The sequence below is a fragment of the Rutidosis leptorrhynchoides genome, chromosome 11, assembly GCF_046630445.1.
Source record: "Rutidosis leptorrhynchoides isolate AG116_Rl617_1_P2 chromosome 11, CSIRO_AGI_Rlap_v1, whole genome shotgun sequence".
NCBI classification, from domain to species: domain Eukaryota; kingdom Viridiplantae; phylum Streptophyta; class Magnoliopsida; order Asterales; family Asteraceae; genus Rutidosis; species Rutidosis leptorrhynchoides.
The window spans coordinates 24966964-25111142 of record NC_092343.1 but is presented as its reverse complement, the minus strand read 5'-3'; the positions used below and the strand labels follow the sequence as shown (position 1 = coordinate 25111142).

General features: G+C 35.0%; 6 protein-coding genes and 1 pseudogene across 6 annotated transcripts; 2 read left to right on the top strand and 5 right to left on the bottom strand.

Annotated features, from left to right (window-relative positions):
- Positions 1 to 56998: 56998 nt before the first annotated feature.
- Positions 56999 to 59787, bottom strand: LOC139877656 (70 kDa peptidyl-prolyl isomerase-like). Its single transcript, XM_071865084.1, has 6 exons — positions 59641 to 59787; positions 59170 to 59332; positions 58486 to 58627; positions 58233 to 58394; positions 57720 to 57847; positions 56999 to 57320 (listed from the first exon to the last, which is right to left on the bottom strand). Exons 1-6 carry the CDS (start codon positions 59780 to 59782, stop codon positions 57206 to 57208), a joined length of 852 nt encoding a protein of 283 aa, XP_071721185.1. The 5' UTR covers positions 59783 to 59787; the 3' UTR covers positions 56999 to 57205.
- A 15301-nt stretch (positions 59788 to 75088) lies between these two features.
- On the bottom strand, positions 75089 to 80217 carry LOC139874391 (putative disease resistance protein RGA1). The gene is made up of 2 exons (XM_071861833.1): positions 79802 to 80217; positions 75089 to 75639 (listed from the first exon to the last, which is right to left on the bottom strand). The coding sequence occupies exons 1-2, from the start codon at positions 80215 to 80217 to the stop codon at positions 75189 to 75191; spliced, it is 867 nt and encodes a 288-aa protein (XP_071717934.1). The 3' UTR covers positions 75089 to 75188.
- A 13448-nt stretch (positions 80218 to 93665) lies between these two features.
- Positions 93666 to 94496, top strand: LOC139874390 (uncharacterized mitochondrial protein AtMg00810-like). Its single transcript, XM_071861831.1, has one exon. It carries the CDS (start codon positions 93666 to 93668, stop codon positions 94494 to 94496), a length of 831 nt encoding a protein of 276 aa, XP_071717932.1.
- A 468-nt stretch (positions 94497 to 94964) lies between these two features.
- Positions 94965 to 96862, bottom strand: LOC139874389 (putative disease resistance protein RGA4; annotated as a pseudogene).
- LOC139874388 (putative disease resistance RPP13-like protein 1) lies at positions 96526 to 97353 on the bottom strand. Its single transcript, XM_071861830.1, has 2 exons — positions 96999 to 97353; positions 96526 to 96872 (listed from the first exon to the last, which is right to left on the bottom strand). The coding sequence occupies exons 1-2, from the start codon at positions 97351 to 97353 to the stop codon at positions 96526 to 96528; spliced, it is 702 nt and encodes a 233-aa protein (XP_071717931.1).
- Positions 97354 to 99779: 2426 nt separating this feature from the next.
- Positions 99780 to 100757, bottom strand: LOC139874386 (cyclin-dependent kinase F-4-like). The gene has a single exon (XM_071861829.1). It carries the CDS (start codon positions 100755 to 100757, stop codon positions 99783 to 99785), a length of 975 nt encoding a protein of 324 aa, XP_071717930.1. The 3' UTR covers positions 99780 to 99782.
- Positions 100758 to 123740: 22983 nt separating this feature from the next.
- LOC139877602 (NAC domain-containing protein 90-like) lies at positions 123741 to 126003 on the top strand. Its single transcript, XM_071865031.1, has 3 exons — positions 123741 to 124030; positions 124725 to 125020; positions 125621 to 126003. The coding sequence occupies exons 1-3, from the start codon at positions 123871 to 123873 to the stop codon at positions 125936 to 125938; spliced, it is 774 nt and encodes a 257-aa protein (XP_071721132.1). The 5' UTR covers positions 123741 to 123870; the 3' UTR covers positions 125939 to 126003.
- Positions 126004 to 144179: the final 18176 nt, after the last annotated feature.

The following is a 144179-nucleotide window of genomic DNA, read 5'->3' as shown; positions in this document are numbered from 1 at the left end:
TTAGTTACCAAGTGCCCACGGTTAAGCATATACTTTATCATACTGTTTTGAAACGCTCTTTGTAGCACTGAAATCTCGTGGCCTACCTTACATACTGTTATACTTAAACTATAGCTCACCAACCTTTGTGTTGATGTTTTTAAGCATGTTTTTCTCAGGTGCTTAAGGTTGCTAGCTTCCGCTGTGTACTAGTCTTGCTGTAGACACCCGCTGCTTTAGAGATGTCACTGCATGAATGTTATCTCGCATTCATAAACTTAATTACTTTTGAAACTATGATTTGTAACGACCTAAGGGTCACATACTATTATCTTTGCTTTCGTTCATAGAAGCATACTTTTGATGTAAAACATTCGACGTTAGATATGACGTCACCATTTATCTTAAATGCACACGTATTTTGAAATAGCATATAGTGTTTGACCTTGTAATGATCCTGTTGTTAATGATTCGTACACGATGGTTTTGTACGGGGCATCACAGTTTTGCTGCTCCTTTATTACCTGCTGCTGCTCATTTTATTTTCTATTTCAGTCGAGCAGAAAGAAACCGGAACCCATTGTTGCTACCACTATTGCCACATAAACGTTTCTGTTTCTGTTCAGCTTCAAAAAAAAAAAAAAACGAAACCATGGTTGAGCTGTTGCTAATGCTGTACGAAACCACCACCACACCCCATTTTTTTACTGCTACTATAGTTTTCTGTTTTAATCACTGTTGTTGCTGTAAAAACAAAGTGAGAGGTTGATGATGATGCGAGATGGAGATGATGATTATGAATGACGATATAGTTTGATGATGACATGAAGGTGATGAAGAACAAGGTTAGTAGTATAGAAGATGAATGATTACAATTCGAATGATGATGATCGAATAATGGATGATGATGACGGTTTCCTGTTTTCCACATCTAGTGACGTTTGAAAGTTACCAGAATCCCATATTGCTTTTGGTTTTTTTTTTAAACCTAATTAATCACGCATATGGGCCATATAATTATTTATCGTTTGGGCTTCTGTTTTTCCCGTTGGGCCATGAGCAAACTTTTGTTATGTTGGGCTTTTATTTCGTTTGGGCTTGAACAATGAAGGGGTTGTTTAGACGGGTCATATAGTTTAGGGTATGATTAAAAACAGAAAAAGCATAAGCAGTGTAACAGTCTGGAGTGTTGGTGTTTAATGGGAGGTCGCGGGTTCGAGCCCAGGCTATGGCATTTATTTTTTTTAAGGCTTGTTTGGAAGGTAGTCTCCTTTCTATAATTATTATTATTATTATTATTATTATTATTATTATTATTATTATTATTATTATTATTATTATTATTATTATTATTATTATTATTATTATTATTATTATTATTATTATTATTATTATTTTTATTATTATTATTATTATTATTATTATTATTATTATTATTATTATTATTATAAACTAACACTAAATATTAAAATGATGATTATTATTAGTATCATTAATATTAATAGGATTATCAAGATTATTATTTTTATTATTATTATTATCAGAAGTATTAGTATTAGTAGTTTATTAGTAGTATTATTATTATTATAGTATTAATATAAATATTAATACCATTATTATTATTAGTAAAATTATTATTTTAGTTATTATTATTAGTATTCATTATTATTAAAATTAACATTTTTATTAAAAAGTATCATTTTTATTAAAGTTATCATTTCTATCACTTATATTAAAAGTATCATTTTTAACTCTATCATCATTATTATTATTTTTATTATTTCTAATATTAAATTAGTATTATTATAATTTTAACAAAAAAACAATATATATATATATATATATATATATATATATATATATATATATATATATATATATATATATATATATATATATATATATACAAAAATATATTTAATACATATAACATTTCAAAATTTATATTTTTAATATATAAAATGAATATATGAAACATATAGGTTATTAATATAAGAAAATGATATAACTAATAAATTTATATATATATAAAATTGCTCGATTACAGTTATGTGTGTGTTAATATATATATAAATGATATAGGTTCGTGAATCTGAGGTCAACCCTACACTTGTTCAATGTCGTCATATGTATTTTTACTACAAAATACATTATTGTGAGTTTCATTTGCTCCCTTTTTAAATGCTTTTGCAATATATATTTTTGGGACTGAGAATACATGCGCTGCTTTTATAAATGTTTTACAAAATAGACACAAGTACTTGAAACTACATTGTATGGTTGGATTACTATACCGAATATTGTAGTGACCCGAACTTTTCCATGTTTTTATATATTAAATGAAATTGATATTTACATGATTAAATGTTTCCAACATGTTAAGCAATCAAACTTGTTAAGACTTGATTAATTGAAATAGGTTTCATATAGACAATTGACCACCCAAGTTGACCGGTGATTCACGAACGTTAAAACTTGTAAAAACTATATGATGACATATATATGGATATATATATATATATATAGTTAACATGATATTATGATAAGTAAACATATCATTAAGTATATTAACAATGAACTACATATGTAAAAGCAAGACTACTAACTTAATGATTTTGAAACGAGACATATATGTAACGATTATCGTTGTAACGACATTTAATGTATATATATCATATTAAGAGATATTCATACATCATAATATCATGATAATATAATAATTTAAAATCTCATTTGATATTATAAACATTGGGTTAACAACATTTAACAAGATCGTTAACCTAAAGGTTTCAAAACAACACTTACATGTAACGACTAACGATGACTTAACGACTCAGTTAAAATGTATATACATGTAGTGTTTTAATATGTATTCATACACTTTTGAAAGACTTCAAGACACTTATCAAAATACTTCTACTTAACAAAAATGCTTACAATTACATCCTCGTTCAGTTTCATCAATAATTCTACTCGTATGCACCCGTATTCGTACTCGTACAATACACAGCTTTTAGATGTATGTACTATTGGTATATACACTCCAATGATCAGTTCTTAGCAGCCCATGTGAGTCACCTAACACATGTGGGAACCATCATTTGGCAACTAGCATGAAATATCTCATAAAATTACAAAAATATGAGTAATCATTCATGACTTATTTACATGAAAACAAAATTACATATCCTTTATATCTAATCCATACACCAATGACTAAAAATACCTACAAACACTTTCATTCTTCAATTTTCTTCATCTAATTGATCTCTCTCAAGTTCTATCTTCAAGTTCTAAGTGTTCTTCATAAATTCTACAAGTTCTAGTTTCATAAAATCAAGAATACTTCCAAGTTTGCTAGCTTACTTCCAATCTTGTAGAGTGATCATCCAACCTCAAGAAATCTTTCTTATTTACAGTAAGATATCTTTCTAATATAAGGTAATACTCATATTCAAACTTTGATTCAATTTCTATAACTATAACAATCTTATTTCGAGTGATGATCTTACTTGAACTTGTTTTCGTGTCATGATTCTGCTTCAAGAACTTCGAGCCATCCAAGGATCCATTGAAGCTAGATCCATTTTTCTCTTTTCTAGTAGGTTTATCCAAGGAACTTAAGGTAGTAATGATGTTCATAACATCATTCAATTCATACATGAAAAGCTATCATATTCGAAGTGGTAAACTTGTAATCACTAGAACATAGTTTAGTTAATTCTAAACTTGTTCGCAAATAAAGTTAATCCTTATAACTACACTTTTAAAATCAACTATACACATGTTCTATATCTATGATATGCTAACTTAATGATTTAAAACCCGGAAACACGATAAACACCATAAAACCGGATTTACGCCGTCGTAGTAACAACCGGGGGCTGTTTTGGTTTGGATAATTAAAAACTATGAAAAACTTTGATTTAAAAGCTATACTTCTGGGAAAATGATTTTTCTTATGAACATGAAACTATATCCAAAAATCATGGTTAAACTCAAAGTGAAAGTATGTTTTTCAAAACAGTCATCAAGATGTCGCTCTTTCGACGGAAATGACTACCTCTTTCAAAAATGACTTGTAACTTGTATTTCTGACTATAAACCTATACCTTTTCTGTTTAGTTTCATAAAGTCAAGTTCAATACGAAACCGTGGCCGCTTAAATCACTCAAAACGGATTAGAAATGAAGAAATGGCGAGCAAAACAAAATTGGTAAAAACTACTCATTTTAGCTACGTGAAAATTGGTAACAAATCTATTCCAACCATAACTTAATCAACTTGTATTGTATATTATGTAATCTTGAGATACCATAGACACGTATACAATGTTTCGACCTATCATGTCGACACATCTATATATATATATATATCGGAACAACCATAGACACTCTATATGTGAATGTTGGAGTTAGCTATACAGGGTTGATGTTGATTCCAAAATATATATAGTTTGAGTTGTGATCAATATTGAGATATGTATACACTAGGTCATGGATTGATTCAAGATATATATATTAAATTATTCATGTACGATCAATTGTGGACTTCTAACATCGGACCGCTAACTCGACAACTAAAAATCATTAACACGTAATAAAGAAAATATTGTGAATATATTTCGATCATATTTTGATATATGTGTATATTGTTATAGGTTCGTGAATCAACCCGTGGCCAAGTCAAATTCTCGACGAAGTGATATTTGGTGAAAGTGAGTTATAGTCCCACTTTTAAAAATCTAATATTTTTGGGATGAGAATACATGCAGGTTTTATAAGTGATTTACAAAATAGACACAAGTACGTGAAACTACATTCTATGGTTGAATTATCGAAATCGAATATGCCCCTTTTTATTAAGTCTGGTAATCTAAGAATTATGGAACAGAGACCCTAATTGACGCGAATCCTAAAGATAGATCTATTGGTCCTAACAAACCCCATCCAAAGTACCGGATACTTTAGTACTTCAAAATTTATATCATATCCGAAGGGTGTCCCGGAATGATGGGGATATTCTTATATATGCATTTTGTTAATGTCGGTTACCAGGTGTTCACCATATGAATGATTTTTATCTCTATGTATGGGATGTATATTGAAATATGAAATCTTGTGGTCTATTGTTACGATTTGATATATATAGGTTAAACCTATAACTCACCAACATTTTTGTTGACGTTTAAAGCATGTTTATTCTCAGGTGAATACTAAGAGCTTCCGCTGTTGCATACTAAAATAAGGATAAGATTTGGAGTCCATGTTTGTTTGATATTGTGTAAAAACTGCATTCAAGAAACATATGTCGATGTAATATATTTCTATTGTAAACCATTATGTAATGGTCGTGTGTAAACAGTATATTTTAGATTATCATTATTTGATAATCTACGTAATGCTTTTGAAACCTTTATTGATAAAATAAAGGTTATGGTTGTTTTAAAAATGAATGCAGTCTTTGAAAAACGTCTCATATAGAGGTCAAAACCTCGCAACGAAATAAATTAATATGGAACGTTTATAATCAATATGAACGAGACATTTCAAATATCGCCTCTTCAAGTCTGGTAACCTAAGAATTAGGGAAATGGCCCCTAATTGACACGAATCCTAAAGATAGATCTATGGGCCTAACAAACCCCATTCTGGAATTTGGAATGCTTTAGTACTTCGATTTAAATGGTGATTGCGATTGCCAATATATGGCATACTTGCGAGTATGTGGGGATATTCTATATGCATTATGTTAATGTCGGTTACCAGGTGTTCATCATACGAATGATTTTTATACACTTGCGAGTGTAATGTTATTTATGAGAAATAGAAATGAAAATCTTGTGGTCTATTAAAATGATGAAAATGATCGTTTATGATAAACTAATGAACTCACCAACCTTTTGGTTGACACTTTAAAGCATGTTTATTCTCAGGTATGAAAGAAATCTTCCGCTGTACACTTGCTCATTTTAGAGATATTACTTGGATTCATTCATGACATATTTCAAAAGACGTTGCATTCGAGTCGTTGAGTTCATCAAGATTATTATAGGTCAATTATAGTTGGATATACTGTGAAATGGTATGCATGCCGTCAACTTTCGATGTAATGAAAGTTTATCTTTTTAAAAACGAATGCAATGTTTATAAAATGTATCATATAGAGGTCAAGTACCTCGCGATGTAACCAAATGTAATGTATTCGTCTAGATGGATTAGGACGGGTCGTTATATCATCAGCATTTTTCAAAATTTCGAGAACTAAACCGTAGATTGGGGTATTTTTCAGAAACTTCACATTTGAAATATATAAGTCTAGAAGATAGACGTTATATGCATATATATAACTGTTGGCGTAGAAATACTGCGAGATTTAAAATACTGATTGCTAATTCCTGGTAGTTGGTATGGCAATTATTGTTACAAGATGTTGATGAGTACTTGAGAGGGTTTCAATGAATAGGTATAGTGATTCTTCGGAGAGGCTTTAAGATCAATGAAGTTGTTGGTAAGTTTACTGCTAATGTGGCAGAATAAAAAAAATTCCTCGGTAATAATGAAGAAAGGGTAATCATTATAATAAGGCTTATTCGAATGAACAATTGAAGGTGATTTGCTGGAGTAGTGACAAAACTGTCTATTTTGAAAAGGGATTGAAAAGTTATTTTAGCTAATAAATGCCAAAGGGTATGACACGGATACGTTTTAAACCATGACAAGATTTGGAGTCCATGTTTGTTTGATATTGTGTAAAAACTGCATTCAAGAAACATATGTCGATGTAATATATTTCTATTGTAAACCATTATGTAATGGTCGTGTGTAAACAGTATATTTTAGATTATCATTATTTGATAATCTACGTAATGCTTTTGAAACCTTTATTGATAAAATAAAGGTTATGGTTGTTTTAAAAATGAATGCAGTCTTTGAAAAACGTCTCATATAGAGGTCAAAACCTCGCAACGAAATCAATTAATATGGAACGTTTATAATCAATATGAACGGGACATTTCAGTTGGTATCCGAGCATTGGTCTTAGAGAACCAGAATTTTGCATTAGTGTGTCTTATCGAGTTTGTTAGGATGCATTAGTGAGTCTGGACTTCGACCGTGTTTACTTGAAAAATGATTACTTAACAAATTTTGTTGGAAACTATATATTTTTTAACATATGAATATTATGTGATATATTAATCTCTTAACGTGTTTGATATTATGTGATAGATGTCTACCTCTAGAACAAGTCCCATTGACTCACCTAATAATAATGAAGAGTCAAATGTAAATTGGAATGATTCGTGGACTGATTCACAAGTTCCCGAAGAGGAACCGGAAGAAGAGTCAGAACCGGAAGAAGAATCGGAACTGGAAGAAGAATCGGAACCAGAAGAAGAAATAGAACCAGTGGGGGAAATAATAAAATGGTTAAGTAGAAGGAAATCCTCAACCAACCGACCAAAGTTAATTATGGTCAATGGTGTTTCCGCCAAGGAAGCAAAGTATTGGGAGGATTACCAATTCTCCGATGAATCGGATCCCGACAAGGATTCCGATGATGTTATAGAAATTACCCCAACACAATTTAATAAGACAAAAGAGAACAATAAGGGAAAGGGCATAAAAATAGAGAAATTTGATTCTAAACCCGATGAACTTTATCATCAACACCCGTATTTCTTAAGTTGTGACAATAACCCGGGAACCTCTAAACCACCAGGTTTTTCTAAACCAATGTGGAAAATGACTTCTCGTATTAGGGGAACATCATATATCCCTAGAAATTTGGCAAAACGAACCAAAACCGAAGAAGAAGAAACGAGCGAGTCGGAATAAGATAGTTGTATTCGTGTGGTGTAATATATGTAATATAGTGTGCTTATGCTTTATGATATATGTAAAAATTGCTTGTATTAATAAGTATTTTTTTTTATGAATGTAACTCTTGTCTATTTTACAGTATAAAAACACAAAATGGATAGATAACCCAATATTTTAAGAGACCTACCCGGAGACATGATTGATGAAATCTTGTCTAGAGTCGGTCAGAATTCCTCGGCACAACTATTTAAGGCGAGATCAGTTTGTAAGACATTCGAAGAACGTTCCAAGAATGCCTTGGTTTATAAAAGGCTTTCGTTCGAAAGATGGGGGATATCACATTGGGAAATCCATAAGTTACGATGTTTTTACTTTGACGCATATATTGCGGGGAACCCAAATGCTATTTTACGCAACGGGTTAAGAAATTATTTTGACTCAATATATCCGAATATAGGACTTCATGATTTAGAAAAAGCGGCTAACATGCAACATAAAGAAGCATGTTATGCTTACGGGTTAGTAATGTTCGCTTCTCACCAAAGTGAGAACAAGAACATCGGGCTACAACTATTAAACAAAACGTTCCCACAAGTGACGGAGTCGGTAATTGGGGTAAGAAATGAGGTTTTTAGGTTATTACGAGACTGTTGGTCATTACGTAACCTTCATCCTTTTGACGACGTTACAACATATTGTCTTACTATCGGTCACAACGGTTATGTTCCACAAAACCAAGGATGGGAAGTGGTATTAGTAAAACCAGAATGCATGAATTGTTTCTGGACGTATGAATTACGTGTCTTTATTGCCTTTGCTGAACGCCTTATTTATTAACTAGAATTATCTTCGCAACTACTTTGTATCAAAGTTTTATGTGCTATATTTCATGCTATATGTAAAATAGCGGTATTATAAGTTTGAAAGTTATTATATAAAGGCTTGAATATGATATATTTTTTGTTTTTATTTTTGTGATTAGTTTTTCATATAGAATTGTAGTAGTTGAAATGGTATGTTAGCTACTAAGTATGAACTTAACGGGTAGGTACTACCCGAATTAAAGAGTATAAAATGCTAATATGAAGAAAGAGCTTTTATAAATAAGTTCATATTACGCTACGAAATACTATTGACTACTCTTGATATTCTATATGATTAACTCGTTTCATTTGACTATTTTGAAGGAAATGGCACCGACTACTCGACACACCTTGAATATGAGCGAAGAGGAATTTCGTGGCTTTCTTGCTTCAAACATAGCCGCAGTACAGGCTGCACTACATACCAACAATAACTTTGGATCTAGCAGTACAGGAAATCGTGTAGGATGCACCTACAAAGAATTCACTGCCTGCAAACCTTTGGAATTTGATGGAACCGAAGAACGATCGGATTGAAATGGTGGACCGAGAAGGTCGAATTGGTGTTTGCCATAAGTAAGTATAATGAAGAGGACAAAGTGAAGTATGCTACGCATACCTTCACAGGTTCTGCGTTAACATGGTGGAATACCTATCTAGAACAAGTGGGACAAGATGATGCTTACGCACTACCGTGGTAAGCATTCAAGCACTTGATGAACGAGAAGTACCGTCCCAGAACCGAGGTCAATAAGCTCAAGACAGAACTTAGAGGGTTACGAACCCAAGGATTTGATATTACCACGTACGAAAGACGATTCACAGAATTATGCCTATTGTGTCCGGGAGCGTTCGAAGATGAGGAAGAGAAGATCGACGCGTTTGTGAAAGGATTACCGGAAAGAATCCAAGAAGATATAAGTTCACATGAGCCCGCCTCCATACAACAGGCATGTAGAATGGCTCACAAACTAGTGAACCAGATTGAAGAAAGAATTAAAGAACAGACTGCTGAAGAGGCCAATGTGAAGCAAGTCAAAAGAAAGTGGAAGGAAAACGGTGATAAGAATCACCAATACAACAACAACAGCAATTACAACAATAATCGCAACAACTATCCCAACAATCGCAACATCAATCGCATTTACAACAAACTGCCCAACAACAACAACAACAACAACAACAACTAAAACAATCATCCCAACAACAATAATAACCACAACAACAACAACAATCAGAAGCAGCTATGCCAAAGGTGTGAAAAGTATTAATCGGGGTTCTACACCAAATTTTGCAACAAGTGTAAAAGAAATGGTCATAGCGCGGCGAAGTGTGAGGTCTACGGACCAGAGGTTAACAGAACGAAAGGAACAAATGGTGTCGGAACGAGTAATGGTGGAGCAAGTAGTGTCGGAGCAAGTTATGCCAATGTAGTTTGTTATAAATGTGGAAAATCGGGCCACATTATTAGAAATTTCCCGAACCAGGAGAACACGAATGGACAAGGCCGCAGAAGAGTTTTCAATATTAATGCGGTAGAGGCACAGGAAGACCCGGAGCTTGTTACGGGTACGTTTCTTATTGACAATAAATCTGCTTACGTTTTATTTGATTCGGTTGCGGATAGAAGCTATATGAGTAGAGATTTTTGTGCTAAATTAAGTTGTCCATTGACGCCTTTGGATAGTAAATTTTTACTCGAATTAGCAAATGGTAAATTAATTTCAGCAGATAATATATGTCGGAGAAATTAAACTGGTTAGCGAAACATTTAAGATTGACTTGATACCAGTAGAGTTAGGGTGTTTTGATGTGATAATCGGTATGGACTGGTCGAAAGAAGTGAAAGCAGAGATCGTTTGTTACAAAAATGCAATTCGCATTATACGAGAAAAAGAAAAACCCTTAATGGTGTACGGAGAAAAGGGCAACAAGAAGCTACATATTATTAGTAATTTGAAGGCACAAAAACTAATAAGAAAAGGTTGCTATACTGTTCTAGCACACGTCGAGAAAGTACAAACTGAAGAAAAGAGCATCAATGATGTTCCCGTCGCAAAAGAATTTCCCGATGTATTTCCGAAAGAATTACCGGGGTTACCCCCCATCGATCCGTTGAATTTCAAATAGATCTTGTACTAGGAGCTGCACCAATAGCTCGTGCTCCTTACAGACTCGCACCCAGCGAGATGAAAGAAATGCAAAGCCAATTACAAGAACTTTTAGAGCTTGGTTTCATTCGACCAAGCACATCACCGTGGGGAGCTCCAGTTTTGTTTGTCAAGAAGAAAGATGGTACATTCAGGTTGTGTATCGACTACCGAGAGTTGAACAAACTTACCATCAAGAACCGCTACCCACTACCGAGAATCGACGACTTATTTGATCAACTACAAGGCTCGTCTGTTTATTCAAAGATTGACTTACGTTCTGGGTATCATCAAATGCGGGTGAAAGAAGATGATATTCCAAAGACTGCTTTTAGAACACGTTACGGTCATTACGAGTTTATGGTCATGCCGTTTGGTTTAACTAATGCACCAGCTGTGTTCATGGACCTTATAAACCGAGTGTGTGGACCATACCTTGACAAGTTTGTCATTGTTTTCATTGATGACATACTTATTTACTCAAAGAATGACCAAGAACACGGTGAACATTTGAGAAAGGTGTTAGAAGTATTGAGGAAGGAAGAATTGTACGCTAAGTTTTCAAAGTGTGCATTTTGGTTAGAAAAAGTTCAATTCCTCGGTCACATAGTGAACAAAGAAGGTATTAAGGAGGATCCGGCAAAGATAGAAACTGTTGAAAAGTGGGAAACCCCGAAAACTCCGAAACACATACGCCAGTTTTTAGGACTAGCTGGTTACTACAGAAGGTTCATCCAAGACTTTTCCAGAATAGCAAAACCCTTGACTGCATTAACGCATAAAGGGAAGAAATTTGAATGGAATGATGAACAAGAGAAAGCGTTTCAGTTATTGAAGAAAAAGCTAACTACGGCACCTATATTGTCATTCCCTGAAGGGAATAATGATTTTGTGATTTATTGTGACGCATCAAAGCAAGGTCTCGGTTGTGTATTAATGTCACGAACGAACGAAATTGCTTATGCGTCTAGACAATTGAAGATTCACGAACAAAATTATACGACGCATGATTTGGAATTAGGCGCGGTTGTTTTTGCATTAAAGACTTGGAGGCACTACTTATATGGGGTCAAAAGTATTATATATACCGACCACAAAAGTCTTCAACACATATTTAATCAAAAACAACTGAATATGAGGCAGCGTAGGTGGATTGAATTGTTGAATGATTACGACTTTGAGATTCGTTACCACCCGGGGAAGGCAAATTGTGGTAGCCGATGCCTTGAGCAGGAAGGACAGAGAACCCATTCGAGTAAAATCTATGAATATAATGATTCACAGTAACCTTACTACTCAAATAAAGGAGGCGCAACAAGGAGTTTTAACAGAGGGAAATTTAAAGGATGAAATACCCAAAGGATCGGAGAAGCATCTTAATATTCGGGAAAACGGAACCCGGTATAGGGCTGAAAGGATTTGAGTACCAAAATTTGGAGATATGAGAGAAATGGTACTTAGAGAAGCTCATAAAACCGGATACTCAATACATCCTGGAACGGGGAAGATGTACAAGGATCTCAAGAAACATTTTTGGTGGCCGGGTATGAAAGCCGATGTTGCTAAATACGTAGGAGAATGTTTGACGTGTTCTAAGGTCAAAGCTGAGCATCAGAAACCATCAGGTCTACTTCAACAACCCGAAATCCCGGAATGGAAATGGGAAAACATTACCATGGATTTCATCACTAAATTGCCAAGGACAGCAAGTGGTTTTGATACTATTTGGGTAATAGTTGATCGTCTCACCAAATCAGCACACTTCCTGCCAATAAGAGAAGATGACAAGATGGAGAAGTTAGCACATCTGTATTTGAAGGAAGTCGTCTCCAGACATGGAATACCAATCTCTGTTATCTCTGATAGGGATGGCAGATTTATTTCAAGATTCTGGCAGACATTACAGCAAGCATTAGGAACTCGTCTAGACATGAGTACTGCTTATCATCCACAAACTGATGGGCAGAGTGAAAGGACGATACAAACACTTGAAGACATGCTACGAGCATGTGTTATTGATTTCAGAAATAGTTGGGATCGACACCTTCCGTTAGCAGAATTTTCCTACAACAACAGCTACCATTCAAGCATTGAGATGGCGCCGTTTGAAGCACTTTATGGTAGAAAGTGCAGGTTTCCGATTTGTTGGAGTGAAGTGGGGGATAGATAGATTACGGGTCCGGAGATAATACAAGAAACTACCGAGAAGATCATCCAAATTCAACAACGGTTGAAAACCGCCCAAAGTCGACAAAAGAGCTACGCTGACATTAAAAGAAAAGATATAGAATTTGAAATTGGAGAGATGGTCATGCTTAAAGTTGCACCTTGGAAAGGCGTTGTTCGATTTGGTAAACGAGGGAAATTAAATCCAAGGTATGTTGGACCATTCAAGATTATTGATCGTGTCGGACCAGTAGCTTACCGACTTGAGTTACCTCAACAACTTGCGAATGTACATAAAACTTTTCACGTCTCGAATTTGAAGAAATGTTTTGCTAAAGAAGATCTCACTATTCCGTTGGACGAAATCCAAATCAATGAAAAACTTCAATTCATTGAAGAACCCGTCGAAATAATGGATCGTGAGGTTAAGAGACTTAAACAAAACAAGATACCGATTGTTAAGGTTCGATGGAATGCTCGTAGAGGACCCGAGTTCACCTGGGAGCATGAAAATCAGATGAAGAAGAAATACCCGCATCTATTTCCAGAAGATTCGTCAACACTTTCAACAGCTTAAAATTTCGGGACGAAATTTATTTAACGGGTAGGTACTGTTCCGAACTTTTCCATGTTTTTATATATTAAATGAAATTGATATTTACATGATTAAATGTTTCCAACATGTTAAGCAATCAAACTTGTTAAGACTTGATTAATTGAAATAGGTTTCATATAGACAATTGACCACCCAAGTTGACCGGTGATTCACGAACGTTAAAACTTGTAAAAACTATATGATGACATATATATGGATATATATAGTTAACATGATATTATGATAAGTAAACATATCATTAAGTATATTAACAATGAACTACATATGTAAAAGCAAGACTACTAACTTAATGATTTTGAAACGAGACATATATGTAACGATTATCGTTGTAACGACATTTAATGTATATATATCATATTAAGAGATATTCATACATCATAATATCATGATAATATAATAATTTAAAATCTCATTTGATATTATAAATATTGGGTTAACAACATTTAACAAGATCGTTAACCTAAAGGTTTCAAAACAACACTTACATGTAACGACTAATGATGACTTAACGACTCAGTTAAAATGTATATACATGTAGTGTTTTAATATGTATTCATACACTTTTGAAAGACTTCAAGACACTTATCAAAATACTTCTACTTAACAAAAATGCTTACAATTACATCCTCGTTCAGTTTCATCAACAATTCTACTCGTATGCACCCGTATTCGTACTCGTACAATACACAGCTTTTAGATGTATGTACTATTGGTATATACACTCCAATGATCAGTTCTTAGCAGCCCATGTGAGTCACCTAACACATGTGGGAACCATCATTTGGCAACTAGCATGAAATATCTCATAAAATTACAAAAATATGAGTAATCATTCATGACTTATTTACATGAAAACAAAATTACATATCCTTTATATCTAATCCATACACCAACGACCAAAAACACCTACAAACACTTTCATTCTTCAATTTTCTTCATCTAATTAATCTCTCTCAAGTTCTATCTTCAAGTTCTAAATGTTCTTCATAAATTCTACAAGTTCTAGTTTCATAATATCAAGAATACTTCCAAGTTTGCTAGCTTACTTCCAATCTTGTAGAGTGATCATCCAACCTCAAGAAATCTTTCTTATTTACAGTAAGATATCTTTCTAATATAAGGTAATACTCATATTCAAACTTTGGTTCAATTTCTATAACTATAACAATCTTATTTCGAGTGATGATCTTACTTGAACTTATTTTCGTGTCATGATTCTGCTTCAAGAACTTCGAGCCATCCAAGGATCCATTGAAGCTAGATCCATTTTTCTCTTTTCCAGTAGGTTTATCCAAGGAACTTAAGGTAGTAATGATGTTCATAACATCATTCAATTCATACATGAAAAGCTATCATATTCGAAGTGGTAAACTTGTAATCACTAGAACATAGTTTAGTTAATTCTAAACTTGTTCGTAAATAAAGTTAATCCTTCTAACTACACTTTAAAAATAAACTATACACATGTTCTATATCTATGATATGCTAACTTAATGATTTAAAACCCGGAAACACGATAAACACCATAAAACCGGATTTACGCCGTCGTAGTAACAACCGGGGGCTGTTTTGGTTTGGATAATTAAAAACTATGAAAAACTTTGATTTAAAAGCTATACTTCTGTGAAAATGATTTTTCTTATGAACATGAAACTATATCCAAAAATCATGGTTAAACTCAAAGTGAAAGTATATTTTTCAAAACAGTCATCAAGATGTCGTTCGTTCGACGGAAATGACTACCTCTTTAAAAAATGACTTGTAACATGTATTTCTGACTATAAACCTATACCTTTTCTGTTTAGTTTCCTAAAGTCAAGTTCAATACGAAACCATGGCCGCTTAAATCACTCAAAACGGATTAGAAACGAAGAAATGGCGAGCAAAACAAAATTGGTAAAAACTACTCATTTTAGTTACGTGAAAATTGGTAACAAATCTATTCCAACCATAACTTAATCAACTTGTATTGTATATTATGTAATCTTGAGATACCATAGACACGTATACAATGTTTCGACCTATCATGTCGACACATCTATATATATTTCGGAACAACCATAGACACTCTATATGTGAATGTTGGAGTTAGCTATACAGGGTTGAGGTTGATTCCAAAATATATATAGTATGAGTTGAGATCAATATTGAGATATGTATACACTGGGTCGTGGATTGATTCAAGATATATATATATATATATTAAATTATTCATGTACGATCAATTGTGGACTTCTAACATCGGACCGCTAACTGGACAACTAAAAATCATCAACACGTAATAAAGAAAATATTGTGAATATATTTCGATCATATTTTGATATATGTATATATTGTTATAGGTTTGTGAATCAACCCATGGCCAAGTCAAATTCTCGACGAAGTGATATTTGGTGAAAGTGAGTTATAGTCCCACTTTTAAAAATCTAATATTTTTGGGATGAGAATATATGCAGGTTTTATAAATGATTTACAAAATAGACACAAGTACGTGAAACTACATTCTATGGTTGAATTATCGAAATTGAATATGCCCCTTTTTATTAAGTCTGGTAATCTAAGAATTAGGGAACAGACACCCTAATTGACGCGAATCCTAAAGATAGATCTATTGGGCCTAACAAACCCCATCCAAAGTACCGGATGCTTTAGTACTTCGAAATTTATATCATATCCGAAGGGTGTCCCGGAATGATGGGGATATTCTTATATATGCATTTTGTTAATGTCGGTTACCAGGTGTTCACCATATGAATGATTTTTATCTCTATGTATGAGATGTATATTGAAATATGAAATCTTGTGGTCTATTGTTACAATTTGATATATATAGGTTAAACCTATAACTCACCAACATTTTTGTTGACGTTTAAAGCATGTTTATTCTCAGGTGAATACTAAGAGCTTCCGCTGTTGCATACTAAAATAAGGACAAGATTTGGAGTCCATGTTTGTTTGATATTGTGTAAAAAATACATTCAAGAAACATATATCGATGTAATATATTTCTATTGTAAACCATTATGTAATGGTCGTGTGTAAACAGTATATTTTAGATTATCATTATTTGATAATCTACGTAATGCTTTTGAAACCTTTATTGATAAAATAAAGGTTATGGTTGTTTTAAAAATGAATGCAGTCTTTGAAAAATGTCTCATATAGAGGTCAAAACCTCGCAACGAAATCAATTAATATGGAACGTTTATAATCAATATGAACGGGACATTTCAAATATCGCCTCTTCAAGTCTGGTAACCTAAGAATTAGGGAAATGGCCCCTAATTGACGCGAATCCTAAAGATAGATCTATGGGCCTAACAAACCCCATTCTGGAATTTAGAATGCTTTAATACTTCGATTTAAATGGTGATTGTGATTGCCAATATATGGCATACTTGCGAGTATGCGGGGATATTCTATATGCATTATGTTAATGTCGGTTACCAGGTGTTCATCATACGAATGATTTTTATACACTTGCGAGTGTAATGTTATTTATGAGAAATGGAAATGAAAATCTTGTGGTCTATTAAAATGATGAAAATGATCGTTTATGATAAACTAATGAACTCACCAACCTTTTGGTTGACACTTTAAAGCATGTTTATTCTCAGGTATGAAAGAAATCTTCCGCTGTGCACTTGCTCATTTTAGAGATATTACTTGGAGTCATTCATGACATATTTCAAAAGACGTTGCATTCGAGTCGTTGAGTTCATCAAGATTATTACTAGGTCAATTATAGTTGGATATACTATGAAATGGTATGCATGCCGTCAACTTTCGATGTAATGAAAGTTTATCTTTTTAAAAACGAATGCAATATTTATAAAATGTATCATATAGAGGTCAAGTACCTCGCGATGTAACCAAATGTAATGTATTCGTCTAGATGGATTAGGATGGGTCGTTATATCATCAGCATTTTTCAAAATTTCGAGAACTAAACCGTAGATTGGGGTGTTTTTCAGAAACTTCACATTTGAAATATATAAGTCTAGAAGATAGACATTATATGCATATATATATATATATATATATATATATATATATATATATATATATATATATATATATATATATATATATATATATATATATATATATATATAACTGTTTGTATAGAAATACTGCGAGATTCAAAATACTGATTGCTAATTTCTGGTAGTTGGTATGACAATTATTGTTACAAGATGTTGATGAGTACTTGAGAGGGTTTCAATGAATAGGTATAGTGATTCTTCGGAGAGGCTTTAAGATCAATGAAGTTGTTGGTAAGTTTACTGCTAATGTGGCCGAATAAAAAAAAAATTCCTCGGTAATAATGAAGAAAGGGTAATCATTATAATAAGGCTTATTCGAATGAACAATTGAAGGTGATTTGCTGGAGTAGTGACAAAACTGTCTATTTTGAAAAGGGATTGAAAAGTTATTTTAGCTAATAAATGCCAAAGGGTATGACACGGATACGTGTTAAACCATGACAAGATTTGGAGTCCATGTTTGTTTGATATTGTGTAAAAACTGCATTCAAGAAACATATGTCGATGTAATATATTTCTATTGTAAACCATTATGTAATGGTCGTGTGTAAACAGTATATTTTAGATTATCATTATTTGATAATCTACGTAATGCTTTTGAAACCTTTATTGATAAAATAAAGGTTATGGTTGTTTTAAAAATGAATGGTTCTGATATTGGTGGTGCTGGTGGTACTTGTGATGCTGGTGGTGCTTGTGTTGCTTGTGATGCTTGTGATGCTTGCAAGTTGTGCATCATATTCTCTAAAGCCACCACTCTAGCACGAAGCTCGTTAACTTCTTCTATTACACCGGAATGATCAGTGGTTCGGACGAGCGGATGAATAAGATCTAGAATTGTAGATAATATATAATCGTGACGAGATACTCTGGAAATGAGAGAGAAAATAGTGTCTCGAATAGGTTCACCGGTAAGTGCTTCAGGTTCTTCGCCAAGAGGGCAATGTGGTGGATGGAAGGGATCACCTTCTTCTTATCTCCAATGAATAAGTAGGCTACGAACTCATCCCCAATTCATCCAGAATAGGTGATGGCTGATTGGTTGATCCATTCCAGTTACACTGTCTTCGGAGTTCAGGTGAATATCCATATCGGAATAGCTGTCTGAGTTTAAGGAATTTGAACTAGATACAGGATCCATCTTGTATAATTAAAGAGATGATTTTTGATATGAAATAGATTATAGAATTTAGATTGGTACTCTTCAATACATAATTTACATATGTGTATATAATACCAAAATTCCATAAATTACGGAGGAATTTTCGGAAGATATCAGGAAAAGTTTAAAGTAACAGATACGCTAAGATATGAATTTTGTCGATACACTATCTATGCAGTAAATGCATTAAGACATGTCTAGACTTAGGAATGATAAGCTGGTAATTTTCGACAAGAAATGATAAGTAAAATTCGATAAAAACAGATACAGTCATAGTCCAGACTCACTAATGCATCCTAACAATTACCAGTTAAACACACTAATGCAAATTATGATTCCCTATGACCTCAAGCTCTGATGCCAACTGTGATAACCCGTCCAAATCCATTTGGACGAATACATCAATCATCGATTTCATAGTGAGGTTTTGACCTCTATATGATACGTTTTGTAAACATTGCATTCTTTTGAAAAGGCAGACCATAAATGAATATATATATATATATATATATATATATATATATATATATATATATATATATATATATATATATATATATATATATATATATATATATATATATATATATATATATATATATATAAATCCAAGGTTTTTGACGTCTGATGATTTCTACGTATAGACAATCGCTATATATAATAGTTTACAATACTACATCCGTTGATATGCAGTCAAAATAAGATACATGGTGATGATTTTGTGAATGCAAAGTTTTCTTGAATAAAGCATGTATGACTCCATACACATAGCTTGTATAACGTATAAGCAAACAGCGGAAGACTTCTAGAAACCTGAGAATAAACATACTAAAAAGTGTCAACATAAAGGTTGGTGAGTTCATAGTTTTAATGTTGCGCATAATCTGTATATAAAGGTGAATCACAAGTTTTCAGTTGTTTCATCCAGAAACGTTTATCAAAATATTCTATGAAATTGAGCACCCTGGTAACTAAACTTAACGTATATATAATTTATACCCTTTGTATAATCATCTTAATAATACACGCAAACCAACGTGTACGCTTCTCAAATAGCATACGTCCGTAAAAAGGCTAGTGTTCTAGCTCGAACGGGGATATCAAGCCCTATGGATCCATATACTACTACTCGCGCCCACCAGTTCTTATAACCGGCAGTTACTAGTTACCAAAGCTAAGGGATTTTCGGTTCAAACTCGGTGTAGAATTTAGTATGTACTTGCATCCATTGCGTTTAAAATAAATTGCATGTATTCTCAGCCCAAAAATATAGATTTCAAAAGCAATTAAAAAGGGAGCATATGAAACTCACCATACTATATTTCGTAGTAAAAATACATATATCGTTATTGAATAAGTGTAAGGTTGGCCTCGGATTCACGAATGTATTAATATTGAGATTCAATATTGCAGGAAAGGTACGTAGAATCAACGGAGATGATAAACACTAGATTGACCTCACGAACATACCCATGAACGATACCCATCACCTTCATAGCTATAACCCATAATTTCCTTAGCCCTATCCTAGTTGCAAACTCGTTTGAAAATACACGAGCAAAACTTCGTCGTAGTATTTTATGTAATAATAATACTAGTATTAATCCTAATACTAATAATAATAATAATAATAATAATATAATTAATCATAATAATAATAATAATAATAATAATCATATAAATATTATAAATATATACATATATATTCGAGAGTGATTGAGAATGAGAGATGGAATGGATATGAAATAAGAACACGTTCGTTTTATAGATGTTCTCCACAATCACTCCTCATGCGATTGCATGAGGATGTATGTGGGATCTCATGCGATCGCATGAAACCCATGGCCAGCTCACAATCGTTCCAATTCTTCTGCCGACACTCCAATTGTCTCCAATTATTACGTATTATAGGTATGTTTATATATTATTTAATATATAATATATTTAATCTTTAGAATTAATTAAATATTATATTATATTTACGTTCATGGTAAAAATGTAATTTTTACTCAAATGACATGGACGTTGTCACTCGACTCATCTACTACTTTCGGTTTTTCGAGCGCACTTTCGTATGTTTAGAAAACTAGCCTTTTACGTTACGCGAAGTGTACCCTTATTAATAATTTGACTTTCTCATCAACAAATTACTTTATAAAATTTGTAACTTATATAGTTGAGTGTTGTGGTCATTTGTTCTATAAATCGGTGGCTCGTTGTTTGTCAAAATATTATATTTTAAATCAGGGTGTTTTATGACTAAGTTAAAAATGTATATGTTTTTATTTAAAATTGTAAATTTGTACAATATATATATATATATATATATATATATATATATATTTGAAATATTTATCAAATGATATAATATTTAGTCTTTCAAAACCAATTACATTTCAAGGTTCGGTTGATATAATTTAACTCGTTTTTAAGTAATAGTGGTTATTTTACCAATTAATGTTTTTAATATGAAAATTAACTAGTTTATTAACAAAGGACGCGAGCTAATCAAAGTAAGGTACACTTTTGAAATTTAAATAGAAATGATTACTAACTTTTGACTAACTCTCGTTAATGACACTTTTGTAAACCACTTTTACCAAATATTCCGGATACCGTTAAAAAGGAAAGATTTTCTAAATTAAAGTGGACCTCTTAACAGAGACTCGTAATCATAATTCAATGTAACTGTTAAATCAATCACTTGATAATATCTTCTAATTCCATTGATAATAATTTGAATATATATTTTGAACCAAATACGTTTATGTAAAGTATTATACGTCTAATAGTTTGTCAATGTTTTCAAATTATAATATATACACATATACATACATAATCATGTACGTTCATTTAATGGTTCGTGAATTATTAAAATTTGGTCGAGGTTAAATGAATGTATGAACACAGTTTAAAATTCTTGAGATTTAACTTAACAACTTTGCTTATCATGTCGGAATAATATAAAGATAAAGTTTAAATTTGTTCAGAAATATCCGGGTCGTCACACATAAATAACCATTCTCTAAAAGAGAACCCGACACAAACATCCCTTAGCCGAGGGATCACACCTTGCTCGCCAAAAACTCGCCCATTTAACACTTAATGGACACAAACCAATTACCACTTCGGGTGGTAATTCAAGCTCACTCAACAAAGTACAATTTAACCCAAATGGTACTTGACACCAATTAGACCAAACCTAGGTCTTAACACTAAATTACTACTTAGGTAGTAATCATTTCAACATCACTTAACACTTAATAAAAGTGTTTAACATCCATTTAATCAAAACTAGTGTCGTTACCAAATTCAACCCAATCAAAGTCAATCCATTTTGACCTAAGTCCCAAAACGCTCAAAAACACTAACGACTAGTGATTATATTTCCAAAACATCAATTAACACCTAAATCAAGTATTTACATACTTGATTTACCAAAACTTGACTCAAAACTTATTGTGACACCAAATCAAGGTTAACACCCATTTGACCAACAAACATGTTCTTATGAACATCTAAAACACCAACACACTTATAATCTAGTGAATTAACACCCAAACCATGACGAAAACTTCCAAATTCGTCATCAAACCCTAAACCCACAATAATCGGGTTTACTTACACTAGCAATACAACAAAACCCACAATTTTGTGAGAAATGAGGTTTAGAACCCCAACAAGCTCAAACCCTAAACATAAACAAGAATCTTACAATTAAATTCGGAGTTAGAGCTTACCACCATAACCAAAACGTAGCCGTGAACGAGGTGAACAACCTTAACTCTCGAGCTTTAGATCGATTCAAGCTTCTTCTTCTCCAAAACCCCAAATCTCTCTGTAGAACTCTCTCTCTCTCTAAGATAGATGAGAGTGTTTGTGGATGTGAAAGTGATCCAAAATTGGATCCAAGTCTGATAATAAGGCTACAGATCCGTTCTCAAGTGAAAAGACCAAAAAGCCCCTCATTTAACTCAAAATAGAAAAAGGCAGAAAACTGTCCCAGGTGGGGTGCGCGGCGCGCACCCTTGAATGTGCGCGGCGCGCACAAGACTCTAAACATATTCTGAAGTTCAGGGACTGGTTCTGACTAATCCTGATTCTGATGTAAATTCTGAAAATGCATAAGTATTAGGTAGACCTTTTGTGGCGCTTTCTGATGCACACATTTACTGACACTTTCAGGAACATTTTCTGATGCACAAAATTCAGGATCTTACACTGATGTTAAAGTCCATTATGTTCGTCAAGTACCAAATCCAGATGCTAATGTGCCTAAAGTTACCATACATGAAGTTGAGTGGCACCACAAGCAGCTCAAGTAATTGACCAGTTAACCATTGATCCCAAAAGTGCTATAGATGCTGCTCAGCAACTCCTAGAAGAAGAGTTAATGGCTTTACTTGAGCAGCTTGATCAAACTAGTAATGAAAGTCTACTGGATACACTGGCTGTTATGGATAACATCAATGAGTAGAAATACTATGATTTTATTCTCTCCACTACTCATACAACACTTGTCCTTCAAAACTTGTTACTGATAAGGATGATAATGTTAAGGCTGTTGTTCCTTATACAGAAGATGATGTTGATGAAGTGGTAGTCCTCGATTCTAAGCCAGCTTCCATTGATACTGATATGGATATTGGCTTTGCTGATTCTACTAATGATGATAACATTGGTTCTAAGCCCTCGGGCCAAGGTAAAAAAAAATGATGATGATCATGAGTCTGATGATGACATTCCACCTTCATCACCCCATAAAGTTACTCTCATTCGAGCTCCTTCTCCTCCACCTAACACGTTAAAAGTGGATGAGATGGAAGGTTTGTCCTATCTGGTTGTATAACGAGTTGCTGCTCATGTTACCCCATCACTCCGAGAAGCTGTCTATGATGCAGTGGGCAAGGCATTTCAGATGGTTGAAGACAATGCTGCCCAATGTGTCTCTGTTCAAGCAGTATCTCAAACAGATTGTTGATTTTACCAACTTAGTTGCTAAAGGCATTCATTAACACCAGGTAGATCCAGCTGATATGGGCCATCGTATTCTCACACATGAAAAATATGTGTCTCATCTATCTAAATTTGAAGCTGAACTTGAAGAATAGAGACAACATAATCATTATCTAAATGAAGAGAATCGAGTTCTAGAAGGCCAGATTGAAAACCTTTAAAGGCACTTAGACTCCAGGATGCCAGCTTTAGAGTATCTTTGTCATATTGAAACCATGCGAACACTAGTTAACCTTCTTGCTACTAACAGAGCATGTGGAGCGTATTTCCATGATTGCCTCCAAAAAATGAAGTCAGAACGCTTAATCTCCTGTAAGAAATGATTCGGTGCTAATCATACTCCTAACTTGTCTCGTGCTGACGCTGAATAGAATCATGATAGAAAGTCTCAGTAATCTTATCGACATCTTTCTCAAACGGTATGTTAATCTTATTGTACGAATCCTTATTGTTTCTCCTTTGTTGAAAATACCAATCGTCGTTAGTAGCAAAGTATGAACTGTAGTGACCCGAACTTTTCCATGTTTATATATATTAATTGAGATTGATATTTACATGATTAAATGTTTCCAACATGTTAAGCAATCAAACTTGTTAAGACTTGATTAATTGAAATATGTTTCATATAGACAATTGACCACCCAAGTTGACCGGCGATTCACGAACGTTAAAACTTGTAAAAACGACATGATGATATATATATGGATATACATATGGTTAACATGAGATTATGATAAGTAAGTATCTCCATAAGTATATTAACAATGAGTTATATACATATAAACAAGACTACTAACTTAAGGATTTCGAAACGAGACATATATGTAACGATTATCGTTGTAACGATATTTAAATGTATATATATCATATTAAGATATATTAATATATCATAATATCATGATAATATAATAATTTAACATCTCATTAGATATAATAAATAATGGGTTAACAACATTAATTGAGATCGTTAACTTAAAGGTTTTAAAACAACACTTACATGTAACGGCTAACGATGACTTAACGACTCAGTTAAAATGTATATACATGTAGTGTATTGATAATGCTAAAAACGAACATATATTTCATAGCATTATTCCTCAAGAAAGACAAGCTTTTAGTTGCAATTGTTCTATTTACAAGTGATATTCGTTTAAATAATAAAAGGTGAAGACAAAAGACAGATTCGACGATTTGAAGACGCAAACGACCAAAAAGCTCAAAAGAACAAAAGACAATCAAAAAGGTTCCAATTATTGATAAGAAACGTCTCAAAATCACAAGAGTACAAGATTCAAAACGCAAAGTACAAGATATTAAATTGTACGCGAGGACGTTCGAAAATCCGGAACCGGGACCAGAGTCAATTCTTAACGCTCGACGCAACGGACTAAAAATTACAAGTTAACTATATATATAAATATAATATAATATATAATTAATTATATTAATTATATATATATTATATATATATATTTAAAACCGTCGGCAGCAGGAAACTCCAAGGGTGTAAACTGTAAATACCTCTCCGCGACTCGCGGAGTTTTAAGGGTATTTGGCCGCGAGTCGCGGAGCCCCAAAAATCACTTCTGGCTATAAAGCCAACCGAATTCTGATCGAATTTAACATCTTATTTTTCTCAATCTCTCTCTCAATATATACGTAATATATTTATATTTATAATTTATATTTTAATTTTAATTATAATTCTAATAATAAGGGTATGTTAGCGAATGTTGTAAGGGTGTAAGTCGAAATTCTGTCCGTGTAACGCTACGCTATTTTTAATCATTGTAAGTTATGTTCAACCTTTTTATATTAATGTCTCGTAGCTAAGTTATTATTATGCTTATTTAAAACGAAGTAATCATGATGTTGGGCTAATTACTAAAATTGGGTAATTGGGCTTTGTACCATAATTGGGGTTTGGACAAAAGAACGACACTTGTGGAAACTAGACTATGGGCTATTAATGGGCTTTATATTTGTTTAACTAAATGAAAGTTTGTTAATGTTAATATAAAGATTTACAATTGGGCGTCCCTATAAACTACCATATACACTCAATCGGACACGATGGGCGGGGTATTTATATGTACGAATAATCGTTCATTTAACCGGACACGGGAATGGATTAATAGCCACTAGAATAATTAAAACAGGGGTGAAATTACATTCAAGGGTAATTGGTGTAATTGTTAACAAAGTAGTAAAACCTTGGTTTACACGCAGTCGATAACCTGGTATATTCATTAAACAAAGTATTAAAACCTTGTTACAATTCGAATCCCCAATTAGTTGGAATATTTATCTTCGGGTATAATAATAATTTGACAAGGACACTTGCAATTTATATTTATGACTGATGGACTGTTATGGACAAAAACCAGACGGACATATTGAATAATCCAGGACAAAGGACAATTAACCCATGGGCATAAAACTAAAATCAACACGTCAAACATCATGATTACGGAAGTTTAAATAAGCATAATTCTTTTATTTCATATTTAATTTCCTTTATTTTATATTTAATTGCACTTCTAATTATCGCACTTTTATTTATTGTTATTTTATTTAATCGCACTTTTAATTATCGTACTTTTAATTATCGCAATTTAATTTTATCGCATTTTTATTATTCGCAATTTCATTATCGTTATTTACTTTACGCTTTAATTTAAAGTCTTGTATTTATTTTATATTTTACATTAGGTTTTAACTGCGACTAAAGTTTTAAAATCGACAAACCGGTCATTAAACGGTAAAAACCCCCCTTTATAATAATAATATCACTTATATATATATTTGTATTTTTATAAAAGTAAACTAATATAGCGTTGAGCTTTGTTTAAAGATTTCCCTGTGGAACGAACCGGACTTACTAAAAACTACACTACTGTACGATTAGGTACACTGCCTATAAGTGTTGTAGCAAGGTTTAAGTATATCCATTCTATAAATAAATAAATATCTTGTGTAAAATTGTATCGTATTTAATAGTATTTCCTAGTAAAATAATAACTATTTTATATACACCCCGCTGCACATCAAGTATTTTTGGCGCCGCTGCCGGGGATCATCTTAAAAGCCGGAAGCGCAACGCTAATATAAAAAAAAAAAACAAGATTTTTAGTTACTTTTATTAAAAATTTGCTTTTGTAGAAATACGTTTTAATTATTCAAAAATATAAAAAACAAAAATATAAGCATTTTTAAGATTTTGTTAAATATTTAAGTTTTATAAGTTTCTTTATTTTTATTTTAGTTTATAAAAATATAAGTTTTAATTTTAATATCTTTTATTTAATTAAAAAAAACAGAAAACAAAATAAAAAGAAAAAAAAAAATAAAAAGAAAAACGCGTAAAAAGACAAAGCTGTCAACTGAATTCCTGAACCCCGCGACTCGCGGGGTTTTCCTCTTTATTTGCCGCGACTCGCGGAGACCCTCTGACACACGGACAAAAACCCTAATCACGGGTTATTTTTAATTATTATTATTATTAAAACCTAAATATTATTATTATTATTAATTTTAGTTTTATTTTTACTTTTTACTTTATATTTATGTATTTAGTATTAATTAAGTTTTTATTAAATTGTAAAATTAATAGTTTAGTAAAATAAATAATATAAAATAATATTTTTATAAAAATTGTACTTTTTACAACTTTTTGTATATTTTTATATTTTGTACCTTTTTAATCGTTGTAGCGTAATATTTATATTTTTTAGCTCATAATTAATTTTAAACTTAGTTTTTGCTATAGTTATTTTTACTCCTAGATTTTTAGGCTTTGCCGTAGAATTCCTTAAGTGCTTTTTCTTTAGACTAAGATTTAGGTGCTTTAGAATTTTGCGACGCCTTTTTAAGTTTTAGTTTCTTTTTAAGTTATTTTCATTTGGGATTTAGTTTTTCCTTGTAAGCTTTAATATTTTTAGACCTTTTACTATGTATCAATTATCATTCCAATTAGTAATTTCAATTTGCGATTATAATTTTAAGTTAGTTGTAGTAATAAGGTTAAATTAATTAAGTATTTTTAAGTTTTTATAAGTTTCTTTTATTTTTCCGTCACCTTTTATTTTTCAACCATTTTTTTTTTCTTTTTCGACCTTTTGCGACGAACTCTTTTTCTCTCTTATTTCTCGCCATTCTAGTTTTTAGGACTTAGAATTTTATTCTACTTCTTATCTAAATTTCTTAAAATTACGAAAATTTATTTTGAGTGGTTAAATTAATAGACATCAAAATTTTCTGGTTCGTAGTAATAGTTGGATTTGTACGTGGACCGGGTTATTGGAGCCAAACAGTCCTCAATTATATTGAGACCAAACGAATCCTGCCCCTCTGCTGCATCTTTTGGCTATTCGAAACGTGGGCAAAATCAGAAAAGTCTATTGATTGGATAACTTATTATAATTTTTCTTTCCTTTTTAAAACTAATAAGATATTCAGTGAATGCACCGAGCAAGACGTTCACCACCTTTTGTACGTTCACCACCTGTAACTCGATCAAGACATCGTTTAAATATAACCGCCGTTGATTTTTCTTTAGAATCGTCATCCAGTCGACCAAGTACTTCAGTTCAAATTACCGATAATCCATTTTTTTGAACCCAACCTCACAATTGAGAATCCAGAAAATATTCAGGAACGGTTCGTAGATCCTGAACAATTAAACTTTCCTCCGGAACCACCAATCATTCAAACAGAGATTGTTGAGGAACGAACTATTAAATCAGAACCATCTAGTGATACCGAGTCAACAAATTCAATTATGGAGAATCTGGAACCTTTAAGTATGGAAGACCGAATGAGAGCTAAACGCACTGGCCAAGGTCACGCAATTACTCATCCAGACATTAATGCGCCAGATTATGAAATCAAAGGACAAATTCTACACATGGTGACTAATCAATGCCAATTTAGTGGTGCGCCGAAGGAAGATCCAAATGAACATCTACGTACCTTTAATAGGATCTGCACACTATTTAAAATCCGAGAAGTGGAGGATGAACAGATATATCTCATGTTATTTCCCTGGACTTTAAAGGGAGAAGCCAAAGATTGGTTGGAATCGTTACCTGAAGGGGCGATTGATACATGGGACGTTTTAATTGACAAATTTCTTAAACAATTCTTTCCTGCATCTAAAGCCGTAAGACTTCAAGCAGAAATTGTTACGTTCACACAGAAGCCAAATGAAACTCTATATGAGGCGTGGACAAGATATGGAAAGTTATTAAGAGGATGTCCGCAACATGGTTTAGACACCTGTCAAATAGTACAAATATTTTACCAAGGATGCGACATCACTACAAGAAAAGACATAGATATAGCAGCTGGTGGTTCGATTATGAAGAAAACCGAAACTGATGCTTACAAAATTATTGATAATACTGCTTCCCACTCACATGAGTGGCACCAAGAAAAAGATATCATTAGATCATCTAAAGCAGCTAGAGCCGATTCTAGCCATGACTTAGATTCCATTTCCGCAAAGATAGATGCTTTCGAGAGACGAATGGAAAAGATGACTAAGGATATTCACTCAATACGAATTAGTTGTGAGCAGTGTGGAGGACCACATTTGACAAAAGATTGTCTAAGTATTGAATTAACAATGGAACAAAGAGAGAATATTTCATACATAAACCAAAGGCCTGGAAATAATTATCAGAATAATTATCAACCGCCAAGACCGATTTACAATCAAAACCAGAATTATAACCGAAATATTCCATACAACAACCAACAAGGTCCTAGCAATCAACAAGTATCCAATAATACTTATAATCAGCAAAGACCTAATTTTCAAAACAAACCACCACAACAAACCGATGATAAAAAGCCGAATTTAGAAGATATGATGACGAAGCTAGTTGAAACTCAAACGCAGTTTTTCACATCTCAAAAACAAACAAATGAACAAAATGCTCAAGCATTTAGAAATCAACAAGCTTCTATTCAAAATCTGGAACAAGAAGTGAGTAACCTAGCAAGGTTAATAGGTGAAAGAAAACCGGGAAGTCTACCGAGCAATACAAACGCTAACCCCCGGAATGAAACAGCTAAAGCTATTACCACAAGAAGTGGTACAACACTTAAACCACCTAAAATACCTGTAACTTCTGATAAAACTATTCCTACTCCACAAGAACCACAACCAGATCAAGATAAGGAAAAAGAACCGGTAGTTGAAAAGGTTAATGAAGATAACACAGTTAAGGATAAACCTTATGTTAAACCATACCAACCACCACTTCCTTACCCAAGTAAAATGAAGAAAGAAAAACTTGAAGCCGAGCAATCCAAATTCTTGGATATGTTTAAACAGATAAATGTAAATCTTCCTTTCATTGACGTAATTTCAGGAATGCCAAGGTATGCTAAATTCTTGAAAGATCTAATCACGAATAGAAAGAAAATGGAAGAACTCTCGGCTGTTACTATGAATGCTAATTGTTCAGCAGTGCTGTTAAATAAGATACCAGAAAAACTATCTGATCCAGGAAGTTTCACAATTCCATGTTTTCTGGGTAGTCTTAGTTCAATAGAAGCATTGGCTGATTTAGGTGCTAGTATAAATCTAATGCCGTATTCACTATACGCTAAACTAGACCTTGGAGAATTGAAACCAACCAGAATAAGCATACAACTAGCCGATCGATCAATAAAATATCCTAGAGGGATAATGGAGAACATGCTAGTTAAAGTTGGTACTTTAGTATTCCCAGTAGATTTTGTTGTTTTAGACATGGAAGAAGATTCTCAAGTTCCTCTCATATTAGGAAGACCATTCTTAAACACGGCTAAAGCAATGATAGACGTGTTCGGTAAGAAACTGACCCTAAGTATAGAGGATGAGAGTGTTACCTTTTCAGTTGATAGAGCAATGCAACAACCACAATCTGCAGATGATACATGTTATTATATTCAAACTATAGATGCACATGCAGAATTATTAGAAGAATTTCCAGAATTACAAGGAACAGGAGAATGTTCTTTAGGAGAAGGTAATGAACCAATTGATGAAGCCGAAATGTTAGCTACACTTATAGCTAATGGATATGAACCAACAACAGAAGAAATTCAAATGCTAAAAGAAGAAGACAGATATCGATATAAATCATCGATAGAAGAACCTCCGAAATTAGAGTTAAAGCCACTTCCAAACCATTTGGAATACGCTTATTTACATGGTGAATCTGAATTACCTGTAATAATATCGTCTTCTCTTACTGAAAATGAGAAATCACAACTCATTTCTGTGTTGAAAGCTCATAAACCAGCCATTGCATGGAAGATTCATGATATTAAAGGAATAAGTCCTTCGTATTGCACACATAAAATCCTTATGGAAGAAGATCATAAAACGTATGTGCAACGCCAACGAAGACTAAATCCTAATATGCAAGATGTAGTTAAGAAAGAGATTATTAAACTGCTAGATGCAGGTTTGATATATCCAATTTCTGATAGTCCATGGGTAAGCCCAGTTCAATGCGTACCTAAGAAGGGTGGCATGACTGTCATCACAAATGAGAAAAATGAGCTTATTCCTACTAGGACTGTAACAGGATGGCGTGTATGTATTGATTATAGAAAATTAAATGACGCCACCAGAAAAGATCACTTTCCCTTACCTTTCATAGATCAAATGTTGGAAAGATTAGCCGGAAATAGTTACTATTGTTTTCTAGATGGATTTTCCGGATATTTTCAAATTCCAATAGCACCCGAAGATCAAGAGAAAACCACATTCACGTGCCCTTATGGTACTTTTGCTTACAAACGCATGCCATTTGGACTTTGCAACGCCCCTGCAACCTTTCAAAGGTGTATGATGGCGATTTTTCACGACATGATAGAAGAATGCATGGAAGTATTCATGGATGACTTTTCAGTCTTCGGGGATACATTTAAATCATGTCTAGTTAATCTGGAACGAATGCTAATTAGATGCGAAAAATCAAATCTAGTACTTAATTGGGAGAAATGCCATTTCATGGTTAAAGAAGGCATCGTTCTTGGACATAAAATTTCAAAAGAAGGAATTGAAGTGGATAGAGCTAAAGTAGATGTAATTGCTAAACTTCCACATCCCTCCAATGTTAGAGGAGTTAGGAGTTTTCTAGGGCATGCCGGTTTTTACCGACGTTTCATAAAAGATTTTTCAAAAATTGCCACTCCTATGAATAAACTCCTAGAAAAGGATGCGCCATTCATCTTTTCAGATGAATGTATCAAATCTTTTAATATTCTTAAAGAGAAACTCACTAATGCACCGATCATGATAACACCAAATTGGAATCTACCATTTGAACTAATGTGCGATGCAAGTGATTTTGCAATGGGAGCCGTTTTAGGACAAAGGATTGAAAAACGATTTCAACCTATATATTATGCTAGTAAGACATTACAAGGAGCACAAACGAACTATACAACTACTGAAAAAGAACTCCTTGCTATTGTCTTTGCTTTTGACAAATTTCGATCATATCTAGTTCTAGCAAAAACGGTGGTCTATACCGACCATTCTGCTCTTAGATACCTATTTTCAAAACAAGATGCTAAACCAAGATTAATCCGTTGGATCTTACTCTTACAAGAGTTTGATATTGAAATCCGAGATAAAAGAGGAGCAGAAAATCTCGCCGCTGATCATCTTTCTCGTCTTGAAAATCCCGAATTAGAAGTTCTGAATGAATCGGCCATACAAGACAACTTTCCTGATGAATATCTATTGAAGATAGATTATAAAGAAATCCCATGGTTTGCAGACTATGCAAACTACTTAGTTTGTGGATTCCTTGAAAAAGGATTATCGTACCAAAGACGAAAGAAATTCTTCAGTGATATAAAACACTATTTCTGGGAAGATCCACATCTGTTTAAAAGTTGTCCCGATGGAATAATACGCCGATGTGTATTTGGAGATGAAGCTAGTAAAATATTAAACCATTGTCACACAGGACCAACAGGAGGGCATTATGGGCCTCAACTAACAGCAAGAAAAGTTTATGAAGCTGGATTCTATTGGCCTACAATTTACAAAGACGCACACCTTCTTTGCAAATCCTGTGATGCATGTCAAAGGGCCGGAAAAATAAGTCAACGTGATGAAATGCCACAAAATGTCATCCAAGTATGTGAAGTATTTGACATTTGGGGTATTGACTTTATGGGTCCATTTCCAAAATCTCATAATAATCTATATATACTCGTAGCCATTGATTATGTATCTAAATGGGCGGAAGCACAAGCTCTCCCAACTAACGATGCACGAGTTGTAGTCAACTTTTTGAAACGTCTTTTTGCAAGGTTTGGAACACCGAAAGCTTTAATAAGTGATCGGGGTACTCATTTCTGTAATAATCAACTTGAGAAAGTTCTTAAAAGATATGGAGTAACTCATAAAATCTCCACCGCATATCATCCACAAACAAGTGGACAAGTTGAAAATACAAACCGAGCTTTAAAACGTATTCTAGAGAAAACCGTAGGATCAAATCCGAAGGAATGGTCCATTAAATTGGAGGATGCACTCTGGGCTTTTAGAACAGCCTACAAAACTCCAATTGGAACCACACCTTTTAGACTTGTGTATGGAAAAGCATGTCATCTTCCAGTAGAAATTGAACACAAAGCATTTTGGGCTTTAAAGACATGTAATCTTGATTTACATGAAGCCGGACGTCTGCGATTAAGTCAACTAAACGAATTAGAAGAATTAAGACATGAAGCATACGAAAATTCGTTAATCTATAAAGAAAGAACGAAGAAATGGCATGATAAAAGGATCAGAAGTTCAAAAGAATTTAAAGAAGGAGACAGAGTTCTTCTTTTCAATTCACGATTCAAGCTATTTCCTGGAAAATTGAAATCAAGATGGTCTGGACCATTCATAGTCAAAAGAGTTTTCCCATACGGAACGATAGAATTGATAAATTCAAATGGGATTGAATTTAAAGTTAATGGTCACAGAGTTAAACATTACATACAGGGTCCGATGGAAGTCGACAACGAAGTTAATCACAATTTCGACACCACAGCTAACTAAGTGTGGGGAGAATCAAGTCTGTAAAGGATAATATGTATTTCTGTTAGAGTTAGATTGTCTGTTTTCGTGTAGTTCTCGAAAATGGAACACGTATGGTCTTTCCCTAGCAGACCCTAAAGAACTAGTCTTCTCCCCCCATTCTGAATTTTTATTTTTTTTAGGTTTTTACGAAATGAAGACTGCCTGTGAACTAAACCATGGTCTAATGCTACACGCTTTGATCACTAAACGTAATAATGACATACTACCGAGTGAATTAGTATCAGTAATCAGAGAAAGAATGGACGAAGTTAGAAAAGGATCCAGATGCGAAGATAATAAGTTACAATTTGGTAAAGGAAAATCAAAATCCGCAGCGAAAAGAAGAGCACGACACCTAGAAAAATGTCACAAATGCGGAAAATGGTCACATGGAGGTAAATGTTCAAATAATCAAACCTATTCAAATACCGAATTTGTTACTTTATGCAGAGACGGACCGTTCATATGTTTAGAAGAAAAGACAATGAATGCTCGAGGTTACGCCTATGCAGCCATGGAAAACCAATTAAACCGACTATCTTATGAATATAATAGATCATATAACTAAGAAATCTATTTCACAGGTATGTCTGTACAGTTTTTATTTTTATTTTTATTTTTAACCTTTTGATAATAAACGCTAATTTGTTCGCTAAAAAGTATTAAATTGGTATTAAATAAAATTAGGTTTGGCGACCGAAATTATTGATATCGTTCAAAAATTTATTACATCACTGCGAAATTTAACGTTTATTCTTAAGGTATAAATATCTTTAATCAATCAAACCAAAATATTTCAAAAATTCGTCATGAGTTAAATTAGGTCTTGGAACCGAAATTACTTTACCGAAAAGAGGGGCACATATTTTTGATAATATTTGATTGATTAAAGTGGGATAAAAAGACAAAAAGATTTTTAATTTTATTATGTTTTTAAAATTAATATTTAAATCTTAAATTAATATTGTAAACTTTGTAAAAACAATATATTTAAAATTGTAAATATTTGAAAAATTAATATAAGTTTGGTATGAATTTATAATATGAATTTTTAAATTAATTTTGGTGTGAATTTTTTATTTTTAAAATATGAAATTTTAATTTTATGCATTTCAAATTTTGAGTTTGGTGTGAATTGTTAATTTTTAATTTTAAATTTTATATTTAAGTTGTGTGAATTTAAAAACAAAAATTTACTTTATCTCATTAAGTTAAGAATATGATTTTTAAAATTCGTCGTAAGTTGAAGACTAGGTCTTTGAACCGAAATTGCTTTACCCGAGGGAGGGACGAGAACTTTTATTATCATTATTTTTAATCTTATTGATTTAAAGTATGCCAAAAACATTAAAAAACCCAAAAATCTTAGCTTTTAAAACAATCGCTACAAAAAGACAAATTTTAAAATTTTGTCGAGGGACGGACTAGGACATCGATCCGAAACGACCTCGTCCTAAATAACAAGGGAAACAAAATTTTAAAATTAATTTCTTAATTGTTTTATAAGTTAAAGATTATAAAAATAAAAAAAAAAAATAAAAAAAAAAAAAAAAAAAAAGGGTAAACTCCGCGACTCGCGGAGTTTGCAGTGCAAACCTCCGCGACTCGCGGAGGGACAAAATTACAGAAAAAAAAATAAAACTAGCTGCACGATCAGTTCACTCCCACAAACAAAAACACAGCAAAAATACTGCGAAAACACCTCGAAAAAACCCGAAAATCACCCCCAAAAATCTCAATTTTTAACCGTTAATCACCAAATTTTTTGCTAAAATCATGTTGAGAAGAATGATATCTAGGAACTACTCAAGAAAAACGGTAAATTTCTACACCTAAACACCATTTAATTCGAATTTTAGTGTTCTTGAGCTATTTTTCCCCAATTTGATTTTGATGCTTTTTAGTGTAATTAGACTTAAATTGTTTATGTATTATGCTTGTATAACCTAGATTAATGCTGTTTAACATGATTAGAAGCCTTAAACTTCAAATTTTGAATAATCTAGGGTTTGTGTTCTTGAGCAATTAGGGGCTTTTTGATATAAACAGGTTATGGCCGATTTTTGTCATGAATTGTTGCTAAATTGAGTAGTGTAACATGTCTAGGTAGTTAAAAGATCCAAACTTTGAGCCTAAACATGATTTTGAGAATTAAAGTGGACTTTTTCAAGTCCAAAATTCATGAACTTGATTTTTGAAAGATAATGCCATTTGAGACTTGTTTATTTGCTAGTAATGATTATTTTGACATGTTATTTGAGTTGAATGCTTATGAACTTGGCGAAAATTTTCGTATATGCTTATTTGAAAAAGTGTAGATTTGATAAAAATGTGAAAATGAGCTTAAGTTTGATATAAATTGATAATGTCATTGTAATTATTTTGATTGATGATTTTGCTGACACTAATGCATATTTGGATGCACAAAATTTGTGTTTGATGTGTTTTGCAGAATGAAAGGGGTGAATCTTCATCCCAAGCCCGTCATGCTCCTGCTGAGAACTTGGAACAACAGGAGGTAGATAACTACTACAAGCAGGATGTACCTCATCCAGTCATGACCTTTTCAGATATGCACTTGGAACAGTTGCACCCGAACCTGAGATTTGACAGACTTTGGATAGATTATCCAAAATATCAACGGGGTTTGCATACTCTTCATTCCAAGGTTGTTGAGGTACCAAGGGTCATAGAATGGGGACCCTTGGAAGCTGTAGAATTGGCAGGGCCAATTAGGGAATTACTGGTACAGAGGTATGGTAATTCTTATTTTAATGACTGGATATGTTTATTCACCATACGCAGACCTGTATATAAAGTATGGTGTGAAGAGTTGTTATGTAGTATAGAGTTGAATGATCGGGTAGCTAGTTTAACCGATCGTTCTTTTATTAGATTTTTGTTAGGCGGTTCGATGCGCCACATGTCTTTACTGGACATGGCTCAGGCTTTACGTATATATACGCCTGAGGAATTAGCGTCTGCCGATTGTAGAGGATTGATACTAAACGGTAGGAAAATAGATGAGAATTTTGATACACACGGTGTGTGGAGTCAAATGACAAGCCACCACCGTTTCAAAGGGGGAAACTACTCTTATTTGGATATAGATAGAGCCGAATTAAGAGTAATACATAGGTTTTTAGCTAATTCGATTACACAAAGGGGTAAAAACAAAGAAAAGGTAAATGAACAAGATTTGTTTTACCATATGTGTATTCGAGACCCACACAGCGCTGTAAGTATACCATATTGTGTGGGTTATTATTTATCAGCTATGGTTCGAGGGATGCGTCCACATAGCATAATAGGAGGTGGTATTTTTATTACTTTGATTGGTGAATATCTCGGTGTGGATATAAGTCGGGGGGGATTATTAGTAGAAGAGCCGGAACCCCGCGACACTATAGGTTTAAATGTATACCATGGTGCGAAAGTGTTGAAGCGGCGAAATAACGCCGCAGTACGATACAATGGTAGACATCCACAGGTAGAGAGGAACCAGGAACAAGGTAATGTAGGAGGGGGGAATGAGATGCAAGAAATGCATAGGTTTATAGCTTCTCAGGAATATGAAAATGCTAGACAGAGAGCATTTGAAGATTGGCAAGTTCATCAGAACCAGATCATAGCGCATTGCCAACATATAGGTAGAAACTATATTCCTACTCCGAAACCCGTCTTCCCTCCTTGGTCGATAGAGATGCAGCCACCATATCCTACGTATGACCCTGCCGAAGCATTCTATAGCACTTATGGTTATGCGTGGAACCCCTATTGGTACCAATATCATCCTTAGTTTACTTATTTTGTTTTATTATTTTGTAATTTGTAATTATTGATATGTTTAATACTTTTGTTAATATTGTAATCATTTTTATAATTATCTAACTTTTATTCTTAGATTTTAATAATTTTTGAATGTGGGGTAATAAACCAAACTTCAAAAATATATATATATGTTTGCAATTTATCTTATGTACATAACAGGGTAAAACAACGCATTTTCAAAGACTGGCATTAAGTTCAGCAAAAGCAAGTAATTTTGACGACAATGATGCAAAATATATGTGAAATAACAACAAGACGGAATGAACAAATGACGTGCACCATTTATCATTCAGCAAACAAACGCCAATATATTTGGAAACTTTGGTAAAAATTTAATCATTTTCACACAAATCACCCTCAATAATTTAAATTGTTACTGATTTCTTGCAAATGAGGGCATTGCAAGATCTTAAGTGTGGGAAGGGGTTAAATTCTTTCGGATTTTAAAAATTTTTATTAAACACTTGGTTACCATTAAAATACTAGTAAAGCAGTAGTTGTATTAGAATCTAGTGCTCTCTGATAAAAAAGAACAGCACTAGTCTTATATACTGACTACCCAATTCTAGTAAAATTTTTCAATTAAATGAATTCAAATCATGTTTATACATATTTATGAACGATAAAACTAGGTTTTAACACCGAAATTATTGTTACCTCGGAAAGGACATAAATTGAGAAACAAACTAAAATGTTAAAATTCATTTAAAATGGAATAGAGGACGATAAAAAGAAAAATAAAAAGCCAAGTGTGGGAAAATTTACCAAGTTATTTTAAACATATGTCACATATATTTGTAACAAATAACTGAAAATACTTTTGCTTTGAACTAAACTAAACTGTTTTACCCGATGAAAGAAAAGAAGAGATGGATCTACACGATGAATCAATTCCATCATTAAAAGGAAGTAAAGTCTTCCGAAAAAGACACGCGCTTCTTGATTTAGGTCATGAAGTTGTCGTTCAGACCAGCTGTAGGTTGACGAAAAATCTAGAAAAGTCATCACTAAAATCAGCAGGAAATCCACGGACCTCAGCATTAAACAGGGTCGCCAAGTGGTCAGATTTATCCTAACCATGAGAAGGATTTATCTCGTACAATGGGGAGGCACCGTGCAAATTAGCTGGATAAGACTAATGAATCAGATCCCCAGAAAGGATAATCTCCTTAAAGATTAAAAATCAGCTTTTAAGACTGATATTACTCAATCCTAGAGATTGACCTTAAAGATTGAGAATTACAAACTCATGGAATTCAATGATATCTAAACTCGAGCTTGAACGAGAAAATATTTTGATCAAAATTATAAACCGATTTGTTTTCTGAAAACCCTATTTTCAATGCGTTCATTACCATTGAACGTAAAATCCTAGGAATTCACCTGGAATTCATTAGGTCACCTGAACTAAATCGGGTGTCAACCGTAAGAACGGTGGTTGCATAACATGGTCAAAGACAGGACCTTGTGCCAGACCGACAAATTATAAGGGTGAGCTTTACTATTGCTCCTACCAAGGATAGTAATTGCGTCCGACACGTTATAGACCATAATCAAAAGCATGTCACGGGACATTGCCTTAAACAGTTGCTTGTTCAACGCTTTCCTTTACAACCGGACGGTAGTTTGCCGAAAGGTAATATACGGAACAAGTAAACTGGACGTGTTGCTTTCCAAATACAAGGTTAGCAAGTGGGTGACACAAAACCGCAAGTTTTGAGCTAAAATTTTCAAATCTGAAACCCACCAAACCCACAAAAATATTTTGCAAACACCGGTAAAGGGTTATTCCGGAAAACTTATCTAGGGTAAAAACTAGATTTCAAAAGATCAAATGTTTTCATAAAGATCCAATTTCCTTAATGGATCTAAATTTTTATAGTCATGTGGGACTGTAAACCATATCGTTACTACCATTGTTTATACCGCCATATAGAAATCACTGATGTACAAAGTGTGAAGAATAAAGAAGTGATTCTAGTATTTCAAGACAATATTGCTTGAGGACAAGCAACGCTCAAGTGTGGGAATATTTGATAATGCTAAAAACGAACATATATTTCATAGCATTATTCCTCAAGAAAGACAAGCTTTTAGTTGCAATTGTTCTATTTACAAGTGATATTCGTTTAAATAATAAAAGGTGAAGACAAAAGACAGATTCGACGATTTGAAGACGCAAACGACCAAAAAGCTCAAAAGAACAAAAGACAATCAAAAAGGTTCCAATTATTGATAAGAAACGTCTCAAAATCACAAGAGTACAAGATTCAAAACGCAAAGTACAAGATATTAAATTGTACGCGAGGACGTTCGAAAATCCGGAACCGGGACCAGAGTCAATTCTTAACGCTCGACGCAACGGACTAAAAATTACAAGTTAACTATATATATAAATATAATATAATATATAATTAATTATATTAATTATATATATATTATATATATATATTTAAAACCGTCGGCAGCAGGAAACTCCAAGGGTGTAAACTGTAAATACCTCTCCGCGACTCGCGGAGTTTTAAGGGTATTTGGCCGCGAGTCGCGGAGCCCCAAAAATCACTTCTGGCTATAAAGCCAACCGAATTCTGATCGAATTTAACATCTTATTTTTCTCAATCTCTCTCTCAATATATACGTAATATATTTATATTTATAATTTATATTTTAATTTTAATTATAATTCTAATAATAAGGGTATGTTAGCGAATGTTGTAAGGGTGTAAGTCGAAATTCTGTCCGTGTAACGCTACGCTATTTTTAATCATTGTAAGTTATGTTCAACCTTTTTATATTAATGTCTCGTAGCTAAGTTATTATTATGCTTATTTAAAACGAAGTAATCATGATGTTGGGCTAATTACTAAAATTGGGTAATTGGGCTTTGTACCATAATTGGGGTTTGGACAAAAGAACGACACTTGTGGAAACTAGACTATGGGCTATTAATGGGCTTTATATTTGTTTAACTAAATGAAAGTTTGTTAATGTTAATATAAAGATTTACAATTGGGCGTCCCTATAAACTACCATATACACTCAATCGGACACGATGGGCGGGGTATTTATATGTACGAATAATCGTTCATTTAACCGGACACGGGAATGGATTAATAGCCACTAGAATAATTAAAACAGGGGTGAAATTACATTCAAGGGTAATTGGTGTAATTGTTAACAAAGTAGTAAAACCTTGGTTTACACGCAGTCGATAACCTGGTGTATTCATTAAACAAAGTATTAAAACCTTGTTACAATTCGAATCCCCAATTAGTTGGAATATTTATCTTCGGGTATAATAATAATTTGACAAGGACACTTGCAATTTATATTTATGACTGATGGACTGTTATGGACAAAAACCAGACGGACATATTGAATAATCCAGGACAAAGGACAATTAACCCATGGGCATAAAACTAAAATCAACACGTCAAACATCATGATTACGGAAGTTTAAATAAGCATAATTCTTTTATTTCATATTTAATTTCCTTTATTTTATATTTAATTGCACTTCTAATTATCGCACTTTTATTTATTGTTATTTTATTTAATCGCACTTTTAATTATCGTACTTTTAATTATCGCAATTTAATTTTATCGCATTTTTATTATTCGCAATTTCATTATCGTTATTTACTTTACGCTTTAATTTAAAGTCTTGTATTTATTTTATATTTTACATTAGGTTTTAACTGCGACTAAAGTTTTAAAATCGACAAACCGGTCATTAAACGGTAAAAACCCCCCTTTATAATAATAATATCACTTATATATATATTTGTATTTTTATAAAAGTAAACTAATATAGCGTTGAGCTTTGTTTAAAGATTTCCCTGTGGAACGAACCGGACTTACTAAAAACTACACTACTGTACGATTAGGTACACTGCCTATAAGTGTTGTAGCAAGGTTTAAGTATATCCATTCTATAAATAAATAAATATCTTGTGTAAAATTGTATCGTATTTAATAGTATTTCCTAGTAAAATATAAGCTATTTTATATACACCTCGCACTTCATCATGTATTTAGATGTATTAAAATACTTTTGGAAGACTTCAAGACATATATCAAAACACTCACACTTAACAAAAATGGTTACAGTTATTTTTCCATTCTTTTCTTTCATTAAGAATTCTAGTCGTATTCTTACCCGTATTATACACAGCTTCAAAACGTACTTACTATGAGTATATACCAATAGGAACTAGCATGGGATTCCACTCTTGATTATTTCATGTATGACTAATCAATTTTAACTTCTACCATGAGCTAGTCAACTAACTAGAACTCCTTTTAACCCCACTCACCACTCACCAATTACCACTCATCATTCACTCCATTTCACTTCCAATTCTCTTTCTAATTCTCTCTCAAAACACACACACACACTATTATGAATGTATTTTTCCAGTAGTTAATCATCATCTTCATCAAAAATCACTTCAAGAATCAAGCTATAATCATCATAGGAAGAACACTTCAAGAACACTTCAAAAACCCCTTCAAGTTTACTAATTTACTTCCAAGCTTTCTAATCCATTCCAAGTAATCATCTAAGATCAAGAAACCTTTGTTATATACAGTAGGTTATCTTTCTTATTCAAGGTAATATTCATATTCAAACTTTGATTCAATTTCTATAACTATAAACTATCTTAATTCGAGTAAAAATCTTACTTGAACTTGTTTTTGTGTCATGATCCTACTTCAAGAACTTTCAAGCCATCCAAGATCCTTTGAAGCTAGATCATTTCTTGTCACTTCCAGTAGGTTTACCTACTAAACTTGAGGTAGTAATGATATTCATAACATCATTCGATTCATATATATAAAACTATCTTATTCGAAGGGTTAAACTCGTAATCACTAGAACATAGTTTAGTTAATTCTAAACTTGTTCGCAAACAAAAGTTAATCCTTCTAACTTGACTTTTAAAATTAACTACACACATGTTCTATATCTATATGATAGGCTAACTTAATGATTTAAAACCTGGAAACACGAAAAACACCGTAAAACCGGATTTACGCCGTCGTAGTAACACCGCGGGCTGTTTTGGGTTAGTTAATTAAAAACTATGATAAACTTTGATTTAAAAGTTGTTATTCTGAGAAAATGATTTTTATTATGAACATGAAACTATATCCAAAAATTATGGTTAAACTCAAAGTGGAAGTATGTTTTCTAAAATGGTCATCTAGACGTCGTTCTTTCGACTGAAATGACTACCTTTGCAAAAATGACTTGTAACTTATTTTTCCGACTATAAACCTATACTTTTCTGTTTAGATTCATAAAATAGAGTTCAATATGAAACCATAGCAATTTGATTCACTCAAAACGGATTTAAATTGAAGAAGTTATGGGTAAAACAAGATTGGATAATTTTTCTCATTTTAGCTACGTGAAAATTGGTAACAAATCTATTTCAACCATAACTTAATCAACTTGTATTGTATATTATGTAATCTTGAGATACCATAGACACGTATACAATGTTTCGACCTATCATGTCGACACATCTATATATATTTCGGAACAACCATAGACACTCTATATGTGAATGTTGGAGTTAGCTATACAGGGTTGAGGTTGATTCCAAAATATATATAGTTTGAGTTGTGATCAATACTGAGATATGTATACACTGGGTCGTGGATTGATTCAAGATAATATTTATCGATTTATTTCTGTACATCTAACTGTGGACAACTAGTTGTAGGTTACTAACGAGGACAGCTGACTTAATAAACTTAAAACATCAAAATATATTAAAAGTGTTGTAAATATATTTTAAACATACTTTGATATATATGTATATATTGTTATAGGTTCGTGAATCAACCAGTGGCCAAGTCTTACTTCCCGACGAAGTAAAAATCTGTGAAAGTGAGTTATAGTCCCACTTTTAAAATCTAATATTTTTGGGATGAGAATACATGCAGGTTTTATAAATGATTTACAAAATAGACACAAGTACGTGAAACTACATTCTATGGTTGAATTATCGAAATCGAATATGCCCCTTTTTATTAAGTCTGGTAATCTAAGAATTAGGGAACAGACACCTAATTGACGCGAATCCTAAAGATAGATCTATTGGGCCTAACAAACCCCATCCAAAGTACCGGATGCTTTAGTACTTCGAAATTTATATCATATCCGAAGGGTGTCCCGGAATGATGGGGATATTCTTATATATATGCATCTTGTTAATGTCGGTTACCAGGTGTTCACCATATGAATGATTTTTATCTCTATGTATGGGATGTGTATTGAAATATGAAATCTTGTGGTCTATTGTTACGATTTGATATATATAGGTTAAACCTATAACTCACCAACATTTTTGTTGACGTTTAAAGCATGTTTATTCTCAGGTGAATACTAAGAGCTTCCGCTGTTGCATACTAAAATAAGGACAAGATTTGGAGTCCATGTTTGTATGATATTGTGTAAAAACTGCATTCAAGAAACTGATTTCGATGTAACATATTTGTATTGTAAACCATTATGTAATGGTCGTGTGTAAACAGGATATTTTAGATTATCATTATTTGATAATCTACGTAAAGCTTTTTAAACCTTTATTTATGAAATAAAGGTTATGGTTTGTTTTAAAAATGAATGCAGTCTTTGAAAAACGTCTCATATAGAGGTCAAAACCTCGCAACGAAATCAATTAATATGGAACGTTTTTAATCAATAAGAACGGGACATTTCAGTTGGTATCCGAGCATTGGTCTTAGAGAACCAGAAAATTTGCATTAGTGTGTCTTATCGAGTTTGTTAGGATGCATTAGTGAGTCTGGACTTCGACCGTGTTTTCTTTAAAAATGATTGCTTAACATTTTTGTTGGAAACTATATATTTTTAACATATGAATATTATGTGATATATTAATCTCTTAACGTGTTTGATATTATGTGATAGATGTCTACCTCTAGAACAAGTCCCATTGACTCACCTAATAATAATGAAGAGTCAAATGTAAATTGAAATGATTCGTGGACTGATTCACAAGTTCCCGAAGAGGAACCGGAAGAAGAGTCGGAACCGGAAGAAGAATCGGAACCGGAAGAAGAATCGAAACCGGAAGAAGAAATAGAACCGGTGGGGGAAATAATAAAACGGTTAAGTAAAATAGAATCCTCAACCAACCGACCAAGGTTAATTATGGTCAATGGTGTTTCCGCCAAGGAAGCAAAATATTGGGAGGATTACCAATTCTCCGATGAATCGGATTCCGACGAGAATTCCGATGATGTTATAGAAATTACCCCAACTGAATTTAAAAAGGCAAAAGAAAATAATAAGGGAAAGGGCATAAAAATAGAGAAATCTAATTCCAACCCCGATGAACTTTATATGTATCGTCAACCCCCGAAGTCCTTAAGTTGTAACAATGACCCGGGAACCTCTAAACCACCAGGTTTTTCTAAACCAATGTGGACAACGACGGCTCGTATTAGGGGAACATCATATATCCCTAGAAACTTGGCAAAACGAACCAAAACCGAACAAGAAGAAACGAGCGAGTCGGAATAAGATAGTTGTATTCGTGTGGTGTAATATATGTAATATAGTGTGCTTATGCTTTATGATATATGTAAAAAATTGCTTGTATTAATAAGTATTTTTTTTATGAATCTAACTCTTGTCTATTTTACAGTATAAAAACACAAAATGGATAGACAACCCAATATTTTAAGAGACCTACCCGGAGACATGATTGATGAAATCTTGTCTAGAGTCGGTCAGAATTCCTCGGCACAACTATTTAAGGCGAGATCAGTTTGTAAGACATTCGAAGAACGTTTCAAGAATGCCTTGGTTTATAAAAGGCTTTCGTTCGAAAGATGGGGGATATCACATTGGGAAATCCATAAGTTACGATGTGTTTACTTTGACGCATATATTGCGGGGAACACAAATGCTATTTTACGCAACGGGTTAAGAAATTATTTTGACTCAGTATATCCGAATATAGGACTTCGTGATTTAGAAAAAGCGGCTAACATGCAACATAAAGAAGCATGTTATGCTTACGGGTTAGTAATGTTCGCTTCTCACCAAAGTGAGAACAAGAACATCGGGCTACAACTATTAAACAAAACGTTCCCACAAGTGACGGAGTCAGTAATTGGGGTAAGAAATGAGGTTTTTAGGTTATTACGAGACTGTTGGTCATTACGTAACCCTCGTCCCTTTGACGATGTTACAACACGCTGTCTTATCAACGGCCATAACGGTTATGTTCCACAAGACCAAGGATGGGAAGTAGTCCTAGTAAAACCAGAATGCATGACTTGTTTCTAGACGTATGAATTACGTGTCTTTATTGCCTTTGCTGAACGACTTGTGTACTAGCTAGAATTATCTTCACAACTATCTTGTATCAAAGTTATTGTGTGCTATATTTCATGCTTTATGTAAAATAAGTGGTATTGTAAGTTTGTAAAATATTGTATAAAAGTTTAAACGCGAAATATTATTACAATCAGTTTTTCATATAGAATTGTAGTAGTTGAATTGTATATTAGCTACTAAGTATGAACTTAACGGGTAGGTACTACCCGAATTTAAACTTATAAAACGCTAATATGAAGAAAAAGCTTTTATAAACGAGTTCATATTATGCTACGAAATACTATTAACTACTCTTAATATTCTGTATGATTAACTTGTTCCATTTGACTATTTTGAAGGAAATGGCACCGACTACTCGACACACCGTGAATATGAATGAAGAGGAATTCCGTACTTTTCTAGCTTCAAACATAGCCGCAGTACAGGCTGCGCTACATACCAACAATAACCTTGGATCTGGCAGTACAGGAAATCGTGTAGGATGCACCTACAAAGAATTCACTGCCTGCAAACCTTTAGAATTTGATGGAACCGAAGGACCGATCGGATTGAAACGGTGGACCGAGAAGGTCGAATCGGTGTTTGCCATAAGTAAGTGTACTGAAGAGGACAAAGTGAAGTACGCTACGCATACCTTCACAGGTTCTGCGTTAACATGGTGGAATACCTATCTAGAGCAAGTGGGACAAGATGATGCGTACGCACTACCGTGGTCAGCATTCAAGCACTTGATGAACGAGAAGTACCGTCCCAGAACCGAGGTCAATAAGCTCAAGATAGAACTTAGAGGGTTACGAACCCAAGGATTTGATATTACCACGTACGAAAGACGATTCACAGAATTGTGCCTATTGTGTCCGGGAGCATTCGAAGATGAGGAAGAGAAGATCGACGCGTTTGTGAAAGGATTATCGGAAAGAATCCAAGAAGATATAAGTTCACACGAGCCCGCCTCCATACAACAGGCATGTAGAATGGCTCACAAACTAGTGAACCAGATTGAAGAAAGAATTAAAGAACAGACTGCTGAAGAGGCCAATGTGAAGCAAGTCAAAAGAAAGTGGGAGGAAAACGGTGATAAGAATCACTAATACAACAACAACAGCAATTACAACAATAATCGCAACAATTATCCCAACAATCGCAACATCAATCGCAACTACAACAAACAGCCCAACAACAACAACAACAACAACAACAACTATAACAATCATCCCAACAACAATAATAACTGCAACAACAACAATCAGAAGCAGCTATGCCAAAGGTGTGAAAAGTATCACTTGGGGTTCTGCACCAAATTTTGCAACAAGTGTAAAAGAAATGGTCATAGCGCGGCGAAGTGTGAGGTCTACGGACCAGGGCTTAATAGAACAAAAGGAACAAATGGTGTCGGAACGAGTAATGGCGGAGCAAGTAGTGTCGGAGCAAGTTATGCCAATGTAGTTTGTTATAAATGTGGAAAACCGGGCCACATTATTAGAAATTGCCCGAACCAGGAGAACACGAATGGACAAGGCCGCGGAAGAGTTTTCAATATTAATGCGGCAGAGGCACAGGAAGACCCGGAGCTTGTTACGGGTACGTTTCTTATTGACAATAAATCTGCTTACGTTTTATTTGATTCGGGTGCGGATAGAAGCTATATGAGTAGAGATTTTTGTGCTAAATTAAGTTGCCCATTGACACCTTTGGATAGTAAATTTTTACTCGAATTAGCAAATGGTAAATTAATTTCAGCAGATAATATATGTCGGAATTGAGAAATTAAACTGGTTAGCGAAACATTTAAGATTGACTTGATACCAGTAGAGTTAGGGAGTTTTGATGTGATAATCGGTATGGACTGGTTGAAAGAAGTGAAAGCAGAGATCGTTTGTTACAAAAATGCAATTCGCATTATACGAGAAAAAGGAAAACCCTTAATGGTGTACGGAGAAAAGGGCAACACGAAGCTACATATTATTAGTAATTTGAAGGCACAAAAACTAATAAGAAAAGGTTGCTATGCTGTTCTAGCACACGTCGAGAAAGTACAAACTGAAGAAAAGAGCATCAATGATGTTCCCATTGCAAAAGAATTTCCCGATGTATTTCCGAAAGAATTACCGGGATTACCCCCACAGCGATCCGTTGAATTTCAAATAGATCATGTACCAGGAGCTGCACCAATAGCTCGTGCTCCTTACAGACTTGCACCCAGCGAGATGAAATAACTGCAAAGCCAATTACAAGAACTTTTAGAGCGTGGTTTCATTCGACCAAGTACATCACCGTGGGGAGCTCCTGTTTTGTTTGTCAAGAAGAAAGATGGTACATTCAGGCTGTGTATCGACTACCGAGAGTTGAACAAACTTACCATCAAGAACCGCTACCCACTACCAAGAATCGACGACTTATTTGATCAACTACAAGGCTCTTCTGTTTATTCAAAGATTGACTTACGTTCCGGGTATCATCAAATGCGGGTGAAAGAAGATGATATTCCAAAGACTGCTTTCAGAACACGTTATGGTCATTACGAGTTTATGGTCATGCCGTTTGGTTTAACTAATGCACCAGCTGTGTTCATGGACCTTATGAACCGAGTGTGTGGACCATACCTTGACAAGTTTGTCATTGTTTTCATTGATGACATACTTATTTACTCAATGAATGACCAAGAACACGGTGAACATTTGAGAAAGGTGTTAGAAGTATTGAGGAAGGAAGAATTGTACGCTAAGTTTTCAAAGTGTGCATTTTGGTTGGAAGAAGTTCAATTCCTCGGTCACATAGTGAACAAAGAAGGTATTAAAGTGGATCCGGCAAAGATAGAAACTGTTGAAAAGTGGGAAACCCCGAAAACTCCGAAACACATACGCCAGTTTTTAGGACTAGCTGGTTACTACAGAAGGTTCATCCAATACTTTTCCAGAATAGCAAAACCCTTGACTGCATTAACGCATAAAGGGAAGAAATTTGAATGGAATGATGAACAAGAGAAAGCGTTTCAGTTATTGAAGAAAAAGCTAACTACGGCACCTATATTGTCATTGCCTGAAGGGAATGATGATTTTGTGATTTATTGTGACGCATCAAAGCAAGGTCTCGGTTGTGTATTAATGCAACGAACGAAGGTGATTGCTTATGTGTCTAGACAATTGAAGATTCACGAACAAAATTATACGACGCATGATTTGGAATTAGGCGCGGTTGTTTTTGCATTAAAGACTTGGAGGCACTACTTATATGGGGTCAAAAGTATTATATATACCGACCACAAAAGTCTTCAACACATATTTAATCAGAAACAACTGAATATGAGGCAGCGTAGGTGGATTGAATTATTGAATGATTACGGCTTTGAGATTCGTTACCACCCGGAGAAGGCAAATGTGGTAGCCGATGCCTTGAGCAGGAAGGACAGAGAACCCATTCGAGTAAAATCTATGAATATAATGATTCATAATAACCTTACTACTCAAATAAAGGAGGCGCAACAAGGAGTTTTAAAAGAGGGAAATTTAAAGGATGAAATACCCAAAGGATCGGAGAAACATCTTAATATTCGGGAAGACGGAACCCGGTATAGGGCTGAAAGGATTTGGGTACCAAAATTTGGAGATATGAGAGAAATGGTACTTAGAGAAGCTCATAAAACCAGATACTCAATACATCCTAGAACGGGGAAGATGTACAAGGATCTCAGGAAATATTTTTGGTGGTCGGGTATGAAAGCCGATGTTGCTAAATACATAGGAGAATTTTTGACGTGTTCTAAGGTCAAAGCTGAGCATCAGAAACCATCAGGTCTACTTCAACAACCCGAAATCCCGGAATGGAAATGGGAAAACATTACCATGGATTTCATCACTAAATTTCCAAGGACTGCAAGTGGTTTTGATACTATTTGGGTAATAGTTGATCGTCTCACCAAATCAGCACATTTCCTGCCAATAAGAGAAGATGACAAGATGGAGAAGTTAGCACGACTGTATTTGAAGGAAGTCATCTCCAGACATGGAATACCAATCTCTATTATCTCTGATAGGGATGGCAGATTTATTTCAAGATTCTGGCAGACATTACAGCAAGCATTAGGAACTCGTCTAGACATGAGTACTGCCTATCATCCACAAACTGATGGACAGAGCGAAAGGACGATACAAACACTTGAAGACATGCTACGAGCATGTGTTATTGATTTCGGAAACAGTTGGGATCGACATCTACCATTAGCAGAATTTTCCTACAACAACAGCTACCATTCAAGCATTGAGATGGCTCCGTTTGAAGCACTTTATGGTAGAAAGTGCAGGTCTCCGATTTGTTGGAGTGAAGTGGGGGATAGACAGGTTACGGGTCCGGAGATTATACAAGAAACTACCGAGAAGATCATCCAAATTCAACAACGGTTGAAAACCGCCCAAAGTCGACAAAAGAGCTACGCTGACATTAAAAGAAAAGATATAGAATTTGAAATTGGAGAGATGGTCATGCTTAAAGTTGCACCTTGGAAAGGCGTTGTTCGATTTGGTAAACGAGGGAAATTAAATCCAAGGTATATTGGATCATTCAAGATTATTGATCGTGTCGGACCAGTAGCTTACCGACTTGAGTTACCTCAACAACTCGCGGCTGTACATAACACTTTCCACGTATTGAATTTGAAGAAATGTTTTGCTAAAGAAGATCTCACTATTCCGTTAGATGGAATCCAAATCAACGAAAAACTCCAATTCATCGAAGAACCCGTCGAAATAATGGATCGTGAGGTTAAAAGACTTAAGCAAAACAAGATACCAATTGTTAAGGTTCGATGGAATGCTCGTAGAGGACCCGAGTTCACCTGGGAGTGTGAAGATCAGATGAAGAAGAAATACCCGCATCTATTTCCAGAAGATTCGTCAACACCTTCAACAGCTTAAAATTTCGGGACGAAATTTATTTAACGGGTAGGTACTGTAGTGACCCGAACTTTTCCATATTTATATATATTAATTGAGATTGACATTTACATGATTAAATATTTCCAACATGTTAAGCAATCAAACTTGTTAAGACTTGATTAATTGAAATATGTTTCATATAGACAATTGACCACCCAAGTTGACCGGCGATTCACGAACGTTAAAACTTGTAAAAACGACATGACGATATATATATATGGATATACATATGGTTAACATGAGATTATGATAAGTAAGTATCTCCATAAGTATATTAACAATGAGTTATATACATATAAACAAGACTACTAACTTAAGGATTTCAAAACGAGACATATATGTAACGATTATCGTTGTAACGATATTTAAATGTATATATATCATATTAAGATATATTAATATATCATAATATCATGATAATATAATAATTTAACATCTCATTAGATATAATAAACAATGGGTTAACAACATTAATTGAGATCGTTAACTTAAAGGTTTCAAAACAACACTTACATGTAACGACTAACGATGACTTAACGACTCAGTTAAAATGTATATACATGTAGTGTATTTAGATGTATTAAAATACTTTTGGAAGACTTCAAGACATATATCAAAACACTCATACTTAACGAAAATGGTTACAGTTACTTTTCCATTCTTTTCTTTCATCAAGAATTCTAGTCGTATTCTTACCCGTATTATACACAGCTTCAAAACGTACTTACTATGAGTATATACCAATAGGAACTAGCATGGGATTCCACTCTTGATTATGTCATGTATGACTAATCAATTTTAACTTCTACCATGAGCTAGTCAACTAACTAGAACTCCTTTTAACCCCACTCACCACTCACCAATTACCACTCATCATTCACTCCATTTCACTTCCAATTCTCTTTCTAATTCTCTCTCAACACACACACACACACTATTATGAACGTATTTTTCCAGTAGTTAATCATCATCTTCATCAAAAATCACTTCAATAATCAAGCTATAATCATCATAGGAAGAACACTTCAAGAACACTTCAAAAACCCCTTCAAGTTTACTAATTTACTTCCAAGCTTTCTAATCCATTCCAAGTAATCATCTAAGATCAAGAAACTTTTATTATATACAGTAGGTTATCTTTCTTATTCAAGGTAATATTCATATTCAAACTTTGATTCAATTTCTATAACTATAAACTATCTTAATTCGAGTAAAAATCTTACTTGAACTTGTTTTTGTGTCATGATCCTACTTCAAGAACTTTCAAGCCATCCAAGATCCTTTGAAGCTAGATCATTTCTTGTCACTTCCAGTAGGTTTACCTACTAAACTTGAGGTAGTAATAATGTTCATAACATCATTCGATTCATATATATAAAACTATCTTATTCGAAGGTTTAAACTCGTAATCACTAGAACATAGTTTAGTTAATTCTAAACTTGTTCGCAAACAAAAGTTAATCCTTCTAACTTGACTTTTAAAATTAACTACACACATGTTCTATATCTATATGATATGCTAACTTAATGATTTAAAACCTGAAAACACGAAAAACACCGTAAAACCGGATTTACGCCGTCGTAGTAACACCGCGGGCTGTTTTGGGTTAGTTAATTAAAAACTATGCTAAACTTTGATTTAAAAGTTGTTATTCTGAGAAAATGATTTTTATTATGAACATGAAACTATATCCAAAAATTATGGTTAAACTCAAAGTGGAAGTATGTTTTCTAAAATGGTCATCTAGACGTCGTTCTTTCTACTGAAATGACTACCTTTACAAAAACGACTTGTAACTTATTTTTCCGACTATAAACCTATACTTTTCTGTTTAGATTCATAAAATAGAGTTCAATATGAAACCATAGCAATTTGATTCACTCAAAACGGATTTAAAATGAAGAAGTTATGGGTAAAACAAGATTGGATAATTTTTCTCATTTTAGCTACGTGAAAATTGGTAACAAATCTATTTCAACCATAACTTAATCAACTTGTATTGTATATTATGTAATCTTGAGATACCATAGACACGTATACAATGTTTCGACCTATCATGTCGACGCATCTATATATATTTCGGAACAACCATAGACACTCTATATGTGAATGTTGGAGTTAGCTATACAGGGTTGAGGTTGATTCCAAAATATATATAGTTTGAGTTGTGATCAATACTGAGATACGTATACACTGGATCGTGGATTGATTCAAGATAATATTTATCGATTTATTTCTGTACATCTAACTGTGGACAACTAGTTGTAGGTTACTAACGAGGACAGCTGACTTAATAAACTTAAAACATCAAAATATATTAAAAGTGTTGTAAATATATTTTAAACATACTTTGATATATATGTATATATTGTTATAGGTTCGTGAATCAACCAGTGGCCAAGTCTTACTTCCCGACGAAGTAAAAATCTGTGAAAGTGAGTTATAGTCCCACTTTTAAAATCTAATATTTTTGGGATGAGAATACATGCAGGTTTTATAAATGATTTACAAAATAGACACAAGTACGTGAAACTACATTCTATGGTTGAATTATCGAAATCGAATATGCCCCTTTTTATTAAGTCTGGTAATCTAAGAATTAGGGAACAGACACCTAATTGACGCGAATCCTAAAGATAGATCTATTGGGCCTAACAAACCCCATCCAAAGTACCGGATGCTTTAGTACTTCGAAATTTATATCATATCCGAAGGTTGTCCCGGAATGATGGGGATATTCTTATATATATGCATCTTGTTAATGTCGGTTATCAGGTGTTCACCATATGAATGATTTTTATCTCTATGTATGGGATGTGTATTGAAATATGAAATCTTGTGGTCTATTGTTACGATTTGATATATATAGGTTAAACCTATAACTCACCAACATTTTTGTTGACGTTTAAAGCATGTTTATTCTCAGGTGAATACTAAGAGCTTCCGCTGTTGCATACTAAAATAAGGACAAGATTTGGAGTCCATGTTTGTATGATATTGTGTAAAAACTGCATTCAAGAAACTGATTTCGATGTAACATATTTGTATTGTAAACCATTATGTAATGGTCGTGTGTAAATAGGATATTTTAGATTATCATTATTTGATAATCTACGTAAAGCTTTTTAAACCTTTATTTATGAAATAAAGGTTATGGTTTGTTTTAAAAATGAATGCAGTCTTTGAAAAACGTCTCATATAGAGGTCAAAACCTCGCAACGAAATCAATTAATATGGAACGTTTTTAATCAATAAGAACGGGACATTTCATGAACATTCCCAACCATTGTACCCTCCCGCCCGTTGAAATGGCGCCGTGAAAGTAACAAGCAACCAGAAAAAAAATTAAGATCCAAAAAAGATGAATGAAAAAATCCCGTTACACATGTATATTGGTTTACTGTAATATTGGTTTGATAACTTTTTTTATATAAAATAAGAGCAGGTAACAACATCATTATGCCGAGTTATTTTGCAATTTGTACAAGAATGGAGACTACATATTTCATTAGTATACAGAAGATTTGAAGGAAATATCGAAATTCTGAACATCAATCTTGGAAGCAGTAATATGGGTCATTACTAGGCGAACCACTAAAATGGTTGGCTTAGAAGATATATGTACCAGATCATTGGTACTAGAGATACAAGTGAGAAGTTTTCATGTGAGAAGTTTTGCTTCTCACATGCTTAGCACATGCCAACTTAACAGAGACATTGAACTATCCTGATGATTTTGAACTATCCGTGCGAAAAGTGCATATTTCTGGACTATCAATGTTAAAAATCAAGTGTGAACTATCCATGAGAAAACCACAAGAACTATCCGTGTAATTTTGTCAAATTTGAAACTAAAGAGCACCGAAAAAGAAAATGTAGGCGAGTCAACTAAAGCTGACCCATAACATTTTGACCCGTCCTAAAATTTTAAGAGCAATAACCCGAAACGTTTTTCTGCTACCCAACGCGTAATGAATTAAATTTAACAAATAAATGTAAACTATGAGGTGGTTTATATTTACCATTTTTATTGAAGGTGGTAGATTGGTTGGCGTGGATGAGTCTACGTAAGCTGTCAAAAACAAGTTTGGGTCTAAATTGACTGTTTTTTAAGCATGGTTAATAACAACCAAACAGGTCTAACTGGCAGTCGAAACAAGTATTGGGTTTAAATATGTGATTTATAACAACAACAACAACAACAACAACAACAACAACAACAACAACAACAACAACATAACCCAATACCACAAGAGTGGTGTATGGGGGAGGTGAGATGTAGACAATCCATCCCATATCCGACAATAAAGACAAGTCATTTCTCCACCCAGAGTGAAAAACACTCTCAAAAGTAGTGAAAGTCATCCCTCTCTTTATTCTACGGGTATAGAGATTGCTTCCGAGTGGACCTCCGGCCAAAAAGTAAGAAAAAGTTTTATAAATAAAAAATAAAATTGAGACGCCATTAAAATGGTAAAATCAAATTTCTATGGGTTTTAAATCCTGCTTGAAGTTTATAAATATGTGATTTATAAGTAAGGGTCAAACACATGGTATGCTAAGTTGGGATTGGCTGGTTACTTGGTTTAGTTTGGGTCAGTATACACTGTATCCATTTTGTTAGTTTTATAAACCGGTGATCTGAAAATAAGATTCTATAAATTCATTATTACAAAAGTATTGGATGTTTTTGATAAAGCAGTGTTTTATGCACTTGTATACACACTTAAGTGGACAAACTATTTAGACTCATTAGGCTTTTCTTAATTTTAGTTTTCAGCTTAATCAATTGACTTTGTTAATGATAACATATACAGATGTAAAATAGTCTTGCGGTTCTGTTTATATGATTTGTAGAGAAATGAATATGTGATTTCTTGTCCCATCTAATTAATCATAAAGAAACAAATATAAGACCCACAAATTGGAAACAGAAACTAGATAGCCTAGTAGTTGTGGCTATAGCCTATAATTACCTCACTAGAGATTTAGGTTCAAACCTCATTAGCATCATACGTTGAGGAAAAAGGAAAGTAAACGGTCACTGAATGAATAACCTGGTTAGATCGCGTACATTTGAGTACAAAATATTCCTGTTTCCCCGCTAGTTTGAACAACGAAACCTCAAAAAAAAAATAATAAATAAATAAATAAATAAATTGGAGACAAAGAGTTGGGTTGTTTTCGCTGTATGTTAGGTACTTGGTTGTATGTTTTTAGATTTGGGTGGCTATTGTAGTTTAGAGTTGATTTGTAGTTGTGATCCAAGCTGGTGCGTCGTTGCTTCTTGTTTGGTTCGTTCATCTCGTATTGAAAGTTCCTTCTCATAATATATTGCTTTTTTTGCCAAAAAAGAGTATGGCGTAACTATTTTTATTTATTTATTTATTTTGCTAAAAAGACAAATGATTATATAGATACGAAGACAATTTCAAATAGAAACGTAGAAACGTCAACAATTGGAGAATACAATAAGGAGAAATGGGAAGAGGCCCGAAACTAAGCAACAACCTCGGAAAACTATCTATACTCGAAACTCCCCTGCGGAACCGAACAAACCACAAAAACAATAACTATAATCTTATATGAACCTAAAATGAACCGGAATCACACAGAGATGCATACTGTTTTGGGCTTTCGCCATCCATGTGGACTCCGAGTTGGTATTCTATTGTACAATACTAAATTCAGTCTAATGTAGAAAACATTAAACATTTGAACGTACGTACAATACTACAATCTATAAATGCAGGATGCTAGAATGATTAAATGTAAATCATTCTTCTAGGTTATATCTACAGTGAGACAACTGACAACACATATTATTCATTTTCGAAGTATCGACTATGGTTTTGGGTCTATTAGGTTATGCAGACAATTAATTTTTCAAATTGCAACTATGGTCTGTAAAATTTATGTAAAGAAAGATGATTTCTAAGATTCTCAATGGCTTAACAACATGGTTAGGTTGTGCAATTGTAAGTGGTTACAAACAGTGAACTTTGTGACTCATTCCTAAATCAGAACTTCACAGAGGTAATGCATAGTTTTGCAGTACAACTGCAAAGCCGAGTACAACAAAAGACAACATGACAACCAAACTCAGGTCTTTTCAATTACACTTTTGAAGCTGCTTTCTACACAACAATTACATCTAACTCTGTTTCCTCCAAACATCTAAAGCTCTTTTGGCACCTGGATTATAAAGTTCGGTAACATCTAGCAACGCACTTCCAAGATTCCACATTTGGTACTCCACCAACACCTCTCTGATTATTAACACAAAAACAATCACAAACATGTCAGTAGTTGCACACTCAACCTACTACAGTAGAGGAAGTAAGCACGTTAGAGCACCAGGAGTGGGAGGTCAGTCTCCCCACGTCGCAGCTCCCGTCGCCAGTCACCCCACTCCCCCACCCCGTCACCTTCATGCGTCCCCCCTCAGTCAGTCGTGTAGGCGACGGACTCTTCCCATTTTATTTTATTTTTTGTTTTTTTTTTCCAAAGGGATAATTTATTAATATAATAAAATATTATTTTAACACACTAACTAACACACTAACTGACATAGGTCACCACTCCCATTTTTTCTGACTCATCAAGTCAAGCCTGACATGTCAAGTGACCTCAGTCACCACTCCCAGTGCTCTTATATACTTGTGTACCTGTTTCCAGGGTCTATTTTAAGAGCCCTTTCTAGGTCAATTTTTGCCAAGTCCACGTCAGTGAGATTAACGGAAGCTCGGCCCCTCATGCACAGCGCCTTGATGTTCGTTCGGTCAATTTGTAGTGCCTGCAATAAATGTAATAATAAGATTCTATAGTAGGCATTTTGCATGAAAAAATTTATATAGTTAGTAACAGGCAAACAGGACTCAGGTCAAAACATGCAACATTTCAAGTGCACCTCATTACAAATTTTCCTAATATGTGAACTGTTTGATCAGCAAGTTAATCATTTTTTGACCTGTTTTTTATGATGACACAAGCCATTTATTTCGGGATAGGTTAATTTAGTTTAGATACTATGTCCAACAAATTAAGTGGGTCAAATTTTGAAAACAATGATTATATAAGCTATCAAGGTTGACCAACTGTGTGTGTCAGAACCAAATCAACCCCATCTATAAGTAAGTGAATTAAAATATAAAATATAAAATATTCTTATTCAAACACACCTTGAAGCAAAGCTTCTGAACTTGTTTACAATGAAGTACTTTACAATCTTTCAGCTTCAGCTTAGAGGCTGCCTCATTGAGGTAGCAAGTGACCTTTAAAGCTCTTGTTTGATCCTTTTCCTCCTCACTAAAAGCATTGTCATCTTCAATCAACATGGCAGCCTGAAAAAAATTAACTACGTTCAGCACATCCACAAACTCTTATTATTAACACATTTTGCATCCACAAATGAAAAACAGAACAGTACAGTACCTTCTCATAACACTCTGCAGCTTCTAGATATTTATCATCCTTAAAGTAAGCATCCCCTTCTTCCTTCATTTTGCCAGCTGCCTCAACCTTCTCAGAAGTGGTCAACCACGAAAGCAGCTGCACATCAAACTGTAGAGTATACCTGGCAATTGAGACCCAAACACTCAAATTCGGGTCAAATGGGTAAAGCTTTCGGGTCAATTGGGTCTTGAGAAAAATTAGGACTAACAATGTAAATCAAAACTTAAAAAAAGATTCAAATAAGTCTCTCCAACCTATTGAGTCCTATACAAAAAATGAATGAACGGGTCTAATGGGTATCAATACTCAAAGATCAATAAATAGAAATAGGTGTAATGGGTTTTGTGAATGGTTCAAATGGGTCAAGCATAAAAAGTTTCATCCGTCAAAAATTTATAAAGCATTCATGTTTATATCATTTATTATGTATATTAATGTTTCTTATGTATATTTAATTAATAATAATAACTAAAATAATGTAATAAATGTAAAAAAAGTGATGTAACTCGTTTGACCCATTTGACCCAATTGACCTGTGACCCGTTTCGACCCGTTACCCAAACCGACCCAACCTGAACCATTTTGACCCGTTTAAAAAATTGACCCGTTTGACCTATGACCCATTTCAGCCCAAAACCATTTTGACCCGTTACCCAAACTGACCTAACCTGACCCGTTTGCCAGGCATACTGTAGAGTAGCGTTTGGAGGGATAGTTGGAGGCGAACCAGACTCACCATACGCAAGCTCTGCAGGAACGGTGAAGACCGCATTCTCACCTTTCTTCATAGTTTTAATTCCTTGATCCCATCCCTTGATAACTTTACCTATTGATAAAGAATTAGCCTGACATTTCAAACACTAAAGTGCAAATTTGACCTACAGTGAACTTAAACGGAGTCTCCCTATCACAGCCAAAAATTAATATGATACTCAGAAGAATAATTGAACTGTATAATGCTCACCATGACCTACAGTGAACTTAAACGGAGTCTCCCTATCTCTACTGGAATCAAATTGAGTACCGTCAAGCAAAGTTCCAGTATAATGAACTGTAAAACAAAAATCAAATTAAAAACAAAATATATATACAGTTAGATATATATATATATACAAAATCAGAACGCCTGTATACCTTCAACCTCATAGTCATTATCAGGAGTGTCGTGACCTTCACCTTCTTTAAGAAGCTTCTTCTTTAAACCTTGATCACCAATTTCTTTTTCCACTCCAACTTTGAAAGTCATCGGAGCATCAAACGCCGGTAAATCGCTCATCGTATCTGAACAAAAGCATAAAAATGAACGAACACACAAATAAACTTCAATCAACGAGTAAATACGGATTATAAACTTTACTCTGAAACAAAACTCATTAACTAAATCTCTAACTAAGTAAACTCTGATAAAAAAAAAATTCAAGATAACATGAACAAACCTGAACGAAATGGATGAAGATTGTAAACCCTAATTTTGGTCACAATCTCACAACAAAGGAGAAAGCCAGAAATGATCTAACCCAGCCCTAAAATATTTATTTATATACAAACACAAAATTTACATAAAATACCATCATCTTCCAATTTTCACAGCATTGACCCTCGAACTATCCAGACTTCAGCAAAAGCCCTTTAAAAGTTTTGAAAAAATAAACCCACAAGGCCACAATCATAAAAAAGACATTTTAAAGGATGATCATTATTTTTAATAGTATTAACTAGTCCGTGTTTGGCCCGAACGATACGGCGGGGGCTTTCAACCTTCATAATCATATTTAACATAGCTTTATGTATTTACAGAAGGAAAAACAACCCATTTGGTAAGCGCCGTTATAGGTGTCGTCGTCGTCTTTAGTGTTTTTTTTAAAAATTCTCCAGTTTCGAACGTAGTTAGTTTCATTTTGTTGATAAAAAATTTTCGAGCCTAACGGTGCTGTTGGAAAAAATTAACTCCCGGTGAGCAGAAAGATACGGGTTGTCGTTGTGTTTAGCGTTTTTTAAAAAGTGTCTGTTTCGAACGTGCTTATTTTCGTTTTGTTCGTAAAATTATTTCGAGCCTGACGCTGCTGTCGAAAAAATTTAACTCGCGGCGAGCAAGAAGATACGGCTCTCGTTGTATTTAGCATTTTTTTAAAAAGTGTCTGTTTTGAATGTAGTTAGTTTCGTTTTGTTCATAAAAATATTTCGAGTTTAACGGTATGGTCGGTGAAATTTAACTCGAGGCGAAGAGGAAGATACGGGCTGTCGAAGTCTTTGGATGAAGTTTTTATTTTAATTCAGAGAATTTATGTATTACCCTCCTGAAGTGCAGGGTAGATTTCGTAAGAAGGTTATACTGGAAGGGGGATTTTGCATTTTTTGGGGTAAAGTTTGGTCAAATGTCGTTTTGACCAGTTTTTTTGTTGGGTTTGAAGTTAAACGACAACATTCCTCACGCCATTTAGGTTAATAAGAGTTAATTATTATATATTCAATAGAAAGTATGATTTCACTATTCATAACATTATTATATTACTAAAATTCATTTTTTCAAAATAACTCTCCAACTTTGATCACAATACAAATCGGTCTCCGAAACTATGAATTCACTATTCATAACATTATTATATTATCAAAATCTACTTTTTCAAAATAACCCCCAACGTTAAAATACAAATCGGCCCCCCAACCAGAATTTTCATAAAAAAATTTAAAAAAACTCCACTCAAGTCTACAACGATCCATATCTTCTCGCTTGCCGCGAGTTAAATTTTTCCAACAATACCGTTGAACTCGAAATAATTTTATGAACACAACGCAACTAACTACTCACAAAACGGATGCCTTTTAAAAAAACGCTAAATGGTTTATGCCACCTTTCATACACATTATTTTTTTCACAAACACTTGATTTTCTATTAGGGTCTGCTTTGAAGTTTCGCTGCGAAGCGCGGCCTCCTTAACTTGTATATATATTCAACAGAGAGTATCAATTTACTATTCCTAACAATATTTTATTAGTAAAATCCACTTTTTCAAAATAACCTCCCAACTTTGATCAAAAGTACAAATCGACCCTTAACCAGAATTTTCATAAATGACCTCCCCAACTTTGGTCAAAATACAAATCAGCCCCAACTAGAATTTTCATAAAAAAATTTAAATAAACTTCATCAAAATCTACAACCGGCCATATTTTCTCGATCGCCGCGAGTTAAATTTTTCCAATAATACTGTTGAACTTAAAATAATTTTACGAACACAACGTAACTAACTACTCACAAAACGGATGCCTTTTAAAAAACGCTAAATGATTTGGGCCACCTTTCATACACATTGTTTTTTTTTTCCAACCACTTAGTTTTCTATTAGGGCCTGCTTTGAAGTTCCGCTGCGAAGCGCGGGCTCCTTAACTTGTTTAAATTTAAAGGAGTATTATACTTCAAAAAGTATTTATAGTATTATTATTATTATCTTTTCTTTCTTATATAAATTCTAATTAAGTTTAACAGACTTGTAAAGAATATAATGTAAGTTGTCGTTTGGGCTGAATTACGCCTATTCTTGTTGTACGTAATCATTAAAAAACCTCACATATTAAAACTAGTTTACACATATTTGTTGCATTTTTAAATTATTTTTCAAAATATAATTTTTAATCGTCACAATCTTAAACTATTCAACTATGATAAATATAAGCTCTGGAAAATTAAGTTATTTGGAGTGGCTTATAAAAACAGGCTAAGAGCTTATGAAGAGTTATATTACATTATTACCCCTTAAATTATCATGAATTATTTACTTTTTTATCATTATATGTCATTTTACCTACATGCGTTACAGCTTCAACTAGTTTATGCCAAACAAATTCAAATAAATAAGCTTTACTCATTTCTTTTACTAATCGAAGATGACGAATTCCACGATAACATGAAATAGAAATTAATCGTTCGATAAAGAATATAGTACCCATGCCATGATGCGTATATTTGTATTTTTTTTCATTAGCCAATACCATTTTATGTTTTTACTTGAACAACACAAACAAATTAATAAATTATACATTGTTATCGTTAATTATAGGGATTATATATCGGAAGGCCACCAAAGTTTATCGTTTTATGTTTTTAGGTCATCCATATTTGAAAATGATTTTGCAGGTCACCCAAGTTTATATTTTTGTGCTTGTAAGCCACCAATATTTGAAAGTGATTATGTAGGTTATCCAAATTCGTATGTAATTACATATATTCCAAGTCCGATTAAAAACACTTTGAAAAAATTTATAAAAAAAGGCAAATACTTGTGTATTTGGTAACAACAAGAATTAAGGGGCACACACTTAGCTGCTAAGAAATGTTTGCTATTGTTTGAATGTGTATTCACTAAACATTCAGTTTACATGGCAAAACATTGTACGGTCAAAAGGCTACCATCATTCGTCGATGGCTATATTACAAAGTTAAATTACATGCCAAAGTATTCAACAATTACAAAGTTACCATAAGTTACATCCTAAGGCGTTTCATAATTACAGACTTAACCATTAAAATACAAGCAGACCAAATCCATACATACATTGCAAGTACGTAATTCAACATATTCATTAACAATTTTGCATATATTAAGGAAAAATTGCATAATCAAAAGACTTGCATACCGAAACAAACTGTTAAACTGGGTGAGTGTCATCTAGCAGCATGATAAACCTGCGTTCGTCACGGAGGAATGCAATCAAACACTTGCCTTCTGGAACGTAGTGATAAAGTATTCTACGGTTACAAAAGACGATAGATTACAGGTACGTTGGTGGGGAACAAAAAATAAAAAATTTAACTTGAAATACTAACAAAAAGAAGACTATGGGAGCAACTAATCAATTACCAATTTAAGCACATAGCAAAAACTAAACGTTGTATCCTAGCTATCGATTGTCAATGTACATACTGATTATTGTCATATGACTTAGTGATTCTTACTGGTTATTGAAATCATAGTTTATATTGATCCTTTTTATGTTCTGTATTAGTTGATCCGTAGCTCTTATTCACTCATGGTGATGAAATATGGAGAATTTAGGATTTATACTAAACATATATCTCTGGACGCGAAAGCGTATAGTAATCTTTAAATTACTGTACGTAATTAACATGCTCCTTATTTGCGTGTTTAACATGGATATCATGCAATCTGAATATGAGAACAATGAATATGTAATTAACTTGCTCCTTATCTGCGTGTTTGACATATGTTCATACTAATTAAAAGATGGAACCCGGCACTGTATTATATATTTTAATTTAACATCTTTTTGTGTGTGTGTGTGTGTGTGTGTGTGTGTGTGTGTGTTGGAGCAACATTCAAAAGTCGTATTTGTTAGGAAGAGGGGATCGCCTGGACGTTGGGAGATATAAATTTGAGAGAAAAACAACTCTATTACTCACAAGAATAGATTTACAGAGTATTACAAAACTCTTACAAAAAAAAACTCTCAAACTCACACACACTCTCTAGGTTGTGATTACACTTCTCTGAGTGATTTTGGATGATTTACAACTGAGGTTTGCACCTCTATTTATAGTAAAAATTCTATGGCGGTGGAATGGTGTGAACGGAGAAGGTTGGCGGCCGTCATCGTCATCAACTTTGCTACCTCAATATGAGTTGTCAAGGTTGCCTACTTTGAATATCTAGAAGGTGGGCTTCTAGATTGTAGGCTGGAAATCTTCAATTCTCCCCCTCCAGCCGAATCCACAAACATTCCAGTTATGTCTCTGCATAACTCCAACTTCTCTCGAGTCACCACCTTTGTTAACATATCCGCAGGATTCTCCTTTGTATGGATCTTCACTAGTCTCAACAGTTGTCGATCAATTACCTCGCGTATCCAATGATAGCGAATATCAATATGTTTTGTACGAGAATGGTACATGGAGTTCTTGCTCAAATCTATAGCACATTGACTGTCACAATATACCTTGTACTCCTTTTGCTTGATTCCAAATTCTTGAAGATAACGCTTTAACCACAACATTTCTTTTCCAGCTTCTGCGGCAGCAATATACTCTGCTTCGGTTGTGGATAATGCAACACACCTCTGTAGTCTTGACTGCCATGAAACAGCTCCCCCTGCAAAAGTGTAAATGAATCCTGAAGTAGATTTCCTACTATCAGGATCTCCGGCCATATCCGCATCTGTATAGCCTTCCAAGATTGGATCAGCTCCCCCGTAACAAAGACATAGATTCTTTGTACCTTTAAGATATCTGAGAATCCATTTTACCGCTTCCCGATGCTCTTTCCCGGGGTTCGAGAGAAAACGACTCACCGTTCCCACTGCATGAGCAATATCGGGCCTTGTACACACCATCGCATACATCAAACTTCCAACTACTGAAGAATATGGTACTGAAGACATCTCCCCGATCTCTTCCTTGAATGAGGGACAAGAACTCTTGCTTAACTTGAAATGGTTAGCTAATGGAATGCTAACAGGTTTGGCATTGTTCATATTGAAACGTGAAAGCACTCGTTCAATATACTTCTCCTGAGATAGCCATAACCTTTTATTCTTCCTATCTCGGGTTATCTGCATTCCCAAAATCTGTTGAGCCTGTCCTAAGTCTTTCATGTCAAAAGACTTAGAGAGTTCCTTCTTCAGCTGGTTGATCTTCGTTACGTCTTTCCCTACGATCAAAATATCGTCTACATAAAGTAGAAGAGCAACAAAATCTCCTTCAGAAAACTTCTGAATGTAGACACACTCATCTGCTGCAGTTTTCTTGTACCCGTGACTCACCATGCACGAGTCAAACTTCTTGTACCACTGCCTAGGTGCCTGCTTCAAACCGTACAGACTTTTCTTCAGCTTGCATACGAGGTTATCTCCTGAAACCTCAAAACCTTCTGGCTGCTCCATGTAAATTTCTTCATGTAAATCTCCATGAAGAAAAGCTGTCTTTACATCCATCTGTTCAAGCTCCAAGTTCATACTTGCGACCAATCCAAGTACGACTCTAATTGAAGTCATCTTGACTACTGGTGAAAATATCTCGTCAAAATCAATCCCTTTCTTCTGTTGGAATCCTTTGACTACAAGTCGTGCTTTGTATTTCACCACTTTTCCACTACCATCCTTTTTCAGCTTGAACACCCATTTATTTTTCAGTGCCTTCTTCCCGCGTGGAAGTTCTACAATCTCATAAGTTTGATTTTTCTGCAGAGAATCCATCTCATCCTGCATTGCGAGCAACCATTTTTCTTTATCCTTATGAGTTACTGCTTCATGAAAACTCTCCGGTTCTCCATCTTCAGTAAGTAGAAGGTACTCGGATTCTGGATATCTACTCGATGGAATCCGACCTCGTTCAGATCTACGAACTTCTGGAACATTCTGAGGAGATCCACCATCATCTTGACCTTGTGATGGTTCTGGAACGTCTGGCAGATGGGGTTGTGGCTCCCCCTGCTCAGCACCGTCATTTTTCTCATTATCTTCTACTTCTGGCATTTCTTCTTGCACTGAAAATTCATTTCTCATGAATGATTCCGTTGTTGCCTCTGGCACCTGAGCAGCAACATTTGACTTCTGAGATATTGTGGGTTTTTCAATATCTTCTATTGTCTGGCTTTCATGGAACACCACGTCCCTACTTCTGATCACCTTTTTCTCCTTTGGATCCTATAATCTGTATCCAAATTCTTCATCTCCATAGCCTATGAATATGCATGGAGTGGTCCTTGCATCCAGCTTCTGCCTGAGCTCCTTGGATACATGTGCGTACGCCAAACATCTAAATACTCTTAAGTGAGAGTATGATGGATCCTTTCCAGACCAAAGTTTCTCCGGAACTTCAAAATTCAGTGGTACTGATGGAGATCGGTTGATCAAATAACAAGCGGCTCTGACTGCTTCTCCCCAGAATGGCTTTGGCAGCTTAGCCATACTGAGCATGCTCCGAACACGTTCCATGATTGTTCGGTTCATTCTTTCTGCTATACCATTATGTTGAGGGGTACGTGGGACCGTCTTCTCATGTCGGATGCCATATGATCTGCAATAGGCATTAAACTGCCTGGAAGAGTATTCACCGCCGTTGTCGGATCGAAGACACTTTAACTTCTTTCCTGTCTCACGTTCTACCATGACATGGAACTGTTTGAAGTAATCGAACACCTGGTCCTTCGTCCGCAAGAAATATACCCACACCTTTCGAGAAGCATCATCGATAAACGTTAGAAAGTATCGGTTGCCGTCAATTGATTCAACCTCTAAGGGACCGCAAACATCAGAGTGTACCAGACTGAGTAACTCTGATCTTCTCGTTGAAGAGGAATTAAACGAGACTCTATGTTGCTTACCAAACAGACAATGATTGCAAGGATCTAGTGCAGCGTCCTTGTCTACATTGATAAGCTCCTTCTTTATTAGGGTAGACAACCCTTTCTCACTCATGTGACCGAGTCTCTGGTGCCATAAATTTTGTGAAGCCTCCTTTTCTACAACATTAATGCTGTCTGTGCAGATCTTCACATGAGTCTTGTACAGTGTGCCACAAATGTGTCCTCGAGCGACTATCATAGCGCCTCTTGACAATTTCCATGTGCCTCTACTGAAATGACTATCATAGCCCTGTTTATCGAGAGCTACTCCGGAAAGTAGATTCAGCCGAAGATCTGGCACATGGCGGACATCCTTCAGAGTGATTGTGCTCCCGGAACTTGTCTTTATCTTGACATCACCAATTCCGACAATCTCAGCGGAACTGGAATTTCCCATCTTCACAACTCCAAAGTCTCCAGCTTTGTATGTTGTGAAGTATTCCTTGTATGGAGTCACGTGGTAGGAAGCTGCAGTATCTACCACCCATTCTGTGTCTTCTCGTGAGACGTGAAGGCATGTCTCATCATGGGTTGAACAATAAGCTACATCACCAGGGATAGTCACTAATGTTTCTCCACCCTTATTCTTCGGCTGTGAACTACTTTGACCTTGTTCCTCTTTCAATCTATAGCAGTTCTTCTTCATATGTCCCTCTAATCCACAATGATGGCATTTATATGTTGGTTTTCTGCCATTAGCTGACCTGCCCCTGCTCTTGCTTCTGCCTCTCCATTTATTTTTGCTACTCATTCGCTGTCTCCCCCGATTCTCTGTGACAAAGGCATGGGTCTGATCTGTGCCCATGTCTTTTCTCCTTGCCTCTTTACTGAATAGGGCATCCTTGACCATTGACATGGTAAGTTTGCCATTCGGAGCTGAGTTGCTGAGTGTTACGACCAGCGTTTCCCAGCTATCGGGAAGAGAACTAAGTAGCAATAGCGCCTGAACTTCATCGCCAAGAGGCATCTCTACAGACGATAACTGGTTGACCAAGCTCTGAAACTCACTGGTATGCTCGGCAACTGAAGTTCCATTTTTGAGCTTCATGTTGACTAAACGCCTCATCAGCAGGGCTTTATTCCGAGCAGTCTTGGCCTGATACATGTCCTCCAACTTTTTCCAGAGGACATATGCGTCTGTTTCTTGTGCAACATGGTGGAAGACACTATGATCAATCCATTGACGGATCTGACCAATAGTTTTTCGGTTTGATTTCTTCCACTCTTTCTCTTTGGCAGAATCAGGGTTTATACCCTTCAATTCAATAGGATCGAACAAATCCTTACAGCTGAGGAGATCTTCCATTCGAGGTTTCCACAGCGTATAGTTTGTGGCTGTGAGCATAATCATAGCTCCGAAAGATGATGTTGACTCTTCTGTGGACATTATCACCTTACAAATAATTTTTCAACACAAACGGGGTTGAATTGTAGAAAACAGAGATCACCGTTACGTCCGGAACGGTTGAAAATGGTGGAATAGACACTTCGCGGCTTAAATTCCACTTACGGGGCAAAATTATAATTTTTATAAACTTCAGGGACCAAGAATGAAATTCTGAAAATTTCAGGGACCAAATTGTAAAATTTCAGAATTGCTACAGTACCGCTACAGTACAGCTACAGTACTGCTACAGTGACTTGCTACAGTGCCGCCAGCTGCTACAGTGAATTGCTACAGTGATCATCTTCTCCGGCAAAAATTCCAGCACCGGTCGTCTTCTCCGGCGAGATTCCGGCGAGTTGACCAAACTTTGACCGCGTTTTCTGGGCTCGTTATAACTCCGTTTAAGTCGCCGTTTTTTGCGTTGGACTCGGTTCGACGAGATGAATCCAATGGTACACTCAAAATTGAATTTTGAGAAAACTTCCGAAAACCCAAAAACTCAACCAACGTCTCTAACCAAGCTCTTGATACCACTTGTTAGGAAGAGGGGATCGCCTGGACGTTGGGAGATATAAATTTGAGAGAAAAACAACTCTATTACTCACAAGAATAGATTTACAGAGTATTACAAAACTCTTAAAAAAAAAAAACTCTCAAACTCACACACACTCTCTAGGTTGTGATTACACTTCTCTGAGTGATTTTGGATGATTTACAACTGAGGTTTGCACCTCTATTTATAGTAAAAATTCTATGGCGGTGGAATGGTGTGAACGGAGAAGGTTGGCGGCCGTCATCGTCATCAACTTTGCTACCTCAATATGAGTTGTCAAGGTTGCCTACTTTGAATATCTAGAAGGTGGGCTTCTAGATTGTAGACTGGAAATCTTCGGTATTAATAATAACCTTCAAATCTATATGTTAGTTACAATAATAAGTTCATGTTGCATGTACAGACCATTCATGAACAACATTCAAAAATCTCTGGAAAAGGAATCACAGTATGGTAGCTTTTATGTCACCGTGACCTGCATTTCGTCGTTTGCAAGGTAAGTAGCTATTTTAAATCAACAAAACAAAGTGCACATAAAATGAATAGATGAGTTTAAAACAAACCTTGATGATCAATTGTGTTTATTTGCGATTCTATCATTTCTAATCCATCGTCATTAAGCAATATCATTACTTTTGTTCTTTAATTTCAAAACGCGGGATTTGAGAGATAACCGACCAGTATTTTCCTTTTCTTCTTCTACATTTTTTGCTCAATTCTACAGAATGGATCCGAATATTTAAATATGAAAGTGAAGGGAGTATCGTCTCTGGCAGATCTCTAAGCTTTGGGCAGTTCGAAATTCGAAGTACCTCAAGACTTGTGAGGTGTTCCATGCCTTTTGAAATTGATTCCAAATCTTCAAAACCACATATACGTAGATGAGTTAGAGTTGATGGAAGAACAGGTGAGAATGAGAATGAATTCCTCCTCATATCCTCTTTCTCTTTTGCAAATCTAACAACTCCTTTCTCATTATATAAATATAGTTTGTCAAGTGAGGTTGGAAAATGTTGCATCCCCCACTGTGACATTTTATTCTTTAACCCTCCTATTACTAACCAACTTAAATTAGGAGGCCACAAACCACCACCGCTAGAAAATTCCATACTTGGACACTGTGTTATCCGCATGTGATCCAAATATGTGAGACTTCGCAAATGATCGTTAGGAATTGACTTTATATTCTTGCAATCATCGATCCTAAGAGATATTAGGCAAAGAAGAGGAAGAAAACCAAAACCTTTTTCTGGAATCGATTCTATGTGTTGAAATAATAAGGTCAAATATGGGAGGCAATATTAGGTGAGTTCTATAGTCAACAAACACATGCAAAGTTGTGTTTTGAAGACTTTTGTGCACAAATTATTTACCATGATGCCATTCTCTTCTACTATAAATACATGATCTTGCAAGCTTCAAAATGCATCCCAACACATTCTTCCTTCTTGTGTTCTAGTAGTCTAATAGAGAGTTTGTGAGATATATCTCCTAATTACAAGAGATATAAACTTGGTACTTATCCTTGTAATTAGAGCGAAGTGTAATTTCTATTATTCATATTAGTGAAATGTTTCTTTCCTTGCCCGTGGTTTTTACCCTATTGGGGTTTTCCACGTTAAATCTTGGTGTTTCTTTATTGTCATTATTTCAAGTATTACTAGCAGGTTTGCTATAATTCGGTGTTGCTTTTATCAACAAGTGGTATCAAGAGCTAAGGTCTAATATCTAGTGTGTATTAATCTACTTATCGTATGCTCTGTGGTTGCCACGGGAGTGGATCGTCCACATCAGAAAATAAGTAAGATTATTTTCACTCGGTAAAAGTCCTTGGGTGTTATTTCAAGAAAAATAGTGTTGTCGAAAAGAAGATTGTAATTATAGCAATGTCTACGAAATTTGAAAATGAAAAATTTAACGGGAGTAATTTCTCGTTATGGAAATTAAAGATGAAAGCTATCCTGAGAAAGGATAAGTGTTTGGCGGCCATCAGTGGAAGTTCCGCTGAAGTCACTGATGAAAAATGGGAAGAGATAGACGACCAGGCTATCGCAAATCTTCATCTGGCACTAGCAGATGGCGTTTTGTCTAGCATAGAAGAAAAGAAGACGGCGAAAGAGATTTGGGATCACCTCGTAAAATTGTACGAGACCAAATTACTCCACAACAAGATATTCCTTAAGAGGAAACTTTATGCGCTACGCATGAATGAATCTACTTTAGTTAATGAGCACATTAATTCTTTGAATACTCTATTTTCTCAACTCGCTTCGTTAAGTTGCAATATAGAGCCAAAAGAACGTGCTGAACTTTTACTTCAGAGTCTACCTGACTCGTATGATCAACTCATTATTAACTTAACCAATAATGTTCTCTCGGAGTATCTAGTCTATGATGAAGTTGCGGCTGCTATTCTAGAAGAAGAAAATCGGCGCAATAACAAGGAGGACAAACAAGCCGGTTCACGACAAGTGGAGGCCTTGGTGATGTCAGGAGGGAGATCAACGGAACGTGGCCCAAGTGGGAGTCACAGTCATGGTAAACCGAAGTCTAAAAAGAAGAAGACCTATACATGCTACAATTGTGGCATGAAAGGTCACCTGAAGAAGGATTGCCGGAGTTTAAATAACTCAAATCCCCAAGGAAATATTGTAAGCACTTCAGATGATGGGACTGCTTTGGTTAGTGAAGCAGTGGTAGCAAATGAAGACAGAAAGACATTTGTTGATGTCTGGTTATTTGACTCGGGAGCTACTTTTCACATGACCCCTAGAAGAGAATGGTTCAAACAATATGAACGTATCTCAGGAGGATCTGTATACAGTTGCAATGATCATGAACTAAAGATCATTGGAATTGGAGATATCATTCTGAAGATGCACGATGGTACAGTTCGTACTATTCAAGGTGTATGACACGTGGAGGGTTTGAAGAAGAACTTATTGTCTTTAGGACAATTGGATGATCTTGGTTGTAAAATGGTGATACATGAGAAGATCATGATAATCAAGAAAGGCGCGGTTGTACTTATGAAAGGAGAAAAGGTGGGTGCTAATTTATACATTCTGAAAGGCGAGATGGTACAGGAATCGGAAGCATCTGTTGCTTCGAATAGTTCAAGTGATAAAGTTGCTATGACATGGCATCAAAATCTTGGACACATGTCTGAGCAAGGTATGAAGATTCTTGTTGAAAGAAATCTTATTCCTGGTCTTACAAAGGTATCGCTACCTTTCTGTGAGCATTGTGTAATCAGCAAGCAACATCGCCTGAAGTTTAACACATCAAATTCTAGAAGTAAATTGATTCTAGAATTGGTTCACTCTGATGTGTGGCAAGCACCAGTTCAATCCCTAGGAGGAGAAAAGTATTTTGTATCATTTATTGATGATTACACTAGGAGATGTTGGGTGTACCCAATTAAGAGGAAAGCAGATGTGTTTGAAGTTTTTAAAGTTTACAAAGCGCGGGTTGAACTTGATTCTGGTAAAAAGATCAAGTGTTTAAGGACGGATAATGGAGTAGAATACACTGGTGATGAATTTGATAAGTTCTGCAAACAAGAAGTTATCAAAAGACAGTTCACGACGGCATACACTCCTCAACAAAATGGAGTGGCAGAGCGGATGAACAGAACCTTGTTAGATAGAACAAGGGTGATGTTGGCAACTGCAAGCTTGGGGAAATCATTCTGGGCAGAAGCGGTCAATACTGCCTGTTACGTGATAAATCGGTCACCGTCAACTGCAATTGAGTTGAAGTCACCGATGGAGATGTGGACTGGAAAACCAGTTGATTATTCAGACCTTCATATATTTGGAAGTCCTGTGTACGCAATGTACAATTCTCAAGAAATGACAAAGTTGGATCCGAAGTCCAGAAAGTGTTTGTTCTTGGGGTATGCTGATGGAGTTAAGGGGTATCGCTTGTGAGACCCCACTGCCTACAAAGTAGTCATCAGCAGAGATGTTGTCTTTACAGAAGACAAAGATCTTGAAGATGTTAGCACTTCAAAAGAAACTATACCATACAAGTGAGTAATGAATTTCATAAAGATTCTTCTGAAGCAGTACCAGAGCACGATGAAAATCAAGTAGTCGTTGATGAAGCTCCAGCGACTCGTATTTCTAATCGGGAAAGGAAACGTCCAGGGTGGCACTCGGATTATATTATGGAAAGCAATGTTGCATATTGTCTTCTAACAGAGGAAGGAGAGCCAACAACTCTTCGCGAGGCACTGAATCATTCAGATGCATCTCAGTGGATGACGGCTATGCAGGAAGAAATTGAAACTCTTCATAAAAATAAAACATGGGAACTTGTGCCATTGCCAAAAGGTAGAAAACCTATTGGAAATAAATGGGTGTATAAGATCAAGCGAAATGGCGATGATCAAGTGGAGCGGTATCGTGCAAGACTGGTGGTTAAAGGATATGCTCAGAAAGAAGGTACGGACTTTAATGAAATATTTTCTCCTGTGGTTCGACTTACAACAATTCGAGTAGTTCTAGCGATGTGTGCTACATTTGATTTGCATCTAGAGCAGCTAGATGTGAAAACTGCATTTCTTCATGGAAATCTTGAAGAAGAAATTTATATGCTTCAACCAAAAGGTTTTGAACTACAAGGAAAAAAGAACTTGGTTTGCAGGTTAAAGAAATCTCTGTATGGTCTCAAACAGGCGCCGAGATGTTGGTACAAGAGATTTGATTCTTTCATAATGAGCCTTGAATATAACAGACTTTATGCAGACCCTTGTGCATATTTCAAGAGGTTTGGGGACAATGATTTTGTCATTTTGCTGTTATATGTAGACGACATGTTGGTTGCAGGCCCCAACAAAGATCGTATTAATAAGCTGAAGGCTCAATTAGCTAGGGAGTTTGAAATGAAAGACTTGGGTGCCGCAAACAAGATTCTAGGGATGCAAATTCACCGAGACAGAGATAATAGGAAGATTTGGCTTTCTCAAAAGAATTATTTAAGGAAAATCTTGGAGCGTTTCAATATGCAAGATAGTAAGCCAATCTCAACCCCACTTCCTACTAATCTCAAGTTATCCTCCGTTATGTGTCCTAGCAGTGAAGACGAGAGGAAGGAGATGTCTCGAGTACCGTATGCATCAGCAGTGGGAAGTTTAATGTTCGCAATGATATGTACAAGACCAGACATTGCACATGCAGTGGGAGTAGTTAGTCGGTACATGGCGAATCCTGTTAAAGAGCATTGGAATGCGGTAAAGAGGATCCTTAAATACATCAAGGGAACCTTAGATGTTGCATTATGTTATGGGGAACTGAAATTTATTGTCAAAGTGTATGTTGATTCAGATTATGCAGGTGATATCGATAAAAGTAAATCTACCACTGCATATGTTTTTACACTTTGTGGTGGAATAGTAAGCTGGGTTTCAAAACTGCAGTCAGTTGTGGCGACGTCAACAACAGAGGCAGAATATGTAGCAGCTACTCAAGCTACTAAAGAGGCAGTATGGTTGAAAATGTTGTTGGAGGAACTCGGGCACAAACAAGAGAATATCACTATATTCTGTGACAACCAGAGTGCCTTGCATCTTGCAAGGAATCCGGCATTTCATTCAAAGACAAAGCATATACGAGTTCAGTATCACTTCGTTCGTGAGAAAGTGGAAGAAGGAACCGTGGATATGCAGAAAATTCATACTGATAAAAATGTGGCTGATTTTCCAACAAAGTCAATCAATCGTGACAAGTTTATTTGGTGTCGTTCCTCATGCGGCCTAGCGGAAACGTAAGCAACATCATTGGCAAGGAAGGATTATCGTGTGAAGATTGATTGAGCTTCAATCAAATCTTCAAGTGGGAGATTGTTGAAATAATAAGGTCAAATATGGGAGGCAATATTAGGTGAGTTCTATAGTCAACAAACACATGCAAAGTTGTGTTTTGAAGACTTTTGTGCACAAATTATTTACCATGATGCCATTCTCTTCTACTATAAATACATGATCTTGCAAGCTTCAAAATGCATCCCAACACATTCTTCCTTCTTGTGTTCTAGTAGTCTAATAGAGAGTTTGTGAGATATATCTCCTAATTACAAGAGATATAAAACTTGGTACTTATCCTTGTAATTAGAGCGAAGTGTAATTCCTATTATTCATATTAGTGAAACGTTTCTTTCCTTGCCCGTGGTTTTTACCCTATTGGGGTTTTCCACGTTAAATCTTGGTGTTTCTTTATTGTCATTATTTCAAGTATTACTAGCAGGTTTGCTATAATTCGGTGTCGCTTTTATCAACACTATGTTCTCACAATTACTAATACTCAAATGAGTGAGATGAACTAAGCATCTTTCAGGAAACAACCTCACATTCGAAACAATACTTAGTTTAAGATTTCCAAGTTATGACAACAAGTTGCTGAAAACCCAATTCACTTCCAGATTATCACAATCCTTCAATTTAAGAAACTTAAAAGTAGATGGGAGGTTTTTGTCTAGTTGTGGGAAGGTCAAGGATGTCATTGAATCACAATTATCTATCTTTAACTTCTCGATACTATTTGTACAATTGTAACCCTCCAACTTTAGACAATTTATAATTTCTACTTCTCTTATAGAAGACATGCCACAAATTACCAAATCCACCTTCCTTTCCACTAATGACACCAAATTTACACACTCACTCACTTTCAATGTTTGTAAACTCACAAGATTGTTCAATTCTGATTCCCACAAGTTAGTGACTTCAGCACACTTTGAAATGCTTAGATATTCAACTTTCTGGAGATGCTCTACTATTTCTCCATCTAACTGAGTGAGTCCTTTAATATCCTCCATTGTCAATGTAACAATTTGTAACGACCCATCAAAATCGCTATTGACGCGGCACGTTAATCATTGATTCCACAGTGAGGTTTTGACCTCTATATGATACGTTTTGATAAAATATTGCATTCATTAAAATAAGTGACTTTCTAAACATAGAAAGTTATAAACATGTGGGCGAGTGCTTAAGTATAAGCAAAACCCCGAAATACATAAGTCTTTAATTTACAGGTTGACATCACAGTCCAATTATTTATTACACAACGCAGTTTTATTTTGAATGCAATAAACTTTGTACAAAGCATGAGAGACTCCATGCAGGCAACAAGCACATCACAGCGGAAGCATTCTAAGGACCTGAGAATAAAACATGCTAAAAAGTCAACACGAATGTTGGTGAGTTATAGGTTTAATTGCTCGAGTCATAAACATGTATAAAGATAGACCACAAGATTTCATCAAAAGTTTATCAATAGATTCTACGTAACAGAGCACCCTGGTAACTAAACTTAACGCTATAGTGATAATTACCCCATTCGTTTTAATACATGCAAACCAATGTGTCTTAAACTCAAATAACATACGTCCGTTAAAAGGCTAGCGCTCTAGCTCGGACGGGGATGTCAAGCCCTATGGATTCATATACAATTATTCGCGCCCACCAGTCCATATCCTATGTACTGGCAGCTACTAGTTACCAAAGCTAAGTGATTTTCGGTTTAACTCAGTGTAGAATTTAGTATGTACTTGTGTCTTATCGCGTTTAAAATAAATTGCATGTATTCTCAGCCCAAAAATATTTAAAGTATTTAAAAAGGGATCTATAACTCACAGTTCAATATTGAGACTCAATATTGTTGGCAAATTGCGTAGACGTAATGATGGTAGACGAATGTATGGTTGGCCTTGGATTCAAGAACAATACCCCGAACAATACCCAATATTTCCTTATTTTAAAACGGTTTGAAACCCGAATTAAAAATACCCTCGAATATACTTTATTATTATTAAACTTAAAATTAAAATTATAATTAAAATTATAAATATAAATGTTAAGTACAGAATAAGAATGAAAAAAGATCGTCGAGCAAAAATGACCTTTTATAGTACTTTTCGATTTACTGTAGCTCATGCGATCGCATGAGTTTTCAGTGTTTTTGCCATGCGATCGCATGGGCGCCTTTTCTGTTTTTGTTTGCTAGTTCGTCGACATCAAAATAGTGTTTACTGTAGCAAATAGTGTTTACTGTAGCAAATAGTGTTACTGTATCAAATAGTGTTTACTGTAGCAAATAGTGTTTTACTGTAGCAAATCACCGTAGCAAACTCGTTTTCACTGTAGCACTGTAGCAAAATACAGTTTCACTGTAGCAAATAGTGTTTTACTGTAGCAAATTGTGTTTTACTGTAGCAAAGTAATTTTTACTGTAGCAAATAGGGTTTTACCGTAGGAAAGTCGTTTTTACTTGTGCATATATATATACATACATATAATTGTTCATGAATCGTCGAGAGTAATCAAAGGTAATTGTATATATGAAACAGTTCTAAAATTTTGAGACTCAATCTAACAGACTTTGTTTAGCGTGTTAAAATAATAAATCGTATAGAGAATTGGTTTAAATAAGTCAAAAATTTTCGGGTCATCACAGTACCTCCCCCTTAAAGAAAATTTCGTCCCGAAATTTTGAGTAGTACCTGTTTCATGAGCGATATCAGTGAACAAATGTGGATACTTTTGCTTCATCTGATCTTCACGTTCCCAAGTAAACTCGGGTCCTCGTCTTGCGTTCCAACGAACCCTAACTATCGGTATTTTGCTTTGTTTTAATTGTTTGACCTCACGGTCCATGATTTCAACAGGTTCTTCGATAAAATGGAGTTTATCATTGATTCGTATTTCGTCAAGAGGAATTACGACATCCTCTTCAGCTAAACATTTCTTCAAATTTGACACGTGAAATGTGTTGTGAACACTACTAAGTTCTTGCGGTAGCTTTAATCGATAAGCAACTGTTCCAATTCTTTCGGTGATTTCAAAGGGTCCTACATACCTAGGACTTAGCTTTCCTCGTTTACCGAATCGTACAACACCTTTCCAGGGTGACACTTTCAGCATGACTTTGTCGCCCACTTGAAATTCTAGCGGTTTTCTTCTTACATCAGCATAACTCTTTTGGCGACTCATGGCCGTTTTCAATCGCTGTTGTATTTGAATGATCTTTTCGGTGGTTTCGTGAATAATTTCTGGTCCAGTAAGTTGTCTTTCTCCTACTTCACTCCAACATATAGGAGATCTGCACTTTCTACCGTAAAGTGCTTCAAATGGCGCTGCGTTGATGCTCGTATGATAGCTGTTATTATATGAAAATTCTGCCAACGGTAAGTGTCGATCCCAACTGGTTCCAAAGTCAATCACGCATGCCCGTAACATGTCTTCCAATGTTTGTATTGTTCTTTCACTTTGACCATTTGTCTGTGGGTGATAAGCGGTGCTCATATCTAATCGAGTTCCCAATGCTTTTTGTAATGACTGCCAGAAACGTGATGTGAATCGGGTGTCGCGATCAGATATGACAGAGATGGGTACACCATGCCTGGAAACTACTTCCTTCAAATATAGGCGTGCTAATTTCTCCATACTGTCTGTCTCCTTTATTGGTAGAAAGTGAGCTGATTTAGTTAGACGATCAACTATCACCCAAATAGTATCATGACTACTTGCAGTCCTTGGCAATTTCGTAATGAAATCCATAGTTATTCTTTCCCATTTCCACTGCGGAATTTCTGGTTGTTGCAGTAATCCTGACGGCTTTTGGTGCTCAGCTTTGACCTTTGCACACGTCAAACATTTGCTTACATAAGTAGCAATTTCTGTCTTCATATTAGGCCACCAATAAAACTTCTTGAGATCGTGGTACATTTTCCCGTTTCCTGGGTGAATTGAGTACCTCGTTTTGTGTGCTTCATCTTGTACTAGTTGCCTTAGATTACCATGTTTTGGCACCCATATCCTATCAGCAAAATACAGGGTTCCATCGGCTTTTACTTCAAGCTGTTTTTCTAACCCTCTGCTCATTTCGCCTTTTTCATTTTCTTCTTTTAAAGCCTCTAACTGTGCTGCTTGAATTTGCTTTGTGAGATCAGTACGAATTGTAATATTCAAAGCTCGGACCCTAAGAGGTTTTACTCTTTCTTTTCGACTTAGGGCATCAGCTACAACATTAGCCTTTCCGGGGTGGTAACGGATTTCACAATCGTAATCGTTTAACAACTCTACCCAGCGACGTTGCCTCATATTAAGTTGTTTTTGATCAAAAATATGCTGAAGACTCTTATGGTCTGTGTACACTGTACACTTGGTGCCATATAGATAGTGTCTCCATATTTTGAGTGCAAAAACTACTGCTCCAAGTTCCAAATCGTGCGTCGTATAGTTCTTTTCATGAATTTTTAGTTGTCGTGAGGCGTATGCGATGACTTTTGTGCGTTGCATTAATACACATCCTAAACCTTGGCGTGAAGCATCACAATAGATCACGAAATCATCATTTCCTTCCGGTAATGACAAAATGGGTGCAGACGTTAACTTCTTCTTTAATAACTGGAATGAGGATTCCTGTTCCGTGGACCAATCATACTTCTTTCCCTTTTGAGTCAATGCAGTTAAGGGTTTGGCGATTCTAGAGAAATCTTGAATGAATCTTCGGTAGTAACCAATCATACTTCTTTCCCTTTTGTTTACTGTAGCAAATAGTGTTTACTGTAGCAAATAGTGTTACTGTAGTAAATAGTGTTTTACTGTAGTAAATAGTGTTTTACTGTAGCAAATAGTGTTTCACTGTAGCACTGTAGCAAAATACGGTTTCACTGTAGCACTGTAGCAAAATACGGTTTCTCTGTAGCAAATAGTGTTTTACTGTAGCAAATTGTGTTTTACTGTAGCAAAGTAATTTTTACTGTAGCAAATAGGGTTTTACCGTAGGAAAGTCGTTTTTACTTGTACATATATATATACATACATATAATTGTTCATGAATCGTCGAGAGTAATCAAAGGTAATTGTATATATGAAACAGTTCTAAAATTTTGAGACTCAATCTAACAGACTTTGTTTAGCGTGTTAAAATAATAAATCGTATAGAGAATTGGTTTAAATAAGTCAAAAATTTTCGGGTCATCACACAATTGATGAAGACAATCCAACCATGCTTCGTAACACAGTTACCAAAGATCCCTTTACGTGTAACACTTCAAGTGAGGGTATCGAGTCAATTACGACTACATTGAGTTTAAGACAGTTTTCAATAGATATCTTACGAAGACAAGGAAACAATCCAACTATTCCATCTTTATCAGCACCACTCATTGACCATTCCTCCCAATCCTGCATATCTCTAAATTCCAAAACTTCAAGTAACGAAAATGCAATATCATTGCAAGAATCCGCATGTCCAAGTAACTCTGGCCCGAGTCTTTTGAACCCATTCAAGCTTTCAATAAACAACTTCTTAAGTAATGGTAGACGTCCAAGTGTCGGTAGACATGTACAATTTTGACAGCCTCGTAAGGTATATAAGAAACCGCGTTTTTTTTTCTCTGTCATATATTGACTTCTTTATTTAGTCTTCACCATTTAGGAAATGATATTGTATATAGTTTCCTTTTATTGTTCCTTCTTTTTTATATGTATCTATACGTAATGAGAATGAGATATCACTTTTTGAAATACCAAAATAACAATTACTTTATGGTAACAGAGCAGACCATACTTTAACCCAAAAGAACCCTAATCCACGACGGCCCATGGCTGGAGACGATGTTCAGCAAAAGGAGGGGGAGGCAATCGATCATAACTCTCCCTACTATCTACACGCTTCCGATTATCCAAAGCAAATGCAAGTAAACGATTTGCTCAATGACAAAAACTACAACGATTGGTCACAAGAGATGACGAATTTCTTGTTTGCCAAGAACAAGATCGGCTTTGTTGATGGCTCGATCAAGAAACCTGAAAAAGAATCTGGCAAGTACATGCAGTGGATGCGGTGCGATGCTATGATCAAAGGATGGTTAACTACAGCCATGGAGAAAGATATTCGTAATAGCGTGAAATACACCAAAACATCTGCTGAGATGTGGACTGATTTGGCAGAACGGTTCGGGAAGGAGAGTGCTCCCAAAGCATACGAACTAAAGCGATCATTAACTATGACCAGGCAAGATGGGTTGATAGTTTCGGCTTACTACACGAAGCTAAGAAGTCTATGGGACGAGTTAGAATCGGTTTTGCCAACACCTCGCTGCTCTTGCAACAATTGCACTTGTGAACTCGGAAAGAAACTTGAAGAATTGAAAGAGAAGGAAAGGATGTATGAGTTCCTAGTGGGACTTGATGAACAATTCGGTGTCATCAAAACACAAATTTTGGCCATGAAGCCCACACCAAATCTTGGTACTGCTTACCATCTTGTTGCGGAAGATGAACAACAACGGGTCATCACTACAACGAAACGACCTATTCAAGAATCGGCTGCCCTTCAGGCGACTTATCATGGAAGATGTGATGGATACCGAAATCAGCAACATGAAAAGAGATGGTTGAAGAATGAAAAGAATCTTTCAATTGACAAAGACGAAGCTTGTGACCTTTGTGGAAAAGAGGGACACAACAAAGAAGGGTGTTTTAAGAAAATTGGATATCCTGAATGGTGGCCCGGTAAAGTAAAGAAGGACAGACCGAAACCAAGGGCATCGATGGTCAAAACTGAAAGCGAATATGTGTCATGTATGATACCGGGCATGACAGAGAAGCAGTACAACACCTTTGTGAAACTGTTTTCCAAAGACCGAGAAGAATCTGTTGTAGCTAACATGGCAGGTAGAATAAATAAAAGTGCTGAATTGATCGTTGACTCGGGTGCAACCGAACATATTACACATCAAGAGCACTTACTTGAAAACCTATCTATGGATGCACTCGAAATGCCAGTCACGATCCCTAATGGAGAAGCGATCCCTGTTAAAGGGAAAGGCAATTTAATGTTTAAAGAAGGAAAAATGGTTAAAGGAGTCCTTTATGTGCCAAATTTTACATGCAACCTATTATCTGTTCATAGGTTAACTAATGATCTTGATAGTGCTCCAAATGAACATATATTTAGTAGCAATATCGTTCCAATATGTAAAGTTTTTAAATGTAATTTCCTTATTTTTAGTTGTAATAGTTAAATAAATAAGTGCGAAGACGAAAGACGCAAATCGCTCGAAAATGAAGATTTAAAGACAAAAACGAAGATTTGAAAGACCAAAACGTCCAAAAAGCTCAAAAGTACAAGATACAATCAAAAAGGTTCAAATTATTGATGAAGAACGTCTAAAAATGACAAGAGTACAAGTTACAAAACGCAAAGTACAAGATATTAAATTATACGAAAGGACGTTCGAAAATCCGGAACCAGGACATGAACCAACTCTCAACGCTCGACGCAACGGTGTAAAAATTACGAGTCAACTATGCACAAGAATAAAATATAATATTTAAATAAATCATAATAAGAATAATATTAAATAATAAAAAGTTGTTAATTGAGCATAGTTCAGGGGTCGTAAATGAAAATTCAATTTACAATTTAGCCTATAAAAGGAACGATTGTAACGATGAGAAGGAAGAATTTTTTATCGATCTTTTTTTTTTTCTTCGATCAATTATCAATATCAATTATCAATATCTATATTCTATATCTCTATCATAATGTTAACTTAATAAGATATAACAATAATCTTAATTTTAACTTTAAATTATGATAATAATAAGATTTATGATAGAGATCGTTTGAGTGTGTAAGTCGAAATTCTGTCCGTGTAACGCTACGCTATTTTTAATCATTGTAAGTTATGTTCAACCTTTTTACATTAATGTCTCGTAGCTAAGTCGTTATTATGCTTATTTAAAATGAAGTAATCATGATGTTGGGCTAATTACTAAAATTGGGTAATTGGGCTTTGTACCATAATTAAGGTTTGGGCAAAAGACCGACACTTGTGGAAATTGGACTATTGACTATTAATAGATGGGGGGTATTGTCTAATTGAGTGACAACTCATTGGAGTCTGTCGAACCTATCTTCAAATTAATTAACCTAATAATTAATAATGATTATGGTTGTCCTATTTAGTGATGTTCATATGGAATCTGTTATAATCATTTAATTAATCAATTGGGTTGGGTAATTGATTATTCATTCTGATCAAGTGGATGAATTAATATTCATAAACTAATTAAAACAGGGGTGGATTACATACAGTGATAACTGGTGTAATTGTTGACAGAAGTGATAACTGCGTCACAGTTTAAATCCTTAATCAGTTGGAATATTTGACTTCGGGTATAAGGGTAATTTGACGAGGATACTCGCACTTTATATTTATGACCGATGGACTATTATGGACAAAAACCAGATAGACGTATCAAATAAACCAGGACAAAGGACAATTAACCCATGGTAATAAATTAAAATCAACACGTCAAACATCATGATTACGGAAGTTTAAATAAGCATAATTCTTTTATTATATTTCTCATCGTATCTTTATTTACTGTCATTTTATTACTCGCAATTTTATTTACTGTCATTTTATTTATTGTCATTATTTTACGCACTTTAATTATCGTCATTTATCTTTACGCTTAAAATATAGAATCGACAAACCGGTCATTAAACGGTAAAACCCCCCTTTTATAATAATATTACTACTTATATAATTATATATATTTTGTATAAATATAGTTAAAAATATAGTAAGTATCACCAGCTCCCTGTGGAACGAACCGGACTTACTAAAAACTACACTACTCTACGATTAGGTACACTGCCTATAGTGTTGTAGCAAGGTTTAGGTATATCCCATCCGTAAATTAATAAAACTTGTGTCATATTTTGTAGTATTTTGTATTAAAAATAATACTATCACGTACCCCTTCGCTACATCACCAAGTTTTTGGCGCCGCTGCCGGGGAGCGCTAAAACGCTATATTTTTAATTATAATAATATTGAAATAAAATATAATAATATAATAATATTGAAATAGAATATAATAATATAATAATATTGAAATAGAATATAATAATATAAAAATATTTAAGAATCTTTACGTAAATTTTAAAAAAAAAAAAGTCGTATTTATTAAATACTTCAGGGGTATATTATGTAACTTATAATTAATAATTGCTATCATGTCGCTTTCATGTGAATAGTAAATTAATTAATTTATTTTCATTTACTATTCATGAATAGTAAATGAATTAAAAAAAAAAAAAAAAAAAAAAAAAAAAATTATAATTATAAAAAAAATTATTAATTTGTAAAAAAAAAATCGTTTTTAAAAAAAAAAAAAAAAAAAAAAAAAAAATCGTTTTTAAAAAAAAAAAAAAAAAAAAAAAAAATTTTGTAAAAAAAAAAAAAAAAAAAAATCGTTTTTAAAAAAAAATTTGTAAAAAAAAAAAAAAAAAAAAAAAAATCGTTTTTTTTTAAAAAAATTTAAAAAAAAAAAAAAAAAAAAAAACGTAAAAAAAAAAAAAAAAAAACGTAAAAAAAAAAAAAAAAAAAAAAAAAATATTATTTTTAAGATTTTGTCTATAAAAAATTTTTTTTAGTTTTATTACCTTTAGATTTTTAGACTATATTCGCAACTTTTAGTATTAAGTTTAGTTTTGCCATAGTTATTTTTACTTCTAGAATTTTTAGGCTTTGCCGTAAAATCCCTTAAGTGCTTATTCCTTAGACTAAGTTTTAGGTGCTTTATAATTTTACGACGCCGTATTTCGCACTACTTTCTTATTTTTATTTTTCGACGCCTATTTTTTTGACCTTTTTATTTTTCGACACTTTTCGACGCGCAATCTTTTTCTCTCTTATTTCTCGCCATTCTAGTTTTTAGGACTTAGAATTTTTTCTACTTCTTCTCTAAATTTCTTAAAATTACGAAAATTTATTTTAAGTGGTTAAATTGATAGACATCAAAATTTTCTGGTTCGTAGTAATAGTTGGATTTGTACGTGGACCGGGTTATTGGAGCCAAACAGTACTCAATTATATTGAGACCAAACGAATCCTGCCCCTCTGCTGCATCTTTTGGCTATTCGAAACGTGGGCAAAATCAGAAAAGTCTATTGGTTGGATAACTTATTATAATTTTTCTTTCCTTTTTAAAACTAATAGGATATTCAGTGAATGCACCGAGCAAGACGTTCACCACCTGTAACTCGATCAAGACATCGTTTAAACAAATATAGCTGCCGTTGATTTTTCTTTAGACTCGTCATCAAGTCGACCGAGTACTTCAACTCAAATTTCCGATAATCCAGTTTTTGAAACCAATATCACAATTGAGAATCCGGAGAATACTCGGGGACAATTCCGAGACCCTGATCCATTAATTATTCCTCCGGAACCACCAATCATTCAAACAGAGATTGTTGAGGAAGAAACCATTAAATCAGAAACCTCTAGTGATTCAGATACAACACTTCCAATCATGGAAAATCTAGAACCTCTAAGTATGGAAGATCGAATGAGAGCCACACGCACGGGCCAAGGTCACGCCATTATTAAGCCAGAAGTTAATGCGTCAGATTATGAAATCAAAGGACAAATTCTACACATGGTAACTAACCAATGCCAATTCAGTGGTGCACCGAATGAAGATCCTAACGAACACCTTCGTACGTTTAAAAGAATTTGTACACTATTCAAAATCCGAGAAGTGGAAGATGAGCAGATCTATCTCATGTTGTTTCCCTGGACTTTAAAGGGAGAAGCCAAAGATTGGTTAGAATCGTTACCTGAAGGGGCGATTGACACATGGGATGTTTTAGTTGAAAAATTTCTTAAACGATTCTTTCCGGCATCCAAAGCCGTGAGACTTCAAGGAGAAATTGTTACGTTCGCGCAAAATCCAAATGAAACATTATATGAGGCGTGGACAAGATTCGGAAGGATGTTGAGAGGATGTCCTCAACACGGATTAGATACTTTTCAAATAGTACAAATCTTCTATAAAGGCGTAGACATCGCCACACGAAAAGACATCGACATAACCGCTGGTGGATCCATTATGAAGAAAACCGCAACTGAAGCTTACAAGATCATTGATAGCACAGCCTCCCACTCACATGAGTGGCATCAAGAAAAAGATATCTTTCGATCATCTAAAGCGGCTAGAGCCGATTCTAGCCATGACTTTGATTCCGTTTCCGCAAAAATAGATGCTTTCGAAAGACGAATGGAAAAGATGAATAAAGATATTCACGCAATACGAATCAGTTGTGAGCAATGCGGTGGACCACACTTATTGAAAGATTGTCACATTGAACCAACGATGGAACAACGAGAGAATGTTTCCTATATGAACCAAAGGCCTGGAAATAATTATCAAAATAATTATCAACCGCCAAAGCTAAACTTCAATCGAAATCAAAACATTCTTTACAATCCAAAAGGACCCGACAATAACTCGTATAACCAACAAGGTCCGAATAACCAACCAACTCAAAACAACACTTTCAATCAACAAAGACCTGGCTTATATAAACCACAACAACAAACTGAAGAGAAAAAGTCAAATATGGAAGACGTGGTATTCAAGCTAGTTGAATCTCAAACACAATTTATTGAAACTCAAACCCAAACGAATGAGAGGTTTGATCAGTCATTAAGAACTCAACAAGCTTCCATTTTGAATCTAGAAAAACACGTAGGTACTCTTGCTAGCATGATGAGTGAGAGGGAACAAGGAAAGCTACCGAGTAATACTGAAGTAAATCCTCGGAATGAGAATGTTAATATGGTGTCAACGAATTCTGAAAAACCAGCATCAGAAGATGGGAAGGTTTTAGATGAGAGTAACAATGAAGAAGTTACACCATCACCACCCGAGTATGTAAAGCCAGTGGTGGCACCATACAAACCACCCATCCCGTTTCCAAGAAAAGGAGTTGAGTATGAGCAAGTGATAGGTAATAAAGATTGTGATACCTCTGGAAAGAAGAAGAAGAAAAAGAATAAGAAAGTGCAAGAAACAAAAACCGTAAAGATAAACCCGGTGAATACAGTTCCACCAAAACCTCCACCTAGAGTAGGTGATCCGGGTGAATTTATTGTTCCTTGTCTACTTAGTGATTGTGTCATGTATGATGCACTAGCAGATTTAGGTGCAAGTGTGAGTGTTATGCCTCTTTCCTTATATAAGAGATTAGGTGTAGGTGAGTTAAGTCCAACGGATATGAGTGTTCGACTCTTTGATCAAACCATTAAGCACCCAGTTGGAATTGCTGACAAACTACCCGTTCAAGTAGGCAATTTAACCTTTCTAGTCGAATTTATTGTCATTGACATAGAAGAGGACCCAAACATTCCTCTAATTTTAGGTCGGCCATTCTTAGCGTCCACCAAGGCGTTATTTGATGTAGGAAATGGAAGAATGACACTTAAAAGTGGTGACAAATCGATCACCTTTATGATTCGAAAGTCTAAATCTCCACCAGCCAAAACCGTTGAACCAGTAAAAACAATTGGTAAGAACCATGTGCTTTTACCAACTCCAACGGTAATACTTAGCAATAATGAAACGCCTAAGTGTGGGGAAAATGAAGTAACACCTAATGATGACATGATAACAAAGAACCCCGTTGTTGATACGAAATTAAATAATCCCGTTATTAATAGTTCAATGAAGAAACTTATTAAACGGATTCGCGATGCTAAAACCAAGGGGAACTTTAAGTTATGTAACCGGTTAGTATCCAATCTATCACCTAAAGAAAAGGAGAAACTAGTTGAAATTGTGGATATTACACAGGAATCCGACCAATGGCTTAAAGAAAAAGTCACGGATATGCAAGTTGATTATGGACCAAGAGAAATTGACGATGAAGCTAATCACAATTTCGACACCACAGCTACCTAAGTGTGGGGAGATTCAAATGTTCTAAAAGGAAAATATTGTCGAGAGTTAGTTGTTCTGTTCTCGTGTAGTTCCGAGAATGGAATCCGATTGGTCTTTTCCGCTAGCAGACACTAAAGAACTAGTTTTCTCCCTCCATTCTGAATCTTTTTATTTAGTAGGTTTTATATAAAATTAATATGTTTTTTAAATTTATGTTTTGAATGATTTTAAAAACAAAAATTTACTTTATTTCATTAAGTTTAAAAAATGATTTCTAAAATTCGTCGTGAGTTAAAGACTAGGTCGTTGAGCCGAAATTACTTTACCCGAGGGCGGGGCGACAAATTTTGTTATCATTATTTTTAATTTTATTGATTTAAAGTATGCCAAAAATATTATACTTTATAAATTTTTGAAAAGTGGGGTTATAAACCAAACTTCAAAAATATGTATATATGTTTGTATTTTATCTTATGTACAAAACAGGGTAAAACAGCGCACTTTCAAAGACTGTCATGAAGTTCAGCAAAAGCTACTGATTTTGACAAGACGAAAAAAATCAAATGTGAAATAACAATATGTTTGCAAACTCGGTATTTTTAATCACTTTTCTACGCTAATCACCCTCATGAATTTATAATTATAGTCTGATTTCATGCAAATGAGGGCATTGCATGATCTCAAGTGTGGGGAAGGGTTATAAATTCTCTCAGGTTTATACTTGGTTTATTTGCCAAATTTTGTGAAAATTTGAAAAATTTTCAACTAAATGAACTCAAAATCATGTTTATACATATTTATGAACGATGAAAACTAGGTGTTAATACCGAAATTATCGTTACCTCGAAAAGGACATAAATTGAGAAACAACTTAAAACGCTTGAATTCATTTAAAATGGAATAAAGGAGAATAAAAAGGCAAAGAAAGAAACTAAGTGTGGGGAGAATGTACCAAGTTATTCAATTAAAAACTATCTATCACATATTTTTGTACAAACAATTGAAAATACTTTTGTTTTGAACGATAATCAACTGTTTTATCCGATGAAAGAAAAGAAGAGATGGATCTACACGATGAATCAATTCCATCATTAAAAGGAAGTAAAGTCTTCCGAAAAAGACACGCGCTTCTTGATTTAGGTCATGAAGTTGTCGTCCAGACCAGCTGTAGGTTGACGAAAAACCTAGAAAAGTCATCACTAAAATCAGCAGGAAATCCACGGACCTCAGCATCAAACAGGGTCGCCAAGTGGTCAGACTTATCCTAACCATGAGAGGGTCTGTCTTGTAAAATGGGGAGGGCACCGTGCAAATTAGCTTGATAAGACTAATGAATCAGATCCCCAGAAAGGATAATCTCCTTAAAGATTAAAAATCAGCTTTTAAGACTGATATTACTCAATCCTAGAGATTGACCTTAAAGATTGAGAATTCAAACTCATGGAATTCAATGATATCTAAACTCGAGCTTGAACGAGAAAATATTTTGATCAAAAATACAAACCGATTTGTTTTCTGAAAACCCATTTTCAATGCGTTCATTACCATTGAACGTAAAATCCTGAGAATTCATCAGAATTCATTAGGTCACCTGAACCAAATCGGGTGTCAACCGTAAGAACGGTGGTTGCATAGCATGGTCGGAGACAGGACCTTGTGCCAGACCGAAAAATCATAGGATGATCTTTACTATCGCTCCTACCAAGGATAGTTCTAGCATCTGACACGTTAAAAGACCATAATCATCTGCATGTCACGGGACATTGCCTTAACAGTTTCTTGTTCATCGCTTTCCTTTACAACCGGACGGTAGTTTACCGAAAGGTAATATACGGAACAAGTAAACTGGATGTGTGCTTTCCGATACCGGGATAGCAGTGGATTACACGAACCTAAATGTTTTTAGCCAAAATATTGATCTACAAATATATTTTGCAACACCAATGGTGGATCAAATCAGAAAACTTATCTAGGGTAAAAGCTAGATTGAATTTTCAAAAGATCAAATGTTTTCATAAAGATCCTATTTCCTAAAGGATCTAAATTTTTATAGTCATGTGGGACTGTAAACCGCCTTTCAAATGTGCACTTTGCTTTGGAAACCGAAAGTAAATCGGCTATTTGATTGCAAGTGTCGTTGACCTAAACCCGAGGCAACTGTGGATGACACACCCACCTTTAACCATCATTACTGTCATTGTTTATACCGCTATATCAAAATCACTGATGTACAAAATGTGATGAATAAAAAAGTGATTCATGTATGTTTTTATTTCAAGTTCTGTATTGCTTGAGGACAAGCAACGCTCAAGTGTGGGGATATTTGATAGTGCTCCAAATGAACATATATTTAGTAGCAATATCGTTCCAATATGTAAAGTTTTTAAATGTAATTTCCTTATTTTTAGTTGTAATAGTTAAATAAATAAGTGCGAAGACGAAAGACGCAAATCGCTCGAAAATGAAGATTTAAAGACAAAAACGAAGATTTGAAAGACCAAAACGTCCAAAAAGCTCAAAAGTACAAGATACAATCAAAAAGGTTCAAATTATTGATGAAGAACGTCTAAAAATGACAAGAGTACAAGTTACAAAACGCAAAGTACAAGATATTAAATTATACGAAAGGACGTTCGAAAATCCGGAACCAGGACATGAACCAACTCTCAACGCTCGACGCAACGGTGTAAAAATTACGAGTCAACTATGCACAAGAATAAAATATAATATTTAAATAAATCATAATAAGAATAATATTAAATAATAAAAAGTTGTTAATTGAGCATAGTTCAGGGGTCGTAAATGAAAATTCAATTTACAATTTAGCCTATAAAAGGAACGATTGTAACGATGAGAAGGAAGAATTTTTTATCGATCTTTTTTTTTTTCTTCGATCAATTATCAATATCAATTATCAATATCTATATTCTATATCTCTATCATAATGTTAACTTAATAAGATATAACAATAATCTTAATTTTAACTTTAAATTATGATAATAATAAGATTTATGATAGAGATCGTTTGAGTGTGTAAGTCGAAATTCTGTCCGTGTAACGCTACGCTATTTTTAATCATTGTAAGTTATGTTCAACCTTTTTACATTAATGTCTCGTAGCTAAGTCGTTATTATGCTTATTTAAAATGAAGTAATCATGATGTTGGGCTAATTACTAAAATTGGGTAATTGGGCTTTGTACCATAATTAAGGTTTGGGCAAAAGACCGACACTTGTGGAAATTGGACTATTGACTATTAATAGATGGGGGGTATTGTCTAATTGAGTGACAACTCATTGGAGTCTGTCGAACCTATCTTCAAATTAATTAACCTAATAATTAATAATGATTATGGTTGTCCTATTTAGTGATGTTCATATGGAATCTGTTATAATCATTTAATTAATCAATTGGGTTGGGTAATTGATTATTCATTCTGATCAAGTGGATGAATTAATATTCATAAACTAATTAAAACAGGGGTGGATTACATACAGTGATAACTGGTGTAATTGTTGACAGAAGTGATAACTGCGTCACAGTTTAAATCCTTAATCAGTTGGAATATTTGACTTCGGGTATAAGGGTAATTTGACGAGGATACTCGCACTTTATATTTATGACCGATGGACTATTATGGACAAAAACCAGATAGACGTATCAAATAAACCAGGACAAAGGACAATTAACCCATGGTAATAAATTAAAATCAACACGTCAAACATCATGATTACGGAAGTTTAAATAAGCATAATTCTTTTATTATATTTCTCATCGTATCTTTATTTACTGTCATTTTATTACTCGCAATTTTATTTACTGTCATTTTATTTATTGTCATTATTTTACGCACTTTAATTATCGTCATTTATCTTTACGCTTAAAATATAGAATCGACAAACCGGTCATTAAACGGTAAAACCCCCCTTTTATAATAATATTACTACTTATATAATTATATATATTTTGTATAAATATAGTTAAAAATATAGTAAGTATCACCAGCTCCCTGTGGAACGAACCGGACTTACTAAAAACTACACTACTCTACGATTAGGTACACTGCCTATAGTGTTGTAGCAAGGTTTAGGTATATCCCATCCGTAAATTAATAAAACTTGTGTCATATTTTGTAGTATTTTGTATTAAAAATAATACTATCACGTACCCCTTCGCTACATCATCAGATCTTAAATGTGCTGTGGCATTCTTTCCTGATTTCTTTGTGTTACAGGACTTGGAGACGGGGAACTTGATTGGAACGGGTAGCTGTCGTAAAGGTCTGTATCGAATGGAGGAAGAAAGGAAGGCGATGATGGTCACATATGATTCATGGCACACGCGACTTGGACACGCATCAAATGCAAAGTTGTCTCATGTTAATTTTCTTAAAGGTGTTTCTTTGAATTTTAAGGATAAAGTTTGTGATTCTTGTAATAAAGCTAAACTTACTCGATTACCATTTCCGGTAAGTTCCATTAAGACGAATGAATGTTTTGATTTGATTCATTGTTATATTTGGGGCAAATATAGAAGGCCTTCCCTTACAGGGGCAAATTATTTTTTTAACTATAATTGATGATTATAGTCGCGTGGTTTGGATTTACTTGCTAAAGAATAAGTTTGAGGCTAGTAAATGCTTAACTGATTTTTATAAAATGGTTAGTATACAATTTGGAAAATCCATTAAGAGGATTAGGTGTGATAATGGTGGGGAATTCGTCTCTAACCATATGAGCCAATTTTATGCCGAGCAAGGAATCGTTCTAGAAACGACTTGCCCTCATACCCCACAACAAAATGGGGTCGTGGAACGAAAGCATAGACACCTCTTAGAAATTGCACGGGCTTTCCGATTTGAAGCTAGTCTCCCTACTACCTTTTGGGGAGAATGCGTTTTAACTGCCACCTACATAGTGAATCGGTTACCGTCAAAGGCTATAAATAACTTGACCCCTTACCAGATATTATTAGGCCGCAATCCTGAATATGATCACATGCGTATTTTTGGTTGCTTGGCTTATTATAGAAACACTGAAATGAATGGGGACAAGTTCGAACCAAGAGGAAAGCCTGGTGTATTTTTGGGATATCCTTATGGTAAAAATGGCTACAAAATTTATGATCTAGAGTTAATAAAAATGGTAGTCACTAGAGATGTTAAATTTGTAGAGGATGTTTTTCCTTTTGCAAATTTTTAAGACAATTACCAAAGTCAAGAGCCTGAGATTTTTGAAGATATCAGCCCAATCACTCAATGTTGTGATGATGCATGCCATGACGAAACCACTGGAAATGTGGGGACAGGGGGAGTACAAATGGAAACTGACGAGAATGAACATAATGAAAATAATGAAAGGTATTCCACCATGGAAAATACTCCTCAGAATGAGACTACATTTATGCAACATGAACCTAACGTGCAAGTTGATGAAAGTGAAGCACACTTAAATGACACCACTTATGATGACCAACCTAGTGTGCAACAAGAATTGGAAGCAGAAACACATTAAAGAAGTAGAGTACAACCTAAACACTTAAGGGATTATCAAGTTGAACTTCCCCCATCGATCGATCACGTACAACCTGTCTCCAATCAAGCAAATTCCACGGTATATCCCCAATCCAACTATGTTTCATATAATCGTTTTTCTAACACTCACAAAGCTTTCTTATCCGCCATCAACTCCCATGATGAGCCAAAAAAATTTCATCAGGCGGCTAAGAGTGAGCATTGGAAAGAAGCAATGAAGAATGAGATCATGGCACTTGAGAAAAATGAAACATGGACGCTTGAAACACTACCCAAAGGAAAGAAAGCCATCGACTCAAAGTGGGTGTACAAGGTTAAATTCAAACCAAATGGCGAGGCAGAAAGATACAAGGCGAGACTCGTGGCGAAAGGGTTCACACAACTAGAGGGTGTCGATTATCACGATACCTTCGCTCCGGTAGCCAAGTTGGTAACGGTTAGAACCCTACTTGCGGTTGCTGTTAAACGGGGATGGGAAATTCAGCAGCTCGACATTAATAATGCTTTCTTACACGGTGACTTGGAGGAGGAAGTCTATATGAAAATACCGCAAGGTTTTGCATGAGAGAACGACATGAGGGTTTGCAAACTCAAGAAGTCTATCTATGGTTTGAAACAAGCCTCTCGAAACTGGTATCACAAGTTCACTAGATTGCTCACTCGCATTGGTTACGAGCAATCAAAGGAAGACCATTCTTTGTTTATTTATAAAACTGCTAACGTGTTTGTAGCAGCTCTTATCTATGTGGACGATGTAATACTGGTTGGAAATGATACGAACCAAATTAAGAGAACAAAGTCCTACCTTGACAAGGAATTTTGCATTAAAGATCTTGGCTCCTTGAAATACTTCTTGGGAATAGAGGTGGCAAGAACATCAGAAGGCCTAGTTCTTAGCCAACGCAAGTATACGTTAGATTTACTTGAGGATAGTGGTCTGCAAGGGTGTCGTCCTAGCTCGTTTCCAATGGAGCCGAACTTGAAACTTGACAAAGGAGAGGAAGAAGAGAAGGTTGATGCAAGCCAATATCGAAGGCTTGTGGGTCCTCTTTTGTATCTACAAGCCACCCGTCCAGACATAACTTATTCAGTTAACATCTTAAGTCAATTTGTTGCAGATCCTAGACGCAATCATATGGAGGCTACCACTCGGGTCCTTCGCTACCTCAAAACCACGGCTGGTCAAGGTATACTTTTACCTAAGGATGGTGAAATAAATCTTGTTGCATATTGCGACTCCGATTGGCTTGGGTGTCCATTCAGCAGACGATCAAGAAGTGGCTATTTGCTTTTATTAGGTGGAGCTCCAATTTCTTGGAAGTCCAAGAAACAGTCAGTGGTATCTCGCTCTTTCGCCGAAGCCGAATACCGAGCCATGGCTATAGCTGTCAGCGAAGTGTTATGAGTCCAATGGTTACTTAAAGAATTAAATATTCATTCTAATGGCCCTACATCGCTGTTTTGTGACAATCAATCGGCTAGACACATCGCAATAACCCGGTCTTCCATGAACGAACGAAACACGTCGAAATGGATTGCTATTTCGTTCGTGAACGTGTTGAAAAGAAGGAAATTGAACCTCTGACTATTGACTCTAAACAACAACTAGCAGATTTACTTACCAAACCACTTGGTTCTAATCGCTTACGTACCTTACTTGACAAGTTGGGCATTTGAAACTTACATGCGCCAACTTGAGGGGGAGTATAAGAAACCGCGTTTTTTTTCTCTGTCATGTATTGAGTTCTTTATTTAGTCTTCACCATTTAGGAAATGATATTGTATATAGTTTCCTTTTATTGTTCCTTCTTTTGTATATGTATCTGTATGTAATGAGAATGAGATATCACTTTTTGAAATACCAAAATAACAATTACTTTAAGGTAAGCTCTGTTAAGCAATCAAATGAGGAATCCCCAACCCAACTAGGAAATTTTGTTCCCGTGTAGTACAGAATCTTGAGGCTTTTTATCTTCTCAGACGGCATTAGTGTTTCAAATACTTCATATCCTATTTTTGCATTCTGAGTAGCATTGGCGACATCTCCACTCCAATCAAGCTCCAAATCACAAAGTCCCTTCTTCTTCATTAAGTTGGCTTCCTCGACATGGATTTTGTTATTAACTTTATGAAGTCCTTTAATCATAATCTGACCTTCAAGGTGCAATAGGTTTTTAAGAAAGGATATTTTGAATCCAGTAGCTCCACCAATTATGACTTTGGATAGAGTTTGTAGACTCGTCAACCCACCAATGCCTACTGGTGTCTCATTCAACTCCGGAGTATCGCTAATATCAAGATGTCGCAAGTTAATCAACTTTACACAACTATCTGGCAAGCTAGCTAAGTTTTGACAACCTGAGAGCAACAAGCTTTGTAGATTATAAAGATCACCTATATGTTCGGGTAAACATGTGATGAGAGTTTGGGAAAAGTTGAGGTAGCGCAAGTGCTTGAGACTACAAATGGATTGTGGTACCTCTGTGATTGAATAATTTGTGAGGCTTAGCACCCTTAAAAACTGTAATCGAGGAACTAGTTCTGTAAGAACCTTGTTCGATAAGAAGAATTTTTTACTGTCATATGGCCTTGTAACTGACACAGCTAAAAAGTATGCAGGCGTCTAGCTCTTTCGAGAGCCTTAAACTTCCTGTACACTCCGTATGTTTGATGAATAAACGAAAAGTGGTGGAATTTCTCGAAAGACATGTTCTTGTCATGCAGATCAATTTTATCATCCTGCATAAAAAAGAACTCTCCTGCGACACTCATGGCCAAGTCACTTATCACGTCGTGCATTGTATATTGTGATTCGCCGAGAGTTGAATGCTGGAAAAATGACCTGGACACTAACTCTTCAAAACCATCTCGACCTAAACTCTCCATTGATCTGCCTTCTGACTTCACCAAGAACCCCTTTGCCATCCACTGTAGGATTAGTTCGTTCTTCTCGAATAAGTAATCTTTGGGGAATAAGCAACAATATGCAAACATTTGCTTCAAATTAGGAGGGAGATCATAATAGCTTAGTCTTAGAGCTGGAAGAATCTTCTTTTGGTTCTCTACATTCCATATTTCACTATTCAACAGCTCATCCCATTCTTCTTCTTTTGTTCTTCTTCTCAACACTCGTCCCAGGATTGTCAAAGCCAAAGGCAATCTGCCACATTTCTTCACGATACCTTCACCGTACAATTTAAGTGATAGATGTGAATCGAAGTTTTCTTTACCTAACGCATGCTGAGCAAGCAAAGATACAGCTTCATCGTTAGATAAAATCTCAAGTGGGTAAACTTGAATCGAGTCCATCACCGATGAAACTGTGGTCTTTCTTGTTGTCACAATGACCTTACTTCCAGGTGCTCCTTCACCCAAAGGACGTCGGAATCGTTCCCACTCCTTATAGTTTTCGTTCCAGACATCGTCTAGAACAATTAGGAACCTTTTATTTGAATTTTTTTTTCTGAAATAGCCACTTGAAGCTGATTTAGGGCTTCAAATTTTCTATCATCCCCACCTACATCTTTAAATATTGCCTTGCTAATATTAAATACATTGAACTCATCGGAGACACAAACCCAAGAAGTGAGTTCAAAGTGATCCTTTACTTTTTTATCGTTGTAGAAAAGTCGGGCAAGTGTGGTCTTGCCTATTCCATCAAGACCAACAATAGACATGATGCTGACATTTTGATCACACGATTCGTTCCATACCAACTTTCCAATCAATGCCTCTTTATCCCCTTCCCTACCCACAATCCCGGAAACATCAACCAGTTCCTCTGGTCAAAGCCGAGTTGTTGTACTTGACCTTTCAACGTTACTAATCAAACCTAAGATACTGATCTCCTTAATAAGAGAATCCAATTTGGATGTAATCTTATCTAGTTTAGAGATCATCTACCGACCATATTTAAGAGCATGAAATTTGTTTGGAATAAACTTCAATACCTTACTGGTGCTGGCACGAGATTGTTGTATCAACGGGTGACGCATAGCTTCAGTAGCCAGATCATCGAGTACATCATCTATGTCATAAGCCAAATGATGAAGTTCATTCAACCATAACTGAATAGAAATATTTTCTAAGTGCTTCTTCCCTGCATCAACAAGCACTGCTTGTATCAGGGTGAAGGTGCTGCGCCATTTGTCGAGCTCAGAATCTACTCTCACAGATCGAGCTAGCCTGATCAATTCAGGGTAAGCCATTTTTTCAAACAGAACATTGAGGAATACACCAAGAAAGAGTTCACCAATAGCCATTGAAATTTTGGATAAGAAATGTTGTGTGTTAAGTTTATGAGGGGTTTTTATTTCTGTGTAATAATGCAAGAATATGAAAATATGAAGATGAAGAGATAGGGCTGATTGAAGTTATGTGTATGAGACCAATTCTCAGTCAATTTCTTATAATGGACATTTTTTTATGTCACAGTTGTCTTCTACCTCTTCCACTTGCATATGGAAAATATCTATCAATAATGCACAAGTCGTTATGTAACTGAATATGTTTTAATTTGGTTAACGCGTTGAATGCTAATTTGAAAGTGATGAGGGAAAATTAAGTTGTGTGGATGAAAAGATACAACTTTGAGTCTTGGTCTAGCTCTTGGATAAGTCCAAAGTTTTCATCCACTGAACAAATTCTACACTTCTTATAAAGGATAAAATATGTAACTCTTCCTTTTTTTTGGACAGCGATTGGGATCACCTGAGGAGGACAAAACCAACCGTTGCGATCATCTCCCGTTTCGACTATGCCGATGCAGCGATAATAACCCCGCCCCCATCGCTGCCCCGGAGGGAAACCTTGAAACCTATCCAAGGGCACGGCCAAGTAAAACCCCCCTCCCCTTTACCCCCCAAACGATATGGTAAAGGTGTCATGAGTGGATACTTCATGGCATAAATGCACCTAATCAGGGCCGTCTCACAAAATTTTGGAGGCCCTGTTCGAAATATAAAATAAGCCCTAAAAATTATTTTAAAAGACGCCCCAATTTAACTTCCTTTATATATGTCATCGATGTGTGTAAATAAATGTAAACGATCTACCGTATATTGATATATTTGATTTTATAGATTTGTGAGCATACAACATTTGACCAAATTTGTTACAAGACATTTATTTTATTTGATTATTAGTAGGCTATAATTAAAATAAAAAGATAAATAGTATTTAAAACCAAAACATATGAAACACAGAATAACTCTTTTTATATGTAGTTTAGTATTAATTTTGTCATCGACCAGTTGATAAAACGGGGCAATTTAAATGCTATGGGTTGAAATGAACATTTAAAGTAGAAAAGGGGGCAAACGGAATATATATTGTAAAAGAATAAATTTATGGGACTATTCTGAGTTTTTCCCCGAGTTTCATCCACAAATACATGTGGGCTTGTATAGTTGTATAAACATCATTATAATGGGTATATGGATAATAATAAAATGGGCCCCAAATAATAATGGGCCCTGTTCCAATGAACAGGTTGCACACCCTTAAATCCGGGCCTGCACCTAATATGTTTAAACTGAAGTTATATCATTTACTGATCTATGTTAATTATTACCATTACCAGTAGTAGATTAAAAGGAAAAAAAGAACTAGATTAAAATGAATAAATAGTCTTCATTCTCATCTCTGTGATAAAGTTATGTCACTGTGACCTGCATTTCATCACACGCAAACTTATAACATTCTGTATGAGATAATGCTAAATCCTTTGACTGGACTTAAGATCTTGGAGAATTTATATTGCGTAAAAGTGACAATTGTAACCAAAGGTCATTGGCCTGGTCATTTTTGCATTATCGACGTGACTTTCCAACCATGACTCCATGAGGTTAAACTTTTAGGTGTAATTATTATATTACTCTCATCTCATTTTATTACTGAAGTCCAATCAATTTTAGCAAACTATTTTGAGTTAGGGAACTTTGAAAAATTATATGATGGTAAACAGTTAAATGAATAGAAATTTAAAACATTGTACCATATTCAAAGTGTAAGTATTCTTGCTATCTGTAGATCCAAAATTAACCATTTTAGCAAATCCAGTTCATTTATTAATTACAAATGTATAAGAAACAGGTTAAATTAAAGCAAAAGTACTAATGCTTGAGGTCCCTGTTTAAATTGACTGAAGATTTCATCTAACAACTGAGGTTTGAATAGTTAATGCAGAGAAAAAAAAATTATAAGGTGTCTAACACCAATAGGCCATAGTAGATAGTTATATTACAATAATAATAACACGAGATATCTGATGTGACCAAATCCAACAATCAGACATTCACCATAACCTAACTATATATTATTAATATATTTTGGAAATTAATGAAATTAATAGATTTACAACTGACCACATTTTCCATAAAATTGTCTCATGGTTACAACAGAGGTAGCAATATCAACCTATATGTAGTATGTTAATTTGGGTTATGTTTTCTGTCTAATGGGTCTAAAAGATACAAAGACATTTAACTAAGAATAAAAAGGGTCAACTGAGTCAATTGAGTCATATGGGTTAACACAGATGTAATCACCTAAACTCAGAAAGTAAATTTTCACATATAACAACAGAAAAGTCAAATGTTGTAAGCATAAATGGTCATTAAAGCAAGACATGTGGTACAGTCTTGTACATATACATATTTGACCATATAAATCAAAAATATGTTCTCTGTTTTCAATAGTCAAACCAGTAAGCTTCAATACGTCTCTTCAAATCATCTTCATTCTCATCACACTTTCGCCTTTTTAAACTTCTTTCATGTCGTAACTCAGATCGTAAAACATCCCTACAACTTTTAAAAAACGGGTGTATAAGTACTTCCATAGCCGTCCCCCGCTTATGTGGATTCCAGCTCAGCAACGTACCAATCAAATCAACCGCCTCGGGACTTGCAGTTGGTACCAACTCAGATAATTTCACACCACTAAATTTCGGAAACTCAAACCCTTTTTCACTTGCAAGTTTAATACCATATTTCCATGTACTCTCTGTTGGGGTCCCAATCACTTTACAAATTTTACACAAAACAGCCTGTCCGGATTCGCAATCAAACAACGGTTTACGGTTATATAACTCAACCATGATTGTACCCATGGCCCACATATCAACCGAAAAATCATAAATGTCTTGACCTAGAATAACCTCTGGGGCACGGTACCAACGCGTCGTAACGTAATCGGTAAACGGAATTTTATCATCAATCTCGCGTGCTTGACCAAAATCACAAATTTTTATCACATCTTTGGATACTAAAATATTACCGGGTTTAAGATCGCGATGAATGTAACCTTTAGCATGAGCGTATGCAAGACCCTGAAACAGTTGAAAGCACATACTTTTAATCTGGGTTTCTGAAAAATACTCTGTTTGATTCTTCAATCGATCGTAAAGACTACATTCCATGTACTCGAATATCAAATATAAAATATCGCCTTTTTTGTGGATTTCTTTAAGTTTGATGATATTGGGATGATTATTCATCTCCAAAAGTGATTTAACTTCAATCAAATTCATGCATTCTTTAAATGATCCATGATCGTCTTTCATTCTCTTGACTGCAACGATTTCGTTTGTTTTTCGATCTAACGCTTTACATACTACGCCAAAAGCTCCTTCTCCGAGTGCTTCCAATCTTTGGTATCTCTCCATTATTTCTAAACAAAAAACGAATGAAAAAGGTAATTGAAATAAGTTTTTGGCAGTGGTTTGTGAATTAGGGTTGTTTTTAGATTGTTGTAGTTTAATTCGTAGGGTTTAGGTTTATTAAACTCGTTGTTATATAGATGGAAGGTTAATTACTTGGGCTAAAAGTATCAAATCTTGGGCTGAAAGTATCAAATCGTTTCCATATATATTTTGGGAAACTAGGTGAGTTTGTACATTTTCGAATAAATAAAATACCGAGTATATAATATATTGTCTAGCTTCTGTTAAAATTTAAATACAGAAATTAAATAATGTGCCTTATTTTTAGTTTTAACTAAACCAATTGCATACGGATAAATTATAAATTATAATCTTTAATTATAGCGTTTTCCCATTTTTTATGTATTATAAATTATAAATTGTTCGGGCGTTATTAGTTAACAACTAGTTATTGAACCCTCGCTTCGCGCCGGGGGTTCGATTTTTAATGTATTTTATTGCGTTTAGTAAAATTATGTTGTGGCTAACAATGATGTCGTTGAAGCGCAACTCGAGTCGAACTAAAAGGTATAACCCGTGAGAGATTTAAATGTTATTTAAATTAACAATATATGTGCATCTCCGTGTTTCGCTATGGAATTGTCGACTTTTAAAAATTTAACGCAAAATCAACGTGTATAAAAAGTACCCCAAATATTTAGCGTTTTTTAAAAATCGTCCGTTTTGGGTATAGCTAGTGACATTGTGTTCCTAAAATTATTTCGAGTTTAACGATGGTGTCGGAAAAATTTAACTCGTTGCGAGCGAGAAGATATGACCCGTTGAATATGTAAATGTAAATTTAATATCTCATCTCATCTCATCTCACTATTCTCACTATATATTAAAAGAAAAAACTTTAATTGAACAATATTATGTTCCTAGTTTTGATTTAAAAATTACAATTATTTACACCTTAATCTTTTTTCTTTTTTCTTTTTTTTTAAAAGGCAATAATTTTTAAATAAAAATAAAACTAGCAAAAAACTAGTAGTTACAACAATCCTAAATAATAACTTCGGACAAACACAATCCCACGACGACGCCCACCTCAAAAATACGACAAATAAGTCTACAATAATCTAACAATCTAAGCTTCTACCCGCCGTCCAAATCAACATTACATAAGACCACGAAAGAGCAACACTAGTAAGAAAACATGAAAACGGGTGAAAAAATAACCACGACCAACACCACGATAACTGAGATAAAGCTCGTCGATCACACAATCTAACCAAGCGGTGGTCCAATGAAATGTAGAAATGGTACGGAGTAAGAAAATTATGACTGTAAAGTATAACCAACATCCACGACTTGAATCCTCACTCTAGCCACCGAATCAACAAGACCAACAATCAAATCAACTAGAACCCACAATCATGAAATCATCTCGACACCAAACATCCAAATAACATGAAGCCACATTTTAATTTTACGATATAAACCTCAAAAACAATGATCATGAACCTTGATTATAACCATAACAATCTCACATCTATATCGCGAATACCCCTAACACTATGACATGAAAAGCATCAAAAGAACCCGAAAACGCCAACACAAACCACTTGCAATCACCATCTAATATCACAACTTGAAACCACCTTACGCTACTATCCAAAATCACCCGAAACCACGTTATAAACAACTCAACACAAACCACAAGAACTGCTATCTTTATATAACGAAAGGACACGATCAACTACCAGATATTTTAATTTTAACTCATAGCTCCTACTTCGATATTAGATAAAACAATAACAGAATAGGATATTATACAATATTCTAATTCCCGTAAATGTTGGACACCACTCATTGATCAAATTGGTCGGCATCCACTGTTCAAACCGAATAAGGGACCCGACCTGCCTCGCTTTTTTTACCCCTAAAATAGTACTCTCTACATCATTCGTTCTCTTTTGCTAGGGTGCACCACAAGCACCGCCACAACCACCTCCTCAATCGCCACCGAAACACGACCACAATGTAACACCATGTTTTTTTTTTTAAACACAGCGGAAATGACCTATTTAGAAATCAGACATCCGTATATAACGATACCTGTATTATATTACATATTTATCATCACGAATATTAAAAGTCCGTTATAGTTACAAAATCGGGTATTAAATTAAATTCAGACAAACGTAATAAAAAGACTCGACATCAGAGTTTCGACTAATCAAACATATCTCAGCATCCCATCTTCACCCTGATATCTAGCATACAACATAACCTAACCTGCAAACGGTGGAAATGTGAGAGATTAGCACAACTGCTAAGTGAATGGAATCTATCTAACGGATCAAGTCTAAGCATCAATCCAGCAACCACATAAAAGTATGCTAACGTCCTAACAGCATACAAACAAATACAACGACAATATGAGGATCGGAGGCTTGTACGAGCACACGACTCCTAGCTGTTTGGGCTAGAGTCTACCGATAGTCCTCGCTACTCGATTCACAGTATAATCATTCGGACGCAGGGGATGCGTCATTCAAACTATACTCCACAATCAGTAGCCTTTGGACCCAACCTCCCCAGGCTCGGTTGACCTCATACGGACTCTAACCTCCCTAAGCTTGGTTAGGAGTCCCCAGCCTCCCCAGGCCCAGCTGGCGTCAAACACAGTGCACATAATATCACATAATATCACACAATATCATCATGTAATAATCCACTAACATGTTAACCATTATCTAAATATGGCAATCGGATATAACACTAATCTAATAAATATAGTAAACAACAGTAGCACGTCTTGCTACTCAAACTCTATTCGGAGATAGACCCACTCACCGATCGCCAGCTTAACACGGTATTCTAATATCACCGAGTCTTCTCCTCGTCTGTATCACCTGAGAATAATACTGAACAAGTTAGTGAATTGTACCACATTTACTAACGATATTGCATTATATATATATATATATATATATATATATATATATATATATATATATATATATATATATATATATATATATATATATATACATCATATAGGTATATATAAACATACACATATATATAATACACACACACACACACACACACACATATATATATATATATATATATATATATATATATATATATATATATATATATATATATATATGTATATATATATATATATATATATATATATATATGTATATATGTATGTATATATATATATATATATATACATTCACTTGGGTCGATGGTTAAAACGGGCGATCACACGTATATATATACATATATCACTTATATCACTTATATATACATATATATATACACTTATATATATACATATATATACACACTTATATATATATACAACATAACATATTAATATCGATATAACAAGTCAAAACTATACAAATGGGTCAAGGGTTAAATGGGCGAATAAACCAACACTTGAACCACAAAATAGAAGCACATCAGGGCTGCAAAAATAGCAGCAAAATAGCAGGTCCAGCTGCAAATTTGCAGCAGAAACAGCAGTGAAACAACAACGAAACTGTAGTAAAACAGAAGCAGCAAAAACAGAGTGCAATAGCAACAAAAATAGGCTGCGAACAGCAGCTAAACGAGCTGCGAACAGCAGCTAAACAAGCTGCAATAGCAGCAGAAAAATAGCAGCAGCAACGCAGCTGCTTCGCCCTTCGATTGACCCATCATTTTCGCGATACGAGCAGTTTAAGACCAATTTAAATGTTAACAATTAAGCACAACATATATACAATAAGTATATAACCATCCACAAGCTTAAACCAACATTCTAGATCAAGATTCAAGCAAATAAAAGTATACTCATGTAGTTACAACCTAAATCTAAAACTAACAAATGGGTCATGAGTTCAAATGGCCATCTAACCACTTAAACATTCACAAACAATACAAACGGGTCGGATTTAAACACCTATATGCACATCAAACGTATATCCGCTTATAAACAATCTTATATAATTTCAACATCTAAATCAAAGACTAAATGGCATAACATACCCATTTAAATTTGCACGAACGGGTCGGGGTCCAATTGGGTCAACGAACCAGTAAAAGGACAACCACCGCAAAACCCGGCCACCAACCACCACCGCTGGCCGCCAGATGCAGCTGGCAGCGGCGGTCAGCTGCCAGAAAACAAACAGTAACAGCAGCGGTGCTGCTGTCCACCATGGTACAACCCCCAAAATATGTTGTTTCTTGCAATTTCAAGCCAAATACAAGTCCACAAAGGCATGCAAACATGTATATAATCATAAACTACCACAAAGCAAACAATCTCATCTCAAAATCAATGATTTAGGCACCAATTACATCTTTTTTCTAACACTAGTCATAAACCCTAAATTAAACATGTAAGAATCATAAAAGAAGACAAACCTTTGTTAAATTGTAAAAGAAGCATGAACCCATGAATTAAGCTAACAATTTAGTCACCATCTTCATAAAAATGGAAGTTAGGGTTCAAAGGCGATGATGGTGGGTTCGTGACAGCAAAAACGAGAGAAGGGGAAGAACCACCACAAATTTAAGCTTGTAATTGATCCTCATCTTCAATTGTCAAAATTAGGGTTCCATCATGTGTGTGTGTGTGTCGTAAGCAAGAGAGGGAGAGGGGAAAGAAGTCACGAGCAAGGGAGAAAATAAAAGAATTTTGATCAGTTACTATCTTAAATAAATGATAAAACCCTTAACCGATAACACACGGGTATTTAACTGTTATCTGAAATCTTACGTACCTCGTTCGGTAGCCCAAACGAAGTCCAATTTTAATAAACGAATACTTTATGTGACCCTTGTCACAAAATGAACTCACATGACTAATAATTAAATATAAATAGATAATAAATAATAACCACTTAAAATACACGTAAAATCACTTAAAGGGTAAAAAGGTAAATTCACCTAGGCCCGACATCAGGATGTTACAAATCTACCCCCCTTAAAGAGATTCTGTCCTCGGAATCTGGTCAGTCAAAGTCAACAAAGGTTCCGGGCACCTACTACCACTACCACAAATCACAACGGGACCTAAGTCATACTGCGTCTTAGTAAGTTCCGTTCCTCAATTTTATGAACCTTCAATAACCAAGTTAAGTTTATATGCTAAAGTCAAGAAATACCATAAACACGTTACCACATTATGACAGTCAAACTCATTTTTTGTGGGTTATCCCAAAGTCCATTCCGTATAATTTCAATCTCAGCTTAGCTCGTATCACAGGTCACTAGCGAATACTGCCCTCTATACACTAGGAATTAGTCGATCCCTCAGTTATGATAACGCTAGGTCTACATTGATCATACAGAAATTACCCGATTCAAACCCGACGTTTAAGAGTTTTTGTCATAATTTAAACAACTAAGTCCATTTTCACCTAATAATTCATCCATTAATTCACGTCTCTAATCATATCGTCAAAGATTTTCGAGTAAATAATAACCAGTAACACAACCAGTAAGTAATTATCTAGACGTTAAATCCATCAAATGACCTCAAAAAACGTGTCTGACACCTTAAGTCACCTTCGAGACGTCATTTCTTGTTTAAAATTCTATCAAATCTTGCAATTTAACTCTATTTAATCAATAATAACAAAGGTCTAGATAAAGTACAACCGACATTACTATATCAAAAAAGTCAACCCTCGGTCAAAATTCTCCATAATCTACCATAAATGTCAGTCCACCTCCGGTCTATCACTCGCTACATCTCCTTCGACTTTCGAAACTACTGTGTGATTTACTACAATGTATTCCAGCTGGCCAGACGTAATACATCATCTTAAATCACACTTTCATTTCGAGTATTTCGGATCGAGATCCTAATCGAGCTCACCAATCCATCAAATTCTATTTTCTCTAGTCGTTGGTAGTTATAACCCAATAAAAATAAATAGATCTCAAACCAGTACGTTTTTCTGTCCAAGACTATCAAATCCACATAGTCTAGAAAGTAAACACCTAAACTCGGTTCTGGTTCAATCTCAATTATATTATATCTTCTTTCGCAACATCATTATTAATCCTGAAATTGCTATTTGAATTCTCGTAAGTCATAATGATTACAAAGTCCTTATCGAACTACCAGATTAATAATTCTGTCTTAACCGTATTCTGATCACGGCGCTAATCATGTCAACAGATCTTACCAAGATTTGACATAATTCAAATCAACACAAATCCTCATTCAGGTCAAGATTTCTTCTCACTTGCAAGGAAACCAATCAAAAAGCGTCTCCCACGCCTATATTTAAGGGTCACATAGGTCCACAGACGGCAACACTACGGGTGCTATACCACTAACCATATCCTGTAACGGTACAGTAAGGCTAGTCTTACTCATTTAGACCGGTCACGTATAGCAGTACAGCAAGGTCAACGGTATACAAGGATACTACTGGTCCACATCTATTGGTTCTGTCACTGTCTATTAAGCATACATACTATGTCTCAAAAGGCCAGTAACCAAGGCTAAAGTCTCTGGTCAAGACATAAGAGGACTACAACCCTAAAACAGTCCCTACGGGTCACTACATGTGTCCCGCCAATTAATAGCCAATGATAAAGAAAAAGACTTCCTACAAGTCTTAGTTCCCACTAACGGATCATTCATAGCAGCATAAACTAAATCTGGACTAACAGGCCAATCGCATTCAGTATATCTATACAATACCTAAGGCATGGCACTATTACAACAATACTAACACATAAACAAGTTGCACCCATTACAAATAACCTGTCTCAACTAGCATGATAACCTATTACAATAATTAAGCCACTATCCACTAATAAGCAGGAAACTAGTCTAAGGCCATCCAAACAGTTTCCATTATATCAAGTAACAAATGTCTAACATACATTTCTACATTGATGACTTACTATATTCAACTACATATTACCAAACTGTAATAATAAAAATTACAAAAATGTACTAAACACGTACCGTCCGTCGAGTCGTCATATGTATCACTAGCCTCTGATACATCTGGTATGCTCTAACTGTATCTACTGTGGGTTTCCTTCTCTCTTGTCCGACCATAAGAGCAGAAGATTACCCGGCTGAAGAAATCTGTGCCCCAGACCCCGCCCCAGAACTCCACCTCTGATCTACTGAGCACCGAAACACTCTGTGTCCCATACACTGACCCATCCATCCAAAACTGCCTCTGAAGGATAACAACTGAACCTTTTGGCCTATCTTACCACAACTCACTTATTTCACCGTCAAGAGAATCATATCCCGAAGGGGGCGACCCGTACCCGTCACACCCTACTCCTCACATAGAACTTGTATCTTCCCGTCTTGGTCCTTCTACTTGGTTAAATCCACAGAAGTTCGTTATTTGCTGAATGATTTTAACCCCCAATACCTAAGGGGTCAACTACCCACCGACTGTCCAACTGAACCCCTTTTTCCGTATTATTATTACTATTTTATTATTTTATTTATTATTTATTTTACCCTCTGCAGTTTCAGCTAAGCAAAACTGAACACCCACCCAACACAATGTAACCGACTGATCCAAAGGGCAATACCTGCGTCAACCGACTCTTACGACTCTAACTCATGTTATCTGACCGGAATCCCTCGGTAACTAACCTTACCACCCAGACATTTGTCTCTACAACTCTGACATCTGTTTCCGAGATCCCTCAGAATGCATCTATACTCTGAAGCTCTGATTGTTCCAGGGGCGGTGGGGGTCACAGCATCACCGTCACTATCAGCCATACCTATACTGCACAACATCTCACACCAAAGCTTAGTTAAAACTGGTTAGCAACTAACAACTAACGCAGTTATACCTATCTCAATTCACTTAACCCATCCCCCAAGATATGTTTGACTCGACACACGATTTGGGTACATGTCACTTCCGTGAACACGCTGCCAAATCCATGCTCTGATACCACAATTGTAACACCATGTTTTTTTTTAAACACAGCGGAAATGACCTGTTTAGAAATCAGACATCCGTATATAACGATACCTGTATTATATTACATATTTATCATCACGAATATTAAAAGTCCGTTATAGTTACAAAATCGGGTATTAAATTAAATTCAGACAAACGTAATAAAAAGACTCGACATCAGAGTTTCGACTAATCAAACATATCTCAGCATCCCATCTTCACCCTGATATCTAGCATACAACATAACCTAACCTGCAAAGGGTGAAAATGTGGGGGATTAGCACAACTGCTAAGTGAATGGAATCTATCTAACGGATCAAGTCTAAGCATCAATCCAGCAACCACATAAAAGTATGCTAACGTCCTAACAGCATATAAACAAATACAACAACAATATGAGGATCGACGGCTTGTACGAGCACACGACTCCTAGCTGATCGGGCTAGAGTCTACCGATAGTCCTCGCTACTCGATTCACAGTATAGTCATTCGGACGCAGGGGATGCGTCATTCAAACTATACTCCACAATCAGTAGCCTTTGGACCCAACCTCCCCAGGCTCGGTTGACCTCATACGGACTCTAACCTCCCTAAGCTTGGTTAGGAGTCCCCAGCCTCCCCAGGCCCGGCTGGCATCAAACACAGTGCACATAATATCACATAATATCACACAATATCATCATGTAATAATTCACTAACATGTTAACCATTATCTAAATATGGCAATCGGATATAACACTAATCTAATAAATAGAGTAAACAACAGTAGCACGTCTTGCTACTCAAACTCTATCCGGAGATAGACTCACTCACCGATCGCCAGCTTAACTCGGTATTCTAATATCACCGAGTCTTCTCCTCGTCTGTATCACCTGAGAATAATACTGAACAAGTTAGTAAATTGTACCACATTTACTAACTATATTGCATTATATATATATACATCATATAGGTATATATAAACATACACATATATATAATACACACGCACACACACACACACACACACACACACACATATATATATATATATATATATATATATATATATATATATATATATATATATATATATATATATATATATATATATATATATATACATTCACTTGGGTCGATGGTTAAAACTGGCGATCACACGTATATATATACATATATCACTTATATCACTTATATATACATATATATATATATACACTTATATATATACATATATATACACACTTATATATATACAACATAACATATTAATATCGATATAACAAGTCAAAACTATACAAATGGGTCAAGGGTTAAATGGGCGAATAAACCAACACTTGAACCACAAAATAGAAGCACATCAGGGCTGCAAAAACAGCAGCAAAATAGCAGGTCCAGCTGCAAATTTGCAGCAGAAACAGCAGTGAAACAACAACGAAACTGTAGTAAAATAGTAGCAGCAAAAACAGAGTGCAATAGCAACAAAAATAGGCTGCGAACAGCAGCTAAACGAGCTGCGAACAGCAGCAGAAAAATAGCAGCAGCAACGCAGCTGCTTCGCCCTTCGATTGACCCATCATTTTCGCGATACGAGCAGTTTAAGACCAATTTAAATGTTAACAATTAAGCACAACATATATACAATAAGTATATAACCATCCACAAGCTTAAACCAACATTCTAGATCAAGATTCAAGCAAATAAAAGCATACTCATGTAGTTACAACCTAAATCTAAAACTAACAAATGGGTCATGAGTTCAAATGGCCATCTAACCACTTAAACATTCACAAACAATACAAACGGGTCGGGTTTAAACACCTATATGCACATCAAACGTATATCCGCTTATAAACAATCTTATATAATTTCAACATCTAAATCAAAGACTAAATGGCATAACATACCCATTTAAATTTGCACGAACGGGTCGGGGTCCAATTGGGTCAACGAACCAGCAAAAGGACAACCACCGCAAAACCCGGCCACCAACCACCACCGCTGGCCGCCAGATGCAGCTGGCAGCGGCGGTCAGCTGCCAGAAAACAAACAGTAACAGCAGCGGTGCTGCTGTCCACCATGGTACAACCCCCAAAATATGTTGTTACTTGCAATTTCAAGCCAAATACAAGTCCACAAAGGCATGCAAACATGTATATAATCATAAACTACCACAAAGCAAACAATCTCATCTCAAAATCAATGATTTAGGCACCAATTACATCTTTTTTCTAACACTAGTCATAAACCCTAAATTAAACATGTAAGAATCATAAAAGAAGACAAACCTTTGTTAAATTGTAAAAGAAGCATGAACCATGAATTAAGCTAACAATTTATCTGAAATCTTACGTACCTCGTTCGGTAGCCCAAACGAAGTCCAATTTTAATAAACGAATAATTTATGTGACCCTTGTCACAAAATGAACTCACATGACTAATAATTAAATATAAATAGATAATAAATAATAACCACTTAAAATACACGTAAAATCACTTAAAGGGTAAAAAGGTAAATTCACCTAGGCCCGACATCAGGATGTTACACACAACCACCTCCTCAATCACCACCGCAACTATCGCCTGAACGACCTATACGACAGCCACAATAACGATAATGGCTGTCGTAGCCAGATAGAAGCATCGTCGGTGACAGATTGGAGCATCATTGGTGACGTCGTGTCAAATCGCAACCTGAAATACATGTATTGGGTTTTCCTTAAAATGAAATACTCCATATTTCTTTAACTTTATACTTGAATTTGATTGATGCCTATAATATGTTGTGTAGTGACCCGAACTTTTCCATGTTTATATATATTAATTGAGATTGATATTTACATGATTAAATGTTTCCAACATGTTAAGCAATCAAACTTGTTAAGACTTGATTAATTGAAATATGTTTCATATAGACAATTGACCACCCAAGTTGACCGGCGATTCACGAACGTTAAAACTTGTAAAAACGACATGATGATATATATATGGATATACATATGGTTAACATGAGATTATGATAAGTAAGTATCTCCATAAGTATATTAACAATGAGTTATATACATATAAACAAGACTACTAACTTAAGGATTTTGAAACGAGACATATATGTAACGATTATCGTTGTAACGACATTTAAATGTATATATATCATATTAAGATATATTAATATATCATAATATCATGATAATATAATAATTTAACATCTCATTAGATATAATAAACAATGGGTTAACAATATTAATTGAGATCGTTAACTTAAAGGTTTCAAAACAACACTTACATGTAACGACTAACGATGACTTAACGACTCCGTTAAAATGTATATACATGTAGTGTATTTAGATGTATTAAAATACTTTTGGAAGACTTCAAGACATATATCAAAACACTCATACTTAACGAAAATGGTTACAGTTACTTTCCCATTCTTTTCTTTCATCAAGAATTCTAGTCGTATTCTTACCCGTATTATACACAGCTTCAAAACGTACTTACTATGGGTATATACCAATAGGAACTAGCATGGGATTCCACTCTTGATTATGTCATGTATGACTAATCAATTTTAACTTCTACCATGAGCTAGTCAACTAACTAGAACTCCTTTTAACCCCACTCACCACTCACCAATTAACACTCATCATTCACTCCATTTCACTTCCAAATCTCTTTCTAATTCTCTCTCAACACACCCACACTATTATGAACGTATTTTTCCAGTAGTTAATCATCATCTTCATCAAAAATCACTTCAAGAATCAAGCTATAATCATCATAGGAAGAACACTTCAAGAATACTTCAAAAATCCCTTCAAGTTTACTAATTTACTTCCAAGCTTTCTAATCCATTCCAAGTAATCATCTAAGATCAAGAAACCTTTGTTATATACAGTAGGTTATCTTTCTTATTCAAGGTAATATTCATATTCAAACTTTGATTCAATTTCTATAACTATAAACTATCTTAATTCGAGCAAAAATCTTACTTGAACTTGTTTTTGTGTCATGATCCTACTTCAAGAACTTTCAAGCCATCCAAGATCCTTTGAAGCTAGACCATTTCTTGTCACTTCCAGTAGGTTTACCTACTAAACTTAAGGTAGTAATGATGTTCATAACATCATTCGATTCATATATATAATACTATCTTATTCGAAGGTTTAAACTCGTAATCACTAGAACATAGTTTAGTTAATTCTAAACTTGTTCGCAAACAAAAGTTAATCCTTCTAACTTGACTTTTAAAATTAACTAAACACATGTTCTATATCTATATGATATGCTAACTTAATGATTTAAAACCTGGAAACACGAAAAACACCGTAAAACCGGATTTACGCCGTCGTAGTAACACCGCGGGCTGTTTTGGGTTAGTTAATTAAAAACTATGATAAACTTTGATTTAAAAGTTGTTATTCTGAGAAAATGATTTTTATTATGAACATGAAACTATATCCAAAAATTATGGTTAAACTCAAAGTGGAAGTATGTTTTCTAAAATGGTCATCTAGACGTCGTTCTTTCGACTGAAATGACTACCTTTACAAAAACGACTTGTAACTTATTTTTCTGACTATAAACCTATACTTTTTCTGTTTAGATTCATAAAATACAGTTCAATATGAAACCATAGCAATTTGATTCATTCAAAACGGATTTAAAATGAAGAAGTTATGGGTAAAACAAGATTGGATAATTTTTCTCATTTTAGCTACGTGAAAATTGGTAACAAATCTATTCCAACCATAACTTAATCAACTTGTATTGTATATTATGTAATCTTGAGATACCATAGACACGTATACAATGTTTCGACCTATCATGTCGACACATCTATATATATTTCGGAACAACCATAGACACTCTATATGTGAATGTTGGAGTTAGCTATACAGGGTTGAGGTTGATTCCAAAATATATATAGTTTGAGTTGTGATCAATACTAAGATACGTATACACTGGGTCGTGGATTGATTCAAGATAATATTTATTGATTTATTTCTGTACATCTAACTGTGGACAACTAGTTGTAGGTTACTAACGAGGACAGCTGACTTAATAAACTTAAAACATCAAAATATATTAAAAGTGTTGTAAATATATTTTGAACATACTTTAATATATATGTATATATTGTTATAGGTTCGTGAATCAACAGTGGCCAAGTCTTACTTCTCGACGAAGTAAAAATCTGTGAAAGTGAGTTATAGTCCCACTTTTAAAATCTAATATTTTTGGGATGAGAATACATGCAGGTTTTATAAATGATTTACAAAATAGACACAAGTACGTGAAACTACATTCTATGGTTGAATTATCGAAATCGAATATGCCCCTTTTTATTAAGTCTGGTAATCTAAGAATTAGGGAACAGACACCCTAATTGACGCGAATCCTAAAGATAGATCTATTGGGCCTAACAAACCCCATCCAAAGTACCGGATGCTTTAGTACTTCGAAATTTATATCATATCCGAAGGGTGTCCCGGAATGATGGGGATATTCTTATATATGCATCTTGTTAATGTTGATTACCAGGTGTTCACCATATGAATGATTTTTATCTCTATGTATGGGATGTGTATTGAAATATGAAATCTTGTGGTCTATTGTTACGATTTGATATATATAGGTTAAACCTATAACTCACCAACATTTTTGTTGACGTTTAAAGCATGTTTATTCTCAGGTGAATATTAAGAGCTTCCGCTGTTGCATACTAAAATAAGGACAAGATTTGGAGTCCATGTTTATACGATATTGTGTAAAAACTGCATTCAAGAAACTGATTTCGATGTAACATATTTGTATTGTAAACCATTATGTAATGGTCGTGTGTAAACAGGATATTTTAGATTATCATTATTTGATAATCTACGTAAAACTTTTTAAACCTTTATTTATGAAATAAAGGTTATGGTTTGTTTTAAAAATGAATGCAGTATTTGAAAAACGTCTCATATAGAGGTCAAAACCTCGCAACGAAATCAATTAATATGGAACGTTTTTAATCAATAAGAACGGGACATTTCATGTTGCAAAAAGGTTAGGTCAGAAATTATTTATTTATATTTTTTTTGTTGGTCTATATTACTTCATTATCATTATCATTATTGTTATTATTATTATAACCCTAATAATAAATTTTGAGGATTTGAAATGTATTTAAAGTATATATCTTTTTAAATGAGGGTTCTTATGCATTCCATTTGGTGTGTTGAATTTTGGTTGATTTAGACAATAGTACATGCTTTGAGGTTTGGTATTTCTCTTTAGAAACAGAATTTGTGTTTGTTTTATGTTTACATGTTTGTTATTTATTTTTTTCTTATTGCATGTTCTTTTAGATAGTATTTTTGTTAGTTGAAGTTTATATCTGTCGTTCTTAATTTGCATTTTCCTAACTGTAGTTGAAGGTTTGTTATATCGTTGATTTTATTGTTTATATTTGATGAGTTAATAATAAAAATAATTTATGATTTTAGTTTTCGTAATGTAGTGGATGCTTAGTGTTTACACCTATTTAAGTTGTTGAATATATATGGGTACTTATAAGTTGCTTTCTATTTGTTGCTCTCAGGCACACAATGACGCGTAGTCAGATTCAAGCATCGTCGCACACAAATTGGAGCATCGTAGGTGACGTCATAAGTAACTAATATGTTTTCCTTTTTGTCAAATGTAAGTAACTAATCTGTTTCCTTTTTGTCAAATCGCCAACTGATATTCAAGTATTGAGTTTTGCTTAAAATGGAATACTCCATATTTCTTTAACTTTATAGTCGACTTTGATTGATTTGGTTTCATTGAAGTATCTAAGATACGAATTTACAACTGTAGATGAATTACTTGTGAAGTTGATTTAGCTAACTACAAAATTGATTTACTATATTTGCGAAGTTATAGGATTAAGAATTATTAGGTTTTAAGAACATAAAGAACCTTTACAATGGTTGTCTATTAGATGGGTGTCAAAATGGGTATTGATAACCAAAACAGTAGTATGGGGAGCTACTAGAAATTCAAATTAGTTTGTGTCTGCTAATGTTTCTGTGTATTTTAAAGATCTGTCTTATGGTTTTGTAATGTCAGAGTTATTGATTGCAAAAGAAAGTTATCTATTTAAAGAGTTGAAGTAACTGTCGACTCAGGTATGTTATTTTCCCATTTACAGGATCATTGATTATGATTATGATTTTTGTTGCAACCTTTGTCTCAATGGAGTATTAGTATGTAAACTATAGTCAACTTTGGTTCAAATATACTGGTGATGAAATCCTATTATCTGAAGTGTATGTCTTTATATATCATATTAGTTATCACTGCATCAGAGTTAACAATGTAATTGAAGTCCATACATAATGCTCTTATGTTATAAATAAGTGTTCATTGAATCTATAAGCATATATATCTCTTTTAGCTTTCATTTCACATTCATTCATCTTCATCAAAGTGAAAAAAACTTATTACATATTCATTTTCTAATGTACATGGCTTTCTTTGTTCATATATAAGTCAGAACAACTTAAAGTGGAACAATTTAAAGTGGCACAACGGTCGTGCGAGAAAATGTCTAACATTGGGTCTTTCTAGTATATGATATATACAATTGATAGACTTTTATGTTTTTAGTTTATAGAATATTATGTCTTCATTGTGTTCGGTGTGTATTTACATTTTCTATATGGTCATGATAGTGATGATGAAAATTATATTTCGATGGAAGTATTCTATGGTGGAAGCTTTTCTGTTGGCTGGAAGTGGCATGTGGATGGAAAAAAAACGTTCAACGTTTGCGAGTCGACAATCTTCTTCCTAGATTGGCTACACGATTTACTTAAAAAGGAGATACTGTATGAATACTCTTCGGTTTTATACTTTCACGAAAATGATAAAAAAAATTCAAATTTATCTGTGTTGAATATACCTGGCAAACGGGTCGAGATGAGTCAGGTTGGGTCAAAGATCAAATGGGTTTGGGTCGAAACGGGTCATGGGTCGAAATGGGTCAGAATTAAAATGGGTCCAACGGGTTGGGTCGAGACCCGGGTCGGGTTGGATCAAGACCCGGGTCAGTTGGGTCGGGCTAGTAAAATTGTTCTTAATTGAATTTTTTGATGTATCTCTTTCGAACATGCGCCTTTTTAGGACCCCATTTTTATGTATTTTTGGACCCCGATTTTGATGTATTTTTGGACGCCGAAACCGGGCGTCGAAAACGGGGGCCGAAACCAGGCGCTGAAAACAGGGGCCGAAACCGGGGGCCGAAACCGGGGGCCGAAAACGGGGTCCAAAACCGGCCGCCAAAACTGGAGACCGAAACCCGGGGGCCGAAAACGCTCTCCAAAAACGGCGACGAAATCGGGGTCCAAAACCGGGGGCCGAAAATCGGGGGCCGATACCGGACGCCGAAACCGGGGGCTGAAATCGGGGGTTGAAACCGGGCGCCAAAATCAGGAACCAAAAATCGGGGGCCGAAAACGCGCACCAAAAACGGGCAATCAAATTGGGCGTCGAAAACGGGATCCAAAAACGGGGGCCGAAACCGCTCGACGAAACCGGGCGCCGAAAACGGGGTCCAAAAAGGGGGCCAAAACCGAGCGTCGAAAACGGGGGCCGAAACCGGGCGTCGAAAACATGGGGGCTGAATCCGGGCGCCGAAATCGGGCTTCGAAAACGGGGGCCGAAAACCGGCGCGGCGGAATGGGCGTCAAAACCGGGGGCCGAAACCGGGCCAAAAATCGGGGCACGAAACCGGGGGCCAAAAACCGGGGCCCGAAACCGGGAACCGAAAATGAGTGTCGAAAGCGGGGGCCGAAACCGAGTCCACATTTTTCAAATCTTTTGAAGTAAACCCATTTGGACTCATTTGGGTCCTCAAGTAATTTTTTATTATGTTATTGGACTCATTTGGGTCTTGGAATAATTTTTGATATTGTGTGCGTAGACCCATTTGGGTCTTCAAGTAACCCAATTGACCCATTTTTTAAGCTTTGGGTCTTGTTTCAAGAACAATTTGAATACATAAAAAATCGAGCCGCAAGGAATGATTCAAAAGTTAGGTTGTATCTACTTCATGAAGGTGACAACCACACCAGTTGTTACACACCACCAAACACTGAAATTCCTCCAGTCACAGACATTGACAAACCCTCACAGGACATACCAACAGCAAAAAGATTGTTGTTCAGCAACTCAAGTAAACTTGGTAAAAAAAATTCAAAAAAATAATAATCAATAACATCAAATAAAAAAATAACAAACATTGTTACTCGCAGACCATGAAGATAAGAGGCGGAAGAAAGACTAACAAGCCTCGATATGCAGCCTTCACTTGGTCAACGGAACCCAGGATTACTTGGATCTGCTGCTTCAAGTCGGTCAAATACATGTGGTAGTACAATGTAATAAACTATGTGGTAATGATTAGTTAACTATGTGTAATGTCATTAATAAACTTTGTGTACTTTAACTATGTAACTATATTTGTATGTACTTAGTAATAAAGTATGCAGGAAACGTCCACTAAACACATCAACCAAATACCCAAAAGAATGAGTTACAAAATCCGCAGCAACGCGCGGACCACAATCCTAGTTTTAACTAATAGCTGCTACTCAATATTGTATAACTAACATAATTGGAGATGGCTTGCAAAAATCATATAGAGTGAAAAAAGTAGGTCACGGGAAAGAACTCGAACTAATGTAAATGGCTTTTCAAGTCATATAAAATTACATAACTCACCTTGCCAAAAATTCCAGTTGCCACAACAAGAAATAACTCGATGTTATAATAATAATGGAACAGTCGCATCATAATAACCACCCGAAAACACCCTAAACCACCTAAAACTACCCAAAACTACCCGAAACAGCACGAAAACAGCCCGAAAACAACTAAATGCAACTCGAAACCATAATGAAGACAACCCAAAACCACACACGAAATCTGATGTGACTACTCGATTCATTTTTTGTAACTTACGTGCTTGAAAATCGCCATTTGACCAGAACCCAAATTCTTCAACACATATCTACATGAAAATAGTGTCACCTAAATCTACACGAAAACCTAACCGAACGAAGACATGAGAGGACGGCCTGAAACTACTTTGACCACGACTTAAGAGCATGTGTAACTACCACGCTATGCTCATAAACAACAAATTCGAACTACTTAAGACTATTGATTTGAATCAAGACATGAAAATAGAACTAAATAAGTCATCGAATGGAAAAAAATCAAAACAAGGGAAAAGGAGAATATATACAACGGATGAAAAGAGAAGGAGGGAGGTCCTCCGGACCGCCCGAAAAAAATCTACGGCCGATGGAGAAAGAAAGCAGGTGGCAGCTGGTTTTTTGTTTTAGGGTTTTAATAGAGAGGGGAGTATTTACCCCTTATTCTAACCATTCATTTACTTAAATATTAATTATTACTCTATATTTAATTTCTTATATCTTTTATTGCTTAAATACTCTTCAATTATATTAATTAACTATATTAATCAATTAAAGATAAGGTAGAGTTACGCCAACTCGTAGATTAAGTTGGAATATTTGAAATTTAATATATTATTTTATCTTTATTTACATATTTAAGTTACCCGATTATGTAATTATTTGTTAATTATAATAATAATAATAATAATAATAATAATAATAATAATAATTATTATTATTATTATTATTATTATTATTATTATTATTATTATTATTATAAACTTAAAAGTTTTAAAACTTACAAAAAATTAGTGGGAAGCCTAGAGACAATCTGGGCCCCCACACCTCTAGCAATAGCAAAACCTATCCTAGTAAAAATATGAGCAGCAGCACCGGCACCAATATCTTGCGCCATCGAACTCTTCTGAACCCGTTTTAGCAAAGAAACAGCCTCCTTCTCTAATTCCCCAAGGGAAGAAAATGAGAAAGGAATGAAACCATAACCAATCGCCAGACAACTAGATTCGTACTTGACCCACTTCCGACGAGCCGCATTAATCACAGCACGTCCAGGGACAAAGTCAGAAAGCCCAGACTGTGTCAAAGGAGAAGACCCTGTCAAGTCAACACAAACATCGCGACCACAATCCCAGGAATAAAGTAACACATCTGCAGGTCTGAGGGCCCTGTCGTTCCCTCCAGACAACCCAATGTCAACCTCCTTTCTCGCTGAAATCCCAGATCGATAACAAACATCAACAAGGGAATCCCGGACAATATTATGTCGATACTTAATACCCACCATACCAGCACAAGACACCGCGTGATCCCCGAAAATATCCCCAGTAAAAACCCTTGAACAGGCAGAGCATGCCGTCGAGATAGAGAACATAAATTTATTATTATTATTATTATTATTATTATTATTATTACTATTTATTATTAACTATAAATTTATTAATTATATATATAATTAAATTAATACTTATTTTTATGATGAAAAAACCTTTATACATGTGTATAGGTCGAGTAAAAATTTTTATCCGTTGATCGTGAGCGAGTCATGGATACCCGTTTCAACAACTTGCTAGTATACCTGTTAATTTACATACATCTATAGTTATTTAAAAATGATCATTTATTATACCTATAAAATTGAACTATTATTATTATTACAATTGAATGAATCTTGGTTACTGTAGCCTCGATTTTTTAATACAAAAAGGGTAACTTTGTCTTTTTACACATTAGTGTAAAAAGACAAAGTTACCCTTTTTGTATTAAAAAATCGAGTCTACAGTAACCAAGATTCACTCAATTGTAATAATAATAATAATAATAATAATAATAATAATAATAATAATAATAATAATAATAATATAGCCAAATGGTATAATATTACTCTATATATCTAAAAGATATAGGAACTTTATAACTTTTATAAATTTACAACAAACTTCTTATTTTTTAAAACTCAACCACACCCTTTTTAATACTTAAATTTATACCTATATAAACTTATTAAAGAATTTTCACATTTTATAATTTAACCATAAAAATCTCCCATTCATTATAAATCAACCACATAATTTTTATAATTTACCCATAAAACCTCCTATTAATACTTACATATACTAAAAGTGATTAGAAAATATGTTGTTTAAGTTATATTGAGTTATAGTTTTGATTTTGCGTTCACATTACAAACAGTCCTTCAACTTCGGCTACATTTACATAAAGGCCCCTCAAGTTCACACTTTTTAGGGGTTAAAAGTGTAAATGTATAATTTTATTAAAATAAAATAACCTAATTCCACCCAAATTTATAACGGGCTCTATCTTCTCGCTCGGTGCGAGTTAAATTTAACCAGGACCACCGTTCAACTCGAAAAAATCTTACAAACCCAACGGGACTAACTATACGCAAAACGGACAATTTTTAAAAAACACCAAACACAACGACAGCGCGTATCTTTCCGCTCGCCGTGAGTTAAATTTTTCCGACAGCACCGCCAGACTCGAAATAATTTTATTAACAAAACGATACTAATTACGTCCAAAACGGACACTTTTTAAAAAACGCTAAACACAACGACATCCCGTATCTTCCTGCTCGCCGCGAGTTAAAATTTTTCATCAGCACTGTTAGACTCGAAATAATTTTATCAACAGAACGAAACTAACTACGTTCGAACCGGACAGATTTTGAAAAACACTAAGCCGATGACACCAACAACGACGCATAACACATGAACCATTTTTCCTTCTGTAAATAAAACTGCGTTAAATATGAATATGTCGGCCGATGCCCGGACTAGTTCATTATAAATCGACCACGTAATTACTATTACTATATTATCTACTAGACAAAAATGGCGAATAGTAATTAGGGGCATTTTTGTCCTTTCACCTCTTTTTTTTAAATCCTAATTAAATTTCACTACACCAACAAAGACCCTCACACTTTTTTCAAATATTCAAATCGACCTCCAAGGGGGTAAAGTGTCAAATAACCATTTTAATAAAAAATCTTAAATAAACTCCACTCAAATATTCAACAGGTCATATCTTCTCGCTCGCAACGAGTTAAATTTTTTCGACATCATCGTTAAACTCGAAATAATTTTATGAACACAATGTCACTAACTATACGCAAAACGGACACTTTTTAAAAAACACTAAATATTTGGGGTACTTTTCATACACGTCGATTTTGCGTTTTTAAAAGTCGATAATTACGTAGCTAAACGCGGAGATGGACATATATTGTTAATTTAACATAACATTTAAATCTTTCACGGGTTATACCTTTTAGATCGACTCGAGTTGCGCTTCAACGACATCATTATTTAGCCGCGAAATAATTTTACAAACTAAACGCAATAAAATACATTGAAAACCGAACCTCCGACGCGAAGCGAGGGTTCAACAACTAGTTAGCATATATTTCTTACGTTTTCTCTTGTGTTGCCTTTTTAATTAGCTAAATTGTATAATTCTATGATTAGCATGTTATCAGTGGGATACGGGCAAGGGGGAAAATTAATCTTTAACATATTTGGGCTTCGACGGGTACATAAAAAGTTATTGTGGGCGGGTGGATGATATAAGGAATCGGTGTCCATCGCCCGCGAATGTCATCCTTAAACACATTTAATAAATTATGTATAATTAATTTTTACAATCTACACACTTAATGTAAATCACTTTTGGGCCGGGTTCGGGTCTTGAGCCGGGTTTAAGGATGGTTTTACATTTTTTTCGGGATTCAGGTATGACGATGGGTTTAGATACAAACCTGCATACTCGACCGTATACCCGAGCCGAAGAGAATTTCAATTTCATTAATAACTATGAAAAAATTTAATAATAATAAGACCACTCCCAATGGGTTCCGCCCTCACACCCGCCCTCGGCCGCCCTCGAGGGCGCCGTTGGCATTCCCCCCGCCCTCGGCCGCCCTCATTTCTCTTTCTTTCTTCCGTGCTGGTGTTTGTCATCGGCATAACATTTCGAGGACATATTTTTCTCTCTCTCTCTCCTATATTTGTGCTTTATTTACTTGTACCACTACCATTAACAACTTGTACATTAATTAATTAATTAATTTTGTGGGTATGTGATGGGGAGGAAGTATGTAGTGGTGTGTGATGGGGAGGAAGTGAAAAATAAATGGAGAGAGAAAGCTGATGTGGCGCTGATGTGGCGGTGTGTCCTGGGGAGGAAGTACGTCATGGTTGGGAGTGGTGTAATAATATAAGCTATAACGTGATATTGTACTATTGTTCTATATTTATTTAGATTTAGAACCCATTTAATATTTAATATCATTATTGAAATATAAACTGAAATAAGTGAATGATGAATGATAATAGTTAACAACGGAGATATTTGATACCTACAAAAAAAAAACCAGATAACCTGGAGTTAGTAAGTATATAGGGATCTCAGTTTACCCGCGGGGAAACCTAAAAACCCGACGGTTAGTAAATAAATGGGGACCCGACGGATCTGGAATTACCTTAACCCGGCTTAATACCGGGTCAAAAGTAAAAAATGAAATATCAGAAATTATCATACGATAATACGGTTTGACCGCCTGGTTTTCCGAATAACCTTCACGAAAAAGCTCATGCACGGATATTTATATACCGTATTGAATTAAAAAATGAAAGAATTTTAGTTTTAAATCCCACATGTATAAAATATTCTAAAAAGTAAGAATTTTAAGGGAGTTGCATAGAAATTTCTATAATTAAGGCTTAGAGTCTTAGAGACAAAAGTAAACTTTAACTAAAATTCTTCATTAATCAATTACTTAATTTAATAATATAAATAAGAAAAATGTACTTGTATGATGTAGTTACTCCAATCTTTATACACGTTTTCAAAAAACGACCTTGTAGGAAGTCGAGGTGAGACATTTTTATAAAATTCTAAATGTTTTTTTATTCTCATTTCACTCGCTTACATGATCTTTCCACACGTACGTACCACTTGCACTTTTATATTTCTACTACCAACTTCATTTTCCTATAAATATAATAAAATGCATCATCTCCTTCGAAATTTTCATTGCACCATAAGATTCATAATTTGAAGAAAAGATTGATTTTTAAAAAAAAAAAAATAATTATAGTTAAGATATTATCTTGCTTTACAAAACGAACGAGACATATATATAACTGATATATGTGAACTTTACGTTGAGATCTAAAGATCGAGAGGGATATGACACCGGGGTTTAGATTCTACCCGACAGAAGAAGAGTTGATATCGTTTTATTTAAAACACAAAATACAACACAAAAACACGAGTAGATTATTGCAAGCTATCGATCAAGTGATACCCGAGCTTCATGTTTATGATATCTATCCATCAGATCTTCCTCGTAAGTACTTCTATCTAGCTAACTCCTTATTTTATTTGTTTTATGATGGCTTAAATATGTATAATTATTCTACAAAGTTTTTGAAAATTTATATTACATATATTCTACAAATTGTTATTTTCTTTGTAAACGGATGAAGTTTTCTCAACTATTTGAGTAGTGTGAATATTTTTACTACTATACAATCTAACTAAGTTTGTATAGAATCTCACTAAGTTTTTTCCAAGTTATATCTGACATTTTCCAGTCATTCAAGATATGATTCTAGTGATCTTCATTTTTCAGTGTTTCAAGTTTTTTCATAATCATTTCTAACATTTTCCATTCATAATGATGTATCATTTGTACTTTTTGATCATCGGAGAGTAATACTTTAAAAAAATATCTACTTCATGCAACTATATAAGAAAGTTAGCTACATACCTTTAGTTATGAATGTATGCATATATGTATGTGTATTTGCATCAGATAACTAGTTTTAGTGCTCTAAACTTCTAAGTACAATTCATTTTCATTATCATATACATTTTTGAAGTTTATGATACAAATACCAAGTCATATGAAGTACGGAGTATTCCACAAGCTATATGATAATATGATATTCAAAACTAAAGCACATACCAAATAATGAATTAGTTATTAGTCATGTACAACTAGATATGACATGTTCCAAAATATCGTCATAAACTTGTAGAATATGCCGGAGAGCGTGTTCAAGGTGATCCCGAGCAATGGTTCTTTTTCATTCCTAGACAAGAGAAAGAAGCAAGAGGAGGACGACCATCTCGTCTCACGAAAACTGGCTACTGGAAGGCAACTGGATCTCCGAGCATTGTTTACTCTTCTTCGAGTAATCGAGCCATTGGGATTAAAAGAATTCTGGTTTTCTACAATGGTCGAGTTCCCAATGGGAAGAAAACTAAATGGAAAATGAATGAATATAAGGCTTTCAAAGATGAACCCTCCTTGCACGCCAACTCTAAACCTAAGGTATTATTTGGTAGAATAATCGATTGACTTCTTATTTATATTTTGCAAAAATGTAATTGGGCATCGAACTGTAAGAGTGTTATTTGGTTCGATTTTCAGTTTTCTTAGTTTGGAGCAATATTGAACTGAACCGAACCGAAACTAAAACCATACTTAAAATTTTATATTTGAATTCAGTTTGATTTCAATTAAAACCAAAAATTAAATAAAGCGTAATCTAAAAAAACTACAGTATAAAAACTCAATTTTGACTTGACGTGAGTTTTGAAATCATTTATGGTCAATATACTTAATAATTTAATATATTGTTAGTGAATTCAGATTTAAATTTAGTTTCGGCTAAACTGAACCTAGTAAAAGAAAATTTGAATTCCGATTTGTAAATCAAACTGAAAGCTAAATTCGATTTTTTTTCTTCAGTTTTCATTCAATATAGTTTTCTGAGTTCATACCAAATTTTAGTTTAGTTTTAGAGTTCATACCGAATATTGAACATCCGTATTGACAACTTAACAATTTATGTCTTCTAGCAAGAAAACTGCTTACAAACTTTCATAGGCTTATCTTATTTAATAAATTCAATCCACAATTATCTTGCAGTTGATTCAAGAGTTGAGTTTATGTCGAGTATATATGAAATCGAGTTGTTTGATATCGTTCGATAGAAGACCATCAGCAGGATCAGTTACGATACATGAGCCAAGATCATTTCAACAAACCGTTCACAACGATGGCCACCATCATGCTACAACTCATTTTGACAATCAATCATTAATGGCAATTAGAACGAGCTCACGTGATCAGGGGATACAAAGCCATAGTTCATCAGAAGATAATGTTACTATTACTTCTTGCTTAATGATGGAGATCAATGATGCAGATTTATGGAATTGGGAAGAAAATCTTAACCAATTATAGAAGTTATTAAATCATGTAATATGTTTTTAAGCACATAATCAAAAAACCTATAGTATATATGAATTATGTGGTTTGAAGTTGAAATAGGATCATGTGCTAATTTAGTAGATTAATTACCACTTTTATTAGTTCATTGATTAGTTAGTTTTTCTGTTTGTGGTCATAAATTTTCATTATATTTCTTCTAATTAAATGTAAATCTTCTGTTGAGATTCTAATAATGAAATTTCCTAGCTTCTACAAATTCCATCAACTATTATTATATGTTATATTTCTCATGATTATTTTAAAAATCCAACTAGCATACTCATCATGAATTTTTTTCCTTCAAATTATATACTCCGTATGTAATATGTATTTTGTAAGTTGTTAGATACAACAAATTACATTAAAAAAAAAAAAAAAAAAAAAAAAAAAAACGCATGTTGTAGTCAAAGTGTAATGAAAGAGAATGATTTTGACTCATAATCTTAACCGCACATTATTATTTAATTATTATAGGTAAGTGATTGGTAATTTGGTATCGATCTCATGCAATAGAAATTACACTTTGCTTCTGTTTTTCTAATTCAAATCTCATTTGTACAATATAGGTAACAACAAATGCCTCATTTGTATTCAACTAACGTATATAGGCACATGCATGATGTTAGGAAGAAGTTGGTAAGTCTAAATATCTACTTGATCACTTTATAAATTTTATGAATCTAATCTAATCTAATAATCTATATATATATATATATATATATATATATATATATATATATATATATATATATATATATATATATATATATATATATATATATATATATATAATGCATGTGTGTCTAAACTCTAAACTACTAAAGTGGTTAATTAGTGGTTACCTTATAACTAAGGACTTGTATTTTAAATGGTTATTGATATTGATATCTTCATCATCACTACAACTGTACATTGTGTACTTATATTGTACAAGTATATCATGACCACATGTAATAAATTTATCAAATTTGATGGAAGAAATATCATCATCCATCCATGCATTTTAAATAACAAAAGTCAAATTGTGGACGTTTAAGATTTGTCAACATTTGGCATACTTAGTCAACTACTAATGCAATTAGTAAGATAAAGTCAGTTAAGCTAGCTTTTTGTACGTCTGCGATCTTCAACTTCTTGGAAGTTAGAATCTTGTACTACTTATAAAACTAATAGTAATAAATAAATGGAGTCATTAGAATGAAAAGTCTTCCCTCTTTTTTTTTAACATTATCTTTGTTTTTTACCAATTATTACTCCATTATATTATTATATTTGAGTGGATTTTGACTTGTTTTATATTTAAAACATCGTTCTTTAATTAATGCTCAAAAATACAAGTTATATAGAATAAAAAACCGAGATAGAGGTTTGATATAAACGACCGACTCATCTGGGGTTCGTCGAGTGATCGATATATGTATATAAAGCTAGGAAGTTGGTACGTATATATCATTAGTGAATGTTTCTTTTAAGCACACTTTTGTACATCCACAATACTAGGGACCAAACTCGCTGTCACATGCGAGAATTGGTTGGTGATACTAAACTTGAGTCTTCTTAAGAAAATTCTTTTGGCTTAAACTGCGTATATGTCGATAATAATTTGTTTGGGACAGATAAATTACTACGTGATTGGCTTTAATATATTCTATTGACTTATAAATAAAACGTCTAAACATGTAACAACGTAAGGCAAAAAAAATCTTATATTCCGTTATCAATCGATCACCTCATCAAGAATAAACATAATCCACAAAAGTCGTTGCGTGTGTCGAGCATCAAATTCATGTCTTCTTCCTTTTTCAATTTCGTTACTTGTCTATAATAATTATCGTTAAAAGAATTGAAATATAAAGGTCAATAGACATGTTTCTTTTAATATTTTGAAATTTTTCAGAATGCGATACTCGAGTATAATGGCACATTACTACACCTTGGATAAAGAATCTATGCGATACGAACATCTAACGATACTTTCTTTTTTATAGACTTGAGTTTCTTGTTGATCCCAATTGTATAACTTAGAATTTTAGTAATCAATTGAACAAGATAACAACTATCAATGAGTAGTTTATCAAGTGCGGTGATCAGGTCAGCGTGGTCAACTACCCATCTCAGAGAATCAAGGCTAGTTGGGAGAGTCAAGAGGGATCTTTTGATCATGCATGATTTTCTCAACTGAAACAAAAAAAAAAAATGATGTTGCCCACATTCTGGTGCATGGCAGTAGTGGACACATGGGTTATTTTGACTTCGTTAACTTTCTTGTATAAATAGGGAGTGAATGAAAGAGTTGGAGGATATGCCTTTTTTCTTGTATCCAATAATATACATTTAAAGAGAGAGAGAAATAAAAACAACTAAAATTCCTTATTTGTTTTTGCTGCACATGTTTACATATTTTGTTGCATGCGTCGATCACAACTCACAAACAGCAAAGCATTTTAATATCCTTACAAAATTGTCAAGTTAATATTTTGCAACGGATCAAGTGGTATCAGAGCATCGTTCCTAGCTGTGTATGGTGCAAACAAAGTCCAACTACAAAGCTTCCGCAAAACCTTTGTCCGAGTTAAAAATTCATCGAAAGCAACCAAACAAAACACAAATAACACCAAGAATGGCAGCATAAGCAAGTAACACACCAAGCTTGAGTGAACTCTCTGCGAAAGTTGACCACTTAACGAGTCAACTTGAGTCTGTGCTTGCATGGATTCAAACACAACAAAAACCAAAAGCTACGGAAACACCGTTCAAAGAGAGAAATGAAGAAGAAGCGAGCTTTAAGTATGACACTGAAGAAGAACGTGATGATGAAACGAGTGAGATTGTTGGTCGTGGTTCTCAACGACCATTCAAAGTTGAATCTAGAATCGACATCCCAACATTTGATGGAACTGTGGATGCCGAGAAGTTAGACTCGTGGATTGACCAACTCGAAACTTACTTCACCCTTTACGGGTTTAGTAGTACTGAGAAGGTTTCATTTGCAAGATTGAAACTAACAAGTCACGCACTAGCATTGTGGAATTCCCACTTGAAGATGATGTCCTAGAGGAGGTCACATGGTCTCGTTTTACTCGACTCCTTCGCCAATAATTTTATCCTATGGGATATTCTCAAGATCGGTGGTCAAGATGGCACAATCTTCACCAACAAAAGGGGCAGTCGGTACAAGTTTTCACAACAGAGCTTCGACATCTTGCGGTGGCATTAGGTATTTCGTTAGACAATGAAGATGTAATCACCAAATATATTTCTGGGTTAAATCGACATATTCAAAATGAATTACGCGTACACACGTTGAAAGATATCTCTAATGCAAGTCGATTGGCTATGGCTATTGAAGTATAAAACAAGAACAGTGGGTTGAAAATTGATGATACCGTGCCAATTAAAGCTCCTGATGAGGTGAACGAAAAGAATTTCAAGCAGAATTCTTTAGTTTCTAATAACTCTAATAAATATTGTCAACATTGTAAAATTTCAAGCCATCTCGAAGAAAAATGTTGGAAGGCGCATCCCGAGCTTTTTCCAAAAAAATTGGTGAAAGATTGTGATGACCCGGGAATTTTCAACCAAATTTAAACTTAATCTTTATATGATTTCGACAAGATAAGCAAAGTATGTAATGTTGAGTCTAGAAAAGTTTGAAACTATGTTCATGTATTCAATTGACCTTTGACTATTCCTGACGATTCACGAACAATTGTATATAATTGAATATGTATACTTATATGTATAAATGTAAATATATATAAATATAAATGAAAGTGTATATATATATATAATAAATTGAATTAATAAAATACACTTTAATTAATTGGAATTAAGAATGTAAAATGTTAAATAAAATAATTAAGTTACTATTAAAATATATATATACAAATATATATATATAATTTATAATTAGTTGTAATATATAAATATTAAATAAATGTTATCATACAATATAATATTGGATATTATATTAAATGTAGAATAGTATAAAAATTAAGATTTTAAATAACTTTATTACAGTTATGATTATAGACATAAAAGTCATAAAGAATGATTAAAATTATAATTTACATTTAAAAGAATTATGAATTGTTAGTAAACTTAATATATGTATATATTTTTTTTCTTTCTTTATCAATATTATTATTAACATTATTGCCATTATTCTTATTATAAAAGTATTATTATTATTATTTTTAATATTATTAATAATATTAAAGTACTATTATTATTAACATAATTATATTTATTAGTTATTAGTATTAATTAAATATAAATAAGATAAGTATATTAAGTATGTTTAAAATCGCTGTCTTCCTTATTTCTTTTCTATTCCACTTATGAACTCAACAACTCCCACTCAATATATAACTAATCGATTATATGAAATTAGAGAATAAAGTCAGTTGATTTTTTTCCATCAATATCAATTACAAATACTCTTAAACAACTCCTATCTATCTACTACTGTCCGGATACTAATCCACCACCATCTTATCTTTCTCTATATCTCTCTCCCATTCCTGCATCTGTTTCACCACCAAATGTGTAACATCAAACCAATCACCATTTTCTTCATCCACATACTCGACCTCAACTCACCTTTGGCTACCATAGCAACCAACATAACCAAGCTCACTTATGTTGTTATTAAATCCGAGTTCTTTTCATGATCAAAACCCACCACAGACCCATTCGCATCACCAACACTCATATTTCCTTGTTGCCAAGAACACTATCGGATTAACCTCAAGTATGATCATCCTTGTCGAAAACCATCATCAAAATCCCACACAAGATCACCTATGTAGCTGCAACAATTTCTGTTTCGATCAGCAAAACCCACCACATATAACCGTAAGTGTTTAAGATTTCTATTTTCAATTGACCAATAATTACAACACTTAGAGCATAAAAACGCTGCTGCTATACCTTTATATTTCTATTTGTTTGAATCACCAAACCACCACCACGCTACTGCAGCTACTATCACCATACATTGTTTCTGTTTCTATTCAATCCATCACCGGAGCACCACCATAGACAATAACCATTAGCAAAACATCATTAAAGATAATGTTGCTGCTGCTGTGTTTCTGTTTTGAACAAGGGCTACAGCTGCTATTTTGTATTCGAATCACCACCCTAGAACACACCTGCAACCCATAAACCGATATATATGTTGTTGTTGCTATTCTTTTATGTTTTAACAATGATAATAATAAAAATTAAATAAATAAATAAGTGAAGGAATAAATGAAAAAAAAGAGAAACTGAACCAAATTGCTATCCAATTTTGTTCCTGCTATCTGTTACTATGATTGTGATTCTGTTATTCGAAACAAGACTCATCAATAAACACTACATGTGTTACTTGTGTTGCCCATCACGATAAAAATTCAACAAACACCACGTATTAATTTATGGAGATCATCAAGAACTGTACCTCTAGGTTTAATTAATGATTTCTGGGTTTTGCATTCGATCTGCTCTGGTTGTTGAAATCATATGTTGCTGCTGCACGCTTACTGCTTCTATTTAGGATTTTCATTCAATCAAAACCTTCCTACTGTTACAGACCGTGTTCAATCTAATTAAAATACAGGAAATTAAGAATATTTAAGAAACAGATACCATACCTCATCAATTGATGAATCGATCGATTAGGGAGAGATGACGATTAACGATGGTGAAGAAAACCGATGATGACAAATTGATGGACCTGCGAGTCATCGATGATTACTGATGACAAATCGGTGGCTGATAATGAGGATAATTGTTGATTGCTGATGATAAATCGATGATGATACCTAGTCTCTGCATCATTTTTTTTTTGTTTCTACTTCGATATGTTTTAAGAGCAGCCATTAAAACACGGAGTCTTTTATATGAGGTATTATTATTATTATTATTATTATTATTATTATTATTATTATTATTATTATTATTATTATTATTATTATTATTAAACATTATTATTATTATTTTTATTATTAGTTGTTGATATTATTATTAATGATATTATTAAGGACTACTAATATTATTGTTATTGATATTATTATTATCAAGTGTTGAAAATTTTGGTTAATAGTATTATTATTATTATTAAGGTTATTATTAGGTAATATCATAAAATAATATTGGTATTATTATTATTATTATCATAACCTTAATTACAAATATAATTATTATTATTATTATTATTATTGTTATTAATAATATTAATATCAATATAAGTATCGCTAGTAAGTAATATGATTATAAATATTATTATTTTCAAATCAAAAACTTTTTTTTAAAACAAATAAATATTTTGTACACGAAATATACTTTTTACATATATTAAAATTATATTAAAATATCACCTAATTATATATATCAAAAACTACTAAAATTACTTTTATAAATACTTTCATATAACAAACTATCGACTCTTTTAAATATAACATTAAACAAGTATGTATACAAATATGGATATATTAACTATATAAATATTAACCATTTTAAATATATATATATATATATATATATATATATATATATATATATATATATATATATATATATACACCCAAATTAAATATATAATATATAAATTAAGATATAATAAATAAATTTATTCAATTCCAATTATATGTATTGATGAAAATACAAATGATATAGGTTCGTGAATCCGAGGCCAACCCTGCATGGTTCAATATAGTCATATGTATTTTTACTACAAAATACATTAGGTGAGTTTCATTTGCTCCCTTTTTAAATGCTTTTGCAATATATATTTTTGGGCTGAGAATACATGCGCAACTTTTTATAACTGTTTTACGAAATAGACACAAGTAAATAAAACTACATTCTATGGCTGGATTATTAAACCGAATATGCCCCCTTTTAGTCTGGTAATCTAAGAATTAGGGAACAGACACCCTAATTGACGCGAACTCTAAAGATAGATCTATCGGGTCCAACAAGCCCCATCTAAAGTACCGGATGCTTTAGTACTTCAAAATTTATATCATATCCGAAGGAGGATCCCAGAATGATGGGGATATTCTTATATGCATATTATGAATGTCGGTTACCAGGTGTTCAATCCATATGAAAGATATTTTTGTCTCTATGCATGGAACGTATGTTTATGAGAAATGGAAATATGAAATCTTGTGGTCTATTAAATTTATGAAATGATTATTTATGTTAAACTAATGAACTCACAAACCTTTTGGTTGACACTTGAAAGCATGTTTATTCTCAGGTACGAAAGAAATCTTCCGCTGTGCATTTGCTCATCTTAGAGATATTACTTGGAGTCATTCATGACATATTTCAAAAAATGTTGCATTCGTGTCGTTGAGTTCATCAAGATTATTATTAAGTCAATTATAGTAAGATATATTACGAAATAGTATGCATGTTGTCAACTTTCGATGTAATGAAAGATTGTCTTTTCAAAAACGAATGCAAATTTGTAAAATGTATCATATAGAGGTCAAGTACCTCGCGTTGTAATCAACTGTTGTGAATTGTTTATAATCGATAAGGACTTTGTCAGGATGGATTATGTGACGCCCCGTACTAAATCATCATGTACGGACCATCAACAACAGGATCATTACAAGGTTAAGTACTATATGCGTTTTCAAAACAGAGTTTACATTCATAAATAAAAGTGACGTCATAACATACGTCAATTGTTTTACAAATCAAAAGTATGCTTCGCTAAGTAGAAGCATTAAATAAGTGTACGTGACCATTATGGTCGTTACATAACATAAGTTCATAAGTAAAAAGTTTGAATGCAACATAAGTAGTCATGCGATAACAACTCTAGGCAGCGGGTTCTACAGCACGACTAGTAAGATAGCGGAAGCGACTTCAAGCACCTGAGAAAATACATGCTTAAAAAGGTCAACACAAAGGTTGGTGAGCTATAGTTTAAGTATAACAGTAATGTAAGTAGGCCACGAGATTTCAGTGCTACAACGAGCGTTTCAAAAGTATGTAAAAGTATATGCTTAACCGTGGGCACCCGGTAACTAACTTAACGTTTAATGTACCCCCTTAAAGTGCACTTGGCAAGTGCGTATAACCTCGAAGTATTAAACACTCGTTAAATGCTAGCGCTACTAGCCCGAGTGGGGATGTCAAACCCTATGGATCCATATCTAAGATTCGCGTTCACGGTTCAAAAACCAATGATTAAACGTTACCGAGCTAAAGGGAATGTTTCTGCCGTTATATAACCCACACATATATAAAGTTTATGTACTCGTGCCTAGTATGTAAAACATAAAATCCGCATGTATTCTCAGTTCCCAAAATAAGTTAAAGTAAAAAGGGAATGCTATAACTCACAATGATTAGTAGTAATGGTAAGGTAGTAGTCGGAAAGTGGTGTGCAAGTAACGGTCCAAACGTCCTCAACCTAAGTCAAATAGCACTAAGTCAATAAGTCGTCTCAAAAGGTTTACAAGTACGTAATTAAGGTCATAAGGGTCATCATCAATCATCATTAAACAAAAGGTAACAAGTAAGACTCGTTTATGAAAGTCGTTTGAAACAAAGGCTAACTTCGGTCAGTCACCACGGCCTCTACCCTTACTGAATTAAGGTGAGACCAGTGGTCATGGCTCCGTCTATGAGTCCCTTAAGCGTGGTAAAATTTACAGAAGCAAACTCGTCTTGGTTTGACCGTGGCGACGGTCTAAGTGCGAGTAGGTCAGAAATTTCTGCACAACGTTAAAGGACATGGTAACGATCGGAGGGCCATAAATCCTAAACCGTAACTCGGATTAAGACGAGTCCTATATGAAAAGTTATCTACTCGAAAAGTTCTATCTAAAAATCAAGGTTAGAACAGCCCAGGTCTACTGGTCTGTTCCAGAAGCATCAGGTCAGTAGGTTTTGGACAGAACAGTGGGTTTTGGAGAGTTCCGGTTGTCTCGGTGCTTGATGTTCTTCACGGTTCTCATCCTTGATGCGTATAGCTTCAAGTGTACAACTCGTTGATGTGTTAACATCATTTTGACCAAGGTTTGTCCATCATAACTCAAGTGCAAGTGTTGTAAGTGTTTGATGAACCAAGGTTACATGTAAGTTTATGAACAAGTTCATGAACACTAAGAAAGATCACAACCAAGTGTTGGATCCATGATACTTGCACCAAAGTGTAAGCTCTTGTTGGTTTCATGTCCTTGTTCAAATGTGTAGTAAGCAACTAACAATAAGAAATAAAGAAAATGAATGATAAGCCTAAACCAACCATGAAGGTGGTATTCTAGTAACATACAACAAACAAGAACACAAGTAACAATTATAAGGATTATAAACTTTAAATCTTTGAAACAAATAAAGTAGAAAACTAAATAAACAAGAAAATGATTCATAGTTGCTCATACTTTTAAAGATTCAACCAAGTTGATCTTTAAGTGAAGTAACTTCAAAGTTACTTCAAGAACTACAAGTAATGAGTTTATACAACTATGAAGTTTAATCTTTTGAAACAAAATATGTAGAACATAACTAGATAGATTATGTTCTTGGATGTTCTTGTTATAACAAGATAAAGATGAAGAATCAAACTAAGAAGTTGATTCTTGAAACATGTAAAGAAAGACAAGTAAGTAAGTAAGTAAGTAACAACAACATGTAACAAGAATCAAACAACAAACAAAGATTGATGATGATGAATGCTTATGAAATCAGTTTTTACCAACAAAGAAAAGAAGAAAAGAAATTGTTTCAAACACTTACAAGTATGAGAGAAAAGAGAGAAAGTAAAGAGAGAAAATAAGATGCAAGTTTTGTGTGTGTGTGAGAATGAGATTTCAAGTGAACAAGTAATGAAGAAATGATGAAGTGTGGACTCCTTGAAGCCACAAAACTCACGGCCTGCAGCCCCCATGGGGTGGGTGTGTTTGTTTGGTGGTTACTTGGTGTTAAAGCTTACAAAAGATGGATAAAAGGGTTAGTCTCATGGGGATTATAAGGCAACTAGATTCCTTAAGCAAGTAACTAGTTAGTTTATGTTTAAATGATACTTACAAGTATGCAAGAGTGGGCTTAATGTCCATTAAAAGAAGTAGGGTGGGCTTGTGAGTCTTATTCAAGAGTCCATTACACTAATTAAAGCCCAAGTTGCAAATAATCCAAATAAGTCCAACTTAAGCCCAAGTAATTAACTAACCATCTTAGTTAATTAAAATGATTAATAAAATTAATCATGAATGTAAATAATACTTGAAAATATTATTCGTGCAAGTTCCGGGTGTCACAAAGACGTTTCGGGCATTTAAAGTTCAAGTACGGGAAATTAAAGCAACATGTAAATGTAATAACATACATTCATTTAATCAAGCGTATTAATAATAATAATTATTAATAAATAACGTTGGTAAAACCAGGGTCGTTACATTACCCACCTGTTAAAGAAAATTTCGTCCCGAAATTTAAGCTGAGGTAGATGGAGGAGTCGGGAAAAGGTGAGGATACTTTCGCATCATTTGATCCTCTCGCTCCCAAGTAAACTCAGGTCCTCGTTTGGCATTCCATCGTACTCGTACAATCGGAATCTTGTTGCGTTTCAAAGTTTTGATCTCACGATCCATAATCTCAACAGGTTCCTCCACAAAGTGGAGTTTGTCATCAATAGTAAGTTCTTCCAATGGTATGATGAGTTCGGGTGCAGCAAGACACTTCTTCAAGTTTGACACATGGAAGGTAGGATGAACTGAGCTCAATTGTGCTGGTAGATCCAAACGGTAAGCAACTGGTCCAACACGTTCCAAGATCTCGAAAGGACCAATGTATCGTGGGTTCAACTTTCCACGTTTTCCAAAACGGATCACACCTTTCCAAGGTGCAACCTTCAACATTACACGATCACCAACATTAAATTCAAAGTCTTTCCGTTTAAGATCGGCATAGCTCTTTTGGCGATCACGGGCAGTCTTAAGTCTAGCTTGGATCTGAGCAATCTTCTCTGTGGTTTCGTGAACTACCTCGGGTCCGGTGATTTGCTTTTCGCCTACTTCGGCCCAACAAATAGGAGATCGGCACTTACTACCATACAATGCTTCAAAAGGTGCAGCATTAATGCTTGAGTGATAACTGTTGTTGTACGAGAATTCGGCGAGTGGCAAATGCCTTTCCCAGGCCTTTCCAAAATCAATGACACATGCACGCAGCATGTCCTCCAAGGTCTGAATCGTTCGTTCACTTTGCCCGTCAGTCTGAGGATGATAAGCAGTACTCATGTCAAGACGAGTTCCCATGGCTTCTTGCAAAGAACGCCAAAATCTGGAAGCAAAACGGGGATCGCGATCGGAGATGATTGATAAAGGTACACCATGACGAGATACAACCTCTTTGATGTACAGCTGAGCAAGTCTTTCCATTGTATCAGTTTCCTTCATCGCTAGGAAGTGTGCAGATTTGGTGAGGCGGTCAACAATAACCCAAATAGTATCGCATCCGCCCACCGTCTTCGGCAGCTTAGTAATGAAATCCATTGTGATCCTTTCCCACTTCCATTGTGGGATTTCCGGCTGTTGAAGTAACCCAGAAGGTCTCTGATGTTCGGCTTTAACCTTCGAGCAAGTCAAACATTTACCAACATAAGTCGCAACGTCCTTCTTAAGATTCGGCCACCAATACTGTTCTTTAAGGTCGTGGTACATCTTACCTGCACCGGGGTGAATCGAATATCTCGATTTGTGTGCTTCATCAAGTATCAGGCTTCGTAGATCTCCATAGTAAGGTACCCAAATTCTTCCGGCATAACATCGGAGTCCAGACTCTCTAACCTCGAATCGAGAGACAAGTATGTTCAAATGCTCGTGAGATATGTTCTCCTCCTTGAGAGCCTCAACTTGGGCTACTCTGATCTGGCTGTTGAGGTTCGAATGGATGGTGATGTTCAGAGCCCTAACACGGAGAGGTGCCGTCCTCTCCTTTCGGCTTAAAGCGTCAGCTACAACATTGGCCTTGCCAGGGTGATAACGGAGTTCACAATCGTAGTCGTTGAGCGTCTCGATCCATCGACGCTGTCTCATATTCAATTGCTTCTGATCGAAGATGTGCTGGAGACTCTTGTGATCGGTGAAGATAGTGCTCTTAGTTCCATACAAATAATGTCTCCACAATTTGAGTGCAAAGACAACGGCTCCAAGTTCAAGATCATGTGTAGTGTAGTTCCGCTCGTGAATCTTCAATTGGCGGGAGGCATAGGCAATAACCTTTGATCGTTGCATCAGTACACAACCAAAACCACTCTTCGATGCATCGCAATAAACAACAAAGTCGTCGCTGCCTTCAGGAAGTGATAGGATAGGTGCGGAGGTTAACTTCTTCTTCAAAATTTGGAATGCTGATTCGTGTGTGGGTTCCCAAATGAACTTCTTGCCCTTGTGAGTCAGTGCGGTCAAAGGACGCGCAATCAGAGAAAATCCTTTGATAAACCTTCGATAATAACCGGCGAGACCTAGAAATTGGCGAATATGCGTTGGAGTAGTGGGGGTCTCCCACTTGCTGATGGCTTCAATCTTGGCGGGATCAACTTTGATACCCTGGTCGCTCACAACATGACCCAAAAACTGTACTTCCTTCAACCAAAATTCGCACTTGGAGAATTTGGCATAAAGTTGCTCTTGTCTTAAGAGTTCAAGCACTAATCGGAGGTGTTGCTCATGTTCTTCTTCGCTCTTAGAATAGATGAGGATATCATCTATGAAGACGATAACAAACTTGTCCAAGTAAGGCTTGCAGACACGATTCATGAGGTCCATGAACACGGCAGGTGCATTTGTTAAACCGAATGGCATCACGAGGAACTCATAATGACCATAACGGGTCCTGAATGCAGTTTTCATCACGTCACTTTCCTTCACCCTCAGCTGGTGATATCCGGATCGCAAATCGATCTTTGAATAAACGCTCGATCCTTGTAGTTGATCAAAAAGATCGTCAATTCGTGGAAGAGGATATCGATTCTTGATAGTCAATTTGTTGAGTTCACGGTAGTCGATACACATACGGAAGGATCCATCCTTCTTCTTCACAAACAACACCGATGCGCCCCAAGGCGAGAAGCTTGGTTGGATAAACCCTCGATCTAATAGCTCTTGTAGTTGACTCTGTAATTCTTGCATCTCGGAAGGTGCGAGTCTATAAGGTGCGCGAGCTATAGGTGCAGCTCCTGGCACTAAGTCAATCTGAAACTCTACTGCTCTCTGCGGCGGTAATCCAGGCAATTCCTCTGGGAAGACATCAGAAAATTCGTTCACAATTCGAACGTCGTTCACGTTCTTCATCTCAGTTTCTACCGCTTTCACATGTGCTAGGACAGCAAAGCGTCCCTTCTTCATAATCTTTTGCGCTTTCACGCAACTAATGAGGTTCAACTTCGAGGTACATCTCTCTCCATAGATAACCAGTGGTTCGCCATCTCCTTGTGGTATGCGAAGTGCTTTATCTCCACAGATAACATCGGCCTTTATCTTGCTCAACCAATCCATACCGACGATCACGTCAAAACTTCCCAGTTTGATAGGTATCAAATCAATTTCGAAATCTGCACCAGCTATGTTGATAATAGCTCCACGACTAATATGGTCAACCTTTTCAAGTTTTCCATTTGCGACCTCGACAAGCATACTTTCCTTCAAAGGAACTAACGACCAATCTAACTTATCACAAAAATGTCTACACATATAGCTCCTATCGGCACCAGTATCAAATAGGACAGAAGCTAAAAGATTGTTGATCTTGAATATACCTGTCACCAAGTCGGGGTTGTCGCGAGCGTCCCTTGCATTAACGTTGAAGGCTCTAGCACGCGGTGGTCCGCCATCCTTACGCTTGTTAGGACACTCGTTTCTGAAATGGCCCGTCTTTCCACATTCATAACACTTCTTAGGCCCATTGTTGTTGTGGTTTGGCTTTACATTCAAAGTGGTAACCTTGCAATCCTTGCCAACATGTCCAGATCGTTGGCACTTCTCACAGATAACATTGCAATACCCAGTGTGGTGCTTGTAGCACCTATTGCATTGTGGTAGGGTTCCTTTGTAGTTCGGATTGGTGCGGTTGTTGTTGTTGGGGTTGGTGTTGTTGTTGTGCATGTTGTTGTTTTGCCTGAACCCTTCATGTCGTTTTGCCGGGTTTTGATCATAGTTCCTACCCCTGTTGTTGTTGTGGTTGTTGTCCCATTTCCTCTTTTCACCACTAACAGTTTCAAACTTAGCCTTCTCCGGCTCGTCCAGGATGATTTGATTCAAGAGAGTATGCGCCATGCGCATTGCTTCGGGAACACTTGGTGGTTTGGATGAGGTAACATTACCCTTGATGGACTTAGGAAGTCCCGAGAAGTATTTCTCCAAACGCTTAAATTCGGGGGTGACCATGGTTGGACACATAAGAGCCAATTCCAAAAACCTACGGTTGTAGCTGTTAAGGTCGTTCCCTACGGTCTTCAATTGCATAAATTCGATTTCCATCTTTTGAATCTCGGTTCTCGGACAGTATTCCTCGATCATAGCACATTTAAATTCTTCCCAAGGCGTAGCATACGCCTCATCAATCCCTTTCGCTTGGGCCATGGTATTCCACCATGTGAGCGCGCCATCAGACAGCGTGCAAGATGCAAATTTCGTTTTGTTAGCCTCAGAACAATTGCTAACCCTGAATACCGATTCCAACTTTTCGAACCATCTGGTGAGACCGACGGGTCCCTCAGTGCCACTGAAGTAGTGTGGCTTGCAGTTTTGAAATTCCTTGTAAGTACACCCATCTCGGACGACAGGTGGATTGACAGGCGGTGGTGGTGGAACTTGGGGTTGTCTTTCAGCTAGTGCAGCAGCGACTCGCTCGTTAATCATTTCCTCAATTTGTGCCGCGGTGGGGATAGATCTCCCGTTGGCCATGATGTTCTATACAAACATTTTGACTCGAGTCAAAATCAATTATGCAAATAATAATAATATAGTATATAACAACCAACATGAAACAGCACAACACATGTTGATTAAGTAATGCAAGCATATATAAGTACCACAAAACCATGAGATGATAACGTAAATAGAACACTTGCGCAAGAAGTAAGCAACACAAATTCCATTCATTAATGATAATAAGTTCATACATTACAATAAGTTCGTACATTACATAAGTAAAATATGAAATTACAAAAGAAATTACAATACAGAATCTAGTACAAAGTCCTACGGCGATGGTGGGTACAAGATGTCCAAAACATGAGCCAACTGCTCCTCGAGCTCAGTAACTCGAGTCTGGAGAATCTCAATCTCCCGCCTCATTTCCTCATTAGAGGAAGGTGATGGGGCAGGTGGTGCTGGCGGTGCAGGTGGAGCCGGTGGTGCTGAAGTGGATGGTCCGGCTCTGGGTGGAGACGGTAATATCAGTGGGTCGGCGGGGTACGGCACTAGCCGTTTACGAGCAGTGATCCTACGACGCCGACCATAAGCGTCAGTGACAGTACGACCAGGAATTATGCCAGCGAAGCGATACCGCTTCTTCGGCGGGGTAGAAGGTGCCTGAATCGGTCGGTCAGCGGGATCCTCCTCATCACTGGAGTCGTCAGATGAGGTGTCGTCTGAAGAAGCATCGGTGGAAGAACCGTCGTCTGAATCATGCGGTGGTGGCGCGGGTGGCTCAATGTATCCGAAAGCGGCCAGCATCTGTCGGTGTCGGCCTGGCGTAATCACGGCTAAGCGGCCGTCGGCAGTGCGTCGGCAAGGTGTGCGCCAGTGATTACGGAAGGGTCCTTCCCCGAACTCCGCGGGGATCTCCATGCCACCAATGCAAGCCAGTTGCCTCAGGGGTCTGGAAGAAGACGCCGGGATAGGCACACTAGAGCTAGCTCCAGAACTAGAGGCGCCGGGGTCGCCAGTGGGTGTCGGGGCCGGAATGTCAGCAGCAGCAGCAGCAACAGGTGCAGCAGTGGGAGGAACAACGGGGCCTGAGCCGCTCGGGATGTCAGTAGGTGGAACGTCCGACATCTGAACAAGGAAAAATAAATTTTCCATGTCAGTATGTCATGAAGCAAGCAAATAATAGGCCAACAGTTTAAATCATGTATAACAATAAGTAGCATGGCAATATCAGTAATCGTACGAAACTAGCATGCAATCGAAAGCAAGTAATAGCATGCAGTAGTGAAATCATGTAGTAGCATATGGCATATAGCAGTAACAGTAAGCAGCAGCATGCAGTAAGTTCAGCGGAAACAAGTAAACTGACAAGTTGTAGATTAGCCCTATTAGTGAATCCTACTCGGGTCGGTCTTAGACTCACTAATGCATCCTAATTCCCTACAACCAATGCTCTGATACCAAATGTGACGCCCCGTACTAAATCATCATGTACGGACCATCAACAACAGGATCATTACAAGGTTAAGTACTATATGCGTTTTCAAAACAGAGTTTACATTCATAAATAAAAGTGACGTCATAACATACGTCAATTGTTTTACAAATCAAAAGTATGCTTCGCTAAGTAGAAGCATTAAATAAGTGTACGTGACCATTATGGTCGTTACATAACATAAGTTCATAAGTAAAAAGTTTGAATGCAACATAAGTAGTCATGCGATAACAACTCTAGGCAGCGGGTTCTACAGCACGACTAGTAAGATAGCGGAAGCGACTTCAAGCACCTGAGAAAATACATGCTTAAAAAGGTCAACACAAAGGTTGGTGAGCTATAGTTTAAGTATAACAGTAATGTAAGTAGGCCACGAGATTTCAGTGCTACAACGAGCGTTTCAAAAGTATGTAAAAGTATATGCTTAACCGTGGGCACCCGGTAACTAACTTAACGTTTAATGTACCCCCTTAAAGTGCACTTGGCAAGTGCGTATAACCTCGAAGTATTAAACACTCGTTAAATGCTAGCGCTACTAGCCCGAGTGGGGATGTCAAACCCTATGGATCCATATCTAAGATTCGCGTTCACGGTTCAAAAACCAATGATTAAACGTTACCGAGCTAAAGGGAATGTTTCTGCCGTTATATAACCCACACATATATAAAGTTTATGTACTCGTGCCTAGTATGTAAAACATAAAATCCGCATGTATTCTCAGTTCCCAAAATAAGTTAAAGTAAAAAGGGAATGCTATAACTCATAATGATTAGTAGTAATGGTAAGGTAGTAGTCGGAAAGTGGTGTGCAAGTAACGGTCCAAACGTCCTCAACCTAAGTCAAATAGCACTAAGTCAATAAGTCGTCTCAAAAGGTTTACAAGTACGTAATTAAGGTCATAAGGGTCATCATCAATCATCATTAAACAAAAGGTAACAAGTAAGACTCGTTTATAAAAGTCGTTTGAAACAAAGGCTGACTTCGGTCAGTCACCACGGCCTCTACCCTTACTGAATTAAGGTGAGACCAGTGGTCATGGCTCCGTCTATGAGTCCCTTAAGCGTGGTAAAATTTACAGAAGCAAACTCGTCTTGGTTTGACCGTGGCGACGGTCTAAGTGCGAGTAGGTCAGAAATTTCTGCACAACGTTAAAGGACATGGTAACGATCGGAGGGCCATAAATCCTAAACCGTAACTCGGATTAAGACGAGTCCTATATGAAAAGTTATCTACTCGAAAAGTTCTATCTAAAAATCAAGGTTAGAACAGCCCAGGTCTACTGGTCTATTCCAGAAGCATCAGGTCAGTAGGTTTTGGACAGAACAGTGGGTTTTGGAGAGTTCCGGTTGTCTCGGTGCTTGATGTTCTTCACGGTTCTCATCCTTGATGCGTATAGCTTCAAGTGTACAACTCGTTGATGTGTTAACATCATTTTGACCAAGGTTTGTCCATCATAACTCAAGTGCAAGTGTTGTAAGTGTTTGATGAACCAAGGTTACATGTAAGTTTATGAACAAGTTCATGAACACTAAGAAAGATCACAACCAAGTGTTGGATCCATGATACTTGCACCAAAGTGTAAGCTCTTGTTGGTTTCATGTCCTTGTTCAAATGTGTAGTAAGCAACTAACAATAAGAAATAAAGAAAATGAATGATAAGCCTAAACCAACCATGAAGGTGGTATTCTAGTAACATACAACAAACAAGAACACAAGTAACAATTATAAGGATTATAAACTTTAAATCTTTGAAACAAATAAAGTAGAAAACTAAATAAACAAGAAAATGATTCATAGTTGCTCATACTTTTAAAGATTCAACCAAGTTGATCTT

Coding starts and splice junctions, on each gene's coding strand:
- LOC139877656 (XM_071865084.1), bottom strand. CDS start 59,782: ATGAGCGATTTACCGGCGTTTGATGCTCCGATGACTTTCAAAGTTGGA. Junction 58,628..59,169: donor TGGCAAACGGGTCAGGTTAG/GTCAGTTTGGGT, acceptor CTCAATTGCCAG/GTATACTCTACAGTTTGATG. Junction 57,321..57,719: donor AAAATAGACCCTGGAAACAG/GTACACAAGTAT, acceptor GTTAATAATCAG/AGAGGTGTTGGTGGAGTACC.
- LOC139874391 (XM_071861833.1), bottom strand. CDS start 80,217: ATGACAGAGAAAAAAAAACGCGGTTTCTTATATACCTTACGAGGCTGT. Junction 75,640..79,801: donor ATGGTTGGATTGTCTTCATC/AATTGTGTGATG, acceptor TGGGTCGTTACA/AATTGTTACATTGACAATGG.
- LOC139874390 (XM_071861831.1), top strand. CDS start 93,666: ATGAGGGTTTGCAAACTCAAGAAGTCTATCTATGGTTTGAAACAAGCC.
- LOC139874388 (XM_071861830.1), bottom strand. CDS start 97,353: ATGGCTATTGGTGAACTCTTTCTTGGTGTATTCCTCAATGTTCTGTTT. Junction 96,873..96,998: donor ATTTCATGCTCTTAAATATG/GTCGGTAGATGA, acceptor GGCTTTGACCAG/AGGAACTGGTTGATGTTTCC.
- LOC139874386 (XM_071861829.1), bottom strand. CDS start 100,757: ATGGAGAGATACCAAAGATTGGAAGCACTCGGAGAAGGAGCTTTTGGC.
- LOC139877602 (XM_071865031.1), top strand. CDS start 123,871: ATGACACCGGGGTTTAGATTCTACCCGACAGAAGAAGAGTTGATATCG. Junction 124,031..124,724: donor CTATCCATCAGATCTTCCTC/GTAAGTACTTCT, acceptor ATAAACTTGTAG/AATATGCCGGAGAGCGTGTT. Junction 125,021..125,620: donor ACGCCAACTCTAAACCTAAG/GTATTATTTGGT, acceptor ATTATCTTGCAG/TTGATTCAAGAGTTGAGTTT.